A 144,179-nucleotide genomic window follows, 5' to 3' on the forward strand; every position below is an offset into this window, starting at 1 on the left:
ATGGAAGTATATTTTGCCACTATTCGGGGAGGATGCAATCAAATGATGAGCTTCAAGGAAGTAACGGGAGGCAAGAACCGATGACTACCAGAAAATCTCAAAAGTTCCTTCTTGAAATGTTGGGGGAAATTTGTTTTACACTTCGGAATTAGTAATGCAATACTTTTGTCACATCTGTATCAAAAATATCCATCTATGTGTTATTCAAACAACCCCAGCTGTATTACCTTAGCACCGTTTCTCAATGAAACTTTATGGAAATCTAGAAGCCGCCCAGCGCAGCCTCTGAGTTTTACAAAGCCCAGAGTTTGAGCTACCTTAAGCCCCCAAAACTCTTGGGTGTCAAAGACATGTCACTAAATAGGTCACTAAAGGCACCAAGGAAGCCCAAGAAGGAAAAGCCCCCTAAAGGAAAGTGAAATTTAATTGGGAACCTTCAGACATCTGTCACTCTTTGTGACAAGCGCAAGAAAGGACTGCTTACATTTGTGACGCGCAGGTGGGACAGGACTGACAGCTGAAGAAACCAGAGCTGGGTGCAGGGGAGGGGTTTTGAGCGTGGGGAGGAATGAGGGTGTCCTTTTGAAGATTGGGCTTTTTCATCCCGAATATCATTAAAAAACAAAACAAACAAAAAGCCTGGGGCCAAAATGGTATCCTCATATGCTATCAGCTGTCCATCGAAGCGGCCCTTGCTATGGGGTGTGCACCCACCGAAAACACAGGTCAGGCATAAAGTTTGGAAAAGAGAGGTCGTGCTAAAACAAAAACAAACACCTGCTAAAAACAAAACACCGTTTCATCTCCCGGCTCCAACCCGTGCCGGGGAGAGCGCGGCCCCGGAGACTCCTGCCTTTAATGAGCTTCCCAATCAGCTCGCGAGGGAAAGGCGCGCTCCCTCCCTCGCCCAGCCTGCGTCCTCGCCCTGCCCGCTCCGCTCATCCCTCCCCTTTTCCATTTGCCTTCCGTTCCCTCCCCGGCAGGGCGCAGCGCAGGCAGAGGCAGGACCGGCTTCCCCGCCCGCCGGTCCCAAACCCCGCCGAGGGAGCCGCAGAGCGGAGGACCCGCAGAAGCGGGGACAGGGAAGCGGGACCCCCGGGGGCGTCACTGTCCGGGAGGGAGGGCGCACGCAGCAGCCGCGCGCGGGCAGCGGCCACCGGCACCGGACCGAGCGCACAGCCTCGCCCCGTTCAACAAAGGCAGCCCGGGCGCGTGCGGCGTTCGCAACTCCAAGTAAGTGGGGAGCCGCGCGGTTCTCCGCGGCGGCCCCGGGCCGCGCGCCTTGACCGTCGCCCACTTGCGCGGGCGCCGGCCGCCGCCGGCGCGGGGAGCGGGGAGAGGCTGCCCGGCGTCTTGGCTGGGGGAGGCGGGGGGGAGCTGCCTCCAAAACGGATTTGCTCCGGAGGACGCCAGCTGAGGCGCATCCGGGGGGAGCCGGGTCTGGGAGTCCGCGGGCCGTGGGTGAGTGGGAGGAGAGCGGCTTTGGCCGTGGGGTGCGTGCGTCCGGACCGTGTGCCCGCTTCCAGCTGGGGACCGTGCCGGGGCTTCGCGTTCCTGAAACCTGCCTTGGGAGGTGTGTCCGTGGCTGCGAGAGAAGTGAGAGGAAGGGAGGCGCCCGAGCAAGCCGGGCTCGTTTTCCCGGCCTTTCTCCGCTGGCACCTGGGCTTGTCAGCTGCGGGTTCTCCGCTGGCTCTTGTGGGTACGGGCGGTGCTGCTGCGCCCAGCCCGGGGGACCTTTAGAATCTCTCCCCGAGCAGCGACGCTCCTTGTCCTGCCCGCCAGCCCAGGACCGGCCCTAGAAATGGTCAAGTCCAAAGTTTAAAAGGCACACCTTAGACCCGGCTCTCAGTTGAATGCTGACTTTAATAATAACTGCCTTGTTCGCAGGCACTTGAACTTGGTGGTTCACTCCTGTAAAGCTAGGGTGTATTTTATTTTACGAAATTTCCCGGATCCTTACTTTTCGATTTGATGTTTTCTAATTAACGTTTTGAAAGCAAGAAATGGATTCCACTCCTTCCCTCCCCACTTAACATACAAAACGTAAAACTTCCTCTCTTGAACACACACACACACCTTTCTCCTCAACGAAACACACACACACACACACACACACACACACACACACACACACACCCCTCTATACACATTTTGCTGTTAACTCCTTTCTCTGCTAACAGCTGCTTTGTAAGTTTGGGGATAAGCTGGAAGCATAGCGGGGGCAGGGGGTGGGGAGAGGTGGCGGGAGACAGGCGAAGGGACAGTGGGCTGGTTATCAATTTCCCTTTTAGCATCCTTCATCCTGGTAGGCATTTTGCTTTAGCAGCTTGAGAAAGGTGGTGTGTGTGTGCTGGCGTGACTGGCCTGGGAGGAGATTCGGCAACTGTGGAGAAAAGCTTTCCAACTAATAACATCATGAAGCAACGTCTTGATCCCAGGCCAGCGTGAAGTTGATTCAACAGCAGAACCCGCTTAGCCTAATTGATAGGTGGAGATGTTACGAGGTATGGGTAGGGAAACAAAAGAAGGGTCTCCCAACACAGAAAATAAAGCATGTATTTTCCATCGCCCTTGTGTATGTTTGTAAGTAAATTATACACTTTAAAGCCCAAAGCCTTAAAAAACACTTGCAGTCCCGTGAAGTTCAAAGGAAATAAGAGGGGATGTCCGCTCTTTCCCCCTTTTTGTGATATAAGCTACCTTAGAATGGCAGTGCTCGTACTCTCTGGTTGAAACTAGAGGATGAGATTTTTTTTTCTTATTTTATCTTAAAAACCACCCTTTTATTTTAACGTCTTACTAAATATTTTAATAGCCACTGTGATTCTGTGCTATAAGCAACTTCTGCACTGTGAGTTCTCTAACCATATCTTACATCTTCGGAAGGCCAGCTTTCCTCCCCTACTGTTTGCGCACCGCCTTTAGGACAGTTTTCATGTCATCAGTGAAATCTACGAGGAACACCCCCCCCCCAAGCCGTAGGGGGCCATAAGGTGCTCTGTTTCAGCTGGTCACTTGTGGAAACAAGTGCCTTGCATTTACGAAGCCAGAGCTGTGTTAATACCCAGTCAACATCCCGTTATGGTGTAACTCATATTACCTGACATTTAAATGAGGTATTATAGCGAATGAGCGTGATTTAACAGTATGTAGAGTATAACATCTATATCACATAATAATACATGGTTCTGTGGGTCCCTAGACCTCTTTCCATGATATTTGCAGTAATAAATTTACAAATTTATTCACAGCTTCCACATACCTTATTTGGTCTTTACATACAGCGATAAGTAGCAGGATACTTTTTTTTTTTTTTTTTTTTTTTTTTTTTGGAGCGCACAAGTAGGGGAGAGGCAGAGAGGGCACAGAGGATCCATGTGGGCTCTGTGCAGACAGGCTGACAGCAGTGAGCCCCCTGTGGGGCTCGAACTCAGGAACCGTGAGATCATGACCTGAGCTGAAGTCTGAGGCACAAGGGCAACCAAATGAACCCCCCAGGTGCCCCCATACTTTTCTTTTTTTTAAATGCATTTTTTTTTCTCACTCTAGTAAAGCCAATGGCTTTGCTTGAATTTTCATGAAACTTGATCATTGGAAATAACCTGAGAGAAATAAGGTCCCCAAATAGTGTAATCGCTCTCATCGTGAAGATCCGTCTTAGAAATGAAATAGTTTAAGTTTAAATGTTTTTCTTTACCTTTGAAGATACTCTTGCTTTCTCATTTAAGTGACTTCTCACATGGATTCTGATCCCATTTCTGTTTGACATGTGGTTTGTTTTTTTTTTTCCTGTTACTCTTGAAAATTTTCTCAGGAGACTGAGTTTATTGACCTGATCACCATGGCATGTGTGGTAAGCTAATGGCTGATTGAGGTCCAGAAGTCAGAATTCAGGTTCTCCAAATGCTCATGCATTTAATACGGTGGCCTAGGGATAAGGGGAGATGTCCTTGACTTCTCTCCTGAAGGTAATGTCCAAATTGAGAGCACCCAAGGGGACCAGAGAGCAAGCTTGGTCTACACCTGAGCACAGCTCATAGCTTTTTCTGGAGCCTCGGCAGAGTCCAGGCTCTCCAATGATGCTGTTCCATTGCTGGAAGGCTGAATGAGGCTTCTCTAAAAAGTTAAGGAATATTTTCTCCTTTGACTACACTTCTAATGAATCATCAGAAGAATTTTTGTCTTCTCTTGGCACAAGGCCATGCCATTGCCCTGAGGTAAAATAATATGCAGATATGGATCGTCTCTTTGGGAGCTTTGCCGGCTTTTTTCTCTCCAGAGTCAACTAGCCTGAGCAGAATTTGGACCACAGCCTTACTTTGGAAAGTTGTTTTTCATTCGTGATGTTTATGGCCAATTCAAGTTTCCATCCTTCGAGCCATTTTTCCATGCACCTCGTGCCGTTCTTGTATGTGGCATAGTTTTTGCAGTGTCATACGATCTTTCTAGAATGTCAAATATAACAAGCCTTTTGTTTCAGTTTTAGTATTTGGTTAAAAAAAAAAGTTAAAATTCCTGTGGTTTAAAAGAGTAGCTATAATGTAACATTATCAGAGGGCATTATATATATTTATGGTAACATGTGGATTTGATTATGTAGCTCACATTTACCACAGATCCCATTCTTTTTTTTTTTTTTTATGAGAGAGAGAGCATGAGTGAGGGAGGGCAGAGAGAGGGAGACAGAGGATCCAGTGGAGAAGTGGGCTCCACGCTAACAGCAGAGTCCAATGTGGGGCTTGAACTCACCAACATGAGACCTGAGCTGAAGTGGTCAGACGCTTAACCTACTGAGCCACGCAGGCACCCCCACGAGTCCCATTCTTAAGGGTAGGCAAGGAATACAGGAAAGAGTTCATGCCTGAGATACTTTGAGAAATAAAATGTAATTTCTTCTACTGGGATTTATTAGCCATTTCTTCACGGTGGGTTTAAGTAAAGTGACATCTCAAAAAAAAAAAAAAAAAAAAGCCTCCTGATGGGTTTCCTGAAAGCAGAATTCTTAGATTGCTAAACTTCATACTTAGTAAAAAAAAAAAAAAAAAAAAAAAAAAAAAATATATATATATATATATATATATATATATATTAATCTTAAAAAAAGTGAGTCCTAGTAACTGACACTGTGCTCTCAATTCTAAGAACTGTGTTTACCACAAACCGAAATGTTACTTCGGAGACAAACAGAATGTTGTATTCCTAACCTGTTGCTTCCACTGCTTCCAACTTTAGCCCTTCCCCTTCCTGCCCAACTCTGGCTCTCACTTCTCCTTTTCATTGATCCTGTTGTCCTCCTTCCCATGCAACAAGCCCCACGATGTCTTGCTCAGTTCCTTGGCCGTGTCTGTGGTGGCATATACCCATTCATGTACCTGTGGATCAGGAAGGGTGGCCCGTATCTCGGGATGCATGGAAAAGCTGGGCGTCGCTGGAGGAAATTTTTATGTTTTTCTGATCTGATTCCCTCAACATTGTTCTCGGGGCCAGTGTGCTCTCTGGGCACTTCTGGGTGCTTTCCGTTTTGACTAAGACCCTGGCTGGGATCTGCGTGTGCTTCCGTCACTGCTCACTAGCAGAGGTGTTGGCTTCATTCTCCTCTCGGTTTCTCCACTTCTGTGGAGCGAGGATTCCTCAATTCCTCGCCTCCCTCCGCCCGGGTCCTGCCTCAACAATGCAGTGTTGACTTGCTCCTCTGGCGAGTCAATTTAACCGTAATAAACAACGTTTTTATATACAGGCTAGATGCCTAATACTGTGCTAGACAACGTAAAATAAACACCACGCAGAGGTTCTTTTTTTTTTCTTTATTTTTTTATGTTTATTTTTTGAGAGGGAGAGCATGAGCAGGGAGGGGCAGAAAGAGAGGGGGACAGAGGATCTGAAGCAGGTTTTGCATTAGCAGACTGACCGCGGTAACCCCGATGTGGGGCAGGAACCCACAAACCAAACCTGAGATCGTGACCTGAGCTGAAGCCAGAGGCTCTACTGGCTGAGTCACCCAGGCGCCCCTCCAGAGTTGCTTTTCTTTAGGGCTTACAGTTTTACAATTCCAAACACTTTGTGTATGGAAATGATGGTAATTGATGAAATCCTGTATTACAAATTCGCTTAAAAGAGATGTCAAACAGTGAAAATCCATTATGCGCCCCCCCGCCACCCCCCAACTCCACATCTCTGAGAAAAACGCTTTACACGTCACAGGTCATTTCATCCAACAAATGGCTTTTTACATTTCTTGCTTTTCCTTAGCGTTGCAGCAACGTTGCTTACCCACACTGCCTCCTTATGATTCTCTTTTACAGAAACCTCCTTGGCATATTACCTTAATTTTTTCCCCAACTTCCTTGGCCACTCCTCTCAGGTTTGGTTTTGTGTTGTTTACTTCTTTGCCCCTCAACTTCCAAATGTGGACATTCTTTTGGAAATATTCAGGTTCCTCCCAACCCACCCCCCCCCTTCCTCCAAATGCTTCAGTATTGATCATGACCCTTTGAGTTTCTCTTCCAATTTTCATGAGAAAACTCAAATCTCTCCATTCTCTATTGAGTTTTGCTGTCATGTTTAAAAAAAATTTTTTTTTAAATGAACACTGAAGGGGATGCTTTGAGCACAACCCTACTTGGGGAAAGAGATTGAAGTAAAGGACTTATTTTATTCTTAACACTGACAGACTTCCATAGATATTGACGGTCCTATTATATGTCAGGGTTATATAGTTATGTAAGCTTCAAACAGCTTATGGGCTACTCAGTGTATGTGTTAATATCCTCAGAATTAGTATACAACACAAGTTAGAGTAAGATATGTACCGCAAATTACTACAACGCAAGTTAGAGTAACATATGGACATACAAAATTTTTGTCCTAGACAGTTCCAGCAACAAAGTGATTTAAAAAACAAAAAGAAAACCCATTTTCTTGAGAAAGAGGGAAGTGTAACTCATAAAAGGCTAAATGGAGAAGGTGATAATATGTATTTCGAAAGCATCGCTGTGTTTTGGTTACTTTAATGTCATTTATCCTGGAAGAGAAATTGAACTCCCGATTCCTTTGTGTTTTCATTTCACATTTGCCACATAATAAATAGAGAAGAAAGGAAGTGACTGAAAGTGACATCTTAGAATTCAGTCTGAGTTATTTAGAATAAATATACTGTTAAAAATTTGACACATCACCCTAGATATTCTCCTTAGGAAAACTTATACCAGACGTGAGATGACGGTCCTTCGGTGGAAATATACACATGGAGGAAAAGAGAGCAAATCCTCTAACTGGGGCTGTGGAATTTTGAGTTTGGACGTCAAAGGCGCCCAGGGAAGGTTTCGAAGGCAAATCTGCCCTCTAGGTGGAGCTCTGCTTTTCCCCTGCTCTATCTTCCACTTCTTCATCACCCCTTCCAGTTACTTGCCTTTCGCAGCAGGGTTGGCCCTGAAAGAGCTCTTCCTTTCTCTATCATAATTACTCACCGTTACCACCAGCGCCACCCCACCCACACCACGCACCCTTGAAGGCCGGGACTCTCGTTCATCTCCAGAACCCTACAGTATCTAGCACAGGACCTTGAAAATGACCAATACCGTCTGGCAAAGGAGTGAGGCAATGAACAAATGACTCTGAATACCATTCTCTGTGCCTCTCCTGCCCTGGTCACCTTGACGATCTGTCCTCTAATGTGCAATCCCTCTAAACATCACCTGGTAGCAATTTCCTATTTAAAGCCGAGCACCTGCATTCTCAGCCCCAAACTGCTACAAGAAGCCTCTGCGTCTCTCATTTCTTTACCTCCTTCATTCTAAAAGTCAAATAAGCCTTCTAGTTCTCTGGAGTGTCTTCCTAATCCTACTTCTCCTCGTCCACTTTATGCCCAAACCTCGCATGGTATCTGACTCAGAGCTACCTCCGTAACAGAGATGTCTGGCTTACCTCTTCTTTAACCATAGAATTCAAAGCTACAAGACTGATCACTTGAAGTATTATTTTCATCAGAACTTCGACGTGGCCTTAAAACATTTGCTATTCAGAACTTTATACTTTTATTTTTGCATATGTTTGTAACAATTCTACTTAGGCTGAGCAGTTTTTTTTTTTAATTGATATAGTTAAGCTTTGAGAGGTCCAGGTGACCCCCATTAAATGCCATACAAGTATTAAAAACCAAAGTCTTAAAATTCCCAGTTTGGGCATTTTTTTTTCTTCTCTAGAATATAATGCCATTTCTTCCTTTGGCTGATCAGTTTTATGTCCCAGGTCCCTCTGATATCAAACCCAAACTCCCATGTAGGTTACAGTAAGGGGCCCAGTAACCTAGGGTAGTGGTTCCCTGTCTTTAATGTTTTTCAGAATAACTAGAGTCATGTATTAGCGCCCAGATGCCTGGGGCCCGTCCCCATGGATTCTGACCTGAGAGGTAGAATCCAGGAACCTGAGCATGTGACAGGTTGTCTGGATGCAGGTGATGCATTAGAAATGTGAGCCCTAACACTCCGGTATTTGAGCTCTAGGGTCTAGAAAATGAAGGTAGAAACCACAGTGACGCTTATTACTAGCTATGTGATCATCAGCAAATACGATGGATTTTCTTTAATTGTCTTATCTTTCCTTTTAATGTGAGCACTAATGCTTACCTTGCAAGACAGATATGAGTATTAATCTAGAAAATGAGTGTGACGGACCGAACCCGGAGTCTGACGGCTAGGGAGAGTTTGATGAGGATGGTGAAGGGGTTCATTATGGTGATGGAGTACCAATGACCCTGCCCTCCCCCACTGCTTTTATTTCTCGTGCCCAGCAGGGTTCTCAAACATACAGACAGAGACCTGGGTGAGACCCTCTCCTTCTTGAAATGTTTCTCCTGTCCACGCTCCCTGATCATTCTCTGTAAATGCAGCTACCAAACCTCTTTCCTCTGAGAAGCAACACGCAGACCATGTGGCCATGCTTAAGGCCTGGAGTCTCCAGATCAGACCGTTGACCTTGACCTTTCTTGTAGTGTCTAGGAGAACACTGTGCATACAGCCTCCAGTCCAGGTGTGGCCACCCCATTGCTGACGCTGGTGGTGATGCCCATCAGCACGTCCTTTTTGAATCCTCCTGCCACCAAGGAGACATCAGCTCAGAGGAAGGAGTCAAGGTTAAGATGCAGAAGCCCACATCATTTCACTGCAGTTTTGCTTGTTGTTGGGTATAGGATGGTGCATATGTCACCGAATCTCCTAGAACCTCAGGATTTCTTTTAGCTGTCAGATCGCAGTGATGACGGTGACGACTTTACCTGCTTTGCCGACCTCACAGGTTGGGGACACAGGTAAATTGTGACGTTCCAACGTTTATACACTGTAAACTGTGACGCTAGATGTGAGCTATTAGTGATAAGATCAGTGGAGCCAGTTCTGTACTTCTCTTTCGCCAATTCTGCTGCTTGTCATTGTCGTTTGCTGAGGACACCTAGACACTGCTTAAGGTACCCGAAGGTAAGTGTGACCCGATGAAGTGAGTGGGAGGAGAGATGTGCGAAGGGTGTGAAAAAAAGAGAATTGGAGTCCTATTAAAAAAAAAAAGACAAGAAGACAATCCTAAGAAAGTCTAACCTAAAATGGTTTTGCATTCTTATGCTAAATGTTCTAGTTGTTCCTAAACGTTGTAAAGGAGACATACTGGCCTTTTCAGTTATTTTCCCTAAACTTCGGTCTTTGCAGTTGACTAGCAACACCGTGTTTACATGGTACCAGGTGCTTCTCATGCTTGAACGTGCATTTCAGTCACCTGGAGATCTTGCAAAAATGCAGATTCGGATGTGGTAGGCTTCTCGGAGACTCTTAGAGCCCGCCCTTCTCAGGAGCTCCCCAGCCATAGAGGTGCCGCTGGGCTGGGGACCTCACTTGGAGTGGCCAGCCATCAGAGTCAAGTTCAACAAACTTGGGACGGATCAGAACTCCCCAGTCATGACATCCAGAGCTTAATACAAACGTTGAGGGTCATCGGCCATAACCCTTCTTGCTACGTGCACACCTTTCGCTCGTGCCCATGCTTCATGTCCAAATATGTACCTTGTGGTTGTTTATGAAAGAAACTTGCAATCACCATCTGAATTACTCGAGGGAAAGGCCTGTTGGATTCAGAGGCCCCCTGCCAGGTGCATACTAGGGCCTCATTCCCAGTGCTTTCCCTGGAGAAGGGAAAATTGATCCAACTGCTGCCTTCTCAATTTGCCTGAAAAAGCTAGTGAGAAGTGTTTAGGAAACTTCATTCTTAATATGAAAAGGATATAATGTAATTTGTCTTCTTTGTGCTAGAATATTCTCTGCCTTAGGTTTCGAACATGTATCATTGTCTTTGACCATCCCTTCCCTGCTGGAATGGAAGTTGAGCAGGTGCCAGCCTTTCGTGTGACTTCCAGGAAGAACCTGGGCTGCCCAGAGAAGGAGCCAGAGACTTTTGCCTCAGAGCCCAGGCTTAATCACTGAGGATGTTCATATGTCGGTTAACATTCTTAGGCAACAGAAACTCTTCACTCAAGCTAAAAACATACGGAGGCCATACAAAATTTTGAAACGGTGTTTTTGTACTGGCCTCCCTTATTTGCTGATAATACAACATTTTGTAAACCTCGCCCTGAGACGATCGCTCCCAGTAGCAGAAAATCATCCCCCAGGTTTTGATACGTAGGGGTCTTCATTTCTGATTGTCAGAACATCGGAGGGGCTCCAGTGGGCATCTGCCAGCTGGTCCTAGGGGGTGTCCCTGGTAAGCTAGAGTAGGATCTTTGGCTTAAAAGAAATACCCAGCCGCTTTGGAGAATAGTATGCGAGGATCCATTCTGTCCTTCAAAAAATATGTTCCACAAAAAAAAGAAAAAAGTTGCCTTGGGTGTGGGATACATTTCTTTAGGTATGGTCCAAGGGGTGTAACTGAGGAAGCCCGAAGCTGCTCTAGGAGGGAAAGCAGGCAGTTTATTAGACAATGTTAACAGGGTTAGGTCCTTTAACTTGAAAACAAAAGGCCTTCTTCCTATCCTTTTATTTACAATGTACATTCAACTATTAAATTCAGTGCCTTTGGCAATATTCAGAATCTCAAATACAGCTCAATACATGTCAGATGTGTGAAAAGGTTGATTAATTTTAATTCTGTGGAAAAAAGTGAAAAGCGTTTTTCAATATTATATTTGTTATTAGAAAAACAGAAATATTTACCTGAAAAAACATCATTTTTTCTCATTCTAGAAAAATGTGTTCATGGTATAAGACAATCACATTTTTAAAAATTATTAAAAAACTCATAGCCTTGCTCAAAATAGATGCTATTAACAGTCTGATATACATGTACAGTTTTACTGAAGTAACTTTAAAATTAGTTGTATGAATAATTGTATATCCTGCTTTTTTTTTTTTTTTTAATTTTTTTTTCAACGTTTTTTATTTATTTCTGGGACATAGAGAGACAGAGCATGAATGGGGGAGGGGCAGAGAGAGAGGGAGACACAGAATCGGAAACAGGCTCCAGGCTCCGAGCCATCAGCCCAGAGCCTGACGCGGGGCTCGAACTCACGGACCGCGAGATCGTGACCTGGCTGAAGTCGGACGCTCAACCGACTGCGCCACCCAGGTGCCCCTGTATATCCTGCTTTTAAATCAACATAATGCACGTTACATATTGTTAACATTTTTTTTAATATTTATTTTTGAGAGAGAGAGAACACAAGCATGGAGGGGCAGAGAGAGAGAGGGAAACACAGAATCTGAGGCAGGCTTCAGGCTCCCGAGCTGTCAGCACAGAGCCCAAGGTGGGGCTCAAACCCATGAACTATGAGATCATGCCCTGAGCGGAAGTCAGATCTGCTCAACCAACTGAGCCACCCAGGTGCCCCTTGAGCTACATCTTTGATAGCTTTACGTGCATTACTGTGCATTTGTTTTTACTAAATGGGCCCATTAAGATGGAAATTCAATTTATTTGTCTTGACCTGGATAAATTTGAATCCTGAAAAAAAAAAAGCTTAGTACCAACTAGCATTTAAATTTAAAGAAATGTAAACAAAATAATAAAAGCTGAGTAAATTACTATTACAGACTCTCATAAAAAAGTTGGAAGTAGAAAATTGAAAACAAACAAACATAATCCCTTGAAGCAAACAAAAAATCTTTGTTCCAGCAAAGGATGTGCCGTTTAGCCTGGAACAAGTAATCCTGTGGAACTTACTGCGTGCCAATGAAAGGTCAAGCTGAGTAAACAGTATCTTCCAGTCTTACCCTTGAGGACCCTTCCAGATCCATATCCTGGGGAAGGGGGCGGGGGCAAAAGTCTCTGCAGGGACACCACAGCTGCCTGATCCCACCCGGGTCCACTCTAACCCCTTGAGCAGCTCCCAGGAAGCTGGGGGACCTTCTGGGCTGTTCTGGGGCTGAGGCTGGGCCTAAGGCACCGCAGGTGGGCAACATGGCAGGCGTAAACCTTTTGATGCCTATGGCTCTTTGATGCACTGGCACCCAATGGGGAGTTGTTTATTTGCCCTGTTGTCATTGGGAACGACTGATGCACAAATTCACTCTAGTTTCAAGCGAGTCTGATCAAATTTGGGTGTGACAACCTCATTCCCGATTGTAGAGGACGCGCGGTAGTTAAGTGGTTTGATTGTCTTTGCTGGTATTGGGCTTCCCAGCAACTTGAGTCTGAAATGATTTTTTAGCCTTTTTTAAATAGCGGCTTTAGTTCTGACAGCTCCAGATCACAGAGCTTGCCCTCTGATACGTGATATCTGGGGATTTGAAGATGTACTTCAAGGCTGTCGTAAATGAATTTGGTTTGGGGAAAGAGATCAAAAGCAATTCGGCAGGAGTAAGTGGGGAGAGGTGGATTTCTGACCAATTTCTCTCAAAATAGATCCACATTTCCTAAAAGCAGTCTAACTCTGGGTTTCTAACGTCTCACCCCGGGGATGTTCTCTTGGAAGAGGTTAACATGAGAGCGGTTAACTTCAAAGGCAGCAGAACCAACAGACAAAAGAAATGGAAGTGGACTGGATCAGAAACTTTAGGGAAAATGTCCAAAACCTGATGGTCGGAAGTCCTGGACTTGCGGAGAGGAACTTCAGGCTTCCCCAAAAATTCTAGTAGATACATTTGAAGTTTCCTCCACTGTGGAGGAACCACAGATGGGAGGGTCCCATCTGGCTCTGGTGGAGTTTGTTGGGTTTCTCTGGGCTGGATTTGTTTGCTTTTCCAGTCCCCTGGGTTCTAGGTGCCTCTTGGTATAATAATGCCATGAAGTCAGTCCAGCTCTGACTGTGGAGCAACCCTGCCCCCTCCTCGTTCTCCTCTGAGAAGCTTTCGAGGAAAAAAACAGTAGCAGCTCTTCCAGTGAAGAGTTCTTACCGCAAATAGAACCTGAACAATCCTGGGTGCAGGACCGCGAGGTAGACCATTCGGTCGCTGGAACCAACGCCTGCCTAAAGTTGCACATCTCTAACCCACTGTTTCCATCCATTTCTCCTCCCCGCTCAGGGGGGTTCATGAAAGGGGATCAAGGAGGAGACAGAGAAGCTCACTTCCACGGGCTGAAGCACAGCAGGATCCGGGCCCAGGGCTTAGCTGTACACATGCCAGTGAGCTGCCTGGGTTAGTTTTCTCCCTTGCCTTCCATTCACCAGCTAGAATGTGTGATGTTAAGTATCTTGTTTGAATCAGAAAAAAATTCAGGCTTGGCCCTTCCTATTAAAAAGTCCAATTTTATTTCGAAGGACAAATTATTATCCCCCTGGCTTCTTCCCATCTACATTGACATTGTCCTTACCTGATTACCAAGGCCATATCAAGGTGTAGCTAGGTTTACTATCGTCCATTAGGATGTGAGCAGCATCTGAAAACAAGTACAGAGTAGGGCAATTGCTCTTCTTAGGGCAATTTCAGTGTATCTTTGGCGAGGAAGATCAGCCTAAGTATTAGAGGCTGTTTTTCTCAAAAGGGAATGAATTTCATTGCTCATCATCTAGCGTGATAGGGGATCGCCTGCCTCTGTTCTCGGTGTGGTGTAAGCAAAGTCACACTCTGTTCCTTGAGAGTGTTCAATATTTCTGTCTGTTATGACTCCTAGTGCTGCAGTGAGCTTGGGGTGTCCTTTAGGCTTGCAGAGAGGCCAGGAAACCCTGAACGGGAAGAGGTGACCAGTGTGGCAGTGAGTTGCAGACTAACCAGGAAGGCTTTAAGGAACCTCTAACAACACTCTACCAGCAAGTGGAAATGGAGAAACCATGAGACACTGGCTTATCCGGTAAGTTTGACTCTTTCTAACATAAAGATGACCAAATGCCCAATGAGGAGCACCATGTGAATTGAGGGATATCTGAGGAACATACTAGAAAGAATAAGACCTACAGATGTTGACTGGGGTTTGCTGAGGCATGTCTGCAGATCTTCCGATTTGTTCCGCAAGAGAGCATCCAGCTGACGCCGTTTCTCTTTGTAGGTCCGCATATGAAGATGCTTCGGTCGTTCAGTCATTTTGGATCATTGGTCCCTTGTATTGAAAGGAATTCGTTATAGTCTGAGCGTCTGTGGTCATGTTTTAGGTCACTGAATCTCCTTGTTCTGGACTCTACTGCTACCTAGCAATATCTAGTTCTTTCTCTTTATCAGTGCCAAAATAGCAACTGGCACAGAGCAGGTACTCAGTTCACACTTGTTGCCTAGAATTAAGATAACAGTTTACCTCGTTTCTGCTCTCCCCTACTACCCTCCCTCCACCAACCCTGGCAAGATTTAATATTACTTGGCTGCCCTGCCCAAAAATTGTGACATGAGCGATTGTTTGGTTCAGCATCTCCAGCTTTTCTTTTCTGCTGTATCCTTCCTATTCAGGGTTATTTCTGTTATCAATGTTCAGGCACCCAGCGGCCTGCCTTCTGCTCTTATATGAAGACATCTTGTATCCGGGCTTCATGCTGGCCATTGGCATTCCTAGCTTCCCTTGATGTGCTCTAGGGGCGCATGGCAATCAGTCAAGTTCAGGACCTGCCAGCACCTCTGAGGTGCTATTTCTAGGAACTTCCAGGGCCAGACTTTGTCCCTTGACACCAGCTACTTCTAGAAGCTGCAGACCTTGTGCTCTTGGTGCCTTATTTCCTCCCGTGCTTCCTTTCCGAGCACGATCCACCGACTGGAATAATGATATTTAATGTTTGTTGGGTGCTTTCTGCGTGATGGACACGGTGCTAGAACTCTACATTCAGTTCCAGATACAAGGCTCCCAACAAACCTGCGGGAGAAAGACCATTTTCCTTCTTAGTTTCAAAACGAGGAACCGGAGTCTCACAGTGGTTAAGTAACTTGCTAAAGGTCACAAGCTGGCGAAAGGGAGGACTGATATCGGAGTCCAAATGTTTCCAACTACAAAGCTCTTCAACACCGTGACGTTCTACCTCTTTCCGTCTGTTCTGTGACCAGGGGCCAGTGAGTATCTGAAGAGGTTTTGGTGCGATACTCCCTCTTTCCCCTAGCCGGGGCCCAGAAATGGGCCCGTCCTGTGTAATTTATTTCAACCTCACTACAACCGGGAGCGTACCCTCTCTTGGACAAAGAATTCTGTCATTAGGCTAGACCGCTTTGCGTATGAGAGCGTTTTGGTTCATTCTCCATTGTTTTCTCAAGCATCACTTTGCCTGGTTTGGTGGCTTCCCTGGCCTGCGCTGAGGAAGGGGACAGGGTGATCGCGGGCAGGAGGGTGTCTGGGGGATGCTCCGTCTGTCCCTGCGGCGTGCTGTCACCTGACTAAATTGTTTGTTCGACTGCCGCGTTCCGGCCCGGGGGGAGGCCACAATGCCGGGTTTGTTTGTGTACGAGAGCCTCTGGCTTGGATTAGCAGCTAGCTTCAGTGCAGCTGAACATACAATAGGGACCAGAGGATGGGAAAAAAAAAAAAATCCCGCGACAGTTTCCCATTGGAAAGCGTTCACTGTCAAACTTGGACGTCCGGCAGTGGGGCACAGGTGGACAGAGGCTGGGAAAGGCTGGGGGGTGGATTCTCCCTGCCCCGCAGCCCGTTGTGTGCGATGAAGTCCCTCGTCTACGCGGGGCGTTGAGCCCTATTCCTCTGGACGTCGCTAACCATTAAGGTTGGAGACTGGTGTTGATGTGGTTTGCCGAGCAGCAAAGCCCGGAAGACTGAAGAGCATGAAGGATCCCCATAGTCACCAGTCCCGGGGTAAAAGCAAAAGCGGGGTGGAAAGGATACACCTTCTTAAAGGGCTAGTCCCACAGTAAGGGAAAAAAGAAAGTTGGTACCTTGGCTGCACGGAAGAGGTAAACAGTAACTGTGACCCTCATTTTCTCACTGGAAGAAGTGGGAAGTGTTTTATTTCATAGCATAGGCAGAGGTAGGGATTTGTGTACCAGAGGCAAACTGATAACAGAATTTTATTTCTTATTAAATTAAACCTTTTAGCCTAAGTGCCCTATTCACTGGTAGCTGAATCAGAAGATATCTGCCCGAATTATAGACCCCTCTCTATCCTTAGAGGAGGATTAATTCAGTGAGAATTTTTAGCCATTAGGATATTCGTCTGAGACCCTGTGCGTGTTTCAGAAGGACACCATCCGTTATCTTAGCCCATAGATACCTCTTTTGGGTCCTCGTAAGAGGGACAAAGCACACTTGTAATTAGAAACCCATACAGTATAGTATACGATGAATTGGGAAAAGAACGGTTCAATCAAGTCATCCAGAGGAAGAAGGCATTCTGAGGTGGAGAGGCAAAGGGAGGCTGCTTGAGGCAGTAGGCTTTGCAAAGCCAGGGTGCTTTTGTAGGTGGCAGAGGGCAGGGGGAAGCACTCTAGGTGAGGGGTGGAGAAAGGGGACAGCCAAGTGGATGCCATAATCAGGATATGGGGGAACAGACTGCACGTGGGTCTGATTTGTGCAGTAAGGACAGAGAGTAAGAACAGAAAGAAGTGTTTGGTGACCATACCAAGGTGGCTGAATGAAGGCCCACCTGCTTGAATTCTACTGGGTTAGTTAGTAGGGAATCACTGAAGGTTCTCCCCAGGCAAGGAAGGGGAAAAAAGTGGTAGAGTATAAGAAAGATGATTTTTGCAGAAGTCCTAGACGAGGGGTGGAGAAAATCAGTTAGGTTTTAAAGAGCAGTCCTCTGTGTTCTACCCCTCAAGCCCTTGATCTCTTCAAATTCTGGCAATCCCGTTCACGCTTGAGCGTTTTGTTTAAATACCATCTCCTCTGTGAAAATTGTCTTTATTTCCCCCCGTTGAAATGAACACTTATTTTTCTGTTCCACACCTTTTGTGATTTCCCTTAGAGTTTTCATTCATTCATTCATTTATTCATTCATAATTACGCAAAGAACACGATGTGCTGAACTTTATGGTAAGTACTAGGAATACAGAGATGAATACGACCCATTCTCTGGCTTCACATCCCACAGTCTGGTTGGGGGATAGGCTTGTAAGTCAGGGCAGTGTTGGCGCAGTGATCTGGGTATGCGCTTCTGAAAGTCCAGAGGAGAGACACCTAATTCAGCTGGGGGTGGATTCAAAGCAGGCTTCCGGGAGCCTCTGGTTTTTGGTTTCTCCTGACTTGTGTTTAAAGCCTAAAGAAGATGAGGGAGAAATAGGGCGTTTTAGGTAGAGGCAATGGTGTGAATCCTGGCTTCCTTATCTTTAACAGTTACTTTAAGTGACCTGTCTCTTCCCTATTGAACTGTGGATCTCATTCCTCAATGCTTGGGCACAGTACCGAATGAATCAATGAATGAATGAATGAATGAATTCATTATTTATGCCTTGGTATAACTAGGTACCTAAGAGGGATCCTTTCTGGAGACACTATGAAGGAAAAGAAAGGCCATATGAAGTCTAGATGTTAGGAAGAAGGTGGGCACTTGAAGGGTGATTGGAAAGTGTGATGTTGAGCTGACCAGTTTGGGAGAATTCTGGTGCCACGGACAGAACAAAGAGATCTAGGGAAAGAGCTGATTTAGGGGAAGAGGCGGATGTCCTGAGCCTGCAGAAATTGTGGCGAGACGGGATTACCCTCAGAACCAAGCTTGAGCTGGACCCACGTGTCCCAGGTCTCTCTGAACTTTTGCGGGTGCGCCCAGTGTCTAGGGAGGCTGTTTGATGAGCATGAGCCCCAGGTGAGTCACATGGGGTCAGTGGTAACCAGGCTCCTTCTTGTACCTTCTATCCCAGGAGATCTTGCAACATACCCTACAATGAGGTAAGACCACGTTAGCAATTTTATTTTCTGGAGAGTATTTTTCATTACTTGGCTTTTTGTTTTAAATTTTCTGTGGGTGTGTCATTTTTCTAGAAAGCTCTGCACTCAGCTCTAGGCACTTCACACGGAAAGGTTTGAAGCTACTCTTCTAAAAGAGATCAGTTGGCCTCCGAGAGCCCTCTGTAATTCGAGTGACTGCCTTTGAGGTGCACACCAATCACTCACACCGAGATGCCTGCTCCTTCCCTGAAACTGCTCGTTTTCCTTTGCTCATATGAATGATCGTGTGCCCGTCGTGGGTAGAGTCATTACCGTGCAGCCAGTGGAAAAAGGTAGTTACTCATGAAACGCAACACCAGAGTGACAATGAAAGCCAGGTTGTTAGGGCTCCACAAATTTGGATGAGAATATGTGGAGAAAAACAGGAGCTGGGCCCTCAGAGGGAGAAGGGTTCTGTGTTGAAAGGGCTCCTGTCTTGGGAGGATGTTTTGCACGACGACGATGGCTTCTCTGCTGTCCACAGTCGGCACCTCTTCCTCCACACACCCTGCTGGGATATGGAGACTCTCCGTTCCTTTCTGGTATTTTCTTTATCCAACCCCAGGGATCTTCTTCAGCAGAGTGGAGGTAAATGGATCATTTTTTTCCCCCTGCTTTAAAAACTATTTTTTCAGCTTTGCTAAAGGAAAATAAAGCTCAGGAAGTCTCAATTGTCTGGTTTCCAATCCAATTTGAGTCAGAAGAGGCAGGAAATGTCCTGGGGATAGAGATTAGAGAAGATATTTTCTAAGAAGGCCTTTTAGCCCGGCATATATTATATTTAAAAGTGTTCCAGATTAGAGGTTAGTCTGCAGATTCTGGTCCAAGTAATCTGGGGCTTATGAGGGGGAAATCTTGTGATTTCATGGAGGTTTTGCCTCCTCTGGTTCCTCTGACCGGTAAGCTCTGTCAGGTTGCATCGGTTATAATACAATTAGGAATCTTTGATCTGCAGCTTTCCCACTTGATCTTAAAAAAATCACATTCTTTAGGCTTCGCTATCATGGAGCCAACAACTAACATCTAGGTTATATTTTACCCTTTGCAAATTGCTTTCATAGGTCCTGTCGCATTTTGTCCTCAAAACAGGTGTATGAGATCAGGCTGAATATGTTTACCCCTTACACAGATGAGGCAAAGGGAGACTTGTCCAAAGTTTGTCCACGAAGGAAGAATTGGAGTTACCGCACCCACCGCATAGGAGAGTTGGGGGAGTTTTCATATGTGTGGAAGTAGTTTGTGAAATAATTCAAGGAAGTTTGGTATTCTTTTCTTTGCGGTATGTAGATTCTGTGGCTTAAAACACTGGCTCATCCAATGGTTTTTAAAGATGGTTCACCTGCACTCGAATCTAATAGAGCCTCATCCTCCACCTTTGAGGTCAGAACCTTTAGGTGAGGGCTTCGGAATGGGAATTTTTAACCAGGCCAATTCGTAATCAGCAAAGTTGGAGAAAGTGTGTGTGCACGCACGTGCGTGTGTGTTACTTTTCACCATATGTCTGTTGAGAACAGAGTCTATTGGGATGCTGGCTGTCTTCCAGAAATTATTGAAAATAGATTCTAGGTTCTGGACCAGACTCTAAGACTGGCTAACTTTGTGTTTGAATTAAACTACTTGAATTTTGCAGGCTTCAATATCCTTAATTGTAGAATAAGGGGGCTCAACTCAAAGATACCCGGAAGCACGTGGGCTCAGTGTCTGTGTTCTTGCCAGATTTTGGTTCCTGAGCCTTTTCTCGCTCTCCATGGAATAGCCTTCTGATGGTGTTTAAGTCAGCGGTTCTTTAAATTGGGGTTCCTCAGGGGCGCCTGGGGGGGCTCAGTCGGTGAAGTGTCTGACTCTTGATTTCAGCTCAGGTGATGCTCTTATGGTTCATGAGCTCGAGCCCCGCACATAGGGCTCCACTCTAACAGCACAGAGCCTGCCTGGGATTCTCTCTCTCTGTCTCTCTCTCTCTGCTCCTCCCCCACACTCACATGTATGCGTGCGTTCTCTCTCTCTCTCTCTCTCTCTCTCTCTCTCTCTCTCTCTCTCTCTCAAAAGTAAATAAACTTAAAAAATGAAAGATTTATTTAAAAAATTGGGGTCCTTCAGCAGCAAAAGGTTCACCTGGGAGCTTGCTAAAAAGGCACATTCTTAGGTACCAACTCAGTCCTACTAACTCAGTAACTCTGAGGGCGGGGGCAGCATGCTGTGGTTTCATAAGCCCTCCAGGTGCTTATTATCGATGATTCAAGTTTGAGAACCACCAGCTGAAGTGTTTCTGATCCTGGCCAGAAAATGCAAATCTGTAACTTTATAATCACAACATTAGGTTTTCCTAGACCTAGGCTGTGACGGAAAATGAGCTCCTGTCTGTTTCCCAGGAAAAGACAATAAGAAAAAGTATAATCTCTCTTTTATAATCCATGACTTCTGAGAGTAAAAACCCAATTTTCCATGATTCTAAAGTAGCTTCTTCCATACATACAGGTATGTAGAGGTCATAGGAATACTTGGCAGAGGAATGGTATTTTCCATGATAGGCACTGTTTACTTTGCATGGTTCCAGTACGCATGAATTTTGGGGGCCGCAGGTTAGTGAGTTAACACTAATCTCCCAATAACATGGTTTAAATTTTAATATATTGACCATCAGTAACTGTATGTGGTACACATTTCATTCTAGCTACTCAGTCCACAAGTGACTGCATAAGGAACATATTTGCTTTATAATTGGTGACCAGTCACATCACTTCTTTGATCGTTCATCCAGATTTGTCACCTTGCACCTGTCACTTGTGTTATGCAAGGACAGTGAAGAGGGTAGCCTTCTAGCCTCCTTGTCTCCCAGCATCAACCCACATGCCATTTTTCAAAAATGGATGATTAGCAGGCACCTGGGTGGCTCAGTCGGTTAAGCGTTCCACTTCAGGTCATGATCTCATAGTTCGTGGGGTTGAGCCCCTCAGTGGTCTCTGTGCTCACAGCTCAGAGCCTGGTGCCTGCTTCAGATCCTGTGTCTCCGTCTCTCTCTGTCCTCCCCTTCCCTGCTCATGCTCTCTTGCTCTCTCTTTCTCTCTCTGTTTCAAAAACAAACATTAAAAAAAATCTGTAAATAGAACCTTAACTCCAAAGTATGATAATTTTTCTTCCATAACTTAAGTGTTAAGCAATATTTTAGTTTTCTGATTACCTATATTTAAATCTAGGATCATATGTTTGGATTCCAAAGGCTATGGCTGTACTTCAGCTAAGAAGTGAATAATAAATCGTGTCTGGATGAGAAGAGGAAATCATATTCTGATGTCCATAAGAAAAAAAAAAGAGCCACTGAAGCTTTAGTCAATATCTGGCAAAGATAATATTATGATAGAGAAATTATCAACTCACATCTTTAATATCTTTTATCACCTATCATCTAGGAGCTTGGCATCAGTGAGAAAACATTGATGATGGGAGAAATATTGCTACTATTGCCATATAAATGTGTATATATATATATATATATATATAGAGAGAGAGAGAGAATATATATATATATATAGAGAGAGAATATATATATATAGAGAAAATATATATAGAGAGAGAAAATATATTGAGAATATATATGTATTTTACATATTATAGACAGAAAGCAAGAGAAATCGATATAAAAAAGCTATATAAAAATATTTGGTTAAAAATTTCTGAAACCAAACCGAAATTCAAAGCATATTTGGATTACAGGATTTTCTTTTTACAAAACAAACATGCCTTTGATCCTTAGCCAAGCTGTGAGCAGGTATAAAGCCTGCCCTGAAGCCGATTGGGTAAGTGGTATGAACCCTGGATCTGGATGGGGAGACAGCGTGGGCAGGGCACTTCTCGGCAGGGTGAGCTGTGCACGTGTCCTATAATTCAGCGCCGGCCACGGCACGGACACAAGGTCGGCGATGGCAAGGGACGCCGGCCAGCTGTGGGATTGTCGCTTGAACTGTCTGTCACTTGGATGCTCTGAACGGGACACCTGTGGACACAAAGTGCATTGCCAAAGACTCATTATGGAGCCACAGCACCTACCGCGCACTGCAAAGCTTGCTTTGAGCCTGTGAAACATCAAGCCAGAAGTGAAAGCACAGAGGGGTCTCCCAATCCCAGCTTGCTCTGCAGGACCACTGGTCACATCAGGACCTCTAAAGAGGAATAACGAGGTCTCCCAGGGGCCAGGTTGGCAATAGGCTGTGGGAACGGAGAAGCCAGGGTGCTATTTTGTGGAAGGCTCTTGCTGTTAGGAATAAAATTCACTTGACAAGCTCACGTCAGAAAATCAAGTCAAAGTGTATAATGCAAACTTGAAAACGATCCACAGTGTTAGAAACGTTTATTTTCTCTATTCAGTGTCCAGTGTCCTATTGGACTCATTTGTGCATTAGCTCTTTATGCCATTTAAACATTTTCCAGGGGTGTTTCCCCCCCTTTCTGTCTCTACTAGAGCTTTAAGTTTGGGATGGAATAAGTGTGTTCATAATCGTCAATAAATACGTATTAAGGCAGAGACAGGTATTAAACTCGGCAAAGAAAATGGCAATATGAAATTCCCTAGACTGTCTGAAGTGACCGGTTGATAATCGACTACAGTGGGTGAGTTAGTTAGGAAATACAGTCCACAGTTTTCATGGGACAGAAGAACGTTCAAGAAAGACTGTACACACCAATGTGTGGCTTGTAATTTTCTTTTGGGCAAGTGAGTGAGTATGAGGAAGGGGGCCGTGGGGCATGGGTCAGTGGCAGCGAATGACGAGTAGAAAAAGAAAAAATAAGACTCTTATTTCTCCATGGCATGGAATAACAACAGCAACAACAATAATAAAGTTGAGGGCACTCAAACATTGTCATTTAAATATGAATCTATAGGTTGGCATCTTCCAAGTAGGCAAGTGCATATTGAACACATATATGTATGTAGCATGCAAGGGAATTTCAGAGCTGGAAAGAGGGAGGGGTTTGTTTTCTGCCTCTTACAGTATTGTGGGTACATGGACCTGTGGATTTTTTTTAAGTTTATTTATTTTGAGAGAGAGCGAGTAGGGGAGGGGCAGGGAGAGAGAGGGAGATGGGGTCCCAAGCAGGCTCTACACTGGCAGCGCAGAGCCTGAGGTGGGGCTCAAACCCACAAACTGTGGGATCATGACTGAGCTGACCAAGAGTTGGATGTTTAACCGACTAAGCCACGCAGGCGCCCCAACATGTGGATTTTTAATTGGTGGAATGTGTATCCAGGGGGCCTGTCAAGGAAGCCAGTAGTATTGAGTAGACACTGAAAAAAATGCCCCAGACCATCTCGGCAGTCCTTTTGACCTCTTGAGGTCGCGGAAGTCCTCCCCTACCTGTAGAAAAACACAATGTCGATGAGTCTCGGCAAATCTGGCGAGGCTGGAGAGTGGCACCGTGCCCTGCCCTCTTCAGTGAGATAGCACAGGCCTTGTGCCCAGCCTCTGGGCCCTGGAGTCTGGGAGGCTTGTCCTTCTCCTCATCTGTGCAGGTTAATGCCCTTTGTGGATGCCAAGAGACAGTCTGAGATCTCAGTCAGATTCTGATAAAATGGCAACAAAGCCCTACAGGGGAGAGATCCTGAGTTTTCCATTTCAGTGACTATGGAGGAAGCTGAACAGCCAAAAAAAAAAAAAAAAACAACTGTGAGCTGTGTGAGGAGGGCCATTGCTGTCTCAGTGAAATGACAAAGAGATGTTTGCTTTCAGTCCCTTGGAGTGCCTTGCCGTAATGTCAAGTTTAAGAAGCGATTCAAGAAAGAGCTCTCAGGTTGTGGGTATTCAAGTCACGCCCTCTTTTGAGGCTTAAGCTTCCAGGGAAATGGAAGGGGGGTGGGTGGAAAGTAACCTTTGTAACATCTAACATTTTTCTTTTCTCTTTAAAAAATATTTATTTTGAGGGGCGCCTGGGTGGCTCAGTCGGTTGAGCGTCCGACTTCAGCTCAGGTCACGATCTTGCAGTCCGTGGGTTCGAGCCCCGCATCAGGCTCTGGGCTGACGGCCCAGAGCCTGGAGCCTGCTTCCGATGCTGTGTCTCCCTCTCTCTCTGCCCCTCCTCTATTCATGCTCTGTCTCTCTCTGTCTCAAAAATAAATAATTGTTAAAAAAAAAAATTAAAAAATATTTATTTTGAGAGAGAGTAAGTGTGCAGGGGGAGGGGCAGAGAGAGGGAGGGAGAGAGAATCCCATGCAGGCTCCCTGCTGTCAGCACGGAGCCCAAAGCAGTGCTGGATCCCATGAACTGTGAGATCATGACCCGAGCCGAAATCCAGAGTCAGGTGCTCAACTGACTGAGCTCCCCAGGCGCCCCATCGTAATAGCTGGCATTTGTTGAGCCGGCCAATCTGATAAATCCTTTATGTATATGACATCCCTTAATCCTCGCAATAGTTCTCTAAGGTGGGAACTAATTAATCGCACTTCAAAGATGAGAAAGTTGAGGCTGAGAGCTCCTAAGTGAAATGCACACGGTGTTTGGGTTAGTAGGTGAGGTGATGGAAAGTGTGTGTGCGCCTTGCTCCAGAACTCAAGTTGTCAGCAGTCTCCCAATATCCCTACAGTACGTGGCTTAGATACTAGTGGCTGGGGGTCGGGGGGAGGGCTGAGGTAGAGAAATAGAGGAATCGGAAAGATCTCCGTTGAGTAATGTGAAAAGAGAGAGACAAACGGCAGTGGTCACAAATGTGCCAGAGAACAGGCAAGGAGACTTGGGTGCTGGTGGAGGCAGGTTGATGCTATGCATCGAGTGCCATGCTTCTTTTTTCATGGACCTTATGCGGGGTTGTTATCCCATTTCATCAATAAGGAAAATGAGGTCTCAGGGCAAGTCGATTTCTCAGTCATCCGCCCGTATTCAGCAAAGGCGAGATTTGAACTCGGGTTGTGTCTGATTCCAAAACCGGCGCTATGTTTCCAGCCTCCCCGTTGAGTGAAGCAAACCCCCTGAAAGGTAGACGGGGAGCAGCATACCATCCAGAAAAGCCTGTGGCCGTTTGTCCATTGACTTATTCGTTCAGAGCACACACATCTACGTGTTGGGTCTCCGGAAAGAAATGCAAAGTTAAATGGAGCAGAGAGCCTGTCATTTGTTGTCTTAAAATTATATATGATGAGCCCAAAGTATATAAAAATTAATATTTAATGTGGAGTCACATATGATAAAAGGCTACAGAGAAGAATCTGTAGAAGGCTACCCGGCTCCCCTATTCTTTGAAGTGTCTGAAGTTCCTGAAGTTACTATGATCATGGCCAGCATGGGACCAATGAGATGGTGCAATTATTGGCCCATGGCAGACCTTCATCTCCAGTGGGCTCTCTGCCACTAGATTCCTTCTTGTGAACAAAGGGTCAAGTCCGCATTATCCAGAACATCCTCTTTAAGCCCTCCAGCCAACCCGACCATCCATTCCTCAAGCTCCAGCTGTACTTAACCATGTCAACCCTTCTTTGCATGTGCTTTGTCGCTCACTTTCTCATTTGACACATCTTCTTCCTGCAAAGACTGCCAACTATATGCCGATTGAAAAAAATCTCACTAGAGCACTTACCTGACAGGGCATCACTACGCACACACTGAGTGCTCTACGTGCAATCATTTCACCGTATTTAATTAAGGTAATCCACCAGGAAGGCTCTGTGGAGCCAGAGACAGAAAGAAAGGAAACATGATTACCTATCATGGCATTCAATGGTGTGGGACTGGAACCTCGTGAAGTTTCCGGGTCGCATGAAAAGAAGTCGGTGAGTTCTGGAGTCTAGAGGATTTCCCAAAGTTGGGACTTCGGTGTGTCTGTGGCCAGGAGTTTTGGGGTAGGGGGGGTTGCCATGTTGGGCACCTCTGGGATTCCTCTTACACCCTTTACCCACACCCTCGCACCCACCGCTCATTTAGGAAGAATGAAGAAGAAATTGTGATTTCAGGGGCGCCTGGATGTTTATAATCCTGGGTTTTTAAATTTAACCCTCGATAACCACCTGGAGAGAAACCTAAACATCCCATTCCAACCCCTGCACTGAGGATACCAGAGAATGGAAGGACAAAAGTTGTTCAGGTCCAGAGATGAGGGCCAGGAGGAGGGGGCCAGAGCCCGAGTCTGCCTTCCCAGCTCTCTGCTCGCCTCACACTCCGCCGGGGGCTCTTTCATCCAGCCTGACATCCCAAGTGATGGATTCCCTTACACAGCGTCAAGCTCTAGGTGGCTGATGTGATTGCTGATTAAGGTTGCTATGCATGTCGGGACATAAGAAAGAGGAAAAGGGGAAAGAGAGAGAGAAAGAGAGACACCGATCACCAACCTGAGAGGAACCCCATGTCCAACAGGGAGGCGGGCTTGGTGACAGACAAAGCAGTTAATTGTGAGCAGTTGCACACAGGGGCCTGGGAAACTCCAGCACACGGGGGCGGCTGTGACCCATTTGGCACAGGCCGCTCCGGCCTTGCATATTTCGGCGGCCTGGACGATCAAACACCTGGGTCACCTCGTGAGTGCAGGCCTGTTCTTAGAGATTTATGATGTTTACCAAATCTGGCAGCCGGTTCCTAGTTCCTACAAACTAGGAAAGGTGATGCTTTGGGAACCCGCTGTCCACCCAGTGCTCCCCGGGAGGCCTTCAAGCTCCTGCTTACTGTTCCTGCTGAATTGCCAGCCAGTTGCTACAGCAAAGAAAGTGCTTTCCGCTCTCCCTGGGGCTCTCTCGTTCCTCCGGCACCTGCCATGGGTCATGTTTGAAATGAGCCCCCTCCTGTTTGAAAGACACGAGGCCCTGTCATTAATGTGAGGTGGCCGTGGCCTGTCCGTATGACGTTTCCTTGCATGCACCATGTTACTTGATGCACGGAGTTGTGGAAAATGCTTCACTCTGAGTTTCTCAGCAACGCTCCCTGTTTGTGCCCCCGAGGGATTTTCTTGGGCGATTTGTGTTCCCTTGCTATGGAGCAGGCCTTTCAAGATGGGGATTCCAGGCACAGAAAGTAGAGGGCAGTACCTTGTTCCAAGGGGACGGAACAAGGGAGCGGGAAGGCTGAGCATCGCGCTGAGGGGGTTTGACTTCGGAGCCGTGAGAATTTTCATGTTGACTCAGCCTCCTGGTGCTGTGATGTTGCTGGTCCGATGGCCTCACTTTAAGAACAGGTACGTTAGACATGAAGAGAAAAATCTCCAAAGTCAGTTACCTGTAGGGCGAGAAGGGTGGGAAGAGATGATTTTATTCAGGAGTCGATCGGATTCAGTAGAACCTCAGGGTTCTGGAGACGTGCCTCAGCGTAGCCGCAGTCAGCAAGGGGAGGTTGCCATGTTTTGGTACAAGGTACCAGAGCAGCTGGTTTTGATGTGTTTTATAGGCTGGAGTTTTCTATATGATTTTGTGGCTTGCAACCAAAGTGAAACTACCGTCTAGTCTGGTATTTTCTTTCCAGTATGCAAATGCAGGAATGGAGACCGAGGCTTAGTTCAGATCACAGAAGTGCACAGTGGGCTCACTTAAGATCATGGGTCTTTGTGGTGCATGAGAATACCTCCCATCCTCTGGACAGTGGAGCTGCACATGGGTTCTGGATACAACGCTCTTGTTGCCCAGCTCCACACCTACCCTTCTACCCTGTGTCCTAGGACACTGCAGACCACATTTCCGTCGTGCCACTTGGCTGTCAGTGAGGGGTGCTCAAGGGAAACTCAAGAGGAGCTTGGAGGTTCAGGAGCCTGAGTTTTAGCAGAGCCCAGGTAAATGTCACGTTTCCAAATTTCGGGAAATTCTACTCCCCAGACAAGGTCCTGACTTGAACACGAGAGAATTGGTAAAGTTGTAACTTAAACATAAATTGCCATTCTGCGCCTGCGTGCACACACACACACACACACACACACACACACACACACACACACGCTTAGATGTTGTGCTTGATTTTCAGGGACAGCAGCCCAGAGTTTCCAAGACATCGCAGCCTCTTGTAGTACTGTCACTGCGCTTCGTGATAAGAATTTAGACTTGCGCTCATCCCTTCTTTCTGTAGTCTCTCCAGAAAAGTCAGAAGAATCCAGCCCACACCGGAGCCCTCATAGTTGTCATCAGCGACATAATGGTCAAGGACGGCAGCCATCGGGGGTCTTAAGACACTGTCTCCAGTAGACACTTGGTCACAGTCAGCCACAGGTGTTCATTTGATTAACTGTGAGGCCACTGTATTGCGTAATTATTAGCGTGCTATTTTTCCATTGGCAGGGAGCCCGTCACTGTCTTCAAACCCCAGGACACAACCAAACCAGTCCTACGTGCTGTCTATGAGGGTCTGATTCCTGATCTCGTGCCTGCTATCAATTTCTGTATCAATTAGGATCAGCCAAGAGATAAACCATACCATTTTTTTTTAACAGAATGAATAGAAATATTAGCTGACTATGTCTAAAGTGAGTAGGTAATTGAAAACAAAAAAGTAAGGAATCAGAGCATCACAAAGCAGTAAAAAGAAGGATGGGCATAGGAGATAAAAATAGGCATAAGGTATATTGTCCATTTGTATATATAATTGCCCTTGATGTCTAAGCCTATTAAGTTTCCTGAAGTAGAGTCTATGCTCACTTGGCTTTGTGCTATAGATAACTTTATACATGTCTATCTTTCATTAACAGTGGGTACCTCAGTGGTAACTCTTGTCTATGGATGTGGAACCAAGAAAGTCAATAAATGTAGAAAAGAATCGTGGGCCATGATACTACTGAACTTTGCCTTAGTTAACGGACACTCTTCTGGGAAGCACGCCTTGGGTTTCTATCTTTCAGGGTATTATATAGCCTTCTGAAAATTTTGGCTATGTTGTATAGCTGGAAGGTAACCTTCGATGACTCCAAACTAGATATATTCTTCTACCTTCGTAGTGTGATTTCCCAGCTCCTGCTCATTCCCCAGCAGCTGATTAAAGAGACTGAATAACAAACCTACCCATAGCCCAGGACAGTAACACTGGGCATGATGAACATCCAGTGCTGAGGAGAGTTATACCCCAAGAGGGTAGAGGTTGTTTGAGAAACCTCCATACCGTTTTCCACAGTGGCTGCACTGATTCACATTCCTGCCAACAGTGCACGAGAGTTCCCTTATCGCCGTATCTTCGCCAACACTTGTTATTTCTTACCTTTCTGATAATAGACATGCCGACGGAGGTGAGGTGATATCTCATTGTGGTTTTGATTTGCAACTCCTTGATGACGAGTGATGTTGAGCATCTTTTCATGTGCTTGTTCTGGATGTCTTCTTTGGAAAAATGTCTTTTCAAGCTCTCTGCCCATTTATTAATCAGGTTGTGGTTTTTTTCTTTTTTATATTAAGTTATGTAACTACTTGATATATTTTTTTTTTGGCTATTAACCCCTTATTGTATCTATTATTTGTAAATATCTTCTCATATACAGTAGGTTGTCTTTTCGTTTTATTGATGTTTTCCTTCACTGTGCAAAAGCTTTTTAGTTTGATGTAATCCCATTTGTTCATTTTAACTTTTTTGCCATTGTCTCAGAAGACTAGTTCAAAAAAATATCGCTAAGACCAATGTCGAATTGCTTATGGCCTGTCTTCTTTCAGAGTTTTATTGTTTCGGGCCTTCAGTGCCTTTGTTTTGTAGTATGAGTCTGTTTAAAGTTCAATATTTAAATATTTTATAAAAAAATAAGTAGAGTTTTCTAGCCCTTTCCTAACCCTACTTTTTTTGGGGGGGTACACCTCCCCCCACCCCACCACCCCCAGAGGGACCAGATGTTGAAAATCTCTCTCATTTTAATAGCTTCTATTTTCCATTAGGTGGAGTGTTTTTTTTTTTTTTTTAAAGCAAATTAAATTGAAAAAATCCTTCAAAAGGTAGGTATTGGAATTGCATTTGAAAGCTGATATAGAGTGTGGCCCCGAAGGAGCCGAGATGACAGCTGAGCATCAGGTAGAGGAAACCAATGCACAGCACAAACCAAATGTAATGTCAAACCAGGCAACATTCGTCTTCTAGCATCTTCCATTTCTCATGTTAGTAGGAATCCTGCTGCCTCCTTCCTTATCTCATTTACCCTGCTCCCTGTCATTGGTAGAAAAGCAAGTAAAGTATCTTCAGGTAAGACTCTCCTAAGAAGTGTCCACGGCAGAGACTCCCCAGCGAGAAAGGGGCAGGTTCATTTGGCTGCTTCATTGCTGTACTCCTTCATCTATATTCATTTTCACTGGAGAACAATCACAACAGTGTAATTGAAAAATTGGCGGGGCGCCTGGGTGGCTCAGTTTAAGCGTCCAACTTCGGCTCAGGTCATGATCTCGCGGTCCGCGAGTTTGAGCCCCGCGTCGGGCTCTGTGCTGACGGCTCAGAGCCTGGAGCCTGTTTCAGACTCTGTGTCTCCCTTTCTCTCTGCCCCTCCCCTGTTCACGCTCTGTCTCTCTCTGTCTCAAAAATAAATAAACGTTAAAAAAAAAAAAAAAAAAGAAAAATTGGCTTTGAAACCTGCTGGCACCAAAAAGAGACATTAATCAATAAACCACCCTTCAAATTGGAAGATCTAACACTTCTCCCTTGTTGGCAATGTCTGGTAAGTTTTACAGATTTCTCAGAGCTTCAGAATTGCTACCCTTGTCTTAAAACCAGGTCTATCTGCTTTTGTATGACCTGACCAATCCGTGATACAAACTGGTTTTCTCAGGCCTCCCAACTGTCCATTTCCCCCAAGAGAAATTGTATCCAACTCTCATTCTTCGCTTTAGGATGCATTTCAGTGTCTTGTTTGTATCCCATCATCTACTTTCTCTTTCATTCCCAGATTCCTATGACCATTTGCATGGATAGAGTGATTCAACCTCTCAAGTCTAGAAGTAACTTAATTTCCAGCAGATCCTGTTAGGTGGCAAAATACCAATGTCAGACAATGAAGGGTAATCCAGTAAACGCAGGGATTTCCAACTGATTCAATCCCTTCTTGCTTTTCCCTAATCTTTATGACCCCCAGAATAGTGTCTGAGTCGCAGGAAACTTATGGGAAGCCAATGTGCCAGAGAGAGATGGAGAGATGAAATTTAGGTCAGGAGTATCTTATCCTTGGCCCTTCTGTTGGCTGCAAAGATTTGAGTCCTCACCTATTTTAGGACATCAACTGTGTCGTGTCCCAGTTACCCCAATGGAGTCCTTGTTAAGTGATATCGTTAACAAATGCCTTACCAGGCTCTGAGCACAAGAACTCAGGCGCGGCCTTGCATCACCTACACTAAAAGAAATGAGGCAGATGGCTAATCTCTCTAGAGATTTCAGTAGGCTTTGGTCAGCTCATTTGAGAATCTCATCACCACTGGTAGGATATATGAGTGTACGTAAGTATGTATGTATTTCTATGAAGTAATGTGAAATAGAAGAATTAGTTCTGTACTGATTTTTTTTTCTACTTGTAAATCCAATTTTCTTTTATCCCCTCTCTTGAGCAGCTACACAAAACCACAATGCAACCCTCAAGAGGAAGCGGTTATAACAGATCATAAGAGCAAAATTTATGACTTTTGAGTAGCAATCAACTTGAGGCTTTCGAAGCCATGGGGGGCTCAGGGCAGAAACGTCATAGCAGTAACCTGGTTCAGTAAGAGGTAGGTCTCCTTCCCCTTGGATTAGATGAAGATTTTACGGGCTAGAAGAAAAGCCAGTGTGTGGGAGCAGGGTTGCTAAGACGTAGGCGTGTCTCTCAGTAGGGATCTTCAAACTTGAGGGAAAGAGGGCAGAAAACATAGTTTAGAGATTCCATGAACAAAGGAAGCTATTTCTCACTTCCAAAGAACACGGCAAACCTTGCAGCGTCCGCTTGTTCCAGCCCCATGGAATAAGCAGAGGTACAAGGCTGTGTGGGGTGTTTTCGAAGGGTGAGCAGTGTTGCAGATCTATTCCGGCCCTGCCTCTGTCCTTCACGGGCCAGTCACTCAGCAGCCCTTTCTGTTGGGCAGTGATGTTGATGTTATCAGGTGGGATGGTGTATGTTAAAGCACACTGCGAATGGTAATCACAGAATTCGAAACCATATTACACACAGAAAACACCAAACTGGATGACCCACATGAAATATATATTTTAAGTACATATTAAATACACACACACACGTACATTAAGTATATATACACCATATATAAAACATACATTCAAATAAGAGAAACTTACAATAGAATCAGGATATGACACGATAGAAAACCAGTTGGCTTCGGTACCCTGAAATAAGGGTTGTGATTTCAGCCCCCCCACAAGCCATATATATGATTGTATGATTTTGAGCAAGAAATGTATCTCCTCTCTCTTAGTCTTGTATCTCTGAAAAACAAATGGGGTAGACCAGATGGTCTCAATAATCTGTTCCATCTCGTCATCACTGTGATTTTGACAGCTTGTGCTTATATGTTTAGTCTGAATTCTTAATCAGGCAACTAATTTTAATTAGTTGGTCAGAAATAAAGATTAGGAAGAATGGATTGTTGGAAAGAAGCACCAGTTTGAATAAGTGACCCCTCCATCCAATTAGAGGTTTTCTTAAAAACATTTAAGTGGCTTTTCCATACATAAACTTAGGTGACTGAGTGACTTCCAGGTGCCAGGTTTGGGAATCCAGGCAGCTTTCCTGGCCTGCCCTAAAAAGGAACTTAAAATTGTCAGTAATTAAGTAGCTTTCAGATACTGTACCTCAGTGGATGCAGTGGGACGCTTTGTTGGTGAGTTGGGAACGGAATAGGAACGCACTTGCATGGGGGCCGAGACTATCCATAGAGAAGGTAAAATGTCAACATCAAAGCCCACCAAAGCCCCAGTTTAAAATCTGATCTTCAAAGTAAGTGACATGGGCATCCTTGATATCTGGACTGAATTTCAGTTGTTCATCCGAGGGCTGACAACCTTGTGGCCTGTATGGAAATCGAGCAGCACAGATCAAGTGGTGCTCATTGCTAATGTACATCAATCCCATTATTTTTGCGTGAGGAATCTGAGGCCTTGGCAAGTGAGGTGATTGCCCAAGATTGCGTGCCAGTGAGCGGCAGAGCCAGAATGAAAGGTTGACATCCCTCTTTCCCGGGACTTGTGTCTTCCCCGCCATAGTTAGCCTTCCTCCCTGACCAATGGCTTATTATCATGGCATCCTAACATAAGCGTGACCTTCCTAAAACAAGCCAGATTTCGTTTTGAGGATGTATTTAGATATCCAAACATCTCAGGAGTTGTCATAGTTAGTGATGCCAAAGTAAAGACCGGTAAATACTAGTGAGGAGGTAAATAAATGCAGGGTACATTTCCAAATCTGCTGGAAGATGAAAACTCAGCTATTTTTGTTTTTCTTGGTCCAGATTTTTCTTTTTCTATTAAAAAAATTTGTGAGTTAAGCTGTATAACCATTGGTTTTGGCATTTTTTCAAAGGGTTTCTTTCATTTTGCAGAAGACCTCATTTATTCCTGGTTCTCCCTTCTCCCCGGGGGTTGGAAACTCAGCCAGGGCATCTGATTTATATAATTAGCCTTTCGTGAGTATGGATGGCCTCTCACTCCAGCATGAAGCGAGGTGAATTTGAGGAAAAACACTCTTCCTTTATCCTCCTACTCACCCTCCCTCCCAATTCTAGCTCTCATTTGTAACCCGATGTACCAGGGAAAGCCATGACTCTACAATCTGATGTGATCTCACCCTGTCAGAGCTTTCAGCCAGAAAGACTTAGAGCCCATCAATTTCATAATAATGGGTGTATAATGACGGTCCCTTTGGTATTGCTCTCACCCAAATCCCCATTTAGAGACGGCGACTGGAAGGACAAAGGCTAGTGTTTCAGGAAGGGCAGATTTAGGGTAGATCAGCCATGGAAATCAGCATTGGCTCACATGTCCAGGACCTAATGAGAATCTGGCAGAGGCCCAAGAGGAATTGAATCCACTTTGTCTCTGCATTCTAGTCCCCATTTCAGTGCTTTTCATGAGAATCTGCAGAATTGTAAGGGGAGGAGGTAAGGGAACAGCCCAGGGAGGGGTAGCCGCCATGGTATTTGCGGCAGGTTAATCTCTCTCCTCCTTCGTCCGGTGACAGTGCAAAGAGCCTCTGGTTGTTTCTTCAACGAGGGATTCTTCCCAGTCCCATTTTGTGACTTCTGGAGATGCTCAGGGTCCTTGCCCTTGACAGTGCTGAGTTTGTGGACTCGAAAGACAGGAGCTTTCACTTGATTCGAGCTCATGTGAATCTGCCACTTTTACTTCCAGCCTCATCCTTCTTGTTTCCCCATTGCCATACATCACCTCCTTCATGCATATTCTCATGCTTAAAAATCTGACGGTGCTGGAAAACGTAGACAGAAAAGTGTCACTAGCGATAAAAATAAAGGCGGCGGGGGGAGTGCAAACAGTTATTTAGGACCACGGCCAAATTTTCTGGCAAAATAGTTTTAGAATTCTATTTGAAAGTAGCTGGAATATGTCAGTGAGGAAGTTGGGAGACTGGTTCCTGCAAACACCGTTCCTATCGAGCGATGATGGTATGACTAATGTCCCTTGGGTGGAGGCGGAATGAACTGAGGGATAATGGAAACATCTTCTTGCCCCAATACTGCATGTGATGCGCATAAAATGGAAGTTTGGGGGGTTATTAATCTCAGAAGTAGCACTCAGATGAGAAAAACAAAACAGCTTGTCACCTAGATGATTAATACATTAGGAAATGTTTACACATCTTATGGGTAGAGGAGAAATATGGTGAGTGCTCTGGAATTATCACACTCTCCCGAGATTATCTTGAGAATGACCCGAATTTAATACCGATCCCCCTGCCCCCCTAACGTTCTTATGTTGAGAGGAAATGCTCTTTGTTTGCCAACGTCTGTGCTGTTATCAAGTTGGTTGATGGTGGTGAGGCCACTGGCCAGTCTGGCTTTGGTCTGTTTCTTATGTTGTGGTTTGACCTTGGCGCTTCGAACTGCTCAGGGAGGATAGCTGAAATAAAGGTTGACCACGTGTGTAAGCCAAAGAATACATCGGCTGTAACTTGCTTTCTGCCATGTAAAAACTTTTCTTCTGAATAAGCATGGGATTGTGTGTGGGGGGGTCCTTGGTTCCCCACTTTCTGGGTAGGTGTTCTACTTCTGCATCGCCCAGCTCCCAGATGGTGCCACCGTGGGACCGTCCCAGAGACTCAGTACTTTCTCCTTTTGGCACTCCCTGGGGTGCCTCTTTGGTTGTAAGAAGGTGTGATGCAAGGGACAGACACTCATTGGGGAACAGTGGGCCCCTCACAGCTAACCCGGTTTGGGGAAGTGCGCAATGCTGCTATTCATCCGCAGGGTTTTTAATTTTGAGAGCTCATAGCTTGCAATGCACGCTGGTTCCTTACTCGTCTCTCTTTCCTGGCACTCCTCCTTTTTTGCCCTCTGTTTTCTTAGCTCGCTTTTCAGCCAATAAGGCTTTCTTCTTCATCTCCTGCTTATTGATGAATGAGTTTCATTCATCTCTCTCTCTCTCTCTCTCTTTCTTATTTTTTTGGGGGGGGGCGTGGGGGAATGGGGTAGTCTGTGAATAGCTATAGACTTTGCCTGCTCCCATTTTTCCACTTGGCCGTTCAGTTCCATGGAGACAGAAAATGGAGGGGAGCAGCAGGGTGGGAGGCACCAGGGTCAGAGGTCAAGAGTGGTCACCTTTTGAATTAAAGCTTCTGATTGCCACTGGGGATAACATATTGTAACCCAAACTAACGGCAAGCCCTTGGCTGTCAGAAGGCTCAAAGCAAAGGGAGGGAGGAGAAAAAAAAGGAAAGATCAGAGAGAAGGGGAGGAATGCAGACCCTGGGGTCAGTTAACATTATTTGTAGTGTTTTTGAAGACAGTGTTTGGTGATTCCCCACAAGAGGCCTTCTGCTTTGTGCCACTCTGCACATCTTCTCAAGTGTCGGACCTGGCGTATTTTGTGCAGTCTCTATACAGAAGATGACAGCCTTCCTACCTTATAGGCAACTTTATTCAACACTATTTGATTAGGTAGCAAACTCACGTGCTACGTCAAAGCTTTTGGGGAGGCGGGGCTTTATGCTACATATTAAATTGTCACTTTTTAGACACATTGCAAGACCAGCACTCAAAAGCCCGTTTGTGTCCGCCCTGTTGGGTATATGCTCACGCTTAGGTGGACCCATTTTAGTGCCTTAGTGATGTCTCGTGGCTAAACTCCAAGACGTTTTATAGAAGTCGTGGAGTGAATGAGATTTGCTTGGTTTTTCACTCACGGGTGCTGTGTAACACTCCGCATTTAATTTTGATGAGAATTGGATTAACCTCAAAATCAAGCCGTGATTTTCCCACTGACTTTTTAAGGGCTTGGTCTCCCTTCTGCTTGTCTTAAAGCTCATAGCACAGACCTCCGCAGCATTCGATAATTGTGTGTGGAAAGAATAAATGATAAAGAGGGTTTAAGAATTTTTCAGACGTCGTAAACACTTTTTATAAGGTAGGACATGACTTGGTCTGTAGCAGATGGTCCTAGCACAAGTTGAGAGTCCTACTGAGGGAAATTTCCATGCGATGAGGCTTTAGTTTTGTCTGGGGAAAGGTTTTCATTGTGATTATACAATGATAATCAGATGGAATCTTCAAAATACCGTGATTCAACTGAAATCTACACCCAAATAAAAGGCTGCTCCGTAGAACAGTCATTTTAAAATGTGACCAGTCATCAGAATCCCTTGGGGGAAATGGAAAACTTCTTCCTGGGCTCTGTAACTTGTGATTCCAACATGTGACTTGTTTTGTAAACTGCTCTCGGAGCACAGGGAAAGGGAAGAGCGAATGAGTCTTGCAAATAAACTCCCCAAGTCTGAAGTCCTTGGTAGAATCCGGAGCCATATGTGACAAATTCCATTACAACAACAACAACAACAACAACAAATACAAAGAGAATCTTATAAAACAAAGCCATTTCCATGTCTCATGCAGCTGGCCCATAGAAACAGTGCCTTATTGATATGATTACAATAAATACTATACAATGAATAAACATGAACACCAGGTGCTTGTTCTTTGAGGCCATATAAGTAATAGCTATTGTTTCATGAAGGAACTTAATTGTATACAGTTTACGTTGACAGAGGGGAGAGCAGAGCTGAACTGATACACTTTCTGAGAAATTACGATGCTATATATTCGAGCTCCCTACCAAGACGTTAAAAGGAGATCATTCAAATGGAAACACCTTAAAATGTTATAAGCCCCAAATAAGTATAAGCTGAATTCCACTTTTGCATTCCTCTTGGCACAATTCCATTTCAGTAAGAGCAACAGCAGTATTGGAGACCTCTTGAAATTCCTTATCATCATATTTCAATCTGCTGATCGAACCCGGAAGTGCTTAGAGGGAGCGGGTGCCGTGGTCCAGTAGCCCCAGGCCGTGTCCGCCTTTGGCCAGTGGTAGATTGAACTCCTCTGTATCCATTTCTGCTTTTCATTCTTCTTTGCTTTATCTAGTCTAGTCTTCTGAGTTTGTTTTTTTTTTTTTTCACTGAATTTCACCTGTTTGCCAGAACTGTTTGTTTTCATTTTACAAGCAACCCAGATTTTCCTGTTACCCCAAACTGCATTGCAACATGGCCGGCCTTCAACCCGTGTGGGTAACTTAAGAACCAGCAGAAGGAGTTTGCTGCCTCTGCCGTGTTTCTAGCTAGCTCTGCCAACTTCCTCATGATACTTAGCTTCTTTGAGGATTAGGTCTCACCTCTGGAAGATGGGGATACTGTAAATTGCCCTGCTGGCTTCACAAAATGGTTGAGATCAAATAAAAAATGGATAGCATTCTTTGCAAACCATAAATTGATAAATTCAGGAACTTATTGGGCTTTATTTCTGTTTTATATTGACTTAAATCTCTGAATAATTTGTATTTTACACGGAAAAAATTTATAATACTTATTTCTAAAGAGAATGCCTTTAGGATTTTCCACTTAAAAAAAAGATAAGCAATAGCAAAAATAAAAAAAAATACTAGAACTCTTAAGGGACATTATTAATTATTATTTAATAATAACATTGTGATGTTTACTCTGGATTTTTGACAATCCAGAGTAAAGTATTTAGGGGTTGCTTCTACTTTGTTGAGTCTTGGTCTTCAAATGCCACGTAAGTTTTTTAAATTAGGACATTGATTTAAAGAACAAAACAAGGACGGGGCACCTGAGTGGCTTGGTCAGTTGAGCGTCCGACTTCAGCTCAGGTCATGATCTTACTGTTGGTGAGTTCAAGCCCCACACTGGGCTCTGTGCTGACAGCTCAGAGCCTGGATTTTGTGTCTCCCTTTCTCTCTCTGCTTCTCCCGGGCTCATACTCTGTCTCTATGTCTCAAAAAAGCAAAAATAAAAACAGAAACAAAACAAGGGCAAACATACTTCTGATGAGTTCAGAGAACAGATGGTTTGCATATTTGTCTTACTCTGAGTTCCTGGAGGTCTCCCCATTTTGCATCCGCCAGGGAGCTCATCAGCACTTTTCCAGGGGAATCCAAAAATTTAAACTTCTGTGACATGTGGCACTCTGCCCCAGGTGGGCTTGCTGTACAATTCTGGTGACTCTCTGTATGTAATTCTCAGCTGCTCTTGGTGTCCTACAGAGAAACTGTGGGCCCTTCCACTTATGACTTATTTATCAATATGCTCACTATTCCTCTCTCTTTTTAAACATCCAGTCCAGCTTTTATTCAGGCTGGTTTACCCCCAGCACTATGGCAACTCACCGCTCTCTCTCTCTTGCAGGGTCTGTCCTGCCGGCGTTCACAGTGCGGGTCCTGTGGACACCCTGCCCCATCACCCCATCTTCAGCGCCTTTAGACCACCTGTGGCTCCTCACCCTGAGGGCTCTCCCCTTCCTGCTCTCTTGCCCATGTCAGTCTTCAGTGACAGGCATGCTTCAGTGTCACACCTCAGCTCCACTCCCCACATTGTCTTAGATCATTTCTCTCTAAGGCTCACCTTGTACATCTTCAGGCTATTGTCTAGGAAATTTGAGTTGTGTAAGGCTGTTGATTGCAGGAGCCACGTTTCTGGCAAATACGGTACCATACCCGTAATAATTTGCGTAGAATGTGGGCCTGGCTCCTTTGTCATTGTCCGATCCTCCTTGAAGAGCTTGTTTGCACAGCATTAAAAACGGGGAACAAGTAAGAAGTCAGTTAAATGTGCAGGTGGAAGGATTAAATTATAAAAAGGCTGATCCGTAATAGTGTGGAAGGAATACTACACAAACTTTGTATTGTATTCGGAGTAGGATTTTGAAAATGGAACCATCAGCGGGGCCAAGTAGTGCTTAGCAATTTAGTTACCTCTTGCAGTTGAAGGGGGACGAATTCAGGGGGAAATCAAAGCCCTGTGGAGGTAACCTGAGACACAGAGAATGCCTGCTATCAGGCTGTCACTGAGATACTCTTCTCCAGCCTCCCCTGGTCCTTCCTTATTAGGAGACCCACTATGCCGAGTAGGTCGGTCAGGTCTCATTGCCTCTGCCATTGGATTAGCTAGTGCTGATGCCTGCTCATTCCTTCCAGGGCAAACCAGGCTTTACTCTCTCGGAGACACCTGCCCTAACTCACCCTTGACCTCCAAGGAAGAGTTCGGTCCTTGTTCTTTTCGGTTGCCATAATGCCCCAATATCCTCTCTCTTTCTGTTGGCTTCTTTGTCTGTTTCCTCAATCAGATTGTAATCTCCATGAGCACAGGTACCATGCTAGGATTTGCTCTGTGCCTCTGTCCTCCAGCACAGTGGCTGACATCTGTGAAGCACTTAGCAACGAATGAATGCGTGAAGAGACGCATTGTTGAGTTCATTTGAAATAGCTCATGCATTTTTGTGCTTCTCAAATTAGACTGCTGGGATCAATTACCTGTGTCTTTGGCCCTAAGGCCTTTCTCATGATCACAAAATTCTGAGTCAAATGGGGTAGAAGATACAAAAGCATTTAAACAGTAAGCTTTTATGTAATATCAATGTTCGTTTGTTCTGTCCATCCATCCATCCATCCACCCACCCATCCACCCACCCATCCACCCACCCATCCACCCATCCATCCACCCATCCATCCATCCACCCATCCACCCATCCACCCATCCACCCATCCATCCATCCACCCATCCACCCATCCACCCATCCACCCATCCATCCATCCACCCATCCATCCATCCACCCATCCATCCATCCACCCATCCACCCATCCACCCATCCACCCATCCACCCACCCATCCACCCATCCACCCATCCACCCATCCACCCATCCACCCATCCATCCATCCACCCATCCACCCACCCATCCATCCATCCACCCACCCATCCATCCACCCATCCATCCATCCATCCATCCATCCATCCATCCATCCATCCATCCATGTAGCAAGAGGATTCAAGTTTTAGAGAAGAAGTGACACTGTTACCTTGGAGGGGGGCAGTCACCTCACTGGAGATCTTTGGTCCCCACACTGCCTCCACCTAAGATCCAAGACTTAGGATCTTGTGGGACTTTGAGGATTTTGGTAGAATGTGAGGCTTCCCTGGCCTTTTAAATAATGAGTACCTTTCATTTGGAGGCCGCTGTGGTTCCAGGGCCAGGACAGGGTCTCTAGCAAAAGAGTCAGAGGTTTGGTTATTTAGGGCTGATTCTGAGGCAGAGAAATTAAAAACAGAAGAGTAATGTTTCTTGACATCTGACCCTTCCCAAGGGTAGGAACAGGGATGAGGAATCAGGGCTGGTTGTCTAAGGTTAAAGGTTAACCTCCATATTTGGTGATCTCCTCAAGAATGCTTACTTTGTGCTGCACCGTGCTGTTATGTGTCCCTCTGAGGGCCCTCAGGTGACTGGGAGGGTGCAGTTGGCCCTGGATGGTACAGCACTTCCTCGTTGGAGCCCTAGCTCTGTTCCTTAAGAAGTCTGACAGATGACTTGCCAAATAAACTCCGCTTTCTCGCTGGTAAAATAGGGTTAACGGTGATGGCCAATGGATTGTGGTAAGGACTAATGAGATAAAAGCACGCAGAGCATTTAGTACTGAGCCCAGAACCAAAAAGAAACAACAACAACAACAACAAATAACAGTTAAAGTTAACTACTAGAGCTGGAAGCAGTCCCATCCATGCACCGGGATGCCCGAGTAACTTGACCTCAGAAGCTACCAGAGGTTGGACATAGGGCTAGACGCACTGAATACTCGTAGTATTCTGTCTGTGCATGCCCCCTGGTGAGTAGCATGGACCCATAGAGGAAGCAGGTAGGAAGGCTCAGTGCAACTTTTTTGTTAAATCCCAAGGGGCAACGGACGGGCTGCCCTTCGTTCTCCGTAAGAACTCTCTCGTGTTCCCCAGTTGTTTCTGATTAGTCAGAGGATCGCTAAGCGTCACCTGGAACTGATTCCCACAGTGAATCTGGAAAAAAGCAGGGCTGCTGTCTTGGCACTCACTTGGTGTGATTAACCAGGCCTGGAGCCGTGTCATTTCTCTAAACCCCTGGATATATTACAGATCTTGCTTCATTTCTTTGCTCACAGGCTAAGTTCTGGATAAGCAACCAAAACTGAGTTAGCTTTTTTTTTTTGAAATTCTTGGCAGTGAACCCTAACCCCTGTGGAGAGGTGATGCCATGAGCAAAGTGGGTTGAAAGAGTTGGATGCTTCCTGCTCTTTTGGGCAGGAAGGCAGGAAATAGTCCTGCTTGACAATAATTATGGGCACCAGGGCTGGGAATAAAGCAGGGTTTCTATTAAAACAATCTGTTCTTAATACACTGTGTGTGCTGAGCACACCAAGAGTATGCACACAATTTTTACTGGGTCTCATAGGGTCTCACTGACCAGCCACCCAGTGGCCATGTATTATTTATTAGCATGAATGATAATAAGAGGTCTGTAACTCTTTAATTACCAACATTGTTCGGTTAAAACCCGTGGAAGGATCAGAAAATTTGAAGAAAAAAAAATTCTCCTCAAAGAATCTCCTAGGTTAAATGACTAGGATACTTTTCTCTGTTTAATATCTACTCATACTCAATAAGCTTTTCGACAGTTCAGATCAATATCTGGCCACGTGAGGAAAAAGACAATCCAAAGCATATTTACTCAGCTAATGAATACAGAGTTTAGGATTAGTTCAATCAAAATTTAATCAAAATGGGGATTAACCCAAATCTCAGGATTATAGAAAGCCCAAGATTAGAAGCAATAATGTTTTCATATCTATGAATTCTTATTGTATTCCAAAAGTTGCACATGGACTTATTTCTTGTTCATCCTGGCTCCTTAATCCTTGATGGGGTATTTCATTTTGAACGCCCATAGAATAGCTACCTGTACCGTTTCTTTGCTGTCTGCAGCATGAGCTACCTCTTGGGGACAATAGGAGGCCGATTCGGAGCCAGCTTGTGACGGGATTGGGTAGACAGGAAACAGACATTTCCCTCATTCCTGCCCGCCACAGGGAAGCTTCTAGCCCCATGATGTCCTCTTGATCTAACTCATCATTCAGCTCTCTGGGATATGTTCCCTCTGCCCCTCCAGGTCCTCTCTCCAATCTTTTCCATTCTCCTCTAAATACAGGAGGCTGACCTTCATGGAAAACCAGATTCCTTTGCCATCTGGCTTTGGTTGGCTTTGGCCAACAGAGGCACTGTCAAGGGCTCATAAAAAGGGGAAAGAATGAGTCTAGGCTGTTTTTTTCTTTGCCTCCTTCTCTGCTCATTTGTGAGTTTCCAGAGGCAGATCGACTTTGGCGTGTCCCCTCCTGCAGCTCGTTTGAGGCTCTGACAATTATCCCTTCTGCTTTCTGTCTAGACCCGATGGTGGTAAACCTTTCTTGTTGTTGGTCATCCGGTCTGTTTCAGCATCTCCCTTGGTTTTGCTTAACTCTCCTCGCATCATTTTGAATAATGAATTCATTAAACTCACCTCTCTATGCGATGACCTGAAACCTTCATTCCTTCCGACGGGTTTGCTCACCGAGTTTTTTTTTTTTTTTTTTAAATGTTTATTTATTTTTGAGACAGAGAGAGACAGAGCATGAACAGGGGAGGAGCAGAGAGAGAGGGAGACACAGAATCTGAAACAGGCTCCAGGCTCTGAGCTGTCAGCACAGAGCCTGACGCGGGGCTCGAACTCACGGACTGTGAGATCATGACCTGAGCTGAAGTCGGACGCTTAACCGACGAACCACCCAGGCGCCCCTGCTCACCGAGTCTTAAACTCTCTGTGGCCTTTCCACCTCCACATGTGTGGTGTCCCAAGCCCTCTCATGCCACAGAAGCACACTAAACCCAAGCTTATCCATGCCCCCCTGCTGGCCATCCCAGAGGAAAGCGGTGGTCCAGATTCTTTGGAAAAAAATGGTTATGTGCTGTTTTATAACATGGCATACTTACAAAAATAATACTCGACATTATCTGTTCATGCCTTTTGGAAGCTTCTTTAGGAAAAGTCAGTTTCTTTCAGTTCCATACATTTCCCCATGATATCAGCCTCTTTGTCATACACACTGGAAAATGTGTTACTGAATTAAATTGGCTCTGGTTTGGAATACTTTTTGAATCTATTGTGCAGGCAGGTAGGCATAAAACAGCTCAGGGTTGTTGTTGTTGTTGTTGTTTTAAAGCTTCCCAGACTGCAACAAGCCCAGCCAAAGTAGGATTTCTGAAGGGGTTGGATCTGCCTTGATTTTGAGGGTTTGATGGAGACCAGGAATGTTGGGAACAGCTCAGATGCCTGGAAAAATCATCACATCTGTGTTTCACTCATGTGCAATTACGGACTAAGCGTTGTGGTGCCTGGCATTGCTAAGCCAGAGGTTGTACAGAGTGGCCTCTGTTTCAACAGGCTTCATCTTACACAGTGTGAAACCAGAGGCCAACTGCCCACCTTTGTTACTGCACAAATACTCGTGCAGTTGACCACAGTATAACTACGGTGAATTCGTTTTGTTTTAATCAGTAGTATATTAGCATTGTCATTTGAAATGCAAGTAATATCAAAGCAATCTCTTAGAATTGGACAGTGGATACAGATGTGAGCTCTGAAACCAAATCATCCCCACCTCTTGGACGTGTTTCCACTCAAGGTCCGCACCTCTTTTACTCACCTGTTCTCTCATTTAACCTTACTACCGAACTATTAGTATTTTAATACTTGTATTTGAATTTTTGTCGTTTTTGAAAATTTCCCCCGAAGTAAAGTATTTTAATCTTCTGTATCTCAAAAATTTTTCTTGATTGCTTACGCAAGTATTTGTTATGATTATTATAAATGACGATAATGGCATTATGGTTTATAGTTTATTGGGTGGTTTCCATGCGTTTATCTCCCTGACTACGATTCTATCTGAGATAGGACAGATTTTTAACATATTTTTACCTAAAGAGCCGGAAATTCTTAAAGATCTCTTGATTTGCTCTTGGTTTTACAGTAAGGAAGAGCTCTGAGACCAGAGGAATCATTTTTCTAATAAACTGATTATTTATCATATCTTGGTTGCCTCATGCTGCCTTCATTAATCACTCCAGGTACAAGGGATTCTCAAACAGAAAAGGGAGAACTGAGGTAGCTTAGAGCACCCTAGTTAGGGATAAGTTTCTCTATCAGTGGTTTCCCAGCTACTCTGGGGGGCAAAAGCTCCAGTTGGGATGGTTATTTCCACTGGTGGAGTGGAAAAAAAATCAGTATAGAGAAGTGCTTGCCAATACAAAGATTACATAAGGGGCACCTGGATGGCTCATTGGGTTGAGTGTCTGACTCTTGATATCAGCTCGGGTCATGATCCCAGCATTGTGAGATCGTGCCCTGCATCTGGGTCCACACTGAGTGTGGAGCCTGCTTAGGATTCTCTCTCCCCCTCTGCTCCTCCCCATACTCAAGCGCTCTCTCTCTACAAACAAAACCAAATATTACGTAAGCCACATATGTTATCTCAATCTTTCTCGTAACCACATTTTAAAAAGTGAAAAACAGGTAAGGTTCATTTTCATAATCCCTTTTATTTATTCCACTATATACAAAATATTATTTAATCCTGTCATCAATATGAAATAGGAAGGAAATACTTCATGTTCATTTTTTCATACTGTCTTTGAAATCCAGTGCGTGCATATCCAACTGCAGACTAGTTACATTTGAAGTGTTCACATGGGTTGAGTGGCTCTTTCTTTGAACAGTGAGAAATGGCACCTTTCCTGGGTGCCTGGTGGTAATGCACACCTGGGACACATGTCTGCTTGTGACATAGCAGCAGGACTACGGTGGTGTTGGCTTTGAGAACATCAGAAGTGTAGACAATAGTATTCATGAGAGTGGCCAACTCGTAAGGGAAGAAATTCTTCAATGTCCTCTATCAGCCTTGGAGCATCATAAAGGCCACGACTGGGCTGGTCTTATTTCTTGCTCTGTATTCAATGGACTTTTACAGTGCCTGACCCTTACATGAAAGAACCATTGCGGAAATGAATGAGAACACTGTGTTTTTCCTTCAGACCAAGTCTTCAAATTCTCGTGGTCATTTCACACTGACAGCACCAAGTCTGAATTCACACTACCCACACTTTGTGTGCTCAGCAGCCGCATGTGGCTAGTGGCTCTGGGGCTCGATCGTGTAGGTATATGTTGTTGGGATATAAGACTGACTCTGTCACCAGGTGTAGGACCCAGGGCAAGTTCTTCTCTGTCTTTGCCGGCTCTCTGGAAGCATGAATTTCAACTTAAAACTGAGTCCCTTCATAAAAGAGGAAACAGCAGACACACCAGATTCCCACACTCACTTGACCAAAGCAACTACTATTACCTTCAACAACCCAAATAATTTGGCTCATGAAGATGACACACATTTTAATTTGCCCCCCTCTCCTCTAAAATGTATGCATGTACAATACCACCGGGGCACATAACTAGAAGCATTGAGAGGCTATGCTAAGACCCGATAGGTAACAGGGTTTTCAGTAACCCCAACTTGGTCTGTTTTCTGCTGGCCAGGGTGGATGGCAGAGAAACTTGTGAACAGGCCAGCCTCTCTCGGTGGGGCGTGAGATGTCCCGGTGGGGAGCAAGTGATCCTAATTTGGCTGGTGACTAGACACTCGGCTGCCAAGCAAAGCAGCCAGAGACTAAGTTAAAACAAAGAAGAAGGGCAAAAACCCCCAAGTGTTCAGGACCAGGACTATTCCACATCAGGCGACACGATGCAAAATTGTGCTCTGCACAAGGATGCCCAACCCAGGGGGAGAGTGGGTAGCAAAATGCCTACCCAGTATAAGAAATGCAAGATAGGCAAGATGTATATTCAAGATATACATGAAATGCTCCGTCAACATTTTTGCTTGGGTGGTGTGCCAACATTTTCTTTTCCTTAAGTATTTTAAAGCAAATCCGAGGGGCGTCTGTGTACCTCAGTTGTTTAGGTGACAGACTCTTGATTTCGGCTCAGGTCACGATCTCGCAGTCAGTGAGATTGAGCCCCACATCGGGCTCCATGTTGACAGTGCGTAGTCGGCTTGGGATCCTCTCTCTGTCTTTCTCTTTCTCTCTCTGCCCCCCCCCCCCCCCCCCCCGGTGCTCTCTCTCTCTCCCTCAAAATAAATAAGCTTGAAAAAAGTAAAGCAAATCCTAAACACGTTATGATTTCATCTGAAATTGCCAAAATAAACGCTTTTTTAAGAATCATAAGCGCAATACCAGTATCACACCTAATACAAAAGAAGAAACACTCAAGACTCCTTGTTCTACCCTTTCTTCATGTGATGTCTATTTCCATATCAAACCATTCAGTTCAGAAAGTAAGGTCAGAACATCACTTGGCCGTGTTCACAGTGCTGGGTGAAGTAGAATCATTCAGAGCTTCACTTCCCGAGAGAAACTACTTCCATCCTCGGTTGGCACCCTGCATGATGAATTGCACCCTTAATTACGAGCATGTCAGACACGCTAGCCCCAAACCTTTATCAACTGCATGATGAATGGCTTGTAAATGTATTTAGGAGGGCTGGCGTTGTGCTTTCACCCCAGTAAATAGTTGTACCGCTTGGGAGGTGGGAGAATGCCAGCCCCCTATCAGCACAGACCAGTATCAATGACTTACTTCTGGTCCCGTGCGTCACGAAGGAGGGCTCCACGCCATCTCTGTATGGCTTCTGGTTTTGCTCTCTCTTATCTCCTGACTTTGCTGTTAAGCAGTTTTAGGCCTAAACTGTCACCAGCTCCATCACACAGCCCCAGCTTAGGTTCACTGGGAATAGTTCAGGAAAGCGAAGTGACCCTGAGAGTGACGTGAGCAAGAGCTGGTCTGAGACGAGAGGGCTGCGTCAACGGGCTTCGCTCCCTGATGTCCAGGTGAGAATCTTCGTATTTGGTGACCCAGGGAAAAACGATCGGCATCGCAAACTGTGGCACATCTGCTTGGTGGGAATTATGCAGCCATTACCAAGAGAAGTTCAGATATTACAGAGAAGCATGGGGAGAGTCATACAGCTTGTTAGCTATTGAGAATGGAGCACAATTGGGAGTATCCCGAGATTGGCAGGTGTGTGAAAGTAAACGCAGAGGTGAATGAGGTATTAGCGAGAATTAAAAATTAAAATAATTTGGGTAGCGTGTTAGGACAAAGGATTCATGTTTCATCCTTTTCCACATTTAAAAGTATTGTCTGAGTGCACATTTTGATGATTTATCTTTCCCATTTTGAAGACGACCCTATACCTAGATGCCAAAACTCACCCCCTCGGCCCTAAGTGGCCTATTTTCCAGGGGCAGCAGTAGATGGAAACCTATTAGGTTCATGTAAATTTTCATCACTTTGGAGCCGGCTGAAGACTCCAGATCTTCATGCTTTGGTCGAATTGTTGTTTTGTTCTTCTGACACCAAGGGACACAGGAGGTGAATGATGTCAGGTCATTAGAGGAGGGTGCCAGAGGACACGGTCCCAGTGCGAGTGGGCGGTTGAAACCCTGGCCAAGTTACACCTCCTTTTTTAAGTGTGTCGAAAGAACTTGGTGTCATTTTTATCCCACTGCCTTTGGCTACAAATTTATAGGTTTCGGCAACTCTCATTGAAGCCCCATTTAAGGAGCCTGGCATGTCACAGCCCATGAAGGAGAGAGCGAAGGAAGAAAAGTCCCCTCAACTTAGCTCAGTTGGAGACTTGAAGAAATGGAGTCTGGAGGACGAGTTCCCGCGGGCTCACCATCTCGCTCAGGGCTCCTGGCCAGATCCCTGGTGCCCTTGGCCGTGTTGACCGGTTCTTGCTACTCAGTCAACGCTGGTGGCCACACACACAGCTGTAGATGCTGAGCTTGGGGCATAGGGGACACGCCCAGTTACCCTCATGGGAACCAAGTGAGCTGTTGGAGATGTAAGCCGAACTCTATTTAATTCTTGGCCTTCATACAGATTTTCGGATAGTTTACGATAACCCGGTTACTTTGATACAACTAGACAAGAGAGTTTCAATCAAATGATGTTGTAAAATGAAAAGGAAGTCAGGGTTTTTTTAGATGATAAAAACACACCATAAAATGCAGTACTGATAAAGAAATGTAGAAAATTTAGAAACGAGTTAAAATGCCCCCATTCCACAGATGACCTCTGTCAAAAATTTGGTATGTGTATGTATCAGTGTGTGGGTATGTGCCTACGTTTTGTGTTTTGTTTTGTTTTGTTTACAAAATAGGATTATAGTGTAGAAAAGGAATCAGCAACTTCTCCTGTGAATATATGCCATTTTTTGTATGGATAATTATAGATCTCATTTTAATGGAAACATTGAGTTCATTTTATAGACACATCTAATGAATCCCATATTGGCTACTGAAAGCTCCATTGTTGTACTACTTTAGTCGTTTTGATTTTTTAATTTTTTTTTTTTTTCAACGTTTTTAATTTATTTTTGGGACAGAGAGAGACAGAGCATGAACGGGGGAGGGGCAGAGAGAGAGGGAGACACAGAATCGGAAACGGGCTCCAGGCTCCGAGCCATCAGCCCAGAGCCCGACGCGGGGCTCGAACTCACGGACCGCGAGATCGTGACCTGGCTGAAGTCGGACGCTTAACCGACTGCGCCACCCAGGCGCCCCTTAATGTTTTTTTTTTTTTTTTCAACATTTTTTTTTTTTTTTTTTTATCTTTGGGACAGAGAGAGACAGAGCATGAACGGGGGAGGGGCAGAGAGAGAGGGAGACGCAGAATCGGAAGCAGGCTCCAGGCTCCGAGCCATCGGCCCAGAGCCCGACGCGGGGCTCGAACTCACGGACCGCGAGATCGTGACCTGGCTGAAGTCGGACGCTTAACCGACGGCGCCACCCAGGCGCCCCGACTTTAGTCATTTTGAACGTTAGTTCAAACTTTTACAAAATCAGTTTGAATGTGTTTTTTTTTTAAACAGTCCAAAAAAATTTTTTAAGCCAAAGTGTTTTCTAACATAAAAATAAATGCAGAAAAAATGTTCTTTAATAGCCTGCATCGTGTGAAGGGTAGGAAATTTGATGTGGGAAGAAAAGCACTTATTCCAAATATAAAAGTATCCAGGTTTTCTTCTATTTCTTGAAATAGAGGAACGTAACTCCCAAGTATTTGTTTTGCCAAAATATTTCAGTCAGTCCTGAGAATAAAACGTGGTTTTGAGAGAAACCAGAAGACCTCGATTGTCACCTATTGGCCACAGCATTGCACCCCCAAATTCCTGTGGTTGATCTTAAGTCAGTCACTTGCCTTTTCTACATACTCATTTGTTGTGCCATAAGGAGGAATAATAATTATTATTATTTATCTGCTCTAGTGAGTTACAATAAGGCTCAAATGATATATGAATGTGGAAGTAAACTGAATAGTCCAAAGCATTATTTCCATATTATTAATATATCACTACTCTTATTATCATTTATAAGCTCACATGGTTAGATGCGAGGAATTTGATGGACCTACAACTTATTTATACACCAGTGCTGTTTTCTTGTAATTGTGTTTGTACAAAATTGATTACACCACTTATAGGTCAGGCAAGGCTTATTTTCAAACTAATCCAAAGTGCTCATTCAAGTTCTAATCACAGGTCAACACTCTAGCTTTTATACAAGTGTTTAGTCCTCTGTTTCTGTTTTCCATTGCCATGTGACAAATTACTATAAACTTGGTGGTTTTAAACAACACCCATTTATTAGCTCACAGTCTGCAAGCATGATGTGATCGAGTTCTCTGGTCAGGGTCTTGAGGCTGAAATCAAGGTGTTGGTTGGGCTGGGTTTATTTGGGGAGATCTTGGCAAAGAACCTGCTTCCAAAGTAATCAGATCGTTAGCTACCTTCAGTTCCTTGCAGGTGCAGGACTGAGCCCCGGCGCCCCCCCCCCCCCCCTTTTTCTTGGTGGCCCTCCACAGGGGGCCGCTGTCAGCTCCTAGAAGCCATCTACTTTCTGGCCACATGACCCTCAAAGCCAGCAGGAGAATGTCCCTTGTGTCAAATCCTTGTCAAACTTCCTGTGTCTCTGACTGCATGGCCCTAATTTAGTGGCCTCGTGTGATTAGGTAAGACCCACCCAAGTAGTCTCCTTACATTAAGCTCAATTGACTTGGGACCTAATTGCATCTGTGAGATCCCTTTACAGTACATCTTCATATTCTACCTAGCACATTCCCAAAATCCAAGGTTCTTCTCTTCCAGTGATTCAAAGGACTGCTCTTGTTCTCTGAACAAAGAGACCCTCCAGTGCAAAAGGCATTAGTGGGTCTAAGTTCTAGAAAGCTGGGGGATGACAGTTCATTACTGAGGTTCTAACGTCATGGTGACAGGCATGCTAACCTCCTCTTAACAGGCCCAAGAGAACACGCTTAGATATCAGATGTACAGGGGCGCCTGGGTGGCTCAGTCGGTTAACTGCCTCTTGGTTTCGGCCCAGGTCATGATCTCACAGTTCGTGAGTTCGAGCCACTATCGGTGCAGAGCCTGCTTGGGGTTCTGTCTCCCTCTCTCTCTGCCCCTCCCCTGCTCATTCTCTAGCTCGCTCGCTCTCAAAAATAAATAAACATAAAAAAAACACGTACAAAGTTCAAATCCTATTTCTCCCACAAACTGTCCGTGTTGGGTAACATGTGTAACCTTTTTGATTCTGTTGTTTTTCTACCTATAAGATGCTGAATGCTACCTGTTTTGCAAAGGCATTGCATCTGCAATAAGAATGCATGTGTAAAAGGCTTTAGCACAGCACCTGCATTTAAGTGCAAAATGAATAATAATCTCAGTGTTGCTTTAGTGGGGAGGAAAACAAAGAAAATGCAGATTTAGGTTATTTTCTTCTCTTGGACTTTTTAAATTAAATCCACCATCAGCAGAAGGGCTGATTCTGCCTTTTTAGTGCTTTCAGTGAAAGTGATATCCCATAATAATGCCATTTTTAATGAATACATTATTTATATTTTTAGCTTTCTTGAGGAACACTAGGTCCAAACTTTGCAAAGTGCACATGAAGATCTTATTTTTCCCAAATAAATGTTTCTTTCCACATCTATGCAAAGAAATGTATAAACACAACACTAAATTAAAAACTGGAAAAAAAATTGGCTTTCAATAACATAAAATGTATTTGATAATAAACGCATGTGCTCTTTTCATCAGAGGCCCCTGGAATGTGGTTGAATAGCCTTTAAAGTACAAACAATAATAACAGGTCATATTTTACATATCAGTAAAGATGGGAAGTGAGGAAAAAATAGAATGAAGCCATGTAGAGGTCCTGAAAGCTACTATATCCAAATACACAGTTTACTCACCGGAGCAAACTGCTCTCCTACTAGACCAAAAGATTGCTTTCCTGGGTAAGCAGTTTGCTTATTAAACAACTGTTCACTTATCGAGACTCCCCCAATCCTGGCCAATTCCCTGCCTTGAAAAATTCAGCTTCAGCCACTTGAGACCAGACCCTAAAGCCCCACGAATATCCTCCTGGCCCCGCTCTTCCTGAGACACTGAGGCACAGTTAAGGATATGTTCTTCCTTATCCTTGTCAGTTTAGTGAAGTTAGCTTTGCTTAGTCCATAGCTCTGTTTGGTCTTCCGGGGAGGGGGGGAGTCCACCGTTGATAATAATGATAATATCCCATTTTTATAATTTGGAAAATTTTATTAAAGAAAAGAAGTCCTCTAATAGATATCCCTGGCTGCCCTGTGTTTCAAGAAACACATGCAGTATAAGCTTTTAATTCTACGGGACGTCTTGTCATATTGAGCAAAGGAGCTACGCTTTTTTCATGAAAACCTTCAAGTCTTAGTTTAAGTTTTTTTATGGCTAAAGGTCACATATTTATTTTTATGTCCACAGGGTCTTGTATATTTCAGCACTAAATAAATTGTCCTTGATGGATTAGTAGCTGAAGGATCAATTGAAGGTCACTGCTCTTTCTAAAATTCTCTGAAAAAAAATTACACATTTTATTTGTACTTAGATCACATCCTAAGGGACCCCTAGTAGAAAAGAACTCTATGGCATTCCCAAAATAGCTGACAAGCTTTATGTACACATAGTGAAGGGACCTGGTAATTCATAAGCTACTTTTTATAAACACTCTGGAAGCCTTAGTGATTTAAAAGAAGCACCATAAGCAGTGATTACTGTGAAGCAAGAATTGCTGGAAGATAATACCAGAAGTTGCTAGGGAGGTTTTTGAGAAGTGTAACGAAACCGAAGCTGTCGAGATCTCAGACAAAGCAAGCGACCACAAAACGGTGGAGTCGGGGGAGAATTGTTAGCGAGCCGAGGGTTTATGCCTTTACGTACTGATTTCTTCAACCAATCAACCTTGTGTGTGCATACTTTCCTATATTGCTGATCGCCTCATGCCTTATAAACATAAGTGTACCTTGATGATCTCAACTGTCTTATAGATGCAGTACTGTGATGTCTGTGGGGGCTCTAATCAGGGAAAACGGAGTTGTTGGGGGTTATTTGACTCTACCTTAAATGACTCATAGGTGCCTAAGAATTTTAAAAAATAAATGTTGCATATTTCCCTTTATTTTTTTGCTGATACCAATATACTTGATGATAGCCTTTCTTTTTCTTCCTTCTAATTTACTGTAGCCCTGAAAACCATTAGCCCAGGCTGCAGAATTTCATGTAGAATTCAAAAGATAGTGATTAATACCCTACAGGAATCCACTACCTTCTATTGTTTCATTAGTTTTGGCTGGTCAGTCTTTTAAATTTTATTCATTCATTCATTAGGTACATATTTACCAAGTACTTAGGTACTTTAATAAACATGGGAGTAGAAAGACATACAGGATGTAATCTTTTAGAAAAATGAAACGGCTGGATTTATATGCCAATAAAATAAGATACTGTAGGGTTTTTAAGGAAATCAATGCGATCCAAGTTAGCAACTACTTAAGATCTAGTTAAAATTTGCAACGACAAGGTAATAATCTCTAATCCATGGGAGTGCCATCCCCTGCTGGCATGGTCACATTTAGACATAATCAGAGTTAATGTTGTATACTGTTGTCTATGTGTGAGTTACCAGTAATTCAGCCTCATTCCTCTCTGAGAAAAATGCAATGAAATTGACAGTGAATAGATCCCAGCTCTGTATAAGGAAAACTTTTTAACAATTGGAGCTTGTCAAAAATGGAATGTACTGATTTGCTGGCTAGCTTCATTTTTACACCCATATTTACCATTTAAATATGTTACTTTCAATTTAATTAAATGTGGTTCAGTAAAAACCTTCATGGTATCCCGTGAACCACTGTGAAGCAAGTTATCTGTGATTGCTTAAGTTAATGATTTAAATACATTCCAATGCAGGACTTCACAGTTTTCACTGTTACAGTTTAATTAACTTATTTCGAGTCAATAGTGTGGCCCACTGAGAATATAATCTTGATTTCTGTCAACATAATTTCGTATTTGCTCAAATTTAAAGCAGGCTGTACATTTAACTAGAATCCCTTTGATGTTTTTTTTATTTCACTTACTCATACAATGTTTTACAGAACAAGCTTTGGTGAATTTCTTACTGTAGGCACCTCTCCAAGTTGACTTCTCCAGAGTGGTAGTTACCTAACAGTGTATCCACCTTATAACAGTACTGTCCAATTTGAACTTCATTATCTTACTTAAAGGTGTGTTCTCAGAATATGTGTCAAATATTGCCTGAAACCAAGATACTCTGTGGCTGTGAGATCACTATCATTAGCCACTTTCTCACACAACTAAATAAGATTTATTTGGCATGACTGAACCATTTTGATCTCTTAGTTAGTGACTCTTTTTTTTTTTTTTTTTTTTTATAAATTGCAATGGTAGTCTTATCCCTTAGGCTAATTATTTCTAGGAAGCAGGGGGCTTTCAATGAGTGGGGCATTTGATGCTCCCAAAGAAAGGAAGGATAAAATTAAGCAACCTCCTTTTTTGGTTTGGAAGCCATGCGGGCACACTTCAGAGGATCTCCGAAGGGGAAGGAAGCGATGGATTCTCACACACCCCTATGAGATACGATGCTGCTGTTCTCATTCATTTCAACATTGTGCACAGAGAATCATCAGGTGCAAGGAAAATGAGTGGGACTGTGTGTGTGAGAGAGAAGGGTGGTGGAAAGGCTGTCGAATGACCACGCAAGTGGAAAAAAAAAAAGTGGGCTTTTAGAGGACAAAGTGAGCGAGCAGAATCACAATCTCTGATTTTTGTGTTTCTAATTTCTGGGGGTTTTTAAGTGTTTATTTTTGAGAGAATGAGAGAACATGAGCAGGGGAAAGGCAGAGAGAGAGAGGGAGACAGAATCCCAAGCAGGCTCTGCACTGTCAGCATAGAGCCCATTGTGGAGCCTGAATTCACGAACCATGAGATCATGACCTGAGCTGAAATCAAGAGTTGGACCCTTAACCAACTAAGCCACCCAGGCACCCCTAGTGTTGCTAATTTCTAGTAAGTCACATACCTTTCAGCTTATTATTTAGTAGCAAACTTTTTACCATTGATAAAAGTATGATGAACACAATGAACCAGAGAGAATGAATGGGGATGGGGTATCCCTACAAAAACTACAAGGTCATTTGATGTTTTAAACTAACCTGATGTAATGTTCTGGTTTTAGAAGATGTCAGTAGGTCCCTAATGAAGTGAGTTTGCCAGCCTTCTAACAAGATTTTCCCCTTTCCCAAAGCAACTCTCTGCATAATCAATTAAGCTTTTCCTTGATTTCTTTTCTTGTGTGTAGTTTTTTTTTTTTCCGTTCTTCTTTATTTTTTTAGTCAATGAGCTCAGCCCCAAATGAAAGCTGGAGTTGTATGAACTGAATTGGCTGGAACTAGTAGCTGAAAGGCGTGCAAATCAAAGCTGGCAAGTTTTAGCTCTTCCGTTCTTGAAGGAGAGGCTAACTTCACTCCAAATGGCTTCCTGGGCAATTGTTCGATTATCCTAGGGCTTTGTTCATGGTATGGAAGCAGACATTAATAACCCAGCTTTTGCAAGCTAAACCGAGAAAATACACATCACATCTTTACCTTGCAGTGTCTTAGTACCCATCTGGACACTTCCTAGTTGTGTGGGAACTGTGTAGGAAGTGATTGGACTTCACTCATGGGGTGGGAGGGAAGGATGGGTAGCTTTCACATTCTTTGATATTTCTCGTTCCGTCCCAGCTTAGTACAGGCCCTAAACTACAGACAGAGGAGAGAGAAGGAGATCTGGAAATCAGGCAGCCTCATTTATTTTGGTACCTTTATGAAGGGGAGGGACTTCTAATACCTTCACAGGATATATGTATATTCACAGGAGATAAAACATAATATGTAATAAATATATGTGTATGTTTATTTCCATATACACACACATTTTGGGGAGAGGGGCAACATGTTTTGTAATTTTGATTTAGAAAATTATTTTCCTGCAAGTAATTCATTTCCAGACTACATATACCCAAGAATTCCTATAGTGAGAAAATCTAATCTGAAGATGGTTTCCAAGTGTAGTGGATTTTTTCATTGCTAAACATTATACTTTACGAAGTTGACATAATGCTTTATTGTAGCCATTATTAAACACTAACACCAGTTTTTACTTTTTTCTTGTTTTAGAGACATTGTTTTCAAATCTCAAACGTATTTGAGGACCTCCAAAAAGCCTAGGGGGCTAGACTCTGGCCAATGGATAAGATGGCCTTGAATGAGAGGGATTAGTTCCTGACCCTGTCTTCTTCTCTTCTACCACTTGCCATGCACTCATTTCCTAGTTCAGAATAATGAATTATCAGTCATTCATTTAAACGTTGTACACGATTTTCCTATAATCTTGAAAATTCCTCTGGATATATTTTATATACATATTAGCTAAGAAATAGGACCTTAAATGAGTATACATTTTGGCTTGTTGAGGTTTTGCCTAATTCACATTTTTATAAAGATGTGTAGCCCCTCTAAAAAAAAATAGTGTACTCTCCTGCCACACAAATTACATTTTGATGGAGAATTAAATACAGACTCTATGCATGTTGTTCTTATAGTCTCTTCACATCAGCTTCTAGAAAGTGTAGGGCTGAAAGAGTAAATTGTTAGCACTTGGAATAAAGAATATGTAACAGGTGTTTTGTATTTTAACTTTACTCTCAACTTGGTGGTTAAGAGCACACGTCTTATTTGGTTTCAGCTGGTCTAGGTCCAACCCTGCTTTTCAGACTTTGGGATCTAGGGACTTAGGGCAAGTTATCTGAATTTTCTCACTTTTTGTCTCACCTGTATAACTGGAATAATACTGACTGCCTTCTAAAGTTGTGAGGATAAAAATTAGATAAAGCTCTTAGTACCGGGCAAAGCCTTTACTCCATGGTGGTGGTTATCTTTCCCTACATTGATTTTTCTCTTTGCCTTTTTCCTTACTTTTTAATCTTTCTGGAATGTATGCCTCTTTAAAACCTACCTTAAACTTACTGGAAGAATCTGGACTATAAATAATCAAGTAATTAGTAAACATTCAATTTTGTTATTTATAAATTAGGGTTTAGGAAGAAGTGTGTCTTAAACTTCCATGTAGATAGGATTTCACCTGAGGATCTCAACTTGTTAAAATGTGGATTCTAGGGGCGCCTGGGGGTTCAGTGAAGCCAGGTCCGACTTTGGTTCAGGTCGTCATCTCACGGTTCGTGGGTTTGAGCCCTGTGTTGGGCTCTCAGCACAGAGTCCGGAGTCTGCTTCGGATTCTGTGTCCCCCTTTCTCTTTGCTCTTCCCCCATTTGCGCGTGCGCTCTTTCTCTCTCTCTCTCTCAAAAATGAACATTAAAAAAAAAGATTTGAAAAATGTGGATTCTAGTTTAGAAGTTGTGGGATGGGGCTTGAGAATCTGAATTTCTAACATGCTCCCAGGTGAGGCAGAGGCTGCCTGGCCCTAGGGTAGCACTTTGTGCAATAAGGGTTTCAGGAGAGAGGTACGGATGTCATCTTTAGAGCTTTATCAAAACACAAAGTCTCCAGACTGAAGGCTCCTTCAATCACAAGCAAAAGCAATGAGATGGTCTCTTGTTTCTTTCCTTCTTTCACGAGTCAAAGCATCCTGTCTCTAAGCAAAATTACCTGAAAGGGTCCCACTGGATTCTGTTTCTAACAAGAGTCATTGTTTTTGCCATCCTTTTGGGTCACACCGACCCCTTTTGCTAATGGGGCATTTTGGTCCCTTGACTCATGGACAGTCTTTTCCATTTGTACCAGTTCTCAAAGCCTTTCATTAGGTCCCATTGAATATTTATTAGGCTCTTCTAACATAATAACTTGGCAAAGTCACACAGGACATTCAACTGGCCAGAAACAGTCTCTAAACTAATGTTAATGTTATCTTAACTTTTATAACGTCACAGTTACACTGAAACATATCTCTGTAAGATGACTAGTGACTTCTTATCGCTAATTCCTGTGGGCACCTATCTGTAGACTTTGTCCCCATTCATCATTTTTTACTTCTTAAAACTTCCCCTTTGCTCAGTTGCCATTATTCGACTCCCTTTGCGTACTCATTTCGCCCTTACCCCTCTGCCATTACCCCTAATTCACTTAAATAAAACCTAGAATTCTCCCGTTTCGCCTACCTCTTCAGTTCTTTCTCTGGGTCTTCTTATTGTCTGGTCTCTTTGGACAGTCTCAGGGCTTCCCACTCATTCAAATAGCCTATGTTGACGCTGCTTGACGTTTGATCACCAGACCAGAGCTCTCTTCCAGATCCATAACTACAACTGATGTCAACTCAGATGTCCCGCTGACACCTCAAACTCAACATGTCCAAACGTATCTTTACTACCTTTTCTCAGCCTTAGTCACTTAACGTCTCTAAGGCTCAGTTACTGATCTGAAAAGTAATCTGAAAGCAATCATATCTGCTGAGAATTACATCGCACTGAATACATGCCGGATGCTTAGAAGACTGTCCTCAGAACAGATCACAGTATGTATTGCTTACGAAGCGGTTTCTGAGCCCCTGTTCTCTACATCGACACCTGTCTCTGGATTGAAGATCAGATTTCGGGAGATATATCTGAGATTTCTCTGTTCAGAGTAGATTGAATTAATTTGATAAATCCAATGAATTTTCTCTCGTAAATAACTTTGCTTTTTTTCTTATCTCCACTTCCACGCCTTTTTCCATGTCGCAGTTTTCGGTCCTTGTCACCTGGAATAGGTCAGGTGGCCCGCTCTCGGCCTCGCTGACTCTAGCTCCCTGTCCTCCATTCGCTCTGCTGACCGCTTGCTTTCAGGGTGTCCTCAGAAATTCGCAGCTGATCGTGGTCCCTTGTGCTCCCCATTCTTGACAGCTTGGTGTCTCCTCCTAAAGTAAAACGTCACTGCAGTCCTCACGGGACCCTCACCTACAAGCAAGAAACTTTGCTTCCCTCGGCTCCTCTTGCGCATCTTTTCTCACCGAGACTCCAGCAGTCTTTCACTAATTGTTGATTCCTGAAATACATCACACTTACTCCCATCGACAGGCCTGTGCCTGAATGTTCTTCCTTCTCTCCCCTCCTCTGTTTTTTGGGACTAAACTCAAAATGAGTTGCCCCTGGGAGCATTTCTTAAAATCTCTGGACATACTTAGGTAATTGTTTTATGCCCATAAAAAAAAAAAAAAAAAAGATTACAGCAGTTTTTGGATTTTAGTGCATCATAATTTTCTACACATAAACAGTGTTGGATTTGATTCAGTTCTTTCCTGGCATCTGTCGAAATGATCCTGTGACTTTTCTTTATCATTCTGGTACCCTGTTAATGCAGTGAAATGCATTAGCACTCAATTGTTAAAACTGCCTTTTGAGGGTTGCTGGAGGGCTTGTGGGAAGGGGGATGGGCTAAGTGGGTAAGGGGCTTTAAGGAATCTCCTGAAATCATTGTTTCAGTATATGCTAACTAATTTGGATGTAAATTTTAAAAAATGAAAATAAAAAAATAAACAAGGATTTATATATAAATAAATGAGGATTTGTTAGCTTGTAAATATCTGATGTATAGATCTGATTTACTAGTATTTAAAAAATATTTTTTATGTTTATATTCATTAGGAACATTGGTGTATACTTGAACGTCCTTGTCAGGTTTTGGTATCCAGTAAAGTTCATTTATACTGGGGTTTTTCCTATTTATTTCAATTAATCAGAGATTTTTAAAACCTCAGATTCTGATTCTGGCTTGGTCTATTTCTTTCTCTAGTTTTATCAGTGAGCAATTCATGTTTTTTGAAAATTTTTTTAGGTATAAGCCCATTTGGTATTATCTCGACATAATACCAAATGGGCTTATACCTAACAAAATTTCATATATATATATATATATATATATAATTATAAAATATCTCTCTTATTTTGTTACTTGTCCCTGTCTCAAAGTCTGTATTGACTAATACGACTATACACACACCAGCCTTTTTATGATCACTGATTTGTTGGAATATCTTTCCCCATCTTTTTACTTTCAACCTTTTTAAAAATATATATATTTAAAATGTGTCTCCTATGGATAGCATACCGTTCAGTATTGCTTGTTTATCTAGTCTGACTATCTGTGGGTTTTGGTTCATATATTTAGTGTCTTTGTATTTAAAGCAAGTATTCATTGTGTAGGTTTAAATATGCTGTCTTGCTATTCCTTTTTATTCCATCGGTTCTTTGCTCCTTTGTTTCTCCCTTCCTGATGGGTTTGGGTTGATCACAATATGTAATCTTTCACATATAACTTTGTATCTAAAGTGAACATTGGGGCACCTGGGTGGCTTAGTCAGTTAGGTGTCTGACTTCAGCTGATCTGACAGTGCGTGAGTTTGAGCCCCGGGTCAGACTCTGGGCTGACAGCTCAGAGCCTGGAGCCTGCTTCGGATTCTGTGTCTGTCTGTCTGTCTGTCTGTCTCTCTCTCTGCCCCTCCCCCACTCGTGCTCTGTCTCTGTCTCTCAACAATAAATAAATGTTAAAATTAAATAAATAAATGAACATTATATCACTTTATGTAAAACGTGAAAGTCCTTAAAACCGTATAATTGCATTTTCCTTCATTTTTATTTAATTGTAGTTATACATTTTACTTCTATGTGTGCTATAAAGCCTACAACAATGTATTTACAATACATAATATTTATAATGTTATATGTACATAATATATATGGATATAATTATCTGTAACATATATTTGAACATCAATAATACATACACAGCCAGTAGACCGTTCCCTTCAATTTGAACAACTACGTTTAGAGTTCATTATAAAGAAAAATTGCCCGCATCTAATTCTTTCAGCTTTTTTCCTGAGAATGTATTTTTTTGCCCTGTTTTCAAATATATGAATTATAGTTTGCGATTTTTTTTCTCTGTCAGATGTTGTTCCACTGTGTTTTGCTTCCTTTCTTTAAATCAAGGGAAGCCATCCTTGTTCTAGTCTAAGTAATGTACTTCTCTCCCCAGTAGCTTCTAAGGTTTTTTTTGTTTTGCTTCTTTACATTTTCTTTTCAATGGTTTGACTATGAAGCACCAACGTGAGGCATATTTTATTTATTTAAAATGTTTTTTTAACATTTATTTATTGCTGAGAGACAGAGACAGAGCATGAGCAGGGGAAGGGCAGAGAGGGAGGGAGACACAGAATCTGAAGCAGGCTCCAGGCTCTGAGCTGTCAGCACAGAGCCCGATGCGTGGCTCAAATCCCTTGCGAGATCATGACCTGAGCCAAAGTCCGACGCTTAACCGATTGAGCCAGCCAGGCACTCCAAGCATATCTTATTTTTATGAGGCTTGGGGTTTGCTAAACTTCTTGGTTCTGTGGGTTGATGTTTTAATCAAACTATAGAAGTTTTCAATTATCATTTCTTCAAATACTTTTGGTGCCACATTATTTTTCTTCTCTACTTCTGGGACTCCTTAACTGCCATGTGTAGACTGTTTAATACTGCCTCGCAGGACACTGAAGCACTATTCATTGTTTTTTAATTTACTCCTCTATTTTTTAGTTCAGATGATTTATTTTGGTCTATTTTCAAGTTAAGTGAATCTCTCTTGTGCTGTATCTGATCTTTTATTAACTCATCCAGTAAACATTCCATAAGTATTTTTTTTTAGTTCTGTAATATCTATTCGATCCTTTTTTTTTTTTTTTACAGTTTTCATATTTCTCCTAAGATTCTTCATTTATTATTATGGTGTTTCCATCTTCTCATGGAATTGACAATATTTATCAAATCTGCAGTGTTCTTTTCAGTTAATCCCAACATTTATGTCATCTTGGAATCTATTTCTGTTGACTGCAGTTTCTCTTGATTATGCCCTGCTTCATAATTCTTTGATATGTACTATTTTAAAGCTTTATTGAATTTAACTGACATATCACAAACTGCACAAATTTAATCCCTTAATTTGATGATTTTTGATATGTGTATACTTATGAAACTGTCACCACAATCAAGATAATATGTCCATCACTTCCCAAAAATTCCTGGTGCCTCTTTATAATCTTCCTATCATGATCCTCCCAATGTCCCCAAATTCTATACAAGTAATGATCTGTTTTTTGAATTGCACTTTCTAGAATTCTATAAAGGAGAATTGTACAGTACATAATTACTTTTTTGAGTAACTTACTTTACTCGGCACAATTATTTTGAAATTCATACGTGTTGCATATGTCAATTATTTGTTTATTTGTTTGTGTGTTTATGCTTACTAGGATAACCTATGGGTATACCAATCATTGGTGCACATTTGGGTTGCTTCCTGTTTGGGCTATTATAAATAAAGTAAGCTTCTATGAATATTTGTGGACAAGTCTTTGTGTAGCCCTAAGTTTTAATTTCTCTTGGGAAAATGCCTAATTAGTAGAGTAGTTGGTTTGTATGACAGGTGTATGTTTAAATTCTTAAGAAACTGCCAAAAGATTTCCAAAGTGGTTATCATCAGAAGACTATGAGAGTTAAATTACTCAGCATTTTGCCAACACTTGCTATGGTCAGTCTTTAAGTGACTTGAGTGAGTATGTAGGATTGGGGGTTTCCTGATAATGTTAAACATCTTTCATGTGTTTATTTGCCATTTATAGATCTTCTTTGAAAAGTGTTTGGTTCTTTTGCTCACATTTTTATTGCATTTTCTTACCGAGTTGTAAATATTCTTTATGTATTCTAGATAAAAATCCTTTGATAGACACATATTTTGCAAAGTTATATCATTAATATTTGTATATTGGTCTGGTATCCTGCAACATTAATGAACTCAACATATTAGTTTGGTAGCTTTTTGTGGTAATTCCACTGAACTATGAATAGAATCTTATTGCTTGCAGGTTCTTTGGTAATCCTAGGTTCTTGAGTTGAGAAACCTGGAATAGCCTCTGAGATACAATGAAGATTTACTGGGTAAAGATTTTCTGTCATTTCTTTGCAATCAAAACCAATAATTGGTTCCTTTTCTGATAGTCTGTGACAGACTGATCAACAAATTGAGGTCGCTCTTCAAAAGTCTCACTTCCCAGGTGGGCGCTTTCATTAGGTGTTTGACTTATGTAGCAAATGTAGATGAGCTTCTTTGAGTTGGTGCTAAATGCTGCCCTGAGAATTCTCTTCATCACGCAGCCATACAATATTTATTCTTTACCTCCCAGTAATACATAGTGATATGCGATAACCTTCATTTGCTTAGCAGTATATCAGTGAATGTGAAAATCTGCCTGCTGTTGTGTTAATTACATTTTTAATCGAGTCTCTTCATTTGAACAGATAAAGCCACCAGTCATTAGAGATCCCATCTGAACTCAGTAGTTAATAAAGCTGTACTGACCTGTTTAGAAGAGTGTGAAAAGGTGGTAGGGATATTGGGAGAAATACTTTTTTATTTGAAGCTGAGGTTTATACTTGTTTGTTTTCTTCTTCTTAATTTGTCATGTGGTTGATGCTTGATTTTTGACTGTTAAGCCCGCCTTGCATTTTGGGGAACAAACCCAGCATGGTAATTCCTGATTGATTTTTGGTGGCATTTTGTTTAGGGGATTTGTCATCTCTGTTCATCAGAAGGGCCTTCTCTTTTACTTCCTCATTTTTCTGGTCTGGTTTTGACACAATGGTTACACTGCCACATGAGTTAATGAATATTCTTTATTTTTCTTACTCGCTGGGAAAGTTGTGTAAGGTTGGAATTAACTGGTCTTGGCTTTGTCGATACTGCTTTTTTGTTTCACCTAAAGAGGCTTTATACTCCTTTATTTATAAAGTAACATGAAAGTTGAAATACATTTCTGCATCTGTGTGGGCCCATGAAGCCACTGCTCAGACTAAGGTAGAGGACCTGTGGCGCTTGCTGAGCTAGGCTGAATGAGTATGGGTTTGTGTTCATAGTCGCCATGGGTCATTTATTGATGACTTGTTAATACTGTTGAGTCTTGCTTTGAGAAACGAACTCAGTGTGTCAATACAGATGACTTTCTTTTGATTTTTACTGCCCCAAATTGAGAAATGTCCCTACAACTATTCAGAAGAGATTTTGGAGAGAACATTAGGCACTCTTCTTTTATCATAAACACATTTGCTTTCGGTGACAGCATTTTTAAAAAAAAATTTTTTTTAACGTTTATTTTTGAGACAGAGAGCATGAACGGGGGAGGGTCGGAGAGAGGGAGACACAGAATCTGAAACAGGCTCCAGGCTCTGAGCTATCAGCACAGAGCCCGACGCGGGGCTCGAACCCACGGACAGTGAGATCGTGACCTGAGCCGAAGTCGGACGCCTAGCCGACTGAGCCACCCAGGCGCCCCAGTGACAGCATTTTTATGGCTCACACAAAACATGGTGTGTATTTTGTTGCCTTGGTGTCGGTAATGAGTTAGTGATCTTACAGGGTTCCTGGGATCAGTATAATTCACATGTGCGTCTCCCTGGTGGCCTAGCCTATCATCTTGCATATAGTAAGTGGTCACTAAATATCTACTAATAATGTTTCAAAGCTCCGCCCGCTAAGACTGCAGCTTGTCTACTCTATACTTTCTTCTTACTACCAAACTATAGTTTACTTGCAGTTAAGTCTCTTGATGGCTCACCTAAGACTTGGGTTAATTCCATTTCTCCCACTGGCATGCTTTTCATTCCAGATTTACGTATCGAAATCCAAACCATCTTAAACGGTCATATTGCCACCCTGTCCTCGATATCCTTTCACAAAGATACACTCTGTCCCACCCCCTTATCTTCCTCTAAGAACCGCAGGAGCTGCCGGGGATGGAGCACCTGAGATGCCAGGCATATTTTGTCTGTTATCTCATTGTAATCTCCAAACAGATTGTAAGCCTGAGGAATAAGTTTCCATAGAGGGAGGATAAAAGTTTCCATTGGGAATAAAGGAAGGATTACTTTGTCCAGATCACAGATAAATAAGTGATGGAGTCAATGTGGAGGAAATCTTGCTGCCCAAAGCCTCTTCTCTTTCCATAGTAGTAAAACAAAATGTTTAATGCCTCGTGATTTTCTGTTGTATTAGCATCGTAATTATGATCGTACTTATTAGACTATATGTGTTCGACTTTTGATAAGAGGGTAAAATCATGTCACCTTCTTATAAAGTTTGGAATAGTTGAAATATACAGTTGTAAAATTCCTATTTTTACATATAGGAATTATGTAAATTCCCATTAATACCACAAGCAAGGTATTTTGGATAATAAAAATATATTTCATGTTTTTAAAAATGTTTATGGGGCGCTGGGTGGCTCAGTTGGTTAAGCGTCTGACTTCGGCTCGGGTCATGATCTCACGGTTTGTGAGTTTGAGCCCCGTGTGGGGCTCTGTGCTGACAGCTCAGAGCCTGGAGCCTGCTTCAGATTCTGGGTCTCCCTCTCTCTCTGCACTTCACCCACCTGTGCTCTGTCTCTCTCTCAAAAATAAATAAACTGTAAAAAAAAATTTTTTTAATGTTTATGTTGTGAGAGAGGGAGAGAGAGAGAATGCGAGCAGGGGGAGGGGCAGAGAGAGAGGAAGGAGAGAATCCCAAGTAGGCCCAGCACTGTTAGTACAGAGCCCGACACAGAGCTCGGTCCCATGAATCGTGAGATCACGACCTGAGAGGAAATCAAGAGTCAGATGCTTGACTGACTGAATGTTCCTAACGAATATAAACATAAAAATATTTTTAGATACTAGTAAATCAAATCCATGTGTCAAATATTTCATATTTACACCATCAACCTTGAGACATCTGTCCAGTTCCACTTTTTAAACAAATAGTTTTGTATTATTGTCATATCCCATCCAGTACAGACTTGAGATTGGCCAGACCAGTGACTATTAAATTATTTTTCATTTTTGACTAATGAAACTTACACAGAAACAAGTAAGGAAAGTAGGTAAAGCAGAGCTGCTCTAACCAAAGCAGAGATAAAGGTGAGGGACACGGGAGGCTTTCGACAAACCTGCCCAGGACCCCCTTAATGCCCTGCAGCAGCCCTTGATGGCTCCCTGTGGAAACACCAGTGCTCTAAAAATCACTGCTGTAGCCCGACTTTGTTTTTCTAATGAAAACCAGAGGGGTGTAGTGTGTGTGTGTGTGTGTGTGTGTGTGTGTGTGTATGAAGTCTTTGAGTCTTAGTTCTTAACTCTTAGTACCTTTGTAATAAACACCCCACAGTGAACTGAAGTCCCTAAAATTTTCTATAAACTGATACAACAGCAACAAACACAGCCAAGAGGAATCACGTCGAGTATCTGGATGAACGGTTGAGAGCAGTGTCTGACCCCTGGTGGTAACCTACAGTTTTAGCCACGTTTGTACAGCAAGCAACCTTTCCTTTTCTCCCTGATCTTCCCTTGCTTCTCTACTCCAGAATGAATGACTCTCTGTCTTCCTCTCTCCCAGCTCCCAAGATGTACTCATTTTCTCACCCTCCTTTTGAGGCCCATCTTTGTTGCTTTCTACCCTATACTCTACATTCCAGTTACTTTTTGCCACTGAATGTATTACACACATCTTCACACATTTTGCTTGTGTGGTTTCTTCTGCCTGAAGTTCCCTTCTTTCCCTCCTTTCTTAAGAGGCTTCAACTTTCTTTGTTTTTTCAAGAAACAGACAAAAATGCCCCAACTCTTCTCATTCTGACTTGCTGAGCAAAATTACCAATTGGGCATGTGCACTCAGATAACACTGTGTGTGTAATTTTTCCATAATATTTACCACAGAGAATCTTTGCACTCATTTATCTCTCTTTTCTCCCATTAGAGCTCTTTGAGAGGGAGGCCTGTATCATGTTCGTTTTCCGTTTTCCCGTGCCCAACAGAGACCTGGCCCTTAGCAGGTGCTTTACAAATTGGTGAATAGATGTCTAAGGAAAATGTCCTTAAATATCACACTTCTCCAGTAGGTGCCACCACGCCATAAAAATATTTGGGCCTGACGTTTCCCTATATTTGAGGCATTGAGTTATACAAAATTAAATGAATGCCCTACTTTATCAACCTAACTGATAGGCACTTAGTTAAAATCAAAGGTGGGATGCTGTTGAATTTATTTCTGTGCTGTGAACAGAGTATACCTGAGGTTATGCCTGCATGTGCTTGGGACACAATCTTTACAAGGCTTAGTGTTTAAATAAGGCAGCTTAACATGGCCAAAATGAAGGGCTGATTTGGTAACAGATTTCATTATAAGCATAATGCCTATTTATGTGAGACTTTAGGAATCTGAGGCCGTGATCAAACCATTCGAGAATAAATCAATAGGATGATTTTGGAAGAGTTAGTGAAAATAAGGAAAAGGAACCTATAAGTAAGGAAACATAAAATTAAAACTACTAAATTCCCCATAGAAACAAATAGCTCGCAAATGTAGAAGATAGAAGAAATGACCATGATTAAGTAAATGCATAATGTGGAAAGATAAAATTACAGTGGCATATTTGTCGAACTGACCGTTTGTCTTTGTAACCTTAGAAGAAAACTACCTCTCTAAATACTCAGCATTTCGTGAGCAAGGTGGAGCAAGCTGACTTAAAAATAATGAACTCCAAAATCAAGGGTCTTTAGCTCTTTAAAAAAAATACCTGAATTAAAATGTATTTTAGTTACCCTTGCATCTAGATAGCACTCAGCACGTCCCCGGGGATGACTTTCCGTTTGTCTCTGCTTTCCCACTTCCAGTCTTCAATGTGATTTTTTCAAAAATTGAATTCAAGTTAGCATACAGTGTAGTATTGGTTTCAGACGTAGAATTTAGTGATTCATCACTTACATGTAACACCCAGGGCTCAATCCCAACAAGGGCCCTCCTTAATGCCCATCACCCACTTTCCCCACCCCCATCAACCCTCAGTTTTCTGTATTTAAGAGTTTCTTATGGTTTGTCTCCCTCTCTGTTTTTACCTTATTTTCCTTCCCTTCCCCTAAGTTCACCTGTTGTGTTTCTCCAATTCCACATATGAGTGAAATCATGTATCTTTCTCTGACTGACTTATTTCAGTTAACATAATACCCTCTAGTTCCATCCATGATGTTGCAAAAGGCAAGATTTCATTCTTTTTCATCACCCAGTAGTACTCCATTGTATATGTATATATACACATACACACACACACATATATATATACACATCTTTATCCATTCATCAGTCAGCGGACATTTGGGTTCTTTCCATAATTTGGCTATTGTCGATAGGCACTGCTATAAACACTGGGGTGCATGTGACCCTTCAAGTCAGCATTTTATATCCTTTGGATAAATACCTAGTAGTTCAGTTACTGGGTCATAGGGTGGTTCTATTTGTAATTTTTTTGAGGAACCTCCATACTGTTTTCCACAGTGGCTGCACCAGTTTGCATTCCCACCAACAGTACAAAAGGGTTCCCTTCTCTCCTCATCCTTGCCAATATCTGTTGTTTCCTAAGTTGTTAATTTTAGCCATTCTGGCAGGTGTGAGGTGGTATCTCATTGTGGTTTCTAATAGGACCTCAAAAGGCTCATGGCTTGTATTGTTGGCAGCTTTCTGAAGATGAGAATTTACTTCCTGGCTGGTGTTTGGGAGCCAGTCAACTAGCTAGTTAGGAACCTTAGGAACCCCTGTTGACTTCTTAGTGTCTGCCTTTCAGGACAGTTTTTTATTCTCTACTTGGCTCTATGTGTTACAACTATAATGTATGTTTTTACGTTGTTTTGTTTTTTTAAGAAAGAAATAACTATAAGAGAGAGTCAGTGGCTAGTAATGGTAACAAAAGAAGAGAAATCAAAGGCCTTAAAAATGGTTACTAAATATAATGGTGTAGTGGGCACATGCAATTTTTTCAGTTTTATATGCTATAGTTTATAGAGTCGGTAATATGCCGCTATATTCGGGGGGTGCAAATGAGTAGAGTCTACGGAATGGACGTAGCACAGGAAACTCCAACGTTAAAGAAGATAATGTCGCCTCAATGAAGTCTTCATTGAAGGTGAAATCCCTTATGCTAAACCTTGGGAGGTGATAAGAGTTTGCCAGGTAGAGAGATTTGGGGAAGAACTTCCATTTGCAATGGGATAGCATGAGCAAAAGATCAGTTGATTGGAATACAATGTTCCTGAGTTCAGAGAGTTATAAGTACTTGTTCCTGGCTAAAGACACATGGCACTTTTCACGCATAATCACTAATCTCAAACATGGTGGGACAGACTTTATATCCATGTCTGCAGCTAAAGAAAATAAGTTCCAGAGAAATTAAATGTATTGCTTCATTACCTAGCCCAAGTTGGGATTCAGCCTCAGGTCTGACCTACTGTAAAACTCTTACTTGTTCCTTTGTGTCAAGTTGCAACAGATACAAAAAAAATTAAGAGGAAACTAGAGCATTTTAAAATTCTAAAAGTCGAGGGGCGCCTGGGTGGCGCAGTCGGTTAAGCGTCCGACTTCAGCCAGGTCACGATCTCACGGTCCATGAGTTCGAGCCCCGTGTCAGGCTCTGGGCTGATGGCTCAGAGCCTGGAGCCTGTTTCCGATTCTGTGTCTCCCTCTCTCTCTGTCCCTCCCCCGTTCATGCTCTGTCTCTCTCTGTCCCAAAAATAAATAAAAACGTGGAAAAAAAAATTTAAAAAAAAAAATAAATAAAATTCTAAAAGTCGATCTCCCAGCTACTTTTGATTGTAACAAATGAAAGCAGTAAAGGAATAACACAACCAACCCGAGTCCCTTTTGAACTCATGTGGCTCCACAAAATAATTGAATAAACACACCTTCACATCACTATCATATTGTAAAGGGTACCCAAACTGGTTTCCATTGAATACTTGCTTCAGTTGATTTCTTTTTTCCGTTCTCATTTCTGAATGTTTTTGTGTATGTAGATTTGAATTTGAAGTAGAAAGCCATTTTCTTTTTTTTTTTAATGCTTATTTTTGAGACAGAGAGAGACCGAGCATGAACGGGGGAGGGTCAGAGAGAGAGAGGAAGACACAGAATCCAAAGCAGGCTCCAGGCTCTGAGCTGTCAGCACAGAGCCCGACGCGGGGCTCGAACTCATGGACCGCGAGATCATGACCTGAGCTGAAGTTGGACGTTTAACTGATTGAGCCACCCAGGCGCCCCTAGAAAGCCATTTTCAAGAAGCCTACACATCCTTGTAAACGTTAATAGGAGTCAGAGGTGAAAGGGCTACATGGTTTTAGTCAAAATGGGTTTCCTACTATATTACCAAGTCAGAACACATGAGCAAAGAACACTATGGGATATCATGTTTAAATTAAATAATCAGTGGTCATTATTTTTCTTGGGAAAGGTAAATATTCCTTAAAGCTATGATTTGGGGGGCACCTGGTTGGCTCAGTCGGTTAAGCATCCGACTTTGGCTCAGCTCAGGGGCTCGTGGTTCGTGAGTTCAAGCCCCATGTGGGGCTCTGTGATGACAGCTCAGAGCCTGGAGCCTGCTTCACATTCTGTCTCTCTTTCTCTCCCTCTCCCCTGCTGATGCTCTGTCTCTCTCAAGAATAAATAAATAAATCTTTAAAAATTAAAAAAAACCCTATGATTTGGTTTTATTTTTTAATTATGAGACTAGATATTAATACAGATTATAAGATTGTAAGATTTCAGGTTTGACTGGGCTGATGACTAGCAAGTCAATAGGAGGGAGAAACTGTTGGTTGTTGGTCAGACCTTACGCGGATCCAGAGATTGTAGCAGAGTGGAGGGAACGAGGTCGACTGGGAGGAGTGGATGGCTAATTATTGAATTCCAGAAGAATTATAAAAGCTTGGAGGCGAAAAGAAGACAATTCCACGTCAGAAGACAAGAAGGGATAGTCAAAGTGCTATGGAGGGGGCCATGAGGCAAAATATTTATCAATAAGAGATACAATATTCCTCTGGTTCTTTTTCAGTCATACGGAAGAAGCCATCTGTAACCACCTTGCCTCTTCAACTTACTCTTTGTCCTGTCACCTTTTCACTTTGTTCATAAAATTGACTGTGTCAGAAATTATCTTATTTATGAATTTATTTACTTAGCTGTTTATTTGTTATTCTGTGACTTTGCCCACTAAATGTAAGCACCACGCGGTCAGCACTCTAGTTCATGTTAACTTATTGTCCCCGCTCCCCCCCCCCCCACCCCACATGGAACACTTCATGCTACAAAGGATGCAACTCTTATATACAGTTTGTGAATAATTGAGTACATTAATACACCATTTGTGACATTTCAAATATTAATATTAACATTAGTCAATATTTATAAAGTACTTAAAACAGGTCCTTGCATATAGTACAATAAATGTTTGTTATCTAAGTGAATATCTTCCTAATATGAACTAACCAATCTCCCTGAAACTAAATTAAAATCCCTTCTGATAAATAAGATAGATATTGAATTTTATATTCAGATCATCGGGACCATGATTAATAGTTAATGCTCCTTAGCAGAATTCCTGACCGTAAGTGGTTTTGTTTGATTTTAGGGAACTTATGGGAAATTAAGTCTTTGGCCTTAACTGAATCCCTGTCTTTAGTTTATACCCAAGAAAGAGAAATGCAAAATAGTTGTCTTTCCCTTATACTTCGTGATGTATTGTTGTTCTTTTTTTTTTTTTTTAATGTTTATTTATTTATTTTGAGAAAGAGAAAGAGCGCACACATGGCAGAGAGAGAGGGAGAGAGAATCCCAGGAGGCTTGGTGCTGCAGAGCCTGACGCGGGGCTTGATCTCACAGATGATGAGATGATGACCTGAGCCGAAATCAAGAGCCAGGTGCTCAAGTGAGCCACCCAGGCACCTCGCTCAACATTTTGTAGTTCTTGTCAGAACATATTGAACTATAATTGGCTGTTTGACAGTGTAAACCTTCTTGGAGTGCAGGCTTCGTGAGAACGAGCAACAGCTTCTCACTGGTCATTGTTATATACTGAGAATACAGCACAATGGCTGGCATAAGGTAGGTGTCCCAAAATGTTTAATGAAATACTGTGCTAATGGGGAGAGGAAGGAGGTATACTTTTAGAATCCATCTGAATCCTCACATCAAGACAGATCGGGCGGCTTGATAGATGCCAAAACTACAACCTATGGACAAGGTTGAAATGCCCAGTTCTTGTAAAAAGTGAAAAGCAAGAAAAGGAAACAGGGGCTGGAGGAGAATCCTATATAATTAAAGCAATTTAAAAGACATCAGTTTTTAAAAGTAGACGTGTCTAAGGAAGCTCGCTTGAATAAAACCCTCAAGAAATGCAAAGATGGAATTACTGTATGTTAGCGTTGGTACGGGGCCGTCGTGGGGACGGGGAACATGGTAGAAAGCCTTTGGGTATGAGTGGAAAATTAATTTATCTTATAATTCACTAAGTTGTATACTGTGTGTAGTTGTCTGTATCTTCTGTTTTATTTTACAATAAAAAGGTCAAAAAATTACCATGTCACAGGAGCTTAGGCAAATAGATCACAAAACGTCTAGAAAGGTCTAGTGATACATAATATGTGCTGCAGAAGCATTACAAATCATCCACTGATTACTCTCGTACGTATGACGCTGCTCTAGATTCTGGCTGTTGTCTCCAGCCCGATTGCTTCATTAAATCTCAGATCCCCTGGCTTTGACAGAGGACTGAGAAATCTGTTTAGCATGAATATTAATTCCTCTGTTGGATGCCATGTTTTGGTGATATTTTTCACCAGCAAACTGTTTACAGTGTGGCTCCTGTGGGTTGGGGCCCTAGCCTAGGTGTTTGAAACAAAAAGAGGGGGTTGGAATGATTCCTCTGCACAAAGGGCATATAAAGTATAGTTACAAAGTGAGACCCCCCTCCCCCCCATTTCATACACGTTAAATTTCATTGACACGTTCCTTAATTCTCAACATGGAACCTCTGGACTTCCACAAACTTCAAAAAAAAATATTTTACGGGGCATAAATGTCTTTGAATGTATTTTAACCTAAGAAGTCCAAAGGCAGAATGAATTTGTGCCCTGATAATGCTGAACAAGTCTTTAGTTGACATTAATCAAATCGTATCGGTCTCTTGTTTTTGTTTTTGTTTTTGTTTTTTGGTCTTTTGCTTTTGAATAATATTAGATAAAGTGTGATACCTGTTATTTCTCAATAAAAAGAAATACTGTTTTGCAATGTATACAAATAGGGAATCAGTATGTTACACATCTAAAACTAATATAATGCTATATGTCCATATCCCTCAGTTGAAAAAGTTAGAAGTATTTCCTTGTAGTAAGTAATAAGAGTGTAGGGGTGAATTAACTTTACTGAGCAACTAATAAGCCATTTCTTAATGTTGTGGGGTTAGCTCTAGGTCTACATCTTGCATTTTCATGGCAAGCCTCTCAAGTAGTTGCTATGTTGTTCCAGTGGTTGGGATTTGCCCGAGAACATTCCCAAAATTAGGTGGTGGAGCTGAAGTGTGAGCCAGAGCTTCTGTCTCCAGGTCCCACGTTGGTCCTTCCAACCAGGTCACTGAGGGGCAGATTCCAGCATCCTTGTCTTGTGGTGACACCAGACATCGATAGCCTTTTAAAATTCTAGATCCTATTAAAATGCTAATGGAGGAGGAGCCCTCTTTTTCATTCTCATCAGCTCTTTCTCTAGGGAAGAGCTGAGGATTTAATAAACTAACACCTTTCCTTTGAGTTGGTTTCTTTAACTTTCATTTCCTTTCATCTCTGAGCTTTAGATGTATTAGTGATTGAGATTAACTCAACAATAATTTCCAGACATCACCATCCCTCTATGGCAGTCTTTCACTTTACCGTTAAACCCTATGAAATTCAATCTGTCCGGGTAAGTCCAACGAAAGATGGCAGTAAGAGAAGGTGAAAATAAGGAAAAGATTCAAAAGAACGGCTGATTTAGCAATCTGCCGCCTTCCATTGTTTTATTTCCCCCAGAGCAAAAAAAAAAAAAAAAAAAAAAAACTATGATCAATGCCCTTGCCTCTGCCCAGCTAGCACCTTGCTGGAGAGCAGACGGGGTTAAACATATACAGGGAGAACTTTTGCCTTTACTTGATGCTAAGGACAAATCATCAGCCGTGCAAATACCACAAGCAGGGGAACTGTTAGCCATACATGTACTAATTACTCAAGTACTGACTACAGCAGCAGGCGGCAGCATGCTAATTAGGTATTGTTTGGGAACACTTGAATTTGGGGATCACTTTAATCCTTTCCTAAACCCCCTTACTCTCTTAAATAATCTTTACTTATTTTCTCTGGCCAGAAAAAATTTAAGCTATCAAAGTATAGGCTCAGGCAACATAGTAAGCAAAACAGGAGGAGGAGGGGAAGTGAGAAGAAGAAAGGTATTTTCCAACTCAAACCTAGTGCTGATCACATTTCCTGTACACAGGTCATTTCCTGTACACATGGAGTTGTGTGCATTTTTCCTTCGTGCACCTAAGAAAGCTGAGATTCGCCATTTATCCGTTTCTTAAGATTCTGAATTGTCCTGAATTAATATCAGAAGCAGAGAGGGTACATTTCCATTTTAAGTCTGCAGCTCTCATCCGGTTCCTAACTCTCCTTCCTTCCTCTCAGCCCATACAACGGGTGAGCCAACTAAGACCCCTGGTGACTCAAAAACAATCTTACAGTTAGGAAATTCTGGTCTGTGTGGGACTTTTGCCCTTGAAATTAAGTGATTTAACCTGCTGAAGAGAAAGCTTTTTGAAAATAAATATAAAAGTAAGAACTTAGCAATGTAAAACTAGGAATGCCAAGGTTACAATTAGCCAGTATCAGCACCTTTCTATTAATAACTGTCTGCCTGTGTTAGTCATGGAAGGAAGCATCCTTTCTATTTCTGCCAGCTGGCCATGGTTCTTCAGGGGGTTCCTAAGACTCCTGTCCTCTCCTCCTGCTGTATGTGTTACAAGGCTATACAACGATCAGCCCATTGTGTGGCCAGAAAGCTCACTCGCGAACTGTGCTTTCTCAGTGGGAATTTCTGAATTTTCGCATGACTCTAATTCACAGTCTAAATGCTTCAGGTATCTGTAGATTATCGTTGAACATAAAGGCAAATTGGAAAGAAGTACATCAAAAGTTCTGAAGGTAAAAGTTAATTTACCCTCTAAGAAAACTCCAGTGAAATCTCTCTGCGTCCAAAGTGGCGAAGTCACTGTGAGCAGGTTCTCGCACAGCCTTTGGAGAAAACAACAGAAGACCTCCACTTTGATTCACTTTGCACCTAACAACTTTACGTGATATTCAAATATATGATAATGTATAGCAGTATGGATGCACAGGGCGATCAACTCCAGGAAGCCTTGCCAGCCAGTAAGTCTAGACTGGCTCTTCAAGTCATTTGTGCCCAACGGAAGGCACAGGAAAAGTCTCAGAATCAATAGGAACGTTTCTGAGTGACCAGCAGTGAGGTATAGTTATACAAACTTAGCATTAGGAGGCTGAACAAAGCATCTAGGATTAGATTTTAGTAAGTGATGAGGATGGCAAGTAGCTAATTAGGAGTTAAGAGTCAGTGAAAGGACCAAATGATCAAACTGTTCATTTGAATTGGTAAATGAAATACGCTTCATGCATATGATAGAGTCCCAAGTCATCGATTGAAAAAGAAATACTAATAAAGGGTAGCATTCCAATATCACAGAAAGGGAGACAGATTCACTGACAAGGATATCGTCTCACAGATGATTTTGAATGAGAAATTGCAGAACAGAACGATCTCAATTCTGTGTGTGTGTGTGTGTGTGTGTGTGTGTGTGTATAGGTTTTATTGTTCACACTCAAAGAAATGTAAAAATCACTCTTCTAGAAAAACAAAATGCTCAAAACTAATAACCACGGGTGACCATGTTGACAATTGGCTGTCACAAGTGACTTCAAGTTCCAGGGGAGCCTTTCTAATGTTGTTCTGAGATTTTTGATTCATACCAAATGTGGAGAATTTCAAATTACAACCAGTGTAATCCCTTCATTAAATCCTAGAATTTAGATGACTTTTCGATTCTATGTGAGCTTGTAAGTGTGTTTGAAATGAACCAAAGTATGCTGGCTCTACCTCTGTCTTGTGCTGCACTCTTTGGTAGACCAATGAATAATGGAACAGCGATGATGAAATAATCATGGGAAACTAAAAAATAAGATATTGCTCATTATGACACATACCCATCTAAAGATAAAGGCAAACCATATACTGGCACAGATAATCCGTTGTGTCCATTCAAATTACCCACGTGGACTACAACACCATGGTTGTTTCTAGGAATCCTGCGTAGTTATGAAGAAGACTATAGTTACTGGCATTACCGTGTGTCACCATCAGCGAGATTCATTGCGGGAGTCTAGTCAAAAACATGCCATGAAAATTCTTTGGCTTCCGTAATTCTCGAGTCGTACTTAGCAAATGATTGGGTGTGAAGTTCTTACGTGGAGAAGGGTTGTTATTTTTGTCAGTGGATACCTGACTAATTGCAGAAGAACACTTCGTTGACTGACGGAGGGAAAAGATAGAATTTTGCCCAAGAGCAATGATGCAAATCTCCCTAAAATCTAACATCCTAGAAATGGAAAATGGAGCCCTGCAGTAAGGAGTTCCACAAGCCTTTCTCTCTGCCTTAGGTTGACACCACCTTCTTCTGTGTCTCTGTTTATTCCTAGAATGCAGTCCCAACAGTACCTGCAGCAGCGTCGAAGATTTGCAGCTGCCTTCCTGGCATTCATTTTCATTCTGGCAGCCGTGGACACGGCTGAAGCGGGGAAGAAAGAGAAGCCAGGTAAGCAGTAGGGTTACGAAAGCAAAACTGTTTATGGATTAACATCCATCTGATCCAACTTCCTGGTTTTTGTCCTCCTTCCCTCCTTCCCTTCCTTCTTTCCAAGTATTTAGAAGAATCTAAGGGACACCCCCACCCCCATCGATCTCCCCTCCACCAGTCTTAAAATATAGATGATGATTATTAACATAATGATCATATTAGTAGCTACTCTGTACAGAACACTGACCAGCAAGTAGGTGTTTTATTTATGTTGCCTCTCTCCCTCAAAAAGAGTCCTGCAAGGAATTTTTGTTATATGTTATCTTAATAAAGGGGGAAACTGAAGCTCAGAGCAGTATAGCACCTTTTCTATGTCACTTCCAGTGTCAAAAATAGCAGGCTGTAGGGCTGGGAGTCTGTTTAGGTCTGTGATCCACCTCATTCATCTTACATTATTCCATCTCTACGACAGAGAAAGGAACATTGACTTGCCTTACAAGTCATTGACTAGCCTTACAAATGGCTAATCTGACAGCCATTACTTCTAACAGAATGTTTCCTGATTTTTTCGTTTCGCTGTTTTTGACCATCCTTTACAGAAGTGTTTGCTTCTAAAAGGAGCTGTCATTAAATCACTTGCACAGTCCCTAGCACATGGTAAGAGTTCAGTTAACGTTCTGTCTCCTTCAGTTTTCCTTGTCCCTTCTCTGGATCATTCGTTGAGCCAATCATCTGGCTAAGATGTATCAAGTTGCCAGTATTTACTGGACAGCGAAGAAGGAGGTAGAAAGCACAGACCTCACAACCTCACGCCCTGGAATGAGCTTTGTTAGAGGAATCAGGGTTTTCCAGGTGTTGACTGTTCTTCCTTCCTTCCTTCCTTCCTCCCTCCCTCCCTCCCTCCCTCCCTCCCTTCCTTCCTTCCTTCCTTCCTTCCTTCCTTCCTTCCTTCCTTCCAGAAAAAAAAGTGAAGAAGTCTGACTGTGGAGAATGGCAGTGGAGTGTGTGTGTGCCCACCAGCGGGGACTGTGGGCTGGGCACCCGAGAGGGCACCCGGACTGGAGCTGAGTGTAAGCAAACCATGAAGACCCAGAGATGTAAGATCCCCTGCAACTGGAAAAAGCAATTTGGAGGTAAGTCCCGCTCCTGTTGTCCTGTTGGTTAAATCATATGCTCTGCGATAATGCTTGCATTTTTTCCCTCAGATATTTTTTGGGTTTTTTTTTTTTTTTGAGGTTGACTGCTATTTATTTATTTATTTATTTATTTATTTCGAGTAGCACTCCCCACCTCCATCACCTGTGACAACTAAAAATGTCTCAGGTATTGCCAGATGACCCTTGGGGTCAAAACAGTCCCAGATCAAGAACCACTGCTGTACCAGTCAGGACGTAAACTATATACCCTTGACCCCTCCTAAGGGTGCATCGATCTCTCTTCTTTCCTCTTCTTCTTTGATTTCTCATTCTTTTTTCCTTCCTTCCCACTTCTCTTGTTTATTCTCTTCCTTCTCCAGACCACTTTCTGTGACTTTCAGGCCTCCTCTCCGTTTCCATCTTTCTCCACCATCCACAGTGATTAATAGACTGACTTCTCAATTCCAGCAAGACTGTTTATAGCCACTTTTCACAGACTTTTCTCTCATTGACTATTGCCATGCTCCTGCTAGCCTCATCTGCCTATTTGGGAAGGAGTCCTTCAATACTTCCAACCTTTTTTGTTTGTTTGTTTGTTTTAGAGATCATGAGCAGGGGAGAGGGGCAGGAGGGAGAGAGGACAGAGAGAGAGAGAGACACTTAAGCAGGCCCCAAGCTCAGCACGGTGCTAAAGCAGGGCTCAATCCCATGACCCTGAGATCGTGACCTGAGCCAAAATCAAGAGTCGGATGCTCAACTGACTGAGGCACCCCAACACTTCCAACTTTTAAACCCACTATTGAACATCCAGATTACCTGTTTCTTCCACATTCCAGACTTTCTGTCTCTCTTGGCCATGGTAGTTCACAATGCCCCAGTTGTTCTTACTGTTTGCGGAAATGTATTCTGACCTGTAAGTCAGTGAAGAAGGACAATGGGTATGCTCACTGTATTTTTTTTCTTTCTCTATAACCTTTGGGGTACTTTTTATGAATGGTGGTAACTTCTATAAGGGCACTGTGAAATTCAGATACATTTGGTCTTACATATACATGGGTCCCCTAAAGACCCTACGGAAAGTTTTTAAAAGTATGTCTTAAAGAACGTATACCTAGACTTTATAAAGAACTCTCAAAACTAAGAATCCAATTAGAAGGTGGGTAAAAGATAGGGACAAACATTTTACCATAGGCAAAATACAGGTGGCAAATAAACAACTGAAAAAAGTGTTGAACTTCTTTTCCCTGTTAGGGAAAAGGAAGTGAAAACCAGTGAGATGTCACTGTATACTACGCATCCATCAGAATAACTAAAATTACAAATAACACCAAAGGCTAGAGAGGATGTAGGGAAACTAGATCACTCATACTTTGCCGATGGAAATGTAAAACGGTATAGCCACATTAAAAAAAAAAAAAAAAAAGAGGATGGCAGTCTTGTTGTAAGACCAAACATCTGTTTACCATACAATGCAGGCTTCACTTTTGGCCATTTACCCTAGAAGAATGAAAACTTCCATTGCTATAAAACTCTGTACACGGATAGTAAAGAGCAGCTTTATTTATGACAGCTAAAACCTGGAAACAACCCAGATTTCCTTCAGTGGGTGAGTGCTGAAACCGTAATACATTCCCATCCCACCATGGGATACTACCCGGCAATAAAGAGAAACTCACTGTTGAAACACACAACTTGGATGGACACCCAGGAAATTATGCTGCGTGAAAAAAGCCAATCTCAAAAGGTTACCTACTGTATGATTCTATTTACATAACATGTGTTTGTTTGTTTGTTTAGAGTGAGAGGCAGGGCAGAGGGGAGGAGGGGGAGAGAGGAAATTTTAAGCGGGCTCCATGCTCAGTGCAGAGTCTGACAGGAGGCTCGATCCTACAACCCTGGGAACATGACCTGAGCCGAAATCAAGTCGGACGCTCAACCAACTGAGCCACCCAGGCGCCCCTATGTAACGTTCTTAACATGACAAAATTATAGAGATGGAGAATGGATGAGTGATTGCCAGGGGTTAAGGAGATCGAGAAGGGAGGAAGATGCCTAGGCTAAGGCTAGGAAAGGTTTCACCCGAAGGACTCCTGTGTTGGAGATCTTTTGTATGTTAATGGTATTGATATTCACTCATCTGCACATGTGGCCAAGTCGCAGGGAACTAAATGTGTGCACACATGCATATACACAAATGAGTGCGCGTGAAGTTGGCAGGGCCTGAATAACTTTTGTGGAATGTATCCCTGTTCATTTCCTGGTTGCGCCAGCGGGCTCTGGTTATGTAAGATCATCACAATTGAGGGAAATTGGCTGAAGGATCTAGGGATCTTTCTATATTACTTCTTACAACTGCATGTGAATCTATAATCCTCTCACTGCAGAAAGTGAAAAACAAGTGTGCCTACTTCTCTGGCACTCCTAGAGGAGCTCAAAGATTTCTGTTTGGTCCTACCCTGCCTTTAGCGGAGTGCAAATACCAGTTCCAGGCCTGGGGAGAATGTGACCTGAATACCGCCTTGAAGACCAGGACCGGAAGTCTGAAGCGAGCCCTCCACAATGCCGACTGCCAGAAGACAGTCACTATCTCCAAGCCCTGTGGCAAGCTGACTAAGCCCAAACCTCAAGGTAGGTCCCTGTTGTCATGCCCTACTTGTCATAGGCACACACTGATAGACTCCGGCAGGATCCTCAGATGTGGAAACTCCGATTTTCGAAAGGGGGATCTTAGGCGAATTACCTTCGTAGAGAGATTGAAAACACGCTGTATTTGGAGCGTCACGCCAGTGCTTTTCAGGAGGCAGCTGAGTTCAAATTGGAGTCCTTTGCACAGAAGGGGAGTGGGGGCTGGGATGGGAACAGGCTCCCAGCACAAATCAACAACTTAGCAGAATGGGCCAATTAAGACAGTTGTCATATGGTGACTATATATTCCAAGCCCTAAACTGGGGCTGCCTCCTGACAAGTATGAACACATTTATGAAGATCATGAAGCAGAAAATTTAAAATCAGATCTCTCCTAGATTATGCAACATACAGAGTTTTCATGAAGTCAGCTACTTTATTTTACATTTTTCCTTTCTCTGCTGCATAAGTTGATAGGTCCTATATTTCTTATCCTTCGTTCAGAGCCTTTATATTTTTTTTAGTTGGATGTTTACCACCTTACATTTATCATGGAATTTTTAAATTATGTAGAACCGTCTTCCTGTTTGCTCCCAGAAAGTTACACTCTGCTCCCATGCCAGGGAAAGTAAACCAAAACAAATATCCCAGGCGTGGTTTCGTACAAATAGAATCCCAGCTGAGGGGGGACAAGGAGGTGTTAAACTCTCATTTCACTATGGGCTGAGCTATGCCCCTCCCTCGTCAATTCAAATGTTCACGTTCTAACCCTCAGTACCCCAGAATGTGACTGTGTTAGGAGACCAGGCCTTTAAAGAGGTAAAGTTAAATGGAGATGTATGAGTGGGCCCCAGCCCAATCTGGCATACAGAAAAAGGAGATTAGGATACAGACACATACAGAGGGAAAACCATACAAAGACATAGGGAAGAGATGGCCATCTACGAGCCAACGAGACACGTCTCGGAATAAATGAACACTGCTGACAGTCGATCTCCGACCTCTGGCCTGTAGAACTCTGAGAAAATTCTCTTGTTGAAGCCACCCACTCGGTGGTACGAGGCATGGCAGCCTTCACAAATAAACACAGCATGTCTCAGGGAACTCTCAACTGTCTCCTTGGCCTCTGCCCACATTTGAGCTCTAAATGGACCTGCAGATACACACTGGTCAGATTAAATGCAAGGAGACACTCAGAAAAATGAACACAAAACCCTCATAAATGAAAATAGAAGAAAAAATGCCTCCGGAAGTCAGGATTGACTAGCTAGCTGCTAATAGGCAGAAAGGACTCATGTTATAGGCCTTTGGTCTCTGATGGAGTTGTCCATGGACATGGTTACCCACAACTGCGGGGTGGCTGGAATCTAGGATTCAGGATGCCCCCTTTCCAGATCATGGGAATCTGCTGGTCGCGGTGAAAGGCATGATGTGGGGCTGGAGTCAGTGTCCGAGTGTGGGTGCCAACTTTGTAAGTGTTGCTTGTCTGGAGACAACTACACAGATCTGATGAAAATTGGTGGCCATATCTATCCAGTGAGACATTTCCAAAACCAGAACAACTCAGAGATACAGTTTTCAAATTAATTTATTTGTAGGCCAGTCAGAGAGGGGCGCCTAGGTGGCTCAGGCGCTTAAGTGTCCAACTTCCGCTCAGGTCATGATCTCACACTTCATGAGTTGGAGCCCCATGTCAGGCTCTGTGCTGACAGCTCAGAGTCTGGAGCCTGCTTCAGATTCTCTGTCTCCCTCTCTCTCTTTCTGCCCTCCCCTGTTCATGCTCTCTCCCTCTCTCTGTCTCAAAAATAAGTAAGCATTAAAAAAAAAAAGCCAGAGAACCCAAATACTCAGCATAAGTAGAGAGTGGGAAGGAAAAGGAATTAAAGAAGTCTCCATACTATACCACAGTGGTTCTCCATCTGGCCTAAGCATTAGAATTTTCTCTGAGAACTTTTAAAAATCCCAGTGCCCAGGCATAACCCAGACCAACCAGATCAGCATCACTACCTTTGAAAATTAAGATGTTCCTAAAAAGATTTCATTATCAGCCCCAATGTAGAAATACCGCGCTAATATGAAGTTCATAGAGACCACACATAGGCATGTACACAATCTGTTTTTGTTTTTTCCTCTGGGTGAGAGAAACTTCAGTTTAATAAACAGGGGAAGAAAAAATGAGAGAAGGATTAGGTGGTAGGTGGTGGTGGTGGGGGGTGCTGGGTAGATATGGAAAATGTTGAAAAGTTTGGAATAAATCGGACAAAGTGGGGACATGATTCACAAAGACCCTTCAGGACATTTGGTAATTCACTAGGTGAGGACTTCTTTTGGCTGGTGGATAGTTGACCTTTTACATTTTCTCATCCAGTGATACCTAATGAAGGTTAAAAGTTTGGATCAGGCTTTCACTTTGAAAACTGGCGGTGAAAATATTTCAAGTTGGTAAACATTTAATTTGTTGACCTATCAAAAATTAAGCTATATGATTAATTGAAAATGGGATTAGCCTGAGTGAGTTATATATTTCACAGTACTATGTAAAGCCCAACACTGATGTGCAAAGGTGACTCGCAAATGGAAGAATACACGTGCTAGAGCATGATTTCTTCTTCCTATAATTTTGATTCCAGTTCAGTTAATATACCATGTTCTGTTAGTTTCGGGTGTACCGTATAGTGATTCAACACTTCCATACATTAGCCAATGCTCATGTAATCGCACTCCTTAATCCCCATGGCCTGTGTCACCTTCCCCACACCCCCCCACCCCCACCTTCCTCTCTGGTAACCACCAGTTTGTTGCCTACATTTCAGAGTGGTTTTTGGTTTGTGTCTTTTGTTTCTTTGCTTGTTTTCTTAAAGTCCACATATAAGTGAAATCATATGGCATTTGTCTTTTCTCTGACTTCTTTTGCTTAGCATAATGCTCTCTGGCTCCATCTTGCAAATAGCAAGATTCCATTCTTTTTTTATGGCTGAAAAATAATCCCCTATGTATATTCACCACCTCTTTTTTTTTTATCTACTCATCAATCGATGGACATTGGTTTGCTTCCATATCTTGGTTATTGTAGATAATGCTACTATATACACGTAGGGGTGCGTATATCCCTTTAAACCAGTGTTTTTGTACTCTGGGTAAATACCTAGTAGTGTAATTACTGGATCAAAGGGTAATTGTAAGTTTTTGAGGAATCTCCATATTGTTTTCCACAGTGGCTGCACCAGTTTGCATTCCCACCAAGAGTGCAAAAGGGTTCCTTCTTCACGTCCTCGCCAACACTTGTTATTTCTTGTGTTTTTGATTTTAGCCATTCTGACAGGTGTGAGGTGATGATGACTCATTGTGGTTTTGATTTGCACTTCCCCGAAGATGAGTGGTGTTGAGCATTCTTCATGTGTCTGTTGGCCATTTGTATGTCTTCTTTGGAGACATGTTTGTTCATGGGTTCTATCCATTTTTAATTGGATTATTTGTTTTTTGGGTGTTGAGTTGGTAAGTTCCTTTTTGGATACTAACCCTTTATTGGATATGTCATTGACAAATATCTTCTGCCATTCAGTGGGTTGTCTTTTAGTCTTGTTGACTGCTTTCTTTACTGTGCAAAAGCTTTTCATTTTGATGTCGTCCCACTAGTGTATTTTTGCTTTTGTGTCCCTTGCCTCCGGAGACGTATCTAGAAAAATGTTGTTACGGCTGATGTCAGAGAAATGACTGGGCTCTCTAGAACATTATTTCTGTAACTGTTCTGGTACACATCTACCAGAGTATAACTTTCAGGAGGACAGGGACCTGACCGGTTTTGTTCTCCACTGTATCCCTTTTGCCTAGAACAAGGGGTAGGACATAATAGGTGCTGATTAAATGCATGTATAACAGATAAATGCTAGAAGAAAAAAAAAGGTTTCACACATTAAACTTAAAAATATGGAAGCTGCAGTAAAGTTATTTACGTGATATTTTCATTAAGTTATACAATTATAAATTATGTTCTTCCTTTCTTGAGGAAAGAATAACCCATCAGGGCTTCCTGCTATTTTAGCTCAGGACATGAACAGGAAAGAGGGAGATAGCGAACCCACTCATTTTGAGTCAGGGACTGTGATAGGCACTTCTCATTTCAGCTTCAAAGCTGTTCTGTGCAGTGCATTGTATTTATCCTACTTCAGATCTGAGAACGCACACGCCCAGAGAGGTTAAGCCACTTGCCTCACGTTTCACAGCTTCTAAGTGGTGATTCAAATTTAAAGTCAGACTGACACCAAAGACCCAGTGCCTTTTCAACTGCACCATGCTTCCCCTGGGTATTATAAATTCATGAAACTTTGGTCACGTTAGATAAATCCCAGTGTCTAGGATCATTACCTTGTCTGTCATCTGATGTAACCCTGATAGAATAAGTGAGGACAGAAAACATCAGTGATTCTTCTAAATCCACTCTGTTGTTTAGGAATAGAATCAGCTCCTTGTTTCCTTCTTTTGTGACTCTATTTTCCTCCTTTGTAGCCTGGTCACTGAACTCATAGCCAGAAAGTACTTTTTTCCCACCACTGTCTTTCTCATCAAACACATCATCGGGTTCTGGTCTTTTGTCTGCTTTTTTTTCCCCCATTGTTTTTTAAACATTTATTTATTTTTTGAGGGACAGAGACAGAGTACGAGCAGAGGAGGGGCTCCAGGCTCTGAACTGTCAGCACAGAGCCCGATGCCAGGGCTTGAACCCACGAACCATGAGATCGTGACCTGAGCCAAAGTCAGACGCTTAACTGACTAAGCCACCCAGGAGCCCCTGTCTGCTTTTTTAAAAAATCTGTTTGTTTCATAAAACTTGTTGGTTGGATTTCTGTCCTCTTCTGTTTTGGAAAATGGTAGTGGCTTAATATGCAAACTGCGTGACTTTCAGTGTGGAAAACATGTTCTTTAAATTTCAGAATGGAACATAAAGGTATTGGTAAGGCTGTGATTACGAGGCATTAAACTGAGGAAACTGGAGGGTATTGTTGTGAGTTGATTCCTAATAAGGCCAAAAATTTAGAAGACTTGCTGGGGAGAGAGGGCCCTTAACATCGAGAAGTGGTACCTTGAACTCTAGGAAATTACTAAATATCCCACTTGGTTTGGTTAAAAATTGCCTTAAAATTCACCACACTCCAGTCTATTGGATAGAAGTGGTTCTTCCTTTTGCTATGTCAGTATCATACAAACTCCACACTCTGGCCTTGGGACAATTTCAGTGATACTAGATATGAAGTTAGAAACTCTTATCAAAAGATTCTCTTGTGTTGGAGCCCCACTTAATCCGAGGAGAGGTTTTCGTCATCCACTTCTGTATTTTATACCCAGAAGGAGAGAGAATATCGATATTCTTGTGTAGACATAAGAATTGAAAGGTGCATGACTAGAATATAGCTTTCTTGGGGATGGGGACAGGACTGCTCTGGGGAGGTCACTGAGTGAAAGATTATAACTGGAATCTTCTGAATTGCGGTCAGAATCGGCCAGGGATAAATTGGCGAGCTATTGTGCTGGGCACTTGAGATTTTAATTTCTTAGGAAAAGAGGTTGAGAATATTAATTACAATTACTAATTCAAGAAACCCTGTATCTGTGAGGGTTTTTAGCTGCAGCAAGATCACTACTGTAGCTAGTTAAGCAGAAAGGGGGTTATTCAAGGGTATTATATAGCTCACTAGAATTTCCAGAAGGGCCAGAAGATTTGAGTTGGATCCAATAATATTACAGCAGAAGGCAACAGAACTAAGAGAAATGTCTAATCATGCCAAACGTGACTGATGTAGCAGAAACCCTGCTGCTAAAATTACCCACAGTTCAGCACATGTGCTAAGAACTGAACACTGGAAACACCATACCTGTGCCCTCAAAACTAGGTACGTCTGCTCCTTTCTTGCCCAAATACCCAATCTCCCCACATTTGGCCCCTTTTTTTCTGGTTGCTGACCGCTACCTCTAAGACTCAAAACGTGCCTGCTTGATGGAAACTGGGCCACATATAAAATCCTCCTGCAAGGGACTCTGGGAAATATGTCTTTAACTTTCAGAACTCTGCCTGTAAGTGTGAGAAGAGCAGCTGAAGGGGTCTTGAGTTGGTATTGAGTGAGCAGTCGGCCAGGGAGTGTGCGGGAATGTTGGAATGTGTTGAAGTACGCGACCAAACCGAACCTAACCCTTACTCGTATTGATGACATTTCTTGGAGAAGTTGCTAAGAGTATCCTCTATTGGTGTAAAGAGAGTTGGGTCTCTCCTTGTCGGAACCACCAGGAGGTGTTTTTTGTCGAGTCATTACACTCTTTTCAGTTTGAACAAAATCTGCGGGGATGACTGAGCTATGGACAAGTAATAAAAAAGTAGGAACCATGGCCAGTCTGTGCTGACAGTGCTGCTTACCTGATCAGAGCAGAGAAGCCTTCAGAGGGCAAATAACCTGTCTCTAAACCACAGTGTTTCTCAGTAGTCCCCTTGGAGAACGGGCTTACTATAGAATTAGAAGGTGGCCACCTGTGAGAGAGCTGTGGCCCTATGGGCAGACCTGTCTGTGTGAGCAGGTGCAGCCCAGTGGAGTAGGCTTCTGGTGGTTATCACTGGAGTGCAGAGGCTAAGCTGAGGCTGAGTAGGGGCTTGTGCAGAAGGCTTTCATACAAGCTGAGATTTTCCTAGGGACTGCTGCAGCTGATGTGGCCTAGTGATTATCTTAGAACATTCTAGAATCTTGACCTGTTGAAATGGAAATTATTAGCTGTTCCTATTTAAACAAGACACGTGAATAAAGGATATTGTGGGGTACCTGGGTGACTCAGCTAAGCGTCTGTCCATTTGGGTCATGATTTCATGGTTCGTGGGATTGAGCCCAATGTTGGGATCCAAGCCCTGCTTGGGATTCTCTGTCTCTCAAAAAAAAAATGGGGGTATTGTGAACCCTTTTTTTTTTTATATTGACAGGCCAGATGACATTTGTGTCAGCCTCCAAGTTTGCCTGGCAGAAGGGTACTGTGGGACAGGCAGAGGTGGGAGCACATGAGCGGGTGTCTGTGCTACAGGTTGGTCAGGGAACAATGTCAGTCCTCCTGCTGTCCTGTCCACCAGTTCATGCTCTGCTGTTACCAGATCCTCCTTAAATTCCCCTGCTCATGAGAACCCCAGTTCCTTTTTTTTCCTTCCTAGCTATTTCTAAAAGTTTTGCCATCTCGCTCCTCTTTTTTTGGACAGTTGCCTGGCTCTCTCTTAGGTCTGACAATTTGTCTTTAAAGATCAAAAGAACGGCAACTGTTTAAGTGCAAGACTCAGCTGTGTGCAGGGCATAGCACTTGGCAGACGATTGAAAGGGGCTCAGTAAAGGGATATTCCCAGCGTTCTCAACTCCCCCAATGCTAAATAGATTTTTCTGTTACTGAAACTCCCAACAATTCCTTCTGGATTCTGGGCTCCGACATCCCTTAGCAATGAACATGCCCGCACTCTGTGGATGAGTTTTGCTCGGCTGAGAGACTCTGTGCTATGTCAAGAGAGGTGAAAGGGAGTCTGGGACCCGCTCCCTTCTTCCTGAGACCCTGACAGGGCTCGTGGTTGCTGCCCTTGCATTTTTCCAGAAAGAGAAGCCTGGGGAACTTTGCAGGGATTTTGTTCTTGTGGATCAGAGGGAAACACTCTGATGTGGTTAGGTCTTAAGGTTTGATTTCTTCTTTATTCTGCTGTGGAAGAGTCTGTCAACATCTGTATTTCCCATTCATGATACTGTCATTGAAGGGAGAAAGTCTAATCCTGCCCCTTTCTTATTAGAAGAACAGTTTTGTCTTCTGTAAATGAGAGTCTACAATGAATACCTCAATTAATGACAGGAAGATGTAAAAATGCTGAATAAATGTGCAGTGATTTTAAGACTGTTTCCTTCCTTCCAAATGAAATTCTTGAGGTGGGTGTTTCCCTCACTACCTTTCTGGGCAAAAGAACTATGGTGATAACAGCAGTAGTAATTATAATTAATATTTTTGGGGAGACTGATATGTTTTGAATACATGTTAGTACATTGCATATACCTTGTGTCATTGAATAATCACAGAAATTCTGTGAAATAGTTACTATCGTCATTCCTAATATTACATATGAGGAAACTGAGTACAGAGACGTTAGATGCTTAGCGTGAGGTTGTACAGCCAATAAGCAGAGGGGCCAGGCTTAAAAACAAGGCAGTCCTGCCTCTAGACCTCCAGCATTATGCGCAACAACCCCTTTTCCTGTATCTCCTCCATACAGGTACCTCGGTTCCTTATCTAAGAAGGAATGAATTTCAGACCCAGTCCCCAAATCCCTCTTTTATCATAGCTTTCCATCAGCAACAGACTCAGATCCTGGGTCTTTCGCAAGACATCTTGCACAGGCATCATCTGGCTTCCCTCTTGCCTGATCCCTGCTCCAGACATTGCCCATAATATCCACCCAAGTCACTCCACGCCCTGGAGAGGGACGGCTGAGTGGCCCATGCATTCTTACATATCAACCTCTCTGCACCTGTGGTTTGAGAAACCTGAAACCTCCTCTCCTTCTGTACTTCATACATTTCATTCTGTAAAATCTGGCGTGTTCATTTGGCAAGTATTTATTGAGTGGGTACTATGCGCTCGAGTTAGCACCAGGGATAAGCTAGTGACCTATGTGGACCCATAGTGTGGTGGGAAAAGCAGAAGGATAAATCCTAAGGTACTGCCGAGAGTGACAGATGTTATGAAAGAGAGAAGTATACAGTCCTCTGGCATTATTTCCTCTTATTCATTTATTTATAAGAGCTATAAAGAGCCTGCAATGGAGCAGGCCATATGTCAGGTGCTGGTGATATTAATCAAGTTTCCTCCTCTCCTATTATTAGGTTCCAGTGGTGGTGGAGGGTAGGCAATAGTGACAAAAACAATTCAGAGCTAAAATAATGACTACATATTGGAGTAAACGGTCTTAACTAAAGAACCAAGTGGTAGAGAAACCAGGGAAAGCTTCTTGGAGAGGTAAGTTTTTGAACTTGGTCTTGAATATAGAGCAGGAGCTAGCCTTGCTAGTTTCTAGATAAAACAAGGGCAAGTGCAAAGTCCCTGGGGCCAAAAAGAGCTTGTTTTATTCAAGGACTAGAAGAGAGATCAGTGTGAACATTTGCTAGACTTCCCTTCCCAAGCATTAGGTTGTTGCCTGCCTGCAGGACTGGCTCCTCGGGTAAGACCGTTCCTCTGTAGTGAGTGAGTCTTTGCCTCTCTCGACGCTGAGCCTCTTGAGGGCAGGAGCCACATCTCATCCACCTTTTAAGGGGCTACGTCTCATAGTTCCTAGTCCATGAGAGGAATTCAGTGAATAGTGCTGATTTGAAGGAATGAATCAATGCTGCATTGTCCTGGTCTGGCTCACATCATTTATTCACTCCCTTCAAGGGTAGAGAAATCACTGTCGAGGCACAGTTCACGCACCTGGAAGAGGAGTCATGGAGATGGTTTACTCCCTTCCTTATGGAAGAAATTTTCGTCTTTATTGCTGGGACAGGTGGGAGAACTAGGAACTATAAATATTTGCAGGGTGTATTTCACACTGTGGGTCTGGTTTCATCTCCCTTGGTAAACTCCGCACACAGCCTCATTAGTTGTGCACACACAAAACAGCTATATAATAATTAGTATTAAGGAAGGGTGAATAATAGAACTGTTCACACAAATTAGTTACTGGGTTGAGGGACCTTCTTTTTTTTTACGCCCCTGAAGCTTTTTTTTTTTTACATTTCTCCCTTCTAACTTCTGGACTCAGAACTTCTGCTTCGTGTTTTAAGTTGTGGCTTTCGTCATCAACGTTTTTGAGCAACTTAAAACTAGTTCCTATTTATTAAGTATTTATAAGGCGACGGGCATTGCGCTGAGCTCTTGGTGTGCCATGTCTCACTTCATCCCCGCAGCAGCCCCAGAGAGTTCTCGCATTTTACAAACGGGGCGCTAAGGTGGCAATTTGCAGCAGGTCTCCCAGCCCGTGAGGGGTCAGGTTTGAACTTGAACTCAGTCCTTTGGCCGAGTTCTGTCATAGTAGAGCTTCCCATCTGAGTGCTCCCTCTGGCATCTCTTGGGATATTCTGAACGAAACTAGTAATTTTGGAGTGTGTTTCTACGGGAACCCTACAACATTACCAGAAGCATGTTTGGGGTCATTTATGATTGAGTCCTGTTAGGTAGTTTTTGGCTCAAGCCTGTCTCTGTGTAGTAAGTGCGCTTAAGCAAAGAACGAGCTTTGTGCTCCATTTCACAGGCTGGGGTCCTCCAAAGGGGCTCCCTTCCTCTAGAGTTAGACCTAGCAGTCCAGTGGAGCCCGTTAGCCAGCGGCCTCCCAGGCCGGACCCCGAGCTGGATTCAGGATTGCCTCCTTGTCCCTGTGAGTCACAGTGACGCTGGTGTCTCAGCACAAGGATCTGAGGCACTGCTGTCCGGTAATCAGTGAGGCCACTTCCCACACTCAGTGACTCCAGCCGGCTTTGCGCGGATGCAAGGCCTCTGGGAACCCGCAGGGAAATCAAAGCCGTCTGGCTGTTCCTCGGCACAGGAGGCAGGGAAAAGGCAAAAGGAAAGGCTTTTCCCAGAGGGGTAAACAAAATTTGTACAAGAGCTCATCAGAAATGCTAAGAGCAAAAAGCAGGTAAAGATGTTCCCAGTGTCCCACTTCTCAGGCACACAGGAGACGAGACCCGGAGCAGTTGACTGTAGGTTGCCATATTCATTGGCTCGTGCAAGGCTTTCGATTATTATTATCATTAATAGAAACACCTATTTTCAGATCTTTACCCAGACACACAAAAGCATTAAGTTAAGCTGCTGTGCAGGCTTCTTTCTAAAAAGAAGTTTGGGGGCACCTCTTCAGGTCTGACCTTTGCTGCTGCTAGAGTCAGAGCACTGGGTACATGGGGGCGAGAGGAATCAGGCAGCAGAGAAATCTGGAAGACATGTATGGAGATGGGCGAACTGGTAACTGCAGGGAGCGTGTGCAAAACTAACAATGGGCATAAAATCCTGTATTTCATACTACCAAAGTCACATACTTAAATGATACATATTTAAAATTCTGGACGACTCGTTTAGGACACCAAAAAACTCACATGCGTTTTGACCTCTGTGACTAATGAGGGCGCTCTGAAAGCTATACAAAAATGAAAACGAGATATCCAGTTCACTGATGTATGCGTTACCTGGCACTCGTGTAACAAAGTACCTCAGCCTGTGTGAGTTCAACAACAGAAATTTATCTTTGCACGGTTCTGTAAGCCAGAAGTCTGAGATCAAGGTTTCTGTGGGGTTGATTTCTTTCCAAAGGTCATGTGGGAATGATCTGTTCGGGCCTCTTTTTTCGACTCATAGATGGTCGTCTTGTCCCTGTCTTCCCATAGTCTTTTCTCTACGTGTGTCTGTTCAAATTCCCTCTTCTTCTGAGGACACCAGTTATATCCGGTTAGGGCCCACCGTCATGACCTCATTTTAGCTTGATTACCTCTGTAAGGACTGTCTCTCCAAATATGTTCACATTCTGAGGTGTGAAGGTCAGGCATTCGATATGAAATTTTGAGGGGGACGTGATTTGGCCCCTAACAACTGATTCATAACACCTGACATGTAGAAGCTGTTGGAGCCTAGAAGAAAAATCTATGGGGAAGCAAATAAGAAACGATCGAAGGAGCCTTCCCTACTGAAATTTTAAGTGTTTCAGACTTGAAACTTCCCCCCTTTGACAGAAACCAAAATCTGATCTTCCAGTAGCACTGGTAATGTAATGTTAAACATCAGCAAATCCTGGTGTGCTAAGTGGGAACTACTTATTATTGGTTATAATAATATACTTCATTTCTGGCCTAGGCTACCAATACAATTGATAAGACTTGATCATATGATAAATTTTCTATCTGTGCCCTCATTACCGCAGAAACAAGCTTTGGAACATTTACATATCATCTCAAGAATAAATGTTCTTCTTTCCGGTCTCTGACGTAGGCCTCAGAAATGCATGCTCTTGGGGCGCCTGGGTGGCTCAGTCGGTTAAGCATCCGACTTCGGCTCAGGTCATGATCTCACGGTCCGTGAGTTCGAGCCCCGCGTCGGGCTCTGTGTTGACTGCTCAGAGTCTGGAGCCTGCTTCAGATTCTGTGTCTCCCTCTCTCTCTGACCCTCCCCCGTTCACGCTCTGTCTCTCTCGGTCTCAAAAAAAAATAAACATTAAAAAAAAAATTAAAAGAAATTCATGCTCTTGCATGTACAAACACACATTCTCAAAGCTACCTATACAAAATCATATTTTCTTTGCAGTTTCCCTTGCATTAGTTATATTTGTTATTTGCCTCGCTTCAATTTTATTCCGTACTTAAAAACATTTTTCGCCAAAGGTGAAAGGGACAAAATTTAGCGGCTCAATAGCGAATTCACACACGTACCCACAGCTTTTGTTTTCTTTCTGTAACTGTACACGAGTGAGAACATCCTGGATTAAAGGCCTTACAGATGAAGCAGCTCTGATCCCCTTCCTCACTACTCTTCTCTCCTGTGACTCAGAGGGAAAATCCCCACCCGTGTTTAGCGGTTGTGACACTTGCACACAAATGAGTAGATGTAGCTAATACGTGAGGGCGATGTAGACGTGTTGAACTAAAAATAGGGGTTGCAGTTGAGGATTCTCTACCTGGTGTCACGTACATATAGTATGGTCAGATCAGAGAGTGACCTTGACACACTCATGACTCTACCAAACAAAGAAAGTGCATCCTCAATCTTGGGTTGGGGAAGCCAATGGGTATCTCAGTTGCTTCCTTATTTAAAGAAAGCAGAATGGACAGACAGAAGGGAAAAGTGGCTGCAAAGGCTGTAGAGAGGAGTCTTGGGGTGAAGGGAGAAGGTGTATTCTACCCATACTGGGTGAGTTGCTTTGGAAAGTAATCGACCCATTTAGTGCCTTTCATTAAGCTTCTTCTGTACGGTTGACGAAATCATTTCCTCATCTCCTCCATTAAGCATTCAATTAAATCTACATGACTCACCGGTGTTTTCATAGTTGAACTTTCTATTGTGAGGAGGTGCAGTTCACTGCAGAGTCTCCTCTCACAGTAAGTGGGGGCAAGACAGAGATTCCTCGCAGGGGCCAGACATGTTTGGTTGGTATGTAGACGGAAGCCATACTGTCTTTTATAGATCACATAGTGTCACATCTACTTGATGGCAGAAAGCACATGTGTAGGAGGACAGATGGTTGAGACGGAGTGGGAGGGTACGAGTGGACAGTGAGGTAAAGAGCAGGGATCAGCATGTGGGAGCATCAATGAGCAGTTGTTTGTATGTGTGTATTCCATTCACAGTCCTAGAAGTAAGTGCCCTGAGTCGATAACAGAGGAAATAAAGTGGTATTTAAAAAAAAAAAAAAAGAAATCAAAGAAGAAACAACAAAATTATTGCACAGACTTCGGACTAAACAGATCTGATTTTTAAATAGAAATTTTTTTCCTATATTGTCAACATAATCTGTGCTGCCCCAATTTAAACTGAAATGTGGGGAATTTAATGAAGGAGGCCTAGCCAAGTAGGACCTGGATTCTAGGCGGATCACCGAGTTGTACAGTCACGATTCAACAAGCCTTATTATTGGTCCTGAGCAACAGCTAGTTGATGTGAGGGATCACCTATTTCGGGTAACTGGGCAGCTAAACCTTGAAGCACAGGCGAGTTCCTTTAAATAGGTTTATGAGACATCGAGAGGATGGTGGTGATATCCAGTCCTGTGGACCTATTTACATTGTGCCTGTACGGTTTGACAGTGATAGGATCCTTTCCCCTCCCTCAGTTCCCATGATGTATTGAGCGAGTCTCCAAAGGTTAGCTTCTGCAGTCTGTCTCACATGCCTCCAGCCGGCCTCCTGCTCTCTGCACCTGCGGTGTCCATTTCTGACTGCCCATAGCTTCCTCCTATATGAATTTTACCTGTTAGAAGGTGAAAATCTCTTTTTTTCTATTCCAACCGACAATTCCTCCTATTGGCTTAATGGCCCAAAGCTACTTTATTTAAGTCAGTAGCAAACAGAGTTTAACTCACTGTAGTTAAAATCCGGGCTCTGCTCAACCATTTCATCTCTCCATTCCTTTTTATCTGTTCTGTATGCTCAGCAGGCCCTCTGAAAAAAGGGAATCAGGGCAAAGCATTTTGATAAGAAAATGAGATAAGCTTATTCCAGAATTCTCAACCCTTCTGCCTCTTTGAATAACTTCTCCCCTCAAGTTCGCTGAAAACCTTTACATGGATTTCTTTTAAGACCTACTCCCCCAACGCTTTTCCTCTCAGATTTCCTGACTATTGAAAAAGGGAGGGAGTGTTTACTCACACTAGCTTCATGGCAATCCTGTTCCTAGAAGGGCCTGTGATAGGCAGAAAAGAGATGATGCATGCTGTTTGATTATTTGCTTTTTGAGAACAAATTTGCTGTGATGGGGTCCAACATAAGTCACTGACGAGAATGTAAGTGAGTACTGCCTTTCAGGAAAGAGAGATGTCAGTACATATCTGGAGCTTTCCAAGTGCCCTGCCCTTTGGTCCATTAGATCCTCTTTAAAAATCCTTACTAAGGCAAAACATTGTAATATAATGATTTGTCTACCAAAAACATGCGCCGCATCATTATTGTAACAAAAAGTGAGTACAAGCTAACTGACCAACAAAAAAGGGAAGGTCACGAAACATACGGGATGGAATGTCATAAAGGAATACTACATCATCATGTTTCAAAGTACATGCAATGGTATGGGAATTAACAGTAGGAGGCTTAGTATAAAGTATCAACTGTCAATATATTCCTACTAAAAGTATACATATGTTCATTGAAAGAAAACATAAATAGAACCCGCTGTGAAAAGTGCTATTTCTGTATCGTGAAACTATGGGTAATTTCTGTTAACACATATATGTTTCTTTACTTTCTATTTAACAGTGGGGTGACTGGGTGGCTCAGTCATTTGAGTGTGCCATTCTTGATTTTTCCTCAGGTTATGACTCCAGGGTTGTGGATCCCAGCATGTGGGAACTCACATGCTCCCTCTCTAAAATTAAAAAAAAAAAAAAAAAGTTTTTAAGAAGAAATTCTTTGATCTTCAGGCTAGGTGTTCTATAGACATTATTTTTTTCCCCTAGTAAGTAATTCTCCCTCTGGATACTCTTTTACATCATATGCATCTACAATGTCATAATAAACTACGAGGAAGAGAAGTAGGCACTGAAGCCATAAAAATAGCTCCCACATACTCATGACTTTTAAAATAAATGTGTACCTGTAGAGTACTTTACAGTTTTGAAAGACACTCACATAAAGCAATCTTGAAATCTATGAGAAACTCTATGAGAGCAGAATTTTGTCTTGTTTGCCATTATATCCCAGGATCTAGAATGGTGTCAGGGATATACTGGATATAGGGTATATAGGGTGTATATTTGCTAGGTTAACAGATGAATGCTGTTTGAACAGTGACGGTCAAGTAGGATCTTAGCGATTGTCATCTCACATGATATTCATGATGGCCCTCTGAAGTGGATATCCTCAGTTCTCTGAGGACTTGGTTCTTAGTATGATTTTAATGGTACTTCATTGTTTCCTCATTGCCCTACTAAACAAATGGCCATGATGCCACTTATTACTTGAGGATTTGTGTTTTGTTTTGTTTTGTTTTGTGGTGTGTGTGTAGAGAGCATGAGGGAGGGAGAGTGAGGGAAGGTGAGAGTCTTAAGTAGGCTCCGTAACAGCACAGAGCCCAATGTGGGGCTCAATCCCAAAACCTTGGGATCATGACCGGAGCTGAAATCAAGAGTCAGATGCTCAACTGACTGAGCCACGCAGGTGTCCCTTACTTGAGGATTTTGTTTTCTATCAGAATTTTTTAACTGTGTATGTTCAGAATTTATTGTCCCATGACTCATTAATTGCTGTGTGTTCCTACTGCCTCTTTTCTCTGCTGTCCGTACTTGCTATGCGTTGTGGGAATCTTCTCGACTAGATCTTGAGGTTTCTAGATAGAATACGGTCAAGATGGCACTCCAGGTGCTGAGATTCATAGCAATAAGAGGAGCCTGAATCTTTTCTAGAGTATTTCTTAAAGTCTTCAGACTTTCTGAACACTGTCAAATATATCTTAAAATAGCCTGTTTCTTTTCAAATTATACACCTACCAGGAGAGAACGATGAGTACTATCTTCCATCACCTCAAAAACTGGCCAGAGCAAGAATGAAAGTTAAAACACACCAAGGGCATCACTGTGGGTTTTCAATGCAATGGTGTCCCGGTGGGGATCGTCCAAGGGAACAAAACAAGTCACTTTTTCAGGCAGGTGCCCTTTGTGTTCGCATTTCCACAATGGCTCCTTTCCTGTTTGTATCCACTTCAGCTCCACAGCCTCAGTTCAGGTGGGGTGGAGTGACATGTAGCCTGGGGTCTTATTTGATGTGTGGCCTGTATGTACTTCTTTCCCTTGACCTGGCTCTTTTCACTGTGAACTAAGGTTCCCTACTGTTTGACATCAGGGCACTGATCGCATTGGCTCTTCAAACCTTTGAGAGTAGCTGCTACGTGACTCTGTTACAAAGCGCGTGCTTTACCCTGCTGTAGCCCTGCCCCAGGCCTATTCACGACCCTCATTCTCAGCAGATTTCTCTCCCCGTCCCCTTGATAGGCTACTAAAACGGGACTTAACTTTTACTCGCAGAGTTAAATCAGTCTTCTCTTTTAAAGACAAGAAAAAGGGTGGAGAAATTGGGGTAACTCTCACATATATATGTTTGTAATTTTATTCTTCATAAACTATCTTTAAAGTTCTGAAATGTGGCAAGATTTTGATTGAATCCACACTCCTTCCTTCCCTTGAGAAACAGTCCTTTCCTATAGGCTAATTGACTCTTTGTTTCCCATCCAAGTGGTCATTTCTTCACTTTGATGCAGCACGTATTTCAGGAGCACTTATTATATGCTCAGCACTGAAGACACAGATGGAAGAAACAGATTTGGTCTCCTCCCTCACAGGAAGGGGGAAAGGCATATCGAATAATTAGATACAAAATTAATAGTTCAATTCTCATTTTGGAATAGCAGTGAGAGGCACATGGAAGTATCCAACCCACAGGTAGATGGAACCTGCTTAGTTTGGGAGTTCTGGGAAGGCTTCCTTGAAGTGAGAACGAGTAGATGTTGGCTAAGCCGAGTTGAGGTGACAGGAAAAATAGGAAGAGAGAAGGCAATGTGTAAAGGCTGAGGTGAAAATAAGCAAGGAAAACTCAAGGAACTGCCACCAGGAAGATGAGGGCATGGTGAGCCAGTGAGGCACGTGTTGTTGCCACGTTAGAGATTTATGCCCTTCACTGAAGAGTTGCATGTGCTAGGCACTGTGCGAGGGGCTAGGGAAGTAACTGTGAGTTGGGATTCTGCCCTTGCACAGCTTGTGCTTAGGGGCAATTACAGGATCAGTGATGAGTGCTCTGAGAGAGGAAATCAAGAGAAAACGTTTCTCTGAAGGCCAAAGACTAGGGGAGAAAAAGAATGGTGTGCTCCAGGAAGTGAAATAAGCACAAGTGTAGAGACTCTGTTCAAGGGAGGTGACTGAATTACAAAAATAAAACCAATTCCATTTGCTACACATGTGATGATCATTGGAGGCAGTGCTGTGTTGTGTGAGGAGGTCCAGGAGTTGGAGAAGGACCCCTCATCTGATCTATAGCTGGATCACTGTGGACCTGGACAAATGACTGATACTCCTTGGTGTCTATTTCTTCATCAACTACATAGGAAAGTTGGACCAGGTACCTTCCAGATTGTAGATTCCATGATCCTATAGAAAAACCCTCATGTACAGTGGGTAAAGCCTGAGAGGTTGTTCCCAAGCTTTTGAGGTCACAGAGATGAGTAGGTAACAACATTCATTTAGTCTGTCATTAAAATGTACACAAAAGTCACCCCAGAACTGCGTTTGTTTGGAAGCAGTATCACCAACCTAACTTTCTTCTTTATTCTCAAAAATTTGAGTACGTTTTTAGGTGAGAAACCAAGCTGACCTTCTGCAGATAGAAATTTGTCTTTCTTGCCCTTATTTTTTACTGCGGTCTCCTCCCTTTTCTACTTGGACTTGAACTTAAGGTGTGCAGTGTGTCAAAGCAGTGCCATGGTGACTTGCCAATGACGTCAAAAACATGGCTTTGGTTGGCGTTGTGCAGATTACATGGGCAAGTGGTCGATTTCTTTGTATTTAGCAAGTTGTCAGTTAATGAATATAAAATGCCGGCCTTCACCAGTAAGGAATTTGGAGAAATTGAGAACATGGAAACTAAACCTGGATCCCAGCTGACACCCTAGATTGTTCTCTGAGGATACCTTTCTAACAGAAAGCTGTTGTTTAAAATGTCGACCAAAGACTGGGAATTATTAAACATTGAGATGTGATCTGTTTGGACATTAAACAGAAAACCTTCTTGGACTTTATAGATATCTTTGAACGTGGAGGTTCTGGTCATCTTACCTTTCATGGGTCAAAAGGAGAAGACATTTATAATGACAAGCAAAAACAGAGTGAAAGTTCAAAGTCTCTTCAGTTTAGGTGGAAAGCTGAGGATAGGCATGGACAAATGAATATTTGTGAGCAGCAATTTAGCGGGATTTTAGCAACTCCTGACATAATTGTGTATGGCACCCCTTACAGCTTGAGTAAAGGGAGCTTAGGACAATTACCTTGTACCTTACGCTACCTCACCTAGTATATGATGGACTTGAGAACTTATCAGAAGAAGTGGGGAGGATAAAAATAGAAAAGGTTCAAGCTCCAAGTTTTACAATATGTGATTGGTATTATGTCCCCTCTCATTATAAGCCTTAGGCCCCTCTCATACACAGGCCTTGTGATCCAGTGAATAGTCCCTGTTGGCCATCGTGTGTGTCCCAGTATTCCTCTGTTGTTTAGCACATTCGATGACCTCAGCCAATGGGTCTTGGGGATGATTAATTATACAGAGAAATTACCTCTTGTTTTTAGCAGGTTTCATTAGTGTGGTAATAGACCAACCTTAATTGAGCACAGGCTATTATGCCATCTTCTGTTCTCAGGGGATTTTAGTCAACTCATTTAATTTGGATATTGACCCTGCACATGCCCGTTCGCAAGTGAGGAATCTGAGACACATGTGTGAATTAACTTTCAGGGAGTCTCAGAGTCACTTAGTGATGGACCAAAGACTTAGACTCCAGCACTGTGACTCCAGAGCCTGTACCTAACCCCTGTGTTTCTACCACTACTGTGGACCAAACAGGAAGAGGATCTTAAAAACATTTAGCAATAGCCTTTCACTTGCTAGCCTAGTGATCTGACCATTCTCGTTTGTGGAGCCAAAGCTGTCATGTCCTATTCTACACTGAATCCTCCTAGGCCTAGGAAGAGGGAGACAGCAAGATGATTGAATGGAAAAGGATGGAGTATTTTGATTTCAATCCTCATGGTTTTACTTCCGTGGGTTAGCCCAGGTTGGTACATTCCATTTGCTTCATCCACAACTAGGATACTCTGCAGAATCAAAGCTCCGTGTAGTTCTTCATGTATGAGTAGCTGGCAAATATATAAGCAAAGGCCAAATCAGGAGAGGAAGCTATCAGGCCAAATGCTTATCAACAGCCCCATGGAAAGGGCATGTGGAGAGTGAGGGGCCGAGCAGAGCTTTTGTAGCTCTCCACTGAGCAGTGTCCTGGTACATTCTCCCAGGGAGGTCTGCTGTGTTTCTGTTTTCTAAGTAGGACCCTAAGATAGTATTTGGTGTATCAAATGGGGGCAACTAATAAGATGACGGGTATTTGCAGGTGTTTACATGAAGGCAGGCTCTATTACTCTTGCCTGTTCTCCTAGGCACTCTCACACACCGTACCTTCTCTACCCATCCAATCCTTTCATTTCTGGACAATTATAGTTGACTCATGACCAATAAGGGTCCATTTAGAGGTGATTTTTTTAAAGAATACTGTAAGTGTGTTCTATCAATAACATTTTTTTCTGTAGCTTGCTTTGATGTAAGCATATAGAATATAGCATATATAACATATACATTATGTGTAAATTGACTGTTTATGTTATTGGTAAGGCTTCCAGTCAACAGGTAAATTTGGGGGGAAGTCCAAAGTTTTATGAGCATTTGCAACTACATGGGGGTTTGGTGCTCCTGACCCTAGCATTGTTCAAGGGTCACCTGTATAAGAAAAGTGCCCCCCTTGTTTGCTAACGTGATGCTTTTTTCTCTGTTTTTAATCACAGCAGAATCTAAGAAGAAGAAAAAGGAAGGCAAGAAACAGGAGAAGATGCTGGACTAATGCCGTCTTCTTGGACCATGAAAAGGACATCAGCAAAAAGGAGCAGTTAACTATTGCATTTATACCCACGTAGGCTTTGTATTCAAAAATTATCTATAGCTAAGTACACAATAGGCAGAAACAAAAGAAAAATTTTGTAGTAGCATTTTGTAAAATGTATACCATAGTACCACTAGGGGCTTATAATAAAGGACTGTAATCCTATTTAGAAAGTTGACTTGTAGTACATGATAAATGGTAGAAAACTGAGGTAAGTTTTTTGAAGTTATGTGATATTTTACATTTAAAATCTTTTTTTTTTTTTACCTTTTTTTCTTTTGGCAGCAATTTATGTGTTATGACCATGTAAACTACTTTTCTCGTTAGATAAATTTTTCACCTAGACTTTTTTTCCCAATTGAGAAAAATATATACTAAACAAAGCAGCAATAAAATATAATCATCCTATCTGAGGAAAATATCTTCTGCCAATGGATCTTTTAAAACAAACTTTAGTCCACAAAATGGAGGGAGGGGGCAGAGCATGCCCTACTTCAATGTTGACTTTTTTTTTTTTTTAAAGAAATGCATGAAAAGAAATTCGCTTTGGCAGGAACATTTGTTTTCTTAATGAAATTATTTTTCCTTCTGAGGAAAAAAAAGACTAGGAAAATAAATCAAGGTGATTCTGGAAAAAGTTGCTTTTGTGTGCAATCATTTGATATTGTAACCCTCCTGCTTTGTCCCCCACACTCCCCCAGTCAACCTGTTAGCAGTGAGAATTTATCATACAAACTAAATTCCTCTTGGGCACAATTTTATAGAGGATTTTTGTATATGTAGTATATATGTAGATCTGTAGAGTTTAACTATCCGTTTTTGGTACTGCAGAATTGAATAAAAGTCCCAAAATAATCTAGAGTTGGATGGAACAGAAAAACCCTTCTCTTACGTACAATATGCATGGACTGCACAATCCAAATCAGGAACAGAGTAACATATGCAAAATAGTAGAGTCTATACACGAAGAATTCCTACTCTATTATCTGCCGTATGTACCAAGATATCCACCAAGGATTACTTGTACAACTCCCTTATCTGCTGGGTTCCGAGTACAATCTTTAAGTAAACAAGTCAATGCTTTTATTATCCAGGGCGATGACACCTCAGAAATCCGCGGGGATTAGCTTCAACGTATTACTCTTGAAAAAGCCACCTCTACTTTTCAAGGGGCAAGTTTATCGCTTTACATCTGCCTACCAAGCTAACTCCAGGTCCGCTTCCAGAAATAATGGTTTCCACATACCTTAGGGTAGCCGTAAAATAATCACAAACTGGTCTAATGATGCCACTAAAAAGTCTTCAAAGCTAAACTGGCCTGCCATCTGGTCGAAGACTCCACTTGAGCTAGAAATGTCGAGGGGGTTCCTGTCTCCTAAGGCAAAGCCCAATGCCACTGGGGAGGAGAAGAAGAACACATTATGGACCGGTGCTTAATAAAAGAGTATCTTGTAAAGAGCAAAGGACAGAAACGTGAATGCAGTCCTTTTACAAGAGGCCTTTAATAGGAAAAAATTCTCCTGGGGATGGATGGAGGAGAAGAAAAGGCATTATTTTGAGTGGGTTGTTTTTTTTTTTTTATAACAAGTCCCATAAGGATAGAGATATGGAAGAGTCTGCAGCAAATTTTGTTAGCCTCTCGCCTTATATTGCTCCTCTGTCACCCTTGAGCCGAAACAGCAGCTCATGAATCAGCAATGAGCTCAGGTAACCTCGAACAAAATCTCCCCAAGGAAAAGCAGCCCCGTAAGTGATCGCGGCATCCCCTTCATTCACAGGGTGTGGAGGATGCATTCCTAACAAACTCTACAATAATATTCCAAGAGTTGGAATGCTAACTACCATTGCACAGGCTGTGAAGTTCAACTTCCTCTCAGTCTTGAGAATTACTCTACCCCAGCCCCCAGCTTAAAACATCTTGCCGAATCTCGCTGAAGTACGGAACGCATAAATACAAAAGGACAAGCTCCCAAAGTCACTGATGCTCACCAACTGAAGCAAACAGACCATGGTCAGTGATTTCATAGGGTATCCCAGCAAGCTCTCTTCCCAAATGTTCTGAGTTTTATCCACTTTACCCCAAAGTTTACTTAGCCTTGAGGCAGGAAGGCAAAATATAAAATCAGCTGCAAAAGAAAAAGAGGCTTGGGAAGATGGCAGAGTGAGAGGGCCCCAAGTTCACCTCATCCCACATTTACAACTAGATATCATTCGTATCCAATAAGTAAACCAGAGAGCAATCCAAGACTGGCAGAATAAACCCTGCAACTAAATGTAGAGAAGAAGCCACACTGGAGAGGTTAGGAAGGCCAGCAGCAGTGGCTGGGAGCTGACTGCAGGAGGTAGGGAGCTGTGGGCACAGAGAGAGGAAAACAAGGAAGCCCACGAAGGGAAAGTGAATCCCCTTAACATCCGGCCTTGACAACCAGAGGGGTTGAATTCTAGGAGTTTGTATAACCAGTGGGACTTGGGAGTCTGGAGCTTTAAGAGCTGACTTATTAGGTGAGCCAGGAGTGATAGCCAGGTCCCCGTCCCTAGAGACACAGCAGCCAAGGAGAGGCCACAGAGAAGCCACCGTTTGCACAGCAGGAGGGAGATGTGTTTATACTAATTTCGAGAATGTTGGGGGGGACTTCTCTGGGAACAAAGGAGCTGGCAGGCACCATTTTCCTTCCCTATCCCCCCAGCATAAACAGAGCCACCTGGGGGAGATGGCAGTGCACAGAAACTTGCTACCTAGCCCTCTAGCAGTATGCCCTGCCCTTGAGTTCTCCTGAGGACTCACCCACTCCAAATGTGCTGGCCTGGGCCCTGAGCTCCGCGCAGCAGCGGTGCCTGGGGGATACGGCCCCGGACCATCAGCTCAGTGCAAATTTTGCTAACACCACTGCCCTGCCCTGAGGCCCTTTTGTGGTCCTGCCTCCTCAGAACCTGCTTCCTTCACTCTCCCTAACGTCACAAAGAGCAAGCACAGCCCACAACAGAGAGTCTGTGCAGATGTGTGGACTGAAAGGAAAAGGGACTCAGGACACAATGGCAGGACACGAGCAGTATAGATAGGAGGCTCCTCCCAAGTCCCAGGTTCTGGTGAATGGGATACAATGCACGGCCCAGCACTACAGGACCTCGTCATCGTAAAGCCACTACTTGTGAGAGCAGACAACATAGCTGACTTCCTAACACACAGGAAAAACAGACATGGACAAGATGAGGAGACAGAGAATTATGTCCCAAAAGAAAGAAAAGGACAAAATAAGGGCAGAAGGTGTATGTACACAAAACAGAAATAAGTAACATGCCTGATACAGAATTTAAAGTAATGATCATAAAGATATTCACTGGACTTGGAAAAGGGTGGAAGATATCACTGAGACCCTGACAGATAAAAAAATAACCTATCAGAGATGAAGAACTCAATACATGAAATTAAAAATACAATCGATGGAATAACTAGTAGACTACAGGAAGCAGAGAAACCCATCCGTGACCTGGAGGATAGAGTAATGGAATCGATCTGAAGAGAAGAGAGACAAACAAATACTGCATAATGAGATTAGATGTAGAGAACTCAGTGTAATAATATTCACATTATACAGATGCCAGAAGAAGAGAGGGAAGGGGTGGGGGTGGGGGAACAGTAAAATGTTTTTGAAGAAATAATAGCTGAAAACTTTCTGAATCTGGAGAGGGAAATACAGATCCAGATTCGGGAGTGAGAGAGATTCCCCCAACAAATGCAACCCAAACGTGTCCACACCGAGACCCATAATAATTAAAGTGGCAAAAAATAGTGATCAAGTATGAATTCAAAGTTTCCAAGAGAAAACAAGGCAGATACATACAAATGAAACCCCGTAAAGCTATCAGTTGATTTTTCAGCAGAAACTTTGCAGGCCAGAAGGGAGTCGCATGATGTATTTAGTGGTGAAAGGGAAAAATGTGCAACCAAGGATACAGCAAGCTTATCTTTCCCAATAGAAGGAGAGATAAAGAGTTTCCCAGACAAAGAGAAGTTAAAATAATTCATGACCATTAAACCAGCCCTACAAGAAGTGTTAGGGGGACTCGGTGAGTGGCAATCAAAAACCCTAAGAAAGAGTAAGAAAAATAGGAAGCACAAAGGCAAAAAAAAAAAAAAAAGAAATTAACTCTGTGAAAATCAGTCAAGTGAAGCAAAAAATAAAAGGATGTAAAATATGATACCAAATATCTGAAATGTGGAGGGGAGAGTAATACAGAATGAGTTCAAAATTAAGTGACCATCAGCTTAATATAGACTGCTATATGCAGAAGATGTTATATATAAACCAAAAGGTAACTACAAGTAAAAAAAAAAAAAAAAGTGATACGCAAAACTAGGAAGGAATCCAAGTATATCAATAAAACCAGCAAACCATGAAAGAGAGAAAAAGGATCAGAGAAAAACTGCAAAAACAAGTAACAAAATGGCAATAAATACATATCTATCAATAATTATTTTGAATGTGGGGTGCCTGGGTGGCTCCGTTGATTAAGCATCCAACTCTTGATTTCGGCTCAGGTCATGATCTCATGGTTTCTGAATTCCAGCCCTGTGTCAGGCTCTGCATTGACAGTGCATAGCCTGCCTGGGATTCTGTCTCCCTCTCTCTCTGCCCCTCTCCTGCTGTTGCTCTCTTTCTCTCTCTCTCTCTCTCAAAAATAAATAAAAATTTAAAAGTAATTATTTTGAATGTAAACTGACTAAATGCTCCCATCAAAAGGTATAGGGTGACAGAAGAGATTTTAAAAAAAGCAAGATTCATCTATATGCTGCCTACAAGAGACTTATTTCAGAGCTAAAGACATCTACAGATTGAAAGTGAGGGGATGGAGAATCATGCAAATGGATGTCAAAAGCTAGAGTAGCAAAATTTCTATCAGAAAAAAATAGCCTTTTAAAACAAAGTCTGTAAAGAGAGACAAAGAAGGACACTATATAATAAAAGGGAACAATCCAACAAGAAGATATAACAATTGTAAATATCTATACACCCAAATACATAAAGCAGCTAATAACAAACATAAAGGAGCTGACCAATAGTATTACAATAATAGTAGGCGACTTTTACACCCCACTTACATTGATGGACAGGTCATCCAAACAGAACATCAACAAGGAAACATGGCTTTGAATGCACACTGGATTCGATGGAGTTAACAAATATATTCAGAATATTCCATCTTAAAACAGTGGAATACACATTCTTTCAAGTGCACATGGAACATTTTCCAGAATAGATCACATATGAAGCCACAAACAAGTCAATAAATTCAAAAAGGTCAAAGTCATATACCATCCATCTTTTCTGACCACAACATTATGGAACTAGAAATCAACCACAAGAACAAACCTGGAAAGAAAACAAATACATGGAGGTTAAATAACATGCTGCTAAACACTGAATGGGTCAACCAAGAAATTAAAAAAGAAATCAAGAAGTACATGAAAAAAAAAGAAAGAAAACGCAATGGCCCAAAACATTTGGGATGCAGCAAAAGGTGGTTCTAAGAGGGAAGTTGACAGCAGTACAGGCATACCTCAGGAACCAAGAGAAGTCTCAAATAAACAACCTCACCCTACACCTAAAGGAACTAGAAAAAGAACAAGAAGGGAAGCCTAAATCCAGCAGAAGGAAATAAATAATAAAGAATAGAGCATAAATAAATGATAAAAAAACAAAAATAAAAAATTGAACAGATCAATGAAACCAGAAGCTTTTTCTGAAATAATCAACAAAATTGATAAGCCTCTAGACAGACTCACCAAAAGAGAGAGAGAGAGAGAGAAAGGACTCAAACAAAATCACAAATGAAAGAGGAGAAATAACTAACAGCACAGAAATACAAACAATTGTAGGAGAATATTATGAAAGACTATATGCCAATAAATTAGACAACCTAGAAGAAATGGATACATTCCTAGAAACATAACCTACCAACACTGAATCAGGAAGAAATAGAAAATTTGAACAGACTGATTACTAGCAAGGAGATTAAATCAGTAATCAAAAAACTCCCAAGAAAAATTAAGTCCAGGACCCAACAGCTTCACAGGTGAATTCTACCTAAAATTTAAAGAAGAGTTAATATCAATCCTATTCAAACTATTCCAAACAAAAGAAGAAGTAAAACTTCCAAATTCATTCTACAAAGTAAATACCGCCCTGATACCAAAACCGGATAAAGACACCACAAACAATTACCAGACACTATGTCTGATGGACATAGATGAAAAATCTTCAACAAAATACTATCAAACTGAATCCAGCAATGCATTAAAAAAAAAAATCATTCACACAACACCCAGTGCTCATCCCAACAAGTGCTCTCCTCAATGCCCATCCAGTTTGACAATAAATTATAACAAATTAATTAACAAATTAATTAAAAAATCACTCACCACAATCAAATGGGATTTATTCCCAGGATGCAGCATGGTTCAGTATTTGCAAATCAATCAATGTGATCTATCACATCAATAAAAGAAAGGATAAAAACCATATGATAATTTCAATAGATGCAGAAAAAGCATTTGACAATGTACAGCATCTATTCATGATAAAAGCCCTCATCAAAGTGAGTTTAGAGAGAACATACCTCAACATAATAAAGGCCATATGTGAAAAACCCACCTATGTATGAAAAACTCACTCATATATTATGAAAACAACCCATAGATACGAAAAACTAACATCATCCTTAAAGGGGAAAAACTGAGAGCTTTCTCCCTAAGGTCAGGAACAAAACAAGGAGGTTTATTTACTCTCACCACTTTTATTCAGCATAGTACCGGAAGTCCTAGCCCCAGCAATTGAACAACAAAAACAAATGGAAGACATCCAAATTGGAAAGGAAGAAGGAAAACTTTCACTATTGGCAGATGACATGATACCGCATGTAGGAAACCCAAAAGACGCCACCAAAAAACTACTAGAGCTGCTAAACAAATTCAGTAAAGTCACCTGATACAAAAGTAAATGTGCAGAAACATGTTTTATTTCTATACTAATAATGGGCCAGAAGAAAGGGAAAGAAAATAATACCATTTACAACTGCAGCAAAAATAATACAATACCTGGTAATAAATCTAACCAAAGAGGTGAAAGACCTCTAGTCTGAAAACTATACAACACTGATGAAAAAAATTGAAGATGACACATAGAAATGGAAGGACACTCCAGGCTCACAGATTGGAAGAACAAGTATGGTTAAAATGTCTATACCACCCAAAGCAATCTACAGATTTAATGTAATCCCTACGAAAGTACCAACAGCATTTTTCATAGAAGTAAAACAAACAAACAAACAAACAATCCTGAAATTTGTATGGAATCCCAAATGGCCCCAAATAGCCAAGTTAATTTTTTTTAATTTTTTTTAATGTTTATTTATTTTTGAGACAGAGAGAGACAGAGCATGAACGGGGGAGGGTCAGAGAGACGGAGACACAGAATCTGAAACAGGGTCCAGGCTCTGAGCTGTCAGCACAGAGCCCGACGCAGGGCTCGAACCCATGGACCATGAGATCATGACCTGAGCCGAAGTCGGACGCTTAACCGACTGATCCACCCAGGCACCCTTAGCCAAGTTAATTTTTAAAAAAGAAAAGCAAAGCTGGTGGTATAATTCCAGACTTCAAGTTATATTACAAAGCTGTACTGATCAAAACAGTATGGTACTGGCACAAAAACAAACAAATTGATCATTGGAATAGATAAGAAAACCCAGAAATAAACCCACAATTATAGGGTCAATTAATCTTTGGCAAAACAGTAAAGAATATCCAATGGGAGAAGACAAGGCTCCAACAAGTGGTTCTGGGAAAACTGGTCAGCTACATGCAAAAGGAGGAAACTGGACTGTTTTCTTACACCATACACAAAAATAAACTCTAAATGGATTAAAGACCCAAATGTGAGACATGAAACCATAAAAACTCTGGAAGAGAACACAGGCAGTAATGTCCTAACATCAGTAGCAACATTTTTCTAGATCTATCTCCTGAAGCAAGGGAAATCAAAGGAAAAGTAAACTATTAGAACTACATCAAAATAAAAAGCTTCTGCACAGCAAAGGAAACAATCAACAAAACTAAAAGGCAACCTACAGAATGGGAGAAGATATTGCAAATGACGTATCCAATAAAGGGTTAGTATCCAAAATACATAAGGAACTTATAGAACTCAACACCCAAAAAACAAATAATCCAATTAAAAAATGGGCAGAAGACGGGAACGGACAGGTCTCCAAAGAAGACATACACATAGCCAACAGACACACGAAAATATGTTCAACATCACTTATCATCAGGGAAATGCCAATCAAAATCACAATGAGATGTCACCTCATACCTGTCAGAATGGCTAAAATCAAGAACACAACAAACAACAAACAACAAATGTTGGTGAGGATGTAAAGTAAAAGGAACCCTCGTGCACTGCTGATGGGAATGCAAACTGCTGCAGCCACTGTGGATAAGAGTATGGGAGTTCCTCAAAAAGTTAAAAACAGAACTACTCTAAGATCCAGCAATTACACTACTGGGCATTTACCCCAAGAATACAAAAACAGTAACCCAAAGGGATACATGCACCCCTATGTATATTGCAGCATTATATACAATAGCCAAATTATGGGAACAGTCCAAGTTTCCATTGATAGATGAGTGGATAAAGAAGAGGTGAGGTGTGTGTGTGTGTGTGTGTGTGTGTGTGTGTGTAATAGAACATTACTCAGCCCTAAAAAGAATGAAATCCTGCCATTTCCTACAACATACAGAGGATGTTGTACACGGTGTACATGTATGTATAACATACAACATGGATGGAGCTGGAGAGTATAATGCTAAACAAAGTAAGTCAGGGAAAGACAAATACCGTATGATTTCACTCATATGTAGAATTTAAGAAACAAAACAAACGAGCAAAGGAAAGAAAAAGCGAGAGAGGGAGGCAAACCGGGAAACAGACCCTTACGGAGAACAAACCGGTGGTGACCAGAAGGGTGACATAGGTGATGGGGACTGGGAAGGGCACTTGCCACGATGAACACTGGGTGACATGTGAAAGTGCTGAATCTCCATATTGTACACCTGAAACTAATATAACAGATATGCTAACTGTAGTAGTATTAAAATAAAATGAGATGAAAATCTGAAAAAGGAAAAACAGTTGCAATCCCTTAAGTGGCCTTATAGTGAAGACAAGCTTTCCTTCCAGTGATGAGGTGGGCGCAAAGCAGCGTATCCAAAACCCTCGTGAAAATATTCCTTCGGTGACCAGAATGCGTCCTTTCTCAGCTCAGTGACTGCATCCTCTGTGCTTGTACTCTTGGCAGACTTTCTGATTTATCCTGAATATGTGATGCTGTCGCATTCATTTCATATTGACAAAGAGGATCTTGGATAAAGACATTTCAATTTTATTCATTCCTGGAATGACACCCTAACTTGTTAACTCTGTAGCAATGGAACTCGAAACACAATTTCATGCTCTTAAATAGCTGCTAAGTAAAGTTCTACTAAATAGTAGTGGTGGGGACATGTGGGATAAAAAACATCAATTTCATTTTTGGTTCCTTATTTGAGGAAAGGAAGGCTACATTTCCATCCACCAAGAAGACAGCTATTTCTGGAGGAATAAGAGACACATACTTTCTTTTCATAATATGTAACTTGACTCCATATTCCTGAAAGTCTTCAATTGTTTTCTAACTTCTGTAAATGAAAACCGGAGGTAAATATGCTTTAGGAAGCACTGAATGAGGCAATAGAAAATACTATCTTTCACGAATTAAATTGTTTAAAAATAGTTCTCAAACATAAAGATTAGAACATCATCAACCTTTAGTCATGAGATTTTCCAATGGAGTATAAAGCAAAGGGCTTTCTTTCCATTAACCTTCTTTAAAAAAAAAAAAAAAAGGAGATCAACATCTCTGGATGTGGAAAATTCTCTCCATGTCTTTCCCTACATCACCACGTTTTTCTCCTGTGTGCGCCCATTAAATCTTGGCTGCCACAATCAGGCAGACAGGATGCAAAAGGAAACGTTAGCATTTTTTCCTGCATTTGGAAACGTTAGCAGCCGTCAGTAACTGCTCCAAGTCTGTCAAATAAATGCATTTTCAATCTACTTTTCAAAGAAGATATAGAGTCTTAGAATACATTTACATCAAGAGAAAGGGGCATAATGTTATTCTGAGCAGCCAGCAATTAATGCCTGCCTCAAACTTATGTAGACTCGAATTTCCCCGGAAATAAAAGATATGGAACATCTTAATCAGAGAAAAATGTATCTCAGTCTTCACAGTCCATCCCCCGCCCTAGTTTCTGTTCTTCTCAGTCTTTCAGTCTTTAAACAAGGCACCCAAAATAAAGTAAAAATGCTCATCCTATTAGGGTCACAAATAAAATAATGTACTGCAAGGACATTGTGTTTGTACACAAGGAAATGCAGACCTACAGTTTATTTTTTTAATTTGAAAAGAAAAATAAAAGCCAAGTAGCTCTCAATATCTGATTTCAGTACAGCGATTTTTTAAGGGGCAAAACCTTAACAAGTAGAGCATTGTTTGCTGTATTTGCTACGCATATAACTGTTGTAACGTCTGTATTAAGTTACCCATGGGGTTGGCTAAGGTGCTTCTGTGTCTAGATTATCACCACATATTTTCTTTTGTTTTCTGAAAATGTGCATGGAGGCCTACACTTTACATTAGGGAATGAAAATGAAAAATCTTGGCATCATATCCCTAAACTCCTGGAAATGGAGGGATTCTCCTAGAGACTACGCAGCAGATATAGTGATTGTACCCATTTATTACTTTCCCTTAGTAACAAAGGTCACATAAAATAACCACAATTATTTTTTTCTTCTTTCTTTTGATTGTCAGATCTGTCAAACAGAGGATAAAGTAATCTTCTTTGAGAATTCCACACATGTTTACTATAGTTACCATGAATGACCAACAAATTAAGATGCTCACAATTAGTCATATGAATCTTTGACTTTTTTTTTTTAATTTTTTTTTTTAACATTTATTTATTTTTGAGACAGAGAGAGGCAAAGCATGAACGGGGGAGGGTCAGAGAGAGGGAGACACAGAATCTGAAACAGGCTCCGGGCTCTGAGCTGTCAGCACACAGCCCGATGCGGGGCTCGAACTCACGGACCCCGAGATCATGACCTGAGCCGAAGTCGGCCGCTCAACCGACTGAGCCACCCAGGCGCCCCATGAATCTTTGACTTCTAAATCCAAAAGCTGTATGCTAGACAGTCATAGCTAATAATTAAAACTCTTACCAATTTCTTTAGAGATTTACCAACTCCTGTCTGGTACCAAGGATAAAGGGAGAAATGACAGGGACCTATTCTGGGTTGTGGCCCAGAGGAGAATGGGCAAGATGTGTATAAATGCTCTCATCAAGCATTTCTGAAACCTCTAAATTCCTTCCCCTCTATATTAAGCAAAAAGATACTTGACCATCTAAGGTCATTTTCTTTGGGGGAGCATTTGGTTTAGGTGTGTATTAGTTAAACTTAGAAACTTGACCAGTGTTGGGAACATTGAATGAAGACTTTCTGGTGAATGCATCCTTATCGAGAAATTTAACCATATCCAAAATCAGATTCCATTCTCCTATGAAATGCATCTCCTAAATCTGTTTGAAGAAATGGTATTCTATATAACTTATATAGATTAAAATAGATTAGTTAATTCCTGAAAATCTCTTTGGGTATGTCCCCTTTTAAATTCTGATTATACATTTCACCCCATAGGTATGACTAATTTATTTTTTTTTAACATTTATTTTTCTGAGAGAGAGAGAGAGAAGGGAGAGAGCGAGAAAGCAAGTGGGGGAGGGCCAAAAAGAGGGAGACAGAAGATCTAAAGATCAGAAGCTGGCTCTGTGCGGTGAGGACACAGCCTAATGCAGGCCTCGAACTCATGAAACATGAGACTGAGCCACCCAAACACCCCAAGCTATGAGTAATTTAGATTAATGAATTTAGGCATTCATTCATTAAACATGTTTATTAAGTGCCCAGCTCTGTTTTGGTGCTAAGGATGTAGCAAAGAACAAACTGGACCCCCTGAACCCCTATTTTCATGGAATTTATACTCTTGTTGAGGATCCAGACCATGAATACAATGGGTAATGTTTTGGTTTTATATTGCTCCATAACAAACCACCTTGTGGCTTAAAACAACAGTTACTTTATCATCTCATGACCCTTCCATTAGGCTGACTTGGACACATCTGCGTGGTTCTTTTGCTCCCTGTGATAACAGCTTGAGGGGCTAGGATGTCCAATGTGGCTCCCTTTCAGGTCTGGCTTCTTTGTGAAAATAGCTGACAAACTGGATTCAACTGGGACACTTGGATGGGTAGGCCTCTTCTTTTCTCCATGTAGCCTCAAGGGCCCACTCTTTCTACCTGGCACTGTCTGCCTCCATAGGGTCTACTCAGCATAGCAACCAGCCTTTGCACCTGGCAGCACAGAATTCTCCAAGGCACAAAGTTGGAAGCCTCCAAGCTTTCTTAAAGTTTAGGCCTGGAACTGGCCCAGCATCATTGCTTCGCAAAGTCCTCCCTTGACCCGATCTAATTTAACAAGCTGAATGACCCATCTCTGAGTTGGGTTTTTTTTTTTTTAATGTGTATTTATTTTTGAGAGAAAGAGAGAGACAGAGCACAAGCAGGGGAGGGGGCAGAGAGAGAGAGGAAACACAGAATCCGAAGCAGACTCCAGGTTCTGAGCTCTCAGCACGGAGCCCGACGTGGGGCTCGAACTCACGAACCACGAGATCATGACCTGATCTGAAGTCAGGCACTTAACTGCTTAACAGACTGAGTCACCCAGGCGCCCCTTTGGTTTTTATCAATCCTAGTACTATGACAGTTAGTAACGAGAGATGTTTTGTGCCAGGAAGACTCTGGATTTCAGAGTCTTCAACTCAATATGTCTTCAACACAAAAATGTTAACCTTTGAGCTCATCATTTCCTCAGTTTCATTTAGCCAGGTCTACTGCAAAAGCCACCTATCCCTGAAAGTCTCAGTTTTCTAAAAGTATCCCTGCGTCCCACCAATAACCTCATTTGCCAGCTTTTCGCTATGTATCATGGGCCCTTCATTTCCCAGCTTAGAATGGTAAGGTCAATCTCATTGCTTTTTATGACATTTCAGCTTGATAACTGATTCCATACACTTCCATAACCTCTGGGGGTCTGCGCCCTATTCTACACCTAGTAGCCTCCCCTGTGCTCCTGTACTCAATTTCTGCATCATTCGGTGTTCTTGGGTTGCAAGCAACAGAAACTGCTGTTCTTAAATGGAAGTGCGTGTGCAAAGAAATTTTGTGAAAGGATAGTCAGTGGCTCAAAGAACTGAGTAGGAGAGGCTAGGGAAGCATAGAGGATCAGAGCAACATCAAAAAAAAAAAAATCCATAAAAGACACAAATATTCTGAGCATCTGAGCAGCCTAAGAACGTCTCACGTGACTCATTTCCAATCATTGTTGGTCCCTCTGTGATCTTGCATTCATAGGACATTCCTCCTGGGAAACGGACCCTGGTTGGCCTACCTTGGGCCACATGGCACTCGTCTTGTCAAAAGTCCATAGTGTTTAGACTGGCAGCCTCCCGGATTCACACTAAAATGAACTAGAGCCATTCTTCCAAGAAGGGCATACTTGTCAAAAATAGAAGAAAATATTAAAAATGAAGCATTTAAGTGGTGCCTGGGTGGCTCAGTTGGTTGAGCACCCGACTCTTGATTTCCGCTCAGGTCACGATCCCAGAGTTGTGGGATTGAGCCCCTTGTCGGCCTCAGTGTTGAGCATGGAGCCTGCTTAAGATTCTCTCTCTCCCTCTGCCCCTCCCCTCCTTGCGCTCTCCCTCTCTCTAAAAAAAAAAAAAAATTCCTCAAAAAAAAACGAAGCATTTAAACATTATTTTAGTATGTTTAATATTAAACTATTAAAAATAAGGAATACTAGGAAATAAGCATTGACATGGACTGGAACCATGTTGTGCAGAAATGTGAAGGGAAAGCAAAGGAGCCTGTCAGACAACAAAGGGTTACTAGTGTTTTTAGGAGAAGACTGGCGTATCAGGGCCGACACTGAAAGATTTTAGTCTGTAACCTGGAAGTGGTTTATAAGATAAATTTGAATAGCAAAGCACTTAAGATGGAGAGACAATTCAGGAAGTTATTGGAATTTTCCAACTGAGAAATAATGAAGGCCATTTGCATCTGTCATACATTTTGCCTCTGGCCACCTAGTCATTTTCTCTTGATTATTTTTTTTTTCTCTTCTACCACTGTTGCCTTGTTATTTTCTTTGTGATCCAAGGAGATCAGATTTAATAACACATTTTGCTTCATGTTTTGGATGCCTAATGTCACATATCGATTCCTTACTGAATAAGGTTTAGAGAGCTGGCTGGTTGTCAGAAACTTTCTGGTTTTCTGCCTCCACAGCCCTCCATTCCTATTAGCATAAATGAGGTCACCTTGACCAGCAGACTTAATCCCAATATAAGCCTCGTGAACTGTCCTCTGATTCAACAGTAGGATATTCAGCATCAAGCCAGTCTCGCTTTTTTGAACTCACATTGTGTTCCACATGGAAGATATAGAATCATGCCTTATACCTGAGATAAAGCCTCCTCAAGTTATTAGCCCTTTCCAACCATGTCCTTAACTAACTTCCTTGAAGTAAGCCCTAGCCTTTACAAGACTAGGCTCTGTTTTTTCTCCCTCAACCCTCAACCCCCAACCACACCATCACCATTCCAGATGGAGCTCTGCTCTCAATCTCTTACCACATCTGGACAGACTTGTCTGATGTGCGTCAGGGTACATGACTGCATTTTGCCTGATCTTAGAGTACTTGCTATACCATATTCTTTGGCCAATACTTCAGCAAACATTTTCATGTTTTTCCTGGACTTCCCTGTTGCTGGCTTCTGGCCAACCTGTGGCATATGCCTAGATCTTCTGGATGCTGAGTTATGGATTATGTCTGCTAGGCCAGACTCTCCCTCCTAACATCTGCAACTTTATCTCCTCTCCCATTATCTTTTTCTCTTCTCCTCTCCTCTTTCCTCTGCTCTCCTCTTCCCGCTCCTCTCCTCTTCCCGCTCCTCTCCTCCCTTTCAGCAGCTCCCATCCATGTGTGGAGATCTCTGCTTCCAGATTTAAGCCCTTCTGCTTGAATCCCTACCTGCTTGAAGTTATCCCTTTCATCTCCAAGAGTGTGCTAAGAGAGGGGAATTCATTTAAACGGAAGAGAACGGGCGCAGGGGAGAGAAAAGGAAAAAGTAGGAGAGGTGATGTGACAATTCCTTATTTTATCCACACAGACAACAATAGGAACTGTCCTAGCTATCAATCGCATAAGAATCCTGCAGAAAGCTAACAGATGGAGCCCTTTACCAGGAGACTGGTGGAGAACTCATGGGATAAAGAGGTAGGGAACTCCTTTGGCAGGCTAGAGAAGCCTATGGATCCCTTCACAGAACTGTGTTTCTATACTTAAAATAAATTACATTATTGGGTGCCTGGGTGGCTCAGGTCATGATCTCACAGTTCCTGGGTTCAAGCCCAGCATCGGGCTCTGTGCTGACAGCCTCCCTCTCTCCCTGTCCCTCCCTCACTCACACACTCTCTCTCTCAAAATGAATAAATGTTTACGAAATAAATAAATTACTTTGGATTATAAATGATTCCAATTAAACTGAAATACAGAGTAGCTATACTAAGAAAAATGTTTGATATAGAAATAGTTTGCTTCACTATTAACACATTAAATAACTGGATCTAGACTTCAGTTGAATCACTAAGGTGATATATATAAATAGTGTTTGTAAATGTCTGCAAAGTTGTGACATGATGAGACTATCTGTGGTCTCTATTGGTGACAAAGTCACAAACACTATTAATACTGTTGTGGTTTGTTGCCCACATTTGCAACAGAAGAAAATGTCCTATTTCTGCTGAGATGTGTGAAAATAAACATGATTTTTTTTTCCTGTTTAAAGTCACGGATCCCCAAATCTACTTCAGGTACCCTTTAGTTAAGAACCCTATTCCACTGGAAGTCACAATCCCAGGCAAGCCTGCAGTATTGCTAGAAGTCTGATGTCAATTCTTTCCTAAAGGGCCCTTTTCACTATTTTATCAGGCTAGGGTCTGCCTTTCTTCCCAAACACTGGGCTGCCTGTCCTTCCTGCCAAACGGAAATACACCACTTTATTCTCTCCCTGGTGCCGTGTCCCTATGGTTCCTCTGTTTGCAATGTCAGACTTCATTGCAAGAGCGGAACCATGGTCTTCTCTCCCAACTCTTTAGCGTATACACTGATTTGTTCATGTTTGTTATATCTCTGTCCAGACTAGATTCAAAATCCATTCACTACCTAACACTCTTATACTTTTTTTTTTTTTTTTTAATTTTTTTTTCAACGTTTTTTATTTATTTTTGGGACAGAGAGAGACAGAGCATGAACGGGGGAGGGGCAGAGAGAGAGGGAGACACAGAATCGGAAACAGGCTCCAGGCTCTGAGCCATCAGCTCAGAGCCTGACGCGGGGCTCGAACTCACGGACCGCGAGATCGTGACCTGGCTGAAGTCGGACGCTTAACCGACTGCGCCACCCAGGCGCCCCAACACTCTTATACTTTAACATCTAACTACTAACTTTATCTCCATTAAAAGAAGTTGAGCCCAAGAAATGTTGAGCCCAGAAGTGTGTATTGAGCTCACTTCTGGGCTCAACATTTCTTGGGCTCAACTTCTTTTAATGGAGGTAAAGTTAGTAGTTACAACTATGTATTATACACATTTGCAGATATGGCAATTTGTGCTGGGTAGATACTATTAACTTTCCTTTCCTATAGATCAAATCCTATAATGGACTTGAAAACATAGAACTTTTTGAAAGCAATATTAATCACTTAGATTTACTGAGTGCCTACTACATATAAAACACCACTGTAGGTGCTTATTGAGGATTATCTCTTTCATTATCGTAACAATTCTGAGAGATGGGGCTATTAATGCTTTCATTGCATTGTTAAACTAAGATTCAGAGAGGCTAATAACTTGTCCAACGATAGTACTAAATAACAAATTGTATCAAGAGTTACATTGTAGCCACTTTCTACCCACCATTATATAAAACAGAAATTGTATAAACTCAAAGTTATACCAATATGTATTATAATATTTAGCCATATTTAAATAAGGACCACTGGAATACCATTCTGCTATCTGTATGTGAATTACTTCTGGAAGTTATTAAGTTGAGTAACAGCCATAAAACACAAGATAAGAAGATGAATCTCCCAATGCCCTTCTATAGGTGAAATATACAAATACCAACATTCAGTTGTACCTGAGGAGTAACTTACACATTTTTATAGGCCTCTAAGTTTTGGCCCCTTATATTTCCTATTGTATTTTCGCTCACTGTACTTTCTTATAAACATATTTTGTTCTCTTTTTCTAAATATAAAGGAATTATCTTCCCTTCAATGATGAGGCAAAATCATGAAATTCCTATTATAATACAAGCAATGATTTCTTTACCAGCTTAACTCAGGAATTGTAAACTAGGGAAGTAAGACAAGGAAAAACTACCTAAAAATTATAAACACATTATAAACATCTGTTAGATTCTTCATAGTAGCTCTCTTCACATTTTTAAAAATAAATCTAACAAAATTAAAATATATTAGGACAAAATTAATAACCCTCCAACATTTTCTTGAGATAATGTAACGTTTTTATATGTATTCTTCCAAAATATTCTCTGTGTACACATATATACAGCAGCTCTTATCTGCAGTCAGATAAGATTGGAATGGTGCATTCTGGAGGGCGTAACCAAGTTATCCTTATTGGGATTCACATTTAAAAAAATTTTTTTAATGTTCATTTATTTTTGAGAGAGGGACAGAGCATGAGCAGGTGAGGGGCAGAGAAAGAGGGAGAGACAGAATCTGAAGCAGGCTCCAGGCTCTGAGCTGTCAGTACAGAGCCTGACAGAGTTTGAACTCATGAACCATGAGATCGTGACCTGAGCTGAACTTGGACGCTTAACCCACTGAGCCACCCAGGTGCCCCTAGATTCACATTTTAGATATGAGCTTATTTTTTCGGCCACCCTCATTGTGCAAGGGCTCACAGAGTGCCAGAATTACTACAACCTGAGAATACGCCTCATACAAAGGCCCATTTTACAGCAAAAAAAAAAAAAAAAAAAAAAAAAAAAAGGAAGAAAGAAAAAAGGCATTGCAATAATCCAGCGCCCACAGGATCCACTGGCCCTGAGACATACAGCATTGTTGGAAGCTGCGGGCTCAGTAGAACTTTGGAATGGCTTTTTAAAATCTCAGCTAATGTGTGAGCTTGTGGACAATACCTGTGGAATTTTAGCACTGAATTCTGTGACATATAAGGCACCAGATTTAGCGTGGTCACAGACTGGGTTGGTTAATACCAAGGGGAGGTTGAAGCCCCCAAGTAATCAGCTGTCAATGCCTAAAAGCCAGTAGCCTGGGGGGGGGCTGCGATTCCTTTAATAACTGGCAAGGCTGGAGGGACAGCCAACTGGACTTCACTGTGAGGGAGTCTGAGAGATAATAATGGAGTCTCGTGTTCCTAGAGATAAGATGGAAGGTGAGGCAGCCAACAAGGATGATGCTAAACATCTACAACCAGGAAAAGGTAAGAACAGAAAAGCAGGAGGCTGAGGGGTGTTCGCTCACAAAGGAATTGTGATTCCTTGTTTAGTTATTAAATCTGAGCTAATTTTAATATGCAGAACCCAGTGACTGGAAACATCCAGGTTACTAGAAGAAGAGACTCTTCAATACTATGGCAAGAAAATACTATAATGATTCCTTCATTCCTTCCCCAAATGGATCTGTGGATACTTAAAAGGCTGACTTTACCCTGGGGACAAGAGAGTACCTAAACATTTTGAGACGTCCTGACAAGGCACCTGACTCGACATTGATACCTAGAGATCTTCACGGTTTGTGAGTTCAAGCCCCGCCTGGGGCTCTGCGCTGACTGCTCAGAGCCTGGAGCCTACTTTGGATTCTGTGTCTCCCTCTCTCTCTGCTTCTCCCCTGATCATGCTCAGTCTATATATATATATATATATATATATATATATATATATATATAGACAGAGACTGAGCATTATATATATATATATATATATATATATATATATATATATACATATATATACATACACACACACACACACACACACACACACACACACACACACACACACACATATATAGTGGGTAGTGGTACTTAACCAACCGCTCTTTAACTTGAAAGTATGGCTCCTGAAAAAAACCTGACAGGATTTTGAAAAATTACTGTAGGCTACTGCGAATTTCACTAAGGAACAGCCCCAGCTAACGCTGCTGTGCCAGACCTAATATCACTGTCAGAGCAGACAAATGATGCCCACGGTTACATCGTAGGCAGCTGCTGCTTTGGCCAATGTATTCTTTATGATTCCAATTCGAAAAGGAGAATCAGAAACCGTTTGCATTTGTGGGTTCGACACAGTTCAGTCATAGTTTTGCTTCAGAACTGAATTAACACTCCCATTCTCTGTCATCATGTAGTCTGATCGGGGCCCCCTGGACATCCTGCAAAAATCAAAGCCATCTACTGGGTCAGTGATACCATGGCAATTAGGCAGGACGAACAAGAGGTGGCTTGTATGTGGGAGACCTTGGTAAGACACTCACGCTCCAGAGAGTGAAAGGTAAGTCGTATGAAAATTTAGGGAAGTGACACTTTGGTGGCATTTTAGGGGTCCACTAGGAGGGGGCTTCTGGGATATCTACCATATTCTAAAGTAAAACACTGGAACTGCCGCCCCTTACATCAGCTACCACAAAGAAAGCACGGGGCCTGGTTGGCCTCTTTGGGTTCTGGAGATAATACACCCCACACTGCCCTGGCCCGTCTTCCAGATGACACACAACCGTCAACATTGAGCGGGACCTTAATTAGAAAAGGACTCAGGGAAAGGACTCCGGGGTCGTGGCGCAAGCAGCCCTGGAACTTGAGCCTTAGGATCTAGCAGATACTACGTCATTGAGTCACGTGTGGCAGCAGTGGGGGAAAAAGGCAGCTGTTGCAAACCCCAGGGGAAGAATTGCGTATCCGGCCCATGGGATTCCGAACCAACTAAATTCTTGCAGATTTGTTTTACAAAATTTACACCCGCCTGGTAGAGTACAGGAGTTTCCATTGCTCTGTTTTTGTCAATGCCTGGTATTGCTAAACTTCTCAATTTTCTCAAGACATGAATATAAACTTGACCATTTTTTATTTAATTTCATACTATATGAATAGGAAAGAAACTTACCTTCCAAGCATCTTTACCTGTTGTGGATGGCAATTTATTTATTTATTTATTTATTTATTTATTTATTTATCTATCTATCTATCTATCTATCTTTAAACGGAGTTTGTTTTATTTTTTTATGAAATATAATTTATTGTGAAATTCGTTTCCATACAACACCCAGTGTTGATCCCAACAGGTAAAGTATAACGAGTTATACCCATCAGCCTGCAGTTTTTAAAAAGAGAGAGACAAAGTAGCTAAAATCCAAAGTTCCTTCGACTCAAAATAATAATTTTTAAAAATCAGGGAAAATAAATATAATGTCGAAGGAAGGAAGCTTGAGAAGTTTTCATAACCTTTGTATTAATTGATCCTTTATAATTATTTGTTTCTTTAGGTGGTTGATTAGTTCTATCTCAGATTCCTCAAAATACATGATAGTATTTCCACTCTTGAGATTAGGCCTTTATATAGTAAAATTGGGGAAAAAAGAAAGGAAGAGAAAGATATGTAAGTAAGTAATAAGGGAGTAAATAAATAAATAAAAATTTAGGTAGTTTGAATTTCAGGACTGCTAAAGATTATTTGCCCTGTGCTGCTGTACTTGACTATGTTGATAAGGTATTTTAGTGTAGAGGATACCAGAGCATCTGAGAAAAAAATGAAAATTCCCTTCAAACATTAAATGGAATTCTAGGTGAATGATGATATTCTTTATGTTTCCTCCCAACGCTTGTCTTTATTTTTTAATGCCCACTTTCTATGCTAAGATTCTTTCACTTGCCAGGAATATTTCTTCTCTGAAATATGACTCTAGATGGTCCCCTGGGCTCTGCTGGCCCATGTTATCCATCAGACTTTAAGGAGCCCACAGCTACTGTCAATGTGATGGATAAAGTTTAGTCTGAAAAAATAGATATTAATCTCTACAGAAGAGATAAATTAATTCCATGTCAAAGTGATTATTATAGCTTGAGATGTATTTATTTTTCTCATTAAAATTAATAGTAGGGTGGGAAAACTGTTTTAATATGGGTTTCTAACTTTTTATACTCTACTGTCTTTTGTCTAGTTTTGGTGATAAATGTGTGGTTCTCAAAAGAAGTCACATTCTTCCCAAGAATCATGAAGATGTTTTTTCTGACATCTACCTTGAACTCAGCTTCCTTAATGGCTGTCATGAACTTTGCTTCATAATTCCTAATTAGGTTTCTCTTTTCATACTTTAAGTTACCATATTTCTAATCAGTTATGTAAAATCATTTTCACCTATTATCAGTAGTTGGAGTCTACAGAAAGGCAGTCTCCAAGAATTTGAAAATGTATTTTAAAAAGAATGGTCTCATCATCTGAAAGTGAATCTACAAAATTAGCATTTAATAGGTCACATGCGAAGGCAACTTTAAAAGAATGCCTACAAGTTCAAGGGATCGAGGGGTACAAGATGGATGTCACACAGGGTGTGCTGATCAAAACTAGGAGTCTAGGGAGTGGGGTGATGAAAAAGGATGGTCAGCACAGGGAAAGGAGGATTGCAGCGGCCCACACTGTAATGCCGTATGAGCATGCTCAGGGAAGGGAAAAGGTAAGCAGTAACACCTTCCACACCCAAACCCACTGATTTGACAAGACTGACCTCACTGAGAAAATATCCCCATTTAGGTCTACATACAGGAAGAAAATCAATGCCATGTCAAAGTGAGTATTGCAGCCTGAGATATAGTTATTTTCATTGCTATAATTAATACATTGGGGGTCATGATTTTATATTTTAGCTCTCTAACATGGTTAATAGGAGTTCAGTCTGCCATATGTATCCCTTATTAGTATGCTGATAATTCAGTCTTAGAGTCAGTTGGGTCAGCCCCTGAACCATGAAATATTAGTCAATGTAATGTGGCCCCATGGGATAACTTCTAGTGCACAGCTTGCCTTTTCCAAGTGATACTTCTATTTCATGTAACTGTTTTGGAAATTTCTATAGTTGATATGGGTCATTAAAATTATTCCAGTAGAAATGCTCTGTATTAAATTATTTAAAATACCATCAACTTCATAGTACTGCAATACATATTCATAGTAATAAGTACCTCTTTACTCTGACATCTATTGGGATGAATAGAATTAAACCCAAGTTAGGAAACACATCAAAATTAAATTTACCAGGAAACCTCAATCCCAACCAGTGGACTGCAAAACAAACTTTAATAACCTCCTGTAAGAAGCCTCTTCTCACATTTTATGAGAGTAGAGACCAGAGAGACTTCAAGATGATAAGTAGGGAGAGGAGAGTTCTTATATGTCAAGAAATATCTTCAAGACTGGAATGACACTTCTTACAGTATATGAGCTACATAAAGTTGCATAGAAAATGTAGGTAGAGACTGTGTCATTATCAAAGTATCTGACCATGTTCTGGCTACCTAATCAATTTGAGAAGGAAAATTTAGTAGGGGAGAGATAAGTAATGTGCAATCTAGGGAGTTGTACCTAGGGAGATTTATTTTCTTTCTCTCATCTTGTTCCATAATGGGCTCCTTTTTTAGTGATACTTCAATATACAAAGTACGGTAAGTATTAGTAATGAATAAAATACCTTGGCAATGTAGAAAATATGTATATATAAGAGATGTGATCTTTCTATCAGTATCCTGATTAACTGGATAGAATCCATAATCATGTGAACTGGCTCTCTGGGTTTTCCAGCAATATCTCTCACATATTTTTCCTATTCAGGAACTCAAATTGAATTATCCTGTCTTAAATTTTAATTTAAATTAATATTTATTTAAATAAATACTCCAACAGGACAAAGCATGACCTATGCTGCTATACTAGTCAGTGGGGGCTGCTATGGCAAATTTCCACAGACTAAGTGGCTTAAACAGCCAACATTTATTTTGTGCAGTACTGGAGCCTGGGAAGTCCAAGGTCATGGTGCTGAGTGTCTGGTGAGAGCCCTCTTCCTGGATTTCTGTCAGCTATACTTTTGCTGTATCAGAGAGGGTGGGGGGAAGAAAAAGGAGGAAGGGAGGGAGGAAAGGTGGGGGGGGGGAGAGAGGGAGAGGGAGAGGGAGAGGGAGAGGGAGAACTCTCATCTTTCACTCCTTATGAGGATACTAATCTCATCCACCCTTATGATCTTATCAGAACCTAATTACCTCCTAAAGGCCCCACATATCTATTATTTTTAATGTTTATAGATTTATTTTGAGAGAAAGAGAGAGAGCAGGGGAGGGGCAGAGAGAGAGAGGAAGAGAGAGAATTCCAAGTAGGCTCCATACTGCCAGAGCAGATCCTGACGCACTGAGCTGAACCATGAGATCATGACCTGAGCCAAAATCAAGAGTTGGGTGCTTAACCCATTGAGCCACTCAGGTGCCACAAGGCCCTAAATCTTAATACCATTCCACTGGAGGTTAGGATTTCAATATATGCATTTAGGAGTGGGGAATACAAGTGTGCAGTCCATAATAGCCACTATAGATTAATTTCTGCATAATAACTACACATTTGATACCCTTTGTATTACATCAAAGTATCAATCGTATGATTGTGCTGAACGAAAAATCAGATCTTAATACACACTCAATACTGAGAAAAATCCTGAAGACCTCGCCGATCAATTTTAAATCACTATTCATGTAGTTACATTAAAGGAGTTACAGGAGATTTATGAGACATGAAAAAGCCCAAGGTTTATCAGGATATAGTGAAATCTCAGTAGAGCTAGGCCTCACCAAGACTACAACTGGCAAATGTTCACTTACTGGCCTTTTTGAAAACCCCCAAAGCAGCAGGTCTGAGACTCTAGTGCTCCACAATGATTGTGAAGTTAGGTATGTTCTCTCTTCTTCCTCAATTCCTAGTATCTTCCAGTTTGCTCAATATTCTGTTTGCACTGTCCATAATCACACAAGCAAGACCTCCAGCATGCCCACAGTACCCAAGAAATGCCTGAGTTCACAGGCTCAGCATAATATGTGCAACCCCAAATCATAACCTTGACACATGATCTGTCCACCAGTTGGATTGCTCTTGTACCAATGTGGGATTTTGCTCTATCACTAGGATCTCTCTTCTGTAACTGCTTTTTAATTTCAGTTGCGGGTTGTTTTGATCCCCACGATATGATTACTACGAGAGCTATTTGGTAACTTGGGGGAGCTGGGAATGGTGCCTTTATGGTCCTGGTTCAGTTAAACTTTCTGTTCCATTTGTAATTGCCACGATTCCAGTTAGTCCTCTGTTCACCAATCCTAGAGCTTTCTACTTAGATTAAGTAAAATTCTAGTAGGCTGTCCTGGAGATCAGTTCTAGAGATAGCAGGATCCACTAGCTAATACCAAAGATTTCTGCCAGTAAGACGATTCCTAGTACTGATCTTGGCCCCGCCATTTTTCTACTATTCACGCATGTCTTGTCTCTGGTGAGTAGTGCCACCACGGAATCCTATCATCATCATCACTGAAATCAGGCAGGCCAGACACCAGTAATTCCAACCACCAAACCTGGAGCTAGAGAACAGCCACCAGGAGATGCCCCTGCTAGGGAGGGAAGTGTCCTCTGGAACTTCTTGGGGGATATATTTAGGGAGGAGATGAGCAAGGCTTAATCTACTATAGCATTCCCATCTTCCTAAATGTTTGAATACCTTTTTACAAAATGTGTAGTCACTTATTTTGAGAGAGAAAGAGAGAAAGGGGGCGAGGGATAGAGAGACAGGGAGAGAGAGAATCCCAAGCAGACTCTATGGTGTCAGTGCAGAGCCCGCACGGCTCAAACTCACAAACTGCGAGATCATGACCTGGACCAAAATCAAGAGTTGGAATTGGAGGCTCAACTGACTGAGCCACACAGGCACCTTCTACTTTTTTTTTTTTTTTTAAACATACCAAAGAGGGTCTGGCATTTCATCTTCATTCTTTTGGGTCCAGGTTTTTAGTCAACCGAAGCAAACTGTTAGGGTACCTTCCAACAACCCGTGCCAACGTTTTGAATATAAAATCATGTCTTAATTCACCAACAGCAATATGTTAGACCCGATACGATAGTATGTTCTAATTGCAAATATCTGCAGTTCTTTTTGGGTGCATTACACCCCATCAGAGGCTACATTTCATACTTTAAACTCTGGGACTGCTATTTGCATCTATTTCAAGGACTGGAAACAATGAGACGTGGTGGGGACAGTTCCTAAGGAAGATCATAGGCACCTGAACTTGTGAAATTATGAAATTCTTCTGAGTAGTTCCGAGTAGATCCTTGCAGGTTCTTCCAGTAAGAGGAGACCAGGACCCTGAATGGACATAAGGGGCTGCTTATGGGTAAAGGTAAGTTGGCAAAAAAGAGGAAAAGGTCCGTCCCCAGCTTTATCAAAATCTGCCTGTATGTCCCCATTCCAACTTTTGGAGAACCCTCCCTCACACTTAATAGCCTAACTTCAACAAAGGAGACCAGAGGGTATTGGGCAATCAATTTGTGTTACAATTACTTCACTTTCAGGACTACAGTTCCAGTTTTGGTTTTCAGAATTCTATGCTTTGAAGCCACAGAAATTAAGGGGTTACTGTTAGCTAAGTAATAAAATTATTCTGGCCCGTAACTAGAACCTGAGACTGGGAACTTTTTCCCCTAACTTCTTCAAGTTAATATAGCAATAACCAACCAACCAACCAACTTCATTATGCTTATTTTCTCTAACATGTTCTAGGGCAGCAATTGCTTCCTCTCCCAAAGGTGTGCTTCTTCTATCAGCATGTCATTACAGATGTCTAATTTAAGAAAATTTAAATTAGGTGGTAATTTATGAAACTATTTTGCTGATGTATATCATGAACCATCAATGTCTCCTTTACCACTGGAAAGAGGGTCATTAATGGTTTTCAATCTCATCAGATCATCAATAACAACAAAATAGTAACAAATGCATATTCAGCAGAATCACTTCAGAGAATCCCTCTCCAGGGTTCTTGTTCTTTTGGAACCACTTCCAGTACCAATTTTTGAAATCAGGGTTTTATCAGAGAAGCTATCCTTATGAATGATATAGGACAAAGAGATTTATAATAAATAGTAGCCCAAGCCCAATGGTGGCATCTGTGGCCAAATCTAGGCCAAATCTAACTGTTACCTCTGGGGCTGGGTTGGACTTGAAATCTTTATGAAGCAGGGAGAGCAGAGGAACCTGTAACTGGTGGAAATGTAGAAGAATCCATAAAGGTTACTGGAACCGGTCTGTCTCTGACCTACCTCCATGATGCTGGAGATCTGGCACCTTTTACAATAAAGCTGCACATGCACCTTGACCAGGAGTTGAGAAACCCAACCAGAAGATCTGATGGTAGCTGCCAACAGCTGAATGAGCAGGGGAGTGACCGTGCATGCATGCTACATTACCTCAAGTTCGACACTCACCATCTGAACATAAAAATGGCCACTTCTTCTTGTCCACCTTCTAAATCTTGCACACGTGTCTCTTGGGGTCATATACAATCTGGAAATTCAAACATTTTTGTATTAAACAACTCTTGAATGAAAGGATAAAGATGTCAGCAATTTAGTTAAAAAATTAATAGTAATGGAAATCAGAACAATGAAGATATAAGAATCTAGGGGATACTTTTAAAGCAATCATCAAAGGAAATTGTGTAACACCAAAGAGTTACGGCAGTCAAAAGTAAAAATTAAAAATAATTAAATCAATATAAAAACGAAAAAATAACAGTTAGTTAAGTCATTAACATAAAAACCAGAAAAGAGAGAAATAAAAAAAGAAAGCACAAGAAAGGAAAACATTAAAGATTGAAAAAGAGTAGAGGACAAAAAAGTTTACATAAAATTAATAAAAAAAAATTCCTGGAAGGTGGAAAAGAAGCATTATAGACAAATCATTAACTAATACTCAAACTTTTAAAGGGGAGAAAACACAAATTTATAAAACAAGAAATGAACAAGCAGGAGAAAATCTATTTCCATCATAGCTACATAAGCTTGCATGGGACCAGCCCTCCTCAGGGAACAACTATAAGACCTGGTCAAAGCACAAAACACAATTATTTGAAGTCAACTGAGAGTGAATATAAGCATGGAGACCTAGGAGGGGTGTCAACACTTGAAAGAAGAAGGCAGCATAGGGTAAATTTCTCATTTATTATAGTTTTTCAGCCTTAGGACAGGTCACAGTCTTCACCATGCAGAATGGCAAAACCTCTGCTAGAAAAATCTACATTCATTTTAGTCTAGAGCATTTAGGGAAACCACAGCCAACGGATAATGAAGGAAGAACCCTAAAGAGGAAAGAACCAGAGAGGCGGAATCCAAAGCTTTAAGTAAATTTCTGCCCAAATCTCTGGCCGAAATGTGAATCACACATGTATCAGGTAGACCCAAAGCAGCTCACCAAAAAAAATCAAAGAACTGTATTGAACTGTCAGATGCCACCCACAAGTTGGTAGTTTAAGTCCAAGCAAGATAATTAGCTGTTAAAGTTACAACAAAACAAAAATCCTCACTGGAAACTGTAACAGAATCCAATCATAAGATGCATAGCATCCAGAAACAAGTTAAAATTTATTTGATATTTGACTTTTTGAGACAGATGGCAGGGTAGGAAGATCCTAGATGCACCTCATTCCACAAATCTAATACCCACATCAGTGTAAATAACCCAGAAAACAATTCCACGACGGGCAGAACAGACTTCCTGTACCTAAACATAAAGAAGAGGTCCCATCAAGAGGGTAGGAAGGATAGACATGCAGTTGGGAGCTAAATGGACCCATGAGACTGTCCACGGGAGGGAGGGACACCTTGGGCATGGAGACAGGAGAGAGGAGCAGACCCCACACCAGGCACCCCAGGCCAGGGGACCTACACTGGGAAGACAAATCCCCATAACATTTGGCTTTGAAAAAGAGAGGGGTTTAATTTTGCAAGTTCTTACAATCAGTGGAACTTAACACCTGGAACTTTAAAAATCGGTGGGTGCAGGGGTTCCTGGCTGGCTCAGTGTGTTCAACTCCTGGAAAGCTGGAAAGCTGGAAGGCAAGAGGAAACGGAGTCCCTATCCTTAAAGATACAGCATAGCAAACAGCCGCACTGAGATAACAGCATAAAAGCAGTCTGAAAAACACCTGGCATATACAGGAGGGAGATTTGTTTACTAATCTCAGAGCCTGTGCCCCTCTGAGGGGCAAGAACCATTGGGACACTTCGAGAACAAAAGAGGTGGTAGGCACCAATTCCGTGTCCTGCCACCCAGCCTAGAGACATGGACACCTGCAGGAACTAGTGTAACACTAACATTATCCGCCTAGCATGCTAACAGTACACCCACCCCATGTGCTTCCAAGAACCTACCTCCTCCAGTTAGGCCTTGGCTCCTAGTCTCCTCCCACAGCAGACCCACTAAAACCTTGCTAACAGTGTGACCCCCGGCCCGCACTCTTCTGTGGACCCGCCCCCTCAACCTGGCCTTGGCAGTTGTCCATCCAAAGCAGTGCCACAAGTATGGCAGTGTGAAAGCAACCCTGAGAGGGGCAAGCAACACTCCAAAGTGACTCTTGTCCCAGGGAGAAGGTAAGATAACCACACACACCTGTCCAACTGTAACCCCAGCACTCGGCTGGAAGCAGGCGTCTCTGACTATAGGCACCACTCACCGACAAAAGCCTCCCAGGGGACAACACAGGGAGCATGTCCTGCAATTTGGTACTATTGCAGCTCTAGAAAATGCTTGGGCTGACCCAACTCAAGACCAAGGCAGCCTTAGACTGACCCACTACAACACAGGGACAAAACACTGCCCACAACAGGCAAAGACAGTTAAAGCATATGATTGAACTGAAGGCAAAAGCAGCTTAGCCACAGCATAAGGTACATGCAACACACAGAGGAGATATCCCTGAAATGTCAGGTTCTGGTGAACATGGGACATTGTACTGCAGGGCACTACAGGACCTCTTCTTCATAGGGCCACTACTTTTAAGGGCAGGAGACATAGCTGACTTTCTTAACACACAGAAGCAGGCACCAAGACTTAGACAAAATGAGGAGACAGAGGAGTATCTCTCAAAAAACAGGACAAAATCATAGCAAGAGAGTGAAGCAAAATTGAGATAAGCAATATACCTGATAGAAGATGCAAAGTAATAATCATAAAGATACTGGACTTGAGAAAAGGGGGTCTCCATGAGACCCTCAACAAATAGATAGAAAACATGAAAAAGAACCAATCGGAGATGAAAAACTCAAAAACTGAAATTAAAAATGTACGAGATGGAATAAATAGTAGACTAGAGGAAGTAGAAGAACAGATCAGTGACCTGAAGGACAGAGTAATGGAAAACAATGAAGCTGAACAGGAGAGAGAAAAAAGAATAATAAAAAATTTAAATAGGTTAAGGGAACTTAGCAATACCATCAGGTGTAATAACATTCACATTATAAGGATCTCAGAAAGAAAAGGGGTGGGGGCAGAAAATTTATTTAAAGAAATAATAGCTGAAAACTTCCCAGATCTAGGGAAGGAAAGAGATATCCAGATACAGAAGGCACAGAGATCCCCCAACAAATTCAACTCAAGGAAGTCCACATCAAGAAACATAGTTATTAAAATAGCAAAAAGTAGTGATAAAGAGAGAATTTTAAAAGTAGCAAGAGAAAAGAAAATAGTCACATACAAGAAAAGCCCCGTAAGGCTATCAGCTGACTTTTCAGCAGAAATTTTGCAGGCCAGTAGGGAGTGGCATGATATATTTAAAGTACTGGAAGGAAACAAACAACAACATCAAACCTGGAACCAAGAATACTCTTGTATTCAAGAGGCTGTCATTCAGCAGGAGATGAGGTTTCTGAGACAAAAGAGGAATTTATCACCACTAAACTGGCCTTATAAGAAATGTTATAGGGGATTCTTTCAGTGGAAAGTAAAGACCATAAGCAGGAGCATGAAAAGTAGGAAGCATAAAAAGAGTAAAATTAAGTATATGTATAACAATCAGTCAAGGGATTCATAAAATGAAAGAATGTAAAGCATGACACACACCTAAAATGTGAGAAGTAAAACTTTAGTGCTTTTAGAATGGATTCAAACTTAAGCAACCATCAACTTACTATAGACTGCTATGTGCATAAGATGTTATATATAAACCTAATAGTAACCACACATCAAAAACAGGTAATAGGGGGAGCCTGAGTATCTCAGTTGTTTGAACATCCAACTCTTGATTTCAGCTCAGGTCATGAACTCACGGTCATGAGACTGAACCCCCTGTTGGGCTCTACACTGAGTGTGGAGCCTGCTTGGGATTCTCTCCTCCTCTCTGCCCCTTCCTCCCTCTCTCTTCTCTCTCTTTCAAAATAAATAAGTAAACTTTAAAAAAAGCAGGAATAGACATACAAAAAAATAAAGAGAAAAAAATTCAAGCATATCACTGAAGGAAGCCAGTAAAACATGAGAGAAGAGAGTAAGAGAAGGAACCAAGAAGAACTACAAAAACGACCATAAAACAAGAAACAAAATGGCAATAAGTACATACCTATCAATAATTACTTTGAGTGTAAATGGACTAAATTCTCCAGTCAAAAGACACAAGATGACAGAATGAATATAAAAGCAAGACCCATCTCTATGCTGTTTACAAAAGACTCATTTCAGACTTAAACACACATGCAACTGAAAGTGATCGGATGGAAAAGCATCTATCATGCAAACAGAAGTGAAAAAAAAGCCAATATAACAATAGTTATATTGGACAAAATAGACTTTAAAAACAGACCGCAATAAGAGATAAAGAAGGACCTATATAATCATAAAGGGAACAATCCAACTAGAAGATATAACAATTGTAAATAGTTAGGCACCCACATGGGAACACCCAAACATAAAGTAGCTAATGACAAACATGAAGAAATCCACAGTAATATAATAATAGTAGGGAACTACAACACTGCAATTATATCAATGGATAGATCATCAAACAAAATCAACAAGCAAACAATGGCTTTAAATAACACACTGGACGAGACGGATTTAAAAGATACTCAGAACATTCTACTCTAAAACAGCAGAACACACATTCTTTTCAAATGCATTCTCCAGAATAGATCACATATGCCACAAAACAAATCTCAACAAATTTTAAAAGATTAAAGTCACACCAAGTATCTTTTCTTACCACAATGCTATGAAACTAGAAATCAACCTGGAGAAAAAATCTGGAAAGAACATAAATACATGGAGGTTAAATTACATGCTACTAAACAATGAATGGGTCAACTAAGAAATCAAAGAGGAAATAAAAAAAATACGTGAAGACAAATGAAAATGAAAACATAATTGTCAAAAATCTTTGAGATGGAGCAAAAGTGGATCTAAGAGGGAAATTTATAGCAATACAACCTTAAATCAAGAAGCAAGAAATCTCAACAAACAACCTGACCTTACACCTAAAGCAGTTAGAAAAAAGAACAACTAAAACTCAAAACCAGTAAAAGTAATGGAAATTATAAACATGAGAGCAGAAATAAATGATATAGAAACTGGGGCGCCTGGGTGGCGCAGTCGGTTAAGCGTCCGACTTCAGCCAGGTCACGATCTCGCGGTCCGTGAGTTCGAGCCCCGCGTCGGGCTCTGGGCTGATGGCTCGGAGCCTGGAGCCTGTTTCCGATTCTGTGTCTCCCTCTCTCTCTGCCCCTCCCCCGTTCATGCTCTGTCTCTCTCTGTCCCAAAAATAAAAAAAAAAAAAAAAAAAAAAAAAATGATATAGAAACTAAAAAAGCAATAGAAGAAATCAATGAAACCAGGAGCTTATTCTTTGAAAAGATCAGTGAAACTGATAAAGTTTTAGCCAGACTCATCAAACAAAAAAAAGAGAACTAAAAAAAAATGAAGTCAGAAATGAAAAAGAGAAATAACCAACACCACAGAAATACAAAGGATTATAAGACCTTATTATGAAAAATTATGTGTCAACAACCTGGGACAGCTAGAAGAAATGGAAAAATTCCTAGAAACATATAATCCCCCAAGATGGAATCAGGAAGAAATAGAAAATTTGAACAGACAAATTACTGGCAAGAAGATTGATTCAGTAATCCAAATCTCCCAACAAATAAATCTAGGACCAGATGGCTTCACAGGTGAATTCTATCAGACATTTAAAGAAGAATTAATACCTATACTTCTCAAACTATTTCCACCCCCCCCCCCAAAATACATATGGAAGAAAAGCTTTCAAATTCATTCTATGAGGCCATCATTACCCAGACACCAAAACCAGATTAAAAAATCTACACATACACAAAAGAGAATTGCAGTCCAATTTCTCTGACGAACATAGATATCAACATCCACAACAAAATATTAGCAAACCAAATGCAACAATACATTAAAAAATCATTCACCATGATCAAGTGCGATTTATTCCTGGGATGCAAGTGTGGTGGTTCAATATGTGTACATCAATCCACATGATACACGACATCGAAAAAAAAAAAAGAAAAGAAAGAATAACAACCATATGATCATTTCAATAGATGCAGGAAAAACATAGGACAAAGCGCAACATCCATTCATGATGAAAGCCCTCAATAAAGCAAGTTTAGAGGGAACACACCTCAACATAATAAAGGCCAAATATGAAAAACCACAGCTAATATCATACGCAATGGGGGAAAAACTGAGAGCTTTCCCCTGAGGTCAGGAACAACGCAAGGATGTCTACTCTCACCACTCTTACTCAGCATAGCACCGGAAGTCCTAGCCACAGCAATCCGACAATAAAAAGGAATAAAATGCATCCAAATTAATAAGGAAGAAGCGAAACTTTTCAGTATTGCAGATGACATGATACTATATATTGGAAACTCTGACACTCCACCAAAAAGCTACTACAACTAATGAATTCAGTAAGGTCACATGATACAAAATCAATGTACAGAAATCTGTTGCATTTCTATAAACTATGAATGAAGCCGAAGAAAGAAATTAGGAAAACAATCCCATGTACTATTGCACCAAAAATAATAATACACCTAGGAATAAATATAGCCAAGGAAAGGAAAGTCCTGTACTCTAAAAAAAAATGGGTGAAAGAAATTGAAAATGACACAAGTAAATGGGAAGACTTTCCAGGCTCATGGGTTGGGAGAACAGATATTGTTAAAATGTCCACACTACCCAAAGCAATGTGTAGATTACTGCAATCCCTATCAAGTTAGCAATAGCATTTTTCACAGAACTAGAATAAATAATCTTAAAATTTGTAGGGAACCATAAAAGACCCTGAATAGCCAACGCAGTCTTGAAAAAGAAAAATGTAACTGGAGGTATCACAATCCTAGATTTCAAGATATTCTACAACGTTGTAGTAATCAAAGCACAAAAATCAACACATAGATCCATGCAACAGAGTAGAAAACCCAGAAATAAACTCACAATTACATGGTCAGTTAATCTTTGACAAAGCAAGGAAGAATATGCAATGGGGGAAAAAATTGTCTCTTCAACAAATGGTGCTGGGAAAACTAGACAACAATGTGCAGAAGAAGGATACTGGACCACTTTCTTACACCATACACAAAAATAAACTCAAAATTGATTAAAGATCTAAATGTGAGATCTGAAACCATAAAAATCATAGAAGAGAGCAGAGCAGTAATTAATTTCTCTGACAACGGTCGTGACAACATTTTTCTAGATAGGTCGCCTGAGGCAAGGGCAACAACAACAAAAATAAACTACTGGGACTTCATCAAAATCAAAACCTTCTGCACAGCAAAGGAAATAATCAACAAAACTAAAAGGTAACATAAGGAATGGGAGAAGATATTTGCAAATGACATATCTGATAAAGGTTTAGTATCCAAAGTATATAACAAACTTATACAACTCAACACCCAAAAAACAAATAAGCTAATTAAAAAACGGGCAGAATCGGGGTGCCTGGGTGTCTCTGTCGGTGGGCGACCGACTTCGCCTCAAGTCATGATCTCACAGTTCGTGAGTTCGAGCCCCGCGTCGGGCTCTGTGCTGACAGCTCAGAGCCTGGAGCCTGCTTCAGATTCTGTGTCTCCCTCTCTCTCTACCCCTCCCCTGCTCACATCCTGTGTCTGTCTCTCAATAATGAATAAACGTTAAAAAGAATAAAAAGATAAAATAAATAAATAAATAAATAAATAAATAAATAAATAAAAAACAGGCAGAAGACATGAACAGACATTTCTCCAAAGAAGACACACATGGCCAACAGACACATCAGAATATGCTCAACATCACTTGTCATCAGGGAAATGCAAATCAAAACTCCAATGAGATATCACCTCACACCTACAGAATGGCTACAATCAACACAAGAAACAGCATGTGTTGGCAAGGATGTGGAGAAAAAGGAGCCCTCATTCACTGTTGGTGGGAATGCAGAATGGTGCAGCCACTGTGAAAACACTCTAGAGGTTCCTCAAAAAGTTAAAAATAGAATTACCCTAGGATCCAGTAATTGCACTACTGGGTATTTACCCCCCAAATACAAAGACACTAATTCAAAGGGATATATGTGCCCCCTTGTTTAGAGTAGCATTATTTACAATAGCCAAGATATGGAAGCAACCCAAGTTTCCATCGACTGATAAGTAGATAAAAAAGAGGCGGTGTGTGTATGTATGTATGTATGTATGTATGTATGTGTCTATATATATGTGAATATTATTCGGCCCTACAAACGAATGAAATCTTGCTTTTGCAACAACATGGATAAAGCTAGTAAAGATAATGCTAAGCGAAGTCAGTCAGTCAGAGGACAACAAATACCCTAGATTTCACTCGTGTGTGGAATGTAAGAAACAAAACAAGGAAGCAAAGGGGGAAAAATAGACAAATCAAGAAACAGACTCCTAATTATAGAGAACTGGTGGTTACCAGAGGGGAGATGGGTGGGGGGTGAAATAGGGCTTGGGGACTAAGGAGGGCACTTGTCCTGATGAGCACCCGGTGACCCATGGAAGTGTTGAGTCACTGTAGGGTACATTTGAAACTAATATAACACTGCATATGAGGCGACTGGAATTAAAACAATACCTTACAAAATGAAACCTAAGTGCATTTAAAAATGCACAAAAATGTGAAGGACACGGCAGTAAACAGACTGTTAAGGGTGTGAGAGCCGTTTACAGTATGAGAGCAGAGTTGTCTCGTTCACCCTCCGCTGGGAACGTGCCTGGTGGGCCCAGTTTCCACCATACGGAGCATGCACAGGTCTGTTATGGACCATGAAGGTGCTACAGTTGTTTAGTTGTTTATTTGGAGGTTATAAAGAAATTTTAGCATGTAGGCAAACCCACAGGTAATAGAATTCATGAATAATGCGGATCACTACGTATGTGCTTAGTTTACCATATAAACTAGAAGTCCCTGAGAAATAGAAAATTTGTCTTCATCTAAGTAACTACTGGGAGTCTTAGTAAACATATTCTTCATTTTTTTTGTCTTAACCTATGGCCTTTATAAAAAAACGTAACAAGTTTTACTCTTTTAAGTTTATTTTGAGAAAGAGAGAGCACATGTACACAGATGTGAGTGGGGGGGTGGGGGAAGGGCGGAGAGAGAGAGAGAGAGAGGGGGCAAGAGAAAATCCCAAGCAGGCTCTGCACAGAGCCCAACATGGGGCTCAGTCTCATGAACTGTGGGATCCTGAACTGAGCTGAAACCCAGAGTCAGACGCTTAACTGACTGAGCCACCCAGGTGCCTCTTAACCTGTGGTCTTTAAATGCACGTTGTGATTACCTAGAGAGCAAAACCAAGCGAATATTCAAACAGAAAGAATAATGATATCAGGGATATCTCAGAAGAACTGAATCAGAACAGGAGGTTGTAGGGCCAGGAATTAGCAGTCATAAACGTAATTTTGTTACTTGAGAACCATTAATTCAGAATTAGTGGGGTTTTTTACTATTCACGGATGTTGAGTGAGCAGAGTAACTGTGAAAACACCTAACTGGTCACTATGAACCCAGCATAATGTCACAGAGCCTCATTCCCTCTACATCTATTGTATGTTCAAAATAAAAAGGAGTATTTTCCTCCCATGGGTTTTCTTGGTCTTGTCCCAATTCAGAAAGCCAAGTCAGAAGAAGAAATACCATCTAATGGCTTGTCCCTGGAGTCCGCAATGCTCTTTCAGTGACGTGCACACATAAGCCTTAGACCTCACAGTCACTTGAGCTCGGAGATTTCAATCTTTGCATTTTTTCTATCCTAGTCTTTCTAAGGTGTCCCACTCTTCCCTAGGGGTCATCCTGGGATCTAGCGTTCAATACGTCCACTCTTTCCTTGCCAGGGCTCCTGGACCAGCATGGATCGTGTGCTTCCCTTGAAGCATGGATCTTCCCTTCGTGAAGCACAAAATGAGACCGGTAAAGAAACAGAAGTACACAAAGGGAAAGGTGAAACAATGGGGAAAACTTGGCTGATGTAACACTTTCGTCCTTTGATTCCAGTGATGAGGTACATACATCTATATTATAAAGTGGTATTTGTTTCTATGCCTCACATACTTCAGAAGCAACTTGTTCCTGAAAAAATACATGCAAACAATGATAACGAGTTCTCTTTTTCATTTCTTGCGAGGTCAATCCAATTGTTTCACAAGGTAAGGAAGCATTTGTTCTGAGCCTTTGGTGAGGGTTCATTTTGGATGATTAAGACGTTTCACTTTTCACAAAAAGTGAAAGTTAATTTTCTTTGTACTGTCCTCAGTGGACACCTAGGTGTGGACACCTAGACAACTAGGTGAATATCCCAAGTTCTTTAATCAATTCTTCTGTGACTTTGAACTTAACCTCAATATACTTAAGTTTCCCTATAAGCAAAATAGTGACCATAATATTAGCTCTCAAAGAGTTCCTGTGAGATAATCTGTGGAAAGTAGTTAGTGCTGTTTGTGCCATCTAGAACATACTTACAAAGTATTAATGAGCCTAGTTATTATTATTAGCTCTTATGTTCTAGTAGCCACATTTTAAAAAGTTGTAAGTAACTGGTGAAATTAATTTTAGTGATGTACCTAGTTTAACCCAATGGAAGCCAAGTTATGATTATTTTCATATTAAATGGGCACAACTATTTTTTTAATCTTTTTTCATATTCAATCTTTAAAATCTTGTATTTTACAGTTACTGCGTATCTCATTTCCACTCCAGATTATTTAAGTTCTCACTCTGCATCTCCATCCTCAAAATTCTAGTTATGATAGAAGAATATTCCACAGGAAAATCAAAATCAAACCCCAAATAGGGTTGTGTGAAGAAGCACTTGAAAGTGCTCAGGTACTGCTGTCGCTCTTCTAGAAGCCTCCTACGGTCTAAGATCCCTGTGTCTCAGCCACAGGTTGTGGATTGTGGATCCCAAGCCGAAAACCTCAGCCCTTTAACAGGGGCTCTGGCAAGCTGATGGCTGCTTTATTACAGGAACTCGAAATTGAGGCCAAAACACTAGAAGCACATAGAGGGACGTGAAGTCCGGTTTGCGGAGGCAAGGCCACCATCATGTGGAACCTGCTGGAACTGCAGTGAGATTCACATTCCCATTGCTTGGGGAGGGGTGGGGGGACTCAAATGACCAAGACATGAGTGCATCCCCACTGAGAGAAGACTTCAAGGTGCCTGCTCAACACACTTAAGAAACGTGCAAGAAACCTCGAGAGGATCCAGAGAAGGTTCAGAGAAAACCAATGACTATTTCAAGAGAAGCAAAAGAGAGCCAAATAATTAGATAATAAATGATCAAAACAATGAAGTCATAAAATGTGAAATGGGGGCTTATGCCAGTCTGTGCATACTGGAATCAGGGTTCACGTGTTCAAGTTTAAAGTATAATTTTGGATTAAATTCACACTTTTGGCTAGGAAACTTTTTGGAAATCTTCACTGTAAGAGGAGATATAGATTTTAAATAAAGTAAGTGCTAGGAGATGATGAGTTATTCTTTTTGGAGAATATTCAAGCCAGTATAATCAGTCATCAGGAAGATTTGAAGTGACAAGATGTCTTCCAAATGGCAAATTGCTTTGGCAATATTACCCGATTTCCAAGATGTTTCTATCCACAGTCTGTCTTCTGGTTTCAAAACATTGTAACATGGTACATAATATTATGATATTATGTAACATAATAAGAGATTTTTCAAAACATTAAAACACACAAGATGTAGGCTCATGTACTTGGGAAGTTAATGAAAACACTTGGGCATGTTGGGAAAAATGGAGGAGAATCGGGTTACATCACCAAACCTGGTACTGCAAATAATCATCTTCTGTTTTCATCCTATCTTTCACTGAAAGATCACTGAAAGATCTGTTTTCCTTTTCCAGAAACAAGACCCCCCAAGCACACAGATATTTTCTTCCTGGAAAATTCCAGGACATATTGTTAACCATAGGCTTTCTGAGCCGATAGCAATGATTATGTGATTACTAACAGCCAATGTGGACTCACTAACTAAGGATATGTCAGGACACATTACCCTGTTTTAATAGGGTTGACCTGTGGGGTATCATCATTTCTACATGGCATTTAAACAAAGGCTACTCTTATTCCCTGGTTAATAATATGGTAAAATATAGTCTGGATTATTGTCCTGCAAACTATGGAGAAATTTCTCCAGAATGCTTAGTCCATTTATATTCAGAGACATTTTTAATGCGACATTGCCAAACCCTGTGATTTATCTCGTCCTTTTAATATTTTAGCAATGACATAACTAAATGTAGAAAACACGGCTATGAAATGCGCAGATGACATATAGTTTGGAGGCTAGCTAATATGATAGATGTCAAAAACAACTTTTAAAATGATTGTGGCAGGCCTAATCCAAAATAATGAGATCTAACAAAGATAAATGATCTTGCATTTTGGTTAAACCAGAAAATTTTACAACTGGATGGGGAAGACCTTTCTTTGAAACAATTCCTATTTAGAAATCTGGAATTCTTGTTTGTCTCCAAACAAATGTAAGTTTGGTAACACAAACACCATTTTATTTTACAGGAACTGTCAGGCTCAAACCACATTTGATCTTGGCCCCACTGCCCTCTTTCCTAGCCACATAACACCTGAGACATTGTGTTAATTATGGTACTGCATTCTCAGAGAGATACTGACAAATTATATATATATTTTAAATAAACAATATATATATGTATATATATATATATACATATATATATTTATATTTGAGATGAGTATATATTGAGAGTATTTTGAGATGGTAAGTACTATAGGAACTACTTTTTTAAAAGATCCATTTGAAAGAACTGTAGTTATTTTCAGTACAGCAGAGTGGTTATAAACTCACAGACTACAGAATCAAAGAGAACTGCATTCAAATCCCACAATAACCATTAACCCCTGTATTCTGACCTGGGGCAAGTTATTCAGTTTATCTGAGCCTCGGTTTCTGCATCTGTAAGTCTCTTATGGTAACATTGCCAAAAGGATAGATGTTAGGAGGAATTAGATTCTATAGAGGGGATACGCAGAAGTCAACATATTCCATTTAGCTTTGTAAGGCAAAAATCCACAGAAGAAAAGAGATTTTTGATTTAATATATCCTATTAATCTAAATTACCCCATGATTTAGATGACCCGAGTTGCATTTACAGGTGATGAGCTCTTTGTCACTGAAGCTGTTTGAAGGAGTCTGAATTACCAGCTCTCAGGGGATGCCTGCTATCAGTTGGAGGTTTGACTCTATGTATGACCATTAATTCTCATCTATATAACCACGCCATTTAAGAAGCAGTTATTGTCACCAGGGACTGCACAACCAACAGACAGGCAGGTGGCCTCCTTCGGAGTCTAATGGGAATAGGCATATACTCAAACTACTACATCACAATGGGTGAAGGTACAAGCAATGAAGAATTAAAGCTGGTGATCAAAAAGAATAAAATCTCGCCATTTGCAACGACATGGATGGAGCCAGAGGGTATTAATCCAACTGAAAGAAATCAGTCAGAAAAAGACATATACCGTATGATTTCACTCTTATGTGGAATTTAAGAAACAAAACAGACGAACATAGAGGAAGGAAAGGAAAAAAAATAAGATAAAAAGAGAGAGGGAGGCAAACCGTAAGAGACTCTTAAACAGAGAACAAATTGAGGGTTCTGGAAGGAGGTGGGGGGGTGGGCTAAATGGGTGATGGGCATTAAGGAGTGCATTTGTGGGGATGAGCACTGGGTTTTATATGTAAATGATGAATCACTAAAATTCTACTCCCGAAACCATTATTACACTATATGTGAACTAACTTGGATTTAAATAAAAATTAAAAAATAAAATAGGGCATCTGGGTGGCTCAGTCGGTTAAGCATTCGCCTTCGGCTCAGGTTATGATCTCACGATTTGGTTCATGAGTTCAAGCCCCGCCTCGGGTTCTGTGCTGACAGCTCAGAGCCTGGAGACTGCTTTGGATTCTGTGTCTCCCTCTCTCTGTCCCTCCCCTACTACCGCTCTGTCTCCCTCTCTCTCTCTCTCTTTCAAAAATAAATATTAAATTTTTTTTTTAAATAATGCAATAAAATAAAATAAGGTAGGACAAAGGAGGGGCACCCGATATTGCCACCAGTCACCTGTCTGTAAGATTTCTTTAGCCCACTGATCTTTGTTTTTGTATGAAATGTCACCCTTTAGAACTAAAACAACAGAATAACTTAAAGCTTGTTGTTGGCCTGCAACAAATCATCTTCTCCAAAATCTGGTTCTGACTTTCTATACGTTTCTCTTTCTCCAAGGACCACTCCTCTTTAAGTTTTTACCTTTCTAGGGAAGCAGAGAAGGAAACACGGTATGCTGCTTCCTCACATCCTGTTTTTCCTCCTCTTAGGATGTTTATTTATTTCTCAATAGACCAAATCTCACTGTTGGCTAATGAGTGAGGAACAGTCATTATGGACCTAGGACCGATTTCCCAAATCCTTTGCATCGACAACCATTTACTGCAATTACTGAAACAGTCTCTGTTCCAAGGCTGAGCACGGAGATTGGACCTGAGTGTTCTTGGGTAAACACAACCAAACGTAGTTTTCTAACTTTATTCCTCAGCCGTATGGACACTCGGCCATATCCTTTCTCTCAGATTGCTGCTTATCTTGGCTGTTTTCCAGCAATGAGACCGTTTTTATTTGCTTTATTTGCAGGGCATCTGAGAAAAGGTGGAGACTTGACTGCTGACCTTCCTGCAAGGAATGCTTGTCCTATCACATCCCAAATAATTTAGCCTTATTTTCCCACTTCTTCCTCTGCTGGACCTGTCCCCACACTCAGTGCACAAATGGATTAGGTAATGAAGACACAGAATCAATCACCGGCTTGGCAGAGGCAGAGGGAAGGCACCCCAGCTAGAGCCATCTGATCCTTGAGGAGAGAGGATGTGCTGAGGCGGGAGGTTGGCCAGAGAGAAACAGGTCTCTTGAGAATGAAGCAGTTTGGAATATTTTTCTCCTCACGCAGATTTTATCATCAGTTTATATTTGAATCTTTCAACCATTGCAAGAGTTACTTAGCAATAGAGTAGTACCCCCTTATCTGCAGGGGATACATTCCAAGACCCCCAGAAATGCCTGAAAGAGAGGATAACCGGGAACCCCATATATGCTATGTTTTTTTTTCCTGTCCATACATACCTATGATACAGTTTAATTTATGAATTAGGCACAGAAGAGATCAATAACAACGATAATAAAATGGAGTAATTACAACAACATATGGTAATAAAGCTAATGCAAAAGGTGTGCACTCTCTCTGAAAGTATCTTGTTGTATTTGAACTCACACTTCTTCTGGTGACGCCCGGAGGTGATAGAACGCCTGTCTGGGGAGAGGAAGTGAGGTGGGTGACGTAGGCCCCGCGACGGAGGAGGAGGCTACTAATGACCCTCTGACAATTATTTAGAAGGAGAATCAGCTGCTTCCGGACGGGTTGACCACCGGTAACACAAAACGCCAAAATTGCACCTGCCGATAAGGGGTGGGGGTGGGGGTGGGGAGCTACTTTATTTTAGTGTCTAGATACTTTTATTGTTATTTTTGTCCAAATCCTGGTTTAATGTCTAGTTTTATTATCTTGTTAACAAAGCTTATTACGTAAGAATTTCTGCTTTTTGGAATTTAGTGAGGCTTTTTCTTTTTTTCTTTTTTTTTTGAGGGAAAGTGGTTGATCAGCCTTTGTCGACATATCAAGAACTCTTTTAAAAAGGTGTACTTTGGGGGCGCCTGGGTGGCTCAGTCGGTTAAGTGTCCGACTTCGGCTCAGGTCACGATCTCACGGTCCGTGAGTTCGAGCCCCGCGTCAGGCTCTGTGCTGACCGCTCAGAGCCTGGAGCCTGTTTCAGATTCTGTGTCTCCCTCTCTCTCTGATCCTCCCCCGTTCATGCTCTGTCTCTCTCTGTCTCAAAAATAAATAAACGTTAAAAAAAAATTAAAACAAAAAAAAGGTGTACTTTGATTTTCATCGAATGATATAACTAGAGGGAATGGGTGGGGAGAAGAGGTATCTGATGATGCCGAATCACAGCGAAAGTAAAAACTACAGCCAATTTTCAATGATTCCGCAGGCACATTAGCCAGCATACAGATTAACCCGAACGAAAACAGGATAAACCTGGGGTGGCCATCGGG

At 41.9% G+C, this 144,179-nt stretch overlaps 1 protein-coding gene across 2 annotated transcripts; it reads left to right on the top strand.

Annotated features, from left to right (window-relative positions):
- The first annotated feature begins 947 nt into the window (after window positions 1-947).
- PTN (pleiotrophin) lies at window positions 948-101,719 on the top strand. 2 transcript variants are annotated; one of them, XM_058724169.1, is made up of 5 exons: window positions 948-1,233; window positions 76,812-76,927; window positions 77,869-78,042; window positions 80,512-80,673; window positions 100,988-101,719. In XM_058724169.1, the coding sequence occupies exons 2-5, from the start codon at window positions 76,813-76,815 to the stop codon at window positions 101,041-101,043; spliced, it is 507 nt and encodes a 168-aa protein (XP_058580152.1). In that variant the 5' UTR covers window positions 948-1,233; window position 76,812; the 3' UTR covers window positions 101,044-101,719. The 2 variants fall into 2 exon arrangements, with proteins under 2 accessions (XP_058580152.1, XP_058580151.1); XM_058724168.1 differs by lacking the exon at window positions 948-1,233 and having other exon boundaries at window positions 100,991-101,719.
- The last annotated feature ends 42,460 nt before the right edge of the window (window positions 101,720-144,179 follow it).

The sequence above is a fragment of the Neofelis nebulosa genome, chromosome 4, assembly GCF_028018385.1.
Source record: "Neofelis nebulosa isolate mNeoNeb1 chromosome 4, mNeoNeb1.pri, whole genome shotgun sequence".
NCBI classification, from domain to species: Eukaryota; Metazoa; Chordata; class Mammalia; order Carnivora; family Felidae; genus Neofelis; species Neofelis nebulosa.

Bases quoted from the DNA above. Each gene is read 5' to 3' on its own strand.
- PTN (XM_058724169.1), top strand. From the start codon at position 76,813: ATGCAGTCCCAACAGTACCTGCAGCAGCGTCGAAGATTTGCAGCTGCC. The intron at 76,928-77,868 runs GTAAGCAGTAGG...CCTTCCTTCCAG, and splicing joins GGGGAAGAAAGAGAAGCCAG to AAAAAAAAGTGAAGAAGTCT. The intron at 78,043-80,511 runs GTAAGTCCCGCT...CCCTGCCTTTAG, and splicing joins CTGGAAAAAGCAATTTGGAG to CGGAGTGCAAATACCAGTTC.